This window comes from Gossypium arboreum, chromosome 11 (assembly GCF_025698485.1).
Source record: "Gossypium arboreum isolate Shixiya-1 chromosome 11, ASM2569848v2, whole genome shotgun sequence".
Classification (NCBI taxonomy): domain Eukaryota; kingdom Viridiplantae; phylum Streptophyta; class Magnoliopsida; order Malvales; family Malvaceae; genus Gossypium; species Gossypium arboreum.
In genome coordinates, this window is record NC_069080.1 from 6,063,034 (window position 1) to 6,200,233 (window position 137,200).

At 32.8% G+C, this 137,200-nt stretch overlaps 20 protein-coding genes and 1 long non-coding RNA gene across 36 annotated transcripts; 12 read left to right on the forward strand and 9 right to left on the reverse strand.

Annotated features, from left to right (window-relative positions):
* The first annotated feature begins 3,680 nt into the window (after positions 1-3,680).
* On the forward strand, positions 3,681-7,774 carry LOC108474031 (transcription factor ICE1). The gene is made up of 4 exons (XM_017775906.2): positions 3,681-5,101; positions 5,444-5,668; positions 6,566-6,736; positions 7,485-7,774. Exons 1-4 carry the CDS (start codon positions 4,019-4,021, stop codon positions 7,566-7,568), a joined length of 1,563 nt encoding a protein of 520 aa, XP_017631395.1. The 5' UTR covers positions 3,681-4,018; the 3' UTR covers positions 7,569-7,774.
* A 959-nt stretch (positions 7,775-8,733) lies between these two features.
* LOC108472997 (light-regulated protein 1, chloroplastic) lies at positions 8,734-9,601 on the reverse strand. The gene is made up of 3 exons (XM_017774567.2): positions 9,331-9,601; positions 9,079-9,237; positions 8,734-8,976 (listed from the first exon to the last, which is right to left on the reverse strand). The coding sequence occupies exons 1-3, from the start codon at positions 9,519-9,521 to the stop codon at positions 8,901-8,903; spliced, it is 426 nt and encodes a 141-aa protein (XP_017630056.1). The 5' UTR covers positions 9,522-9,601; the 3' UTR covers positions 8,734-8,900.
* A 10,130-nt stretch (positions 9,602-19,731) lies between these two features.
* LOC128283508 (uncharacterized) lies at positions 19,732-20,903 on the reverse strand. The gene is made up of 2 exons (XR_008273870.1): positions 20,781-20,903; positions 19,732-19,960 (listed from the first exon to the last, which is right to left on the reverse strand). It is a non-coding gene; the product is annotated as an uncharacterized LOC128283508 (long non-coding RNA).
* An 8,194-nt stretch (positions 20,904-29,097) lies between these two features.
* LOC108473783 (cytochrome b-c1 complex subunit Rieske-4, mitochondrial-like) lies at positions 29,098-31,268 on the forward strand. The gene is made up of 2 exons (XM_017775537.2): positions 29,098-29,438; positions 30,398-31,268. The coding sequence occupies exons 1-2, from the start codon at positions 29,246-29,248 to the stop codon at positions 31,039-31,041; spliced, it is 837 nt and encodes a 278-aa protein (XP_017631026.1). The 5' UTR covers positions 29,098-29,245; the 3' UTR covers positions 31,042-31,268.
* Positions 31,269-31,381: 113 nt separating this feature from the next.
* On the reverse strand, positions 31,382-32,946 carry LOC108473785 (protein COFACTOR ASSEMBLY OF COMPLEX C SUBUNIT B CCB1, chloroplastic). The gene is made up of 4 exons (XM_017775538.2): positions 32,460-32,946; positions 32,212-32,336; positions 31,932-32,084; positions 31,382-31,815 (listed from the first exon to the last, which is right to left on the reverse strand). The coding sequence occupies exons 1-4, from the start codon at positions 32,808-32,810 to the stop codon at positions 31,629-31,631; spliced, it is 816 nt and encodes a 271-aa protein (XP_017631027.1). The 5' UTR covers positions 32,811-32,946; the 3' UTR covers positions 31,382-31,628.
* Positions 32,947-36,641: 3,695 nt separating this feature from the next.
* LOC108473534 (uncharacterized) lies at positions 36,642-44,130 on the forward strand. Its single transcript, XM_017775159.2, has 10 exons — positions 36,642-37,027; positions 38,230-38,586; positions 38,677-38,813; positions 39,090-39,203; positions 39,314-39,397; positions 39,695-39,871; positions 40,659-40,815; positions 41,284-41,444; positions 41,528-41,654; positions 41,939-44,130. The coding sequence occupies exons 2-10, from the start codon at positions 38,269-38,271 to the stop codon at positions 43,298-43,300; spliced, it is 2,637 nt and encodes an 878-aa protein (XP_017630648.1). The 5' UTR covers positions 36,642-37,027; positions 38,230-38,268; the 3' UTR covers positions 43,301-44,130.
* Positions 44,117-48,421, reverse strand: LOC108473533 (LRR receptor-like serine/threonine-protein kinase RPK2). The gene is made up of 3 exons (XM_017775158.2): positions 44,784-48,421; positions 44,532-44,608; positions 44,117-44,414 (listed from the first exon to the last, which is right to left on the reverse strand). The coding sequence occupies exon 1, from the start codon at positions 47,894-47,896 to the stop codon at positions 44,858-44,860; it is 3,039 nt and encodes a 1,012-aa protein (XP_017630647.1). The 5' UTR covers positions 47,897-48,421; the 3' UTR covers positions 44,117-44,414; positions 44,532-44,608; positions 44,784-44,857.
* Positions 48,422-53,435: 5,014 nt separating this feature from the next.
* LOC108470859 (uncharacterized) lies at positions 53,436-56,419 on the reverse strand. The gene is made up of 6 exons (XM_017772355.2): positions 56,047-56,419; positions 55,873-55,953; positions 55,531-55,651; positions 54,876-55,178; positions 54,307-54,372; positions 53,436-54,143 (listed from the first exon to the last, which is right to left on the reverse strand). The coding sequence occupies exons 1-6, from the start codon at positions 56,235-56,237 to the stop codon at positions 54,054-54,056; spliced, it is 852 nt and encodes a 283-aa protein (XP_017627844.1). The 5' UTR covers positions 56,238-56,419; the 3' UTR covers positions 53,436-54,053.
* Positions 56,420-57,471: 1,052 nt separating this feature from the next.
* Positions 57,472-62,149, reverse strand: LOC108473890 (putative serine/threonine-protein kinase). Of its 4 annotated transcripts, none has more exons than XM_053021818.1 (8): positions 61,325-62,149; positions 60,182-60,332; positions 59,878-60,083; positions 59,263-59,389; positions 59,019-59,090; positions 58,612-58,798; positions 58,402-58,534; positions 57,472-58,035 (listed from the first exon to the last, which is right to left on the reverse strand). In XM_053021818.1, exons 2-8 carry the CDS (start codon positions 60,330-60,332, stop codon positions 57,772-57,774), a joined length of 1,140 nt encoding a protein of 379 aa, XP_052877778.1. In that variant the 5' UTR covers positions 61,325-62,149; the 3' UTR covers positions 57,472-57,771. The 4 variants fall into 4 exon arrangements, with proteins under 4 accessions (XP_052877778.1, XP_017631185.1, XP_017631184.1 ...); XM_017775696.2 differs by having other exon boundaries at positions 60,182-60,381; positions 60,913-62,149; XM_017775695.2 differs by having other exon boundaries at positions 60,182-60,396; positions 60,913-62,149.
* A 2,868-nt stretch (positions 62,150-65,017) lies between these two features.
* LOC108471206 (protein transport protein Sec61 subunit gamma-like) lies at positions 65,018-66,695 on the forward strand. Of its 2 annotated transcripts, none has more exons than XM_017772819.2 (3): positions 65,018-65,234; positions 65,333-65,452; positions 66,332-66,695. In XM_017772819.2, exons 1-2 carry the CDS (start codon positions 65,141-65,143, stop codon positions 65,449-65,451), a joined length of 213 nt encoding a protein of 70 aa, XP_017628308.1. In that variant the 5' UTR covers positions 65,018-65,140; the 3' UTR covers position 65,452; positions 66,332-66,695. The 2 variants fall into 2 exon arrangements, with proteins under 2 accessions (XP_017628308.1, XP_017628307.1); XM_017772818.2 differs by having other exon boundaries at positions 65,019-65,234; positions 65,333-65,447.
* A 4,177-nt stretch (positions 66,696-70,872) lies between these two features.
* On the forward strand, positions 70,873-73,707 carry LOC108473818 (B2 protein-like). 2 transcript variants are annotated; one of them, XM_017775590.2, is made up of 7 exons: positions 70,901-71,023; positions 71,464-71,489; positions 71,671-72,251; positions 72,435-72,535; positions 72,922-73,005; positions 73,105-73,215; positions 73,333-73,707. In XM_017775590.2, the coding sequence occupies exons 3-7, from the start codon at positions 71,681-71,683 to the stop codon at positions 73,375-73,377; spliced, it is 912 nt and encodes a 303-aa protein (XP_017631079.1). In that variant the 5' UTR covers positions 70,901-71,023; positions 71,464-71,489; positions 71,671-71,680; the 3' UTR covers positions 73,378-73,707. The 2 variants fall into 2 exon arrangements, with proteins under 2 accessions (XP_052877076.1, XP_017631079.1); XM_053021116.1 differs by lacking the exon at positions 71,464-71,489 and having other exon boundaries at positions 70,873-71,023.
* A 657-nt stretch (positions 73,708-74,364) lies between these two features.
* On the forward strand, positions 74,365-77,893 carry LOC108473819 (plastoglobule-localized metallopeptidase 48, chloroplastic-like). 2 transcript variants are annotated; one of them, XM_017775592.2, is made up of 9 exons: positions 74,366-74,857; positions 74,940-74,997; positions 75,312-75,379; positions 75,479-75,658; positions 75,885-75,981; positions 76,733-76,842; positions 76,933-77,066; positions 77,145-77,327; positions 77,575-77,893. In XM_017775592.2, the coding sequence occupies exons 1-8, from the start codon at positions 74,612-74,614 to the stop codon at positions 77,266-77,268; spliced, it is 1,017 nt and encodes a 338-aa protein (XP_017631081.1). In that variant the 5' UTR covers positions 74,366-74,611; the 3' UTR covers positions 77,269-77,327; positions 77,575-77,893. The 2 variants fall into 2 exon arrangements, with proteins under 2 accessions (XP_052877075.1, XP_017631081.1); XM_053021115.1 differs by lacking the exon at positions 77,145-77,327 and having other exon boundaries at positions 74,365-74,857.
* A 947-nt stretch (positions 77,894-78,840) lies between these two features.
* Positions 78,841-80,063, forward strand: LOC108473106 (mitochondrial pyruvate carrier 1-like). The gene is made up of 5 exons (XM_017774666.2): positions 78,841-78,969; positions 79,121-79,224; positions 79,335-79,389; positions 79,517-79,652; positions 79,733-80,063. Exons 2-5 carry the CDS (start codon positions 79,132-79,134, stop codon positions 79,785-79,787), a joined length of 339 nt encoding a protein of 112 aa, XP_017630155.1. The 5' UTR covers positions 78,841-78,969; positions 79,121-79,131; the 3' UTR covers positions 79,788-80,063.
* Positions 80,064-80,576: 513 nt separating this feature from the next.
* LOC108471072 (uncharacterized) lies at positions 80,577-89,513 on the forward strand. 4 transcript variants are annotated; one of them, XR_001869453.2, is made up of 12 exons: positions 80,577-81,137; positions 81,235-81,310; positions 81,693-81,898; positions 81,994-82,080; positions 82,173-82,265; positions 82,526-82,680; positions 82,816-82,900; positions 83,128-83,214; positions 83,294-83,399; positions 83,727-83,828; positions 83,920-84,090; positions 84,581-85,072. XR_001869453.2 is itself a non-coding variant. In XM_017772648.2 (12 exons), the coding sequence occupies exons 1-11, from the start codon at positions 80,823-80,825 to the stop codon at positions 84,085-84,087; spliced, it is 1,494 nt and encodes a 497-aa protein (XP_017628137.1). In that variant the 5' UTR covers positions 80,577-80,822; the 3' UTR covers positions 84,088-84,090; positions 84,581-85,072. The 4 variants fall into 4 exon arrangements, 1 of the variants encoding a protein (XP_017628137.1); XM_017772648.2 differs by having other exon boundaries at positions 83,294-83,413; XR_008274535.1 differs by lacking the exon at positions 84,581-85,072 and adding an exon at positions 88,954-89,513 and having other exon boundaries at positions 83,294-83,828.
* Positions 85,397-88,130, reverse strand: LOC108471025 (uncharacterized). The gene is made up of 2 exons (XM_017772587.2): positions 87,021-88,130; positions 85,397-86,939 (listed from the first exon to the last, which is right to left on the reverse strand). Exons 1-2 carry the CDS (start codon positions 87,729-87,731, stop codon positions 85,626-85,628), a joined length of 2,025 nt encoding a protein of 674 aa, XP_017628076.1. The 5' UTR covers positions 87,732-88,130; the 3' UTR covers positions 85,397-85,625.
* A 1,121-nt stretch (positions 89,514-90,634) lies between the features above and the next one.
* Positions 90,635-93,399, reverse strand: LOC108474213 (glyceraldehyde-3-phosphate dehydrogenase 2, cytosolic-like). Its single transcript, XM_017776146.2, has 11 exons — positions 93,187-93,399; positions 92,994-93,094; positions 92,521-92,636; positions 92,313-92,412; positions 91,995-92,141; positions 91,849-91,909; positions 91,674-91,771; positions 91,380-91,522; positions 91,156-91,239; positions 90,936-91,025; positions 90,635-90,818 (listed from the first exon to the last, which is right to left on the reverse strand). The coding sequence occupies exons 1-11, from the start codon at positions 93,212-93,214 to the stop codon at positions 90,773-90,775; spliced, it is 1,014 nt and encodes a 337-aa protein (XP_017631635.1). The 5' UTR covers positions 93,215-93,399; the 3' UTR covers positions 90,635-90,772.
* Positions 93,400-97,713: 4,314 nt separating this feature from the next.
* On the forward strand, positions 97,714-103,373 carry LOC108470697 (AUGMIN subunit 6). The gene is made up of 13 exons (XM_017772128.2): positions 97,714-98,118; positions 98,202-98,258; positions 98,331-98,425; positions 98,640-98,790; positions 98,986-99,111; positions 99,644-99,800; positions 99,891-99,951; positions 100,037-100,295; positions 100,765-100,890; positions 101,546-101,707; positions 101,828-102,080; positions 102,210-102,686; positions 102,892-103,373. Exons 1-13 carry the CDS (start codon positions 97,903-97,905, stop codon positions 102,930-102,932), a joined length of 2,181 nt encoding a protein of 726 aa, XP_017627617.1. The 5' UTR covers positions 97,714-97,902; the 3' UTR covers positions 102,933-103,373.
* A 1,112-nt stretch (positions 103,374-104,485) lies between these two features.
* On the forward strand, positions 104,486-108,914 carry LOC108473704 (serine/threonine protein phosphatase 2A 57 kDa regulatory subunit B' theta isoform-like). Of its 5 annotated transcripts, none has more exons than XM_017775416.2 (4): positions 104,486-105,036; positions 105,131-105,263; positions 105,525-107,005; positions 108,074-108,914. In XM_017775416.2, exons 3-4 carry the CDS (start codon positions 105,794-105,796, stop codon positions 108,431-108,433), a joined length of 1,572 nt encoding a protein of 523 aa, XP_017630905.1. In that variant the 5' UTR covers positions 104,486-105,036; positions 105,131-105,263; positions 105,525-105,793; the 3' UTR covers positions 108,434-108,914. The 5 variants fall into 5 exon arrangements, with proteins under 5 accessions (XP_017630905.1, XP_017630903.1, XP_017630904.1 ...); XM_017775414.2 differs by having other exon boundaries at positions 105,550-107,005; XM_017775415.2 differs by having other exon boundaries at positions 104,486-104,985; positions 105,550-107,005.
* Positions 108,915-109,792: 878 nt separating this feature from the next.
* LOC108470882 (probable carboxylesterase 11) lies at positions 109,793-112,576 on the forward strand. Of its 2 annotated transcripts, XM_017772386.2 has the most exons (3): positions 109,793-110,966; positions 111,769-112,144; positions 112,229-112,576. In XM_017772386.2, the coding sequence occupies exons 1-3, from the start codon at positions 110,173-110,175 to the stop codon at positions 112,304-112,306; spliced, it is 1,248 nt and encodes a 415-aa protein (XP_017627875.1). In that variant the 5' UTR covers positions 109,793-110,172; the 3' UTR covers positions 112,307-112,576. The 2 variants fall into 2 exon arrangements, with proteins under 2 accessions (XP_017627875.1, XP_017627874.1); XM_017772385.2 differs by having other exon boundaries at positions 111,769-112,576.
* An 891-nt stretch (positions 112,577-113,467) lies between these two features.
* Positions 113,468-115,353, reverse strand: LOC108472654 (uncharacterized). Of its 2 annotated transcripts, none has more exons than XM_053022192.1 (6): positions 115,039-115,353; positions 114,856-114,929; positions 114,610-114,767; positions 114,455-114,504; positions 114,265-114,339; positions 113,468-114,172 (listed from the first exon to the last, which is right to left on the reverse strand). In XM_053022192.1, the coding sequence occupies exons 1-6, from the start codon at positions 115,284-115,286 to the stop codon at positions 113,734-113,736; spliced, it is 1,044 nt and encodes a 347-aa protein (XP_052878152.1). In that variant the 5' UTR covers positions 115,287-115,353; the 3' UTR covers positions 113,468-113,733. The 2 variants fall into 2 exon arrangements, with proteins under 2 accessions (XP_052878152.1, XP_017629693.1); XM_017774204.2 differs by having other exon boundaries at positions 114,856-114,938.
* An 18,239-nt stretch (positions 115,354-133,592) lies between these two features.
* On the forward strand, positions 133,593-134,566 carry LOC108471660 (myb-related protein 315-like). Its single transcript, XM_017773247.1, has 3 exons — positions 133,593-133,725; positions 133,793-133,922; positions 134,062-134,566. Exons 1-3 carry the CDS (start codon positions 133,593-133,595, stop codon positions 134,564-134,566), a joined length of 768 nt encoding a protein of 255 aa, XP_017628736.1.
* The last annotated feature ends 2,634 nt before the right edge of the window (positions 134,567-137,200 follow it).

The following is a 137,200-nucleotide window of genomic DNA, read 5'->3' on the forward strand; positions in this document are numbered from 1 at the left end:
AATCCTATTATAGTTTTTGGTCATATGCGCTCTTTTATTACACAATGCCTAGAATTATCGTAACTTTTTCTCAACTTATAAATAGGAAAATAATGTACTTCAACATATTTAAACTCACGTCTTTTTGCATTGATAATAATACCCATACTAATTGAACTAAAACTCAACCGACATAAAAATAAAAAAATTAATATTATTTAAATTGACACTAATTCAAACTCATATAAATTTAAAATATTAAAATTGATATCATTATATAAATGTAAAATTTTGTATTATATTTGTGAAGCAAGTTTAAGGTAGAGGGAGAGCGAACCGCCAATATCACCCAGATGGTACTGGTCAAATTCACATGGCCAAAGGCAATGTCAACCGTTAAAAAAAAAAACAAATTGGAGTAGAAATACGATGGAAACAAGTATGTATACGAATACAATACATGTTAGCCAGCCTTGCATACGGAGGAAACCGTAGGACCTACGGCTTTGATTATTAGTCAGAAAATGTATATATGTATCTCTTCCTTCATTAGTTGCATGTTTGCCACGTACACCTTTCATGTTCTCCATGCAGTTCTGCTCTCTCACGTGAAGAGAGAGATACAGAGTCTCTCTTACGTTACAAAAATAATTTTCTTTAATTCGTTGAACGTTGAAACAGTCTACTTGGCGGCTTACAGTGAAGTTGGCGAATGGAAAATCAGTGGAAAACGCTGCCCACACTCAGTTTTTGATGTCCTAACCCTAATAATATCTTTTTAACTTCACAAATTAAAGAGAGAAAAAAAAAAGGTGAAAGGAAAGGGGCGAGTTTGATTGGGGAGTAGGAGCGGTGAATGGAAAAAGAAGAAGGTAGAATCACGAGAAACTTGGGTTTGGTTTTAGAAAGATTTAATTCCAAATTAATTAAAGGTGTTGCATGTAGAAAATGGCAAATTTATTAACATATGGGCTCTAATAATTGCTTTGCTTTATATTTGAATGAAAGATAGTACAATACCAACAGCTAACCCTGCAATTTTTCACTCTACAATGCGTGAAGTGATTATATATATATTTTTTAATTTAGGATAAACTATAAAAATAGTCACTTTTATTTGACTCATATTATATTTTAGTCACTTATGTTTAAAATGTTACGTTTTAGTCACTTACGTTATCGTTTTGTTGCAAAATAATTATTTTACCGTTAAATTTCGTTATCTCCCTAACCAATGGCGGAGCCAAGGGAGGGCTGGCAGTGGCCCTGGCCCCCCTAAAATGATTTTTTTCATTTAAGCACTTTATAATTTATCAAATTTTAAATTAGTAATGGTAAAATTGTACTTTGGCCCCTTCAAAAATAATAAAAATTTAATTGAATACTTTAAAATTATAAAGATATATATTATTAAACTGGTGAAATTGTATTTTTACCATTGTAAAAATATACAATTTAATTCCAACCCTCCCCAAAAATTTCCTGACTCTGCCATTGTCCCTAACGACAGTTCATGTAGTAGTCCAAATGGGTTTTAAATGCCAACTTGGATGTCTAATTGTTGGGATGAAAATATGTTTTTAATAAAATAAATTTAATTTGGACTATCACGTAGGACATCTAAGTTGGTATTTAAAACTCATTTGAACCGCCATTAGGGAGGTAACAAAGCTTAACAGTAGAGTGACTATTTCGTAACAAAATGATAGCGTAAGCAATTAAAACGTAACATTTCAAACATAAATGACTAAAATGTAATCCGAGACAAATAAAAATGGTTATTTTATAGTTTACTTTTTGGCTGGCTTCTCTCTATCAATCTTTAATGATACGATTGGCATGTATGTCAGATATGTTTTTCAGTAATAATTATAAAAAATAGTACATATAACATGTATTATGTGATTTCATTTAACATATATAAGAATATGCTATAGTTGTTCCATATTTCTGGGTTTTGAATGCAAACAAACGAAGATATGTCATCTCTCTCTCTGAGAAGATGATATATCAAATAATTATTTTCATTCATTCTAAGGTTTAACGACAGAGTTATATTGTGTAAAATATCTTGAATTTCAATATTAAATTGATGATGGTTGCTTTGACTAATTAATAAAACTCAGTCAAAACCCAAATTAGACGTAAAGAGAGGTAGAAATTTCAGTCATTATATCAACCCTTAGTTCGACTAAGCAAGTTGATTATCAACTTGCAACCACATCATTTATTGTGTTAAAAAAGTCTTTATTTTTTGGGGTAAGGATTTAAAAAATTAGTTCTAAATGAGAAGTAAAAGTTGGAAAAGTTAACTTCCATAAAAGGATTATGTGTTATCATACGTCAAAATTTTTAGTTAGAAAATTCGTCAGTTAAGTGATATAGTAATGATTCCTGTGATTGAGGGTTTTATTATCGTTTTAAGTATGGAGTAGTTTTAAAATTTATAGTCAGTATCTATCCGTTAATAAGCCTACAAAATGCAGAAAGTTAATTACTGAGTTTGCTCTAATAAATATATTGAGACATAAAAAAAATTAGTTAAGAGATTAAAAGAGTTTTATTTTCTATATTTTAAAAATTTTCTTTAAATTTCACTATTATCTACATACCACATCCATAAATATAATATAATTATAATAAATAAAGAATTAGATGAAAAATTGGGAAGAACAATATAAAACTTATAAATGTGGCATATGCAAAAGTTGGGAATGATAAAACCCACAACTCGCAATTAAAAATGGTGATATTTACCACCCATATTAGCTGGAATGCTCGGCTTTCGTAGTATTGTTTCGATATATGCCGATGGATTCAATTTGTATTGGCTAATATTTTGTGTATTGATCTGTATAAAAAAATGAAGTTTAAATTTAAAATTTTACTATTTATTTTAATTTCTTGAATGATGAATTATTATAAGCATAATATAAGTTTATTTTCTACATGGAATATTTTGTTTAATAATAAAGTGTGTTTGTGAAACTTATTAAAGAGTATTTTATGTTTAAAATTTATTTAAATTAGTTATTTGATATTTATAAATACTTTTTAAAATAACGATAAATTTAAAATGATACACTAAAATAAATAAGTACCAATATATATCATTATCAATAGAAAAAAATACATCCCTTATACAATACTAATTACCTTAAATCAAAGTCCCAAAACTTTTACCTTAACCAACATGAAAATTATAAATTTAACAATGTTTTGAATGGGTTTATATATAGATAATACATTAAATATTTTTCTTTCACTTTTGTGTATAAATTTATATAATAACAACATATCAAATATAAAATCAAAACAATTACTTATATTATGTTGAGTTAGACCTATTATAAGAGATGAAGATAATTTCTTTTTGTCAAAATTAAATTATGAATTTTAAAAGGTCTCACAAATAAAAGTTATAAAAATTTATAAAAATTTATTCAATTATTTATAACGATTCTTAAAAATCAATAGATTTAATGTATTTCTTTAAATCGATACCCAATTGAAACCAGCATACAATGTGAATGTGAAGAAGCAAATAGAGATATAGTTTTAAATAATTATATAAAAATATTTAAGAAGAAATGAAAAATGAAAAAAAAAAACAAAAAGAAACGTCGGTATCTCGACCCAATCCAATCCGACCCACATGTATGGATATCCAAGTATTAGAAGATGGGGCAGAAAATGAAAAATAGAAAAAAAAGGAAAAACATAAAGCAAGAAAGCAAGTAGCGATAGACACATGGTTCATAGACACAGACGTAATAGACGAATAGATAAAAAGCAGAGGACAGGGAGAGCTACTCTCCCTTCATTTGCCAATGCTTCGCTACATTTTGTAACGTTCAAACTTTCATACTTCAAATCCTCTCTCTTCTTTTTCCCCCAATATTATGATTCTCTGCTGAATAAAGCTTCTTCACTTTTCTCTTCTCCTTTTTCTCATTTCTTCTTTCCCTCTGCTGCTGTAACTGCCTTTTTCTTTCTCTACTAAACCAGTTGAAAAGAGAGGCTGCCCGAGAGTGAAGACATGGTCCTTGGAGCTAACAGCGTCGTTTGGATGGGCGGCGAAGAGGAAGAAGAAGATGCGATTTCTTCTTGGACGCGGAACAACAACAACGACGGTAACGCCAATAATGAATTTGAGACTAAAGAGGACGACTTGTCTATGTCTGCTGCTTCTCTTTCCTCCTTCAAATCCATGCTGGATGCTGATTGGTACATTAGCCCGGCTATGAACCAGGACCTTCAGATCAGAGAACTTGGTTTTTGCTCCAACCAGGTGGATAACAGTCTCCTTCTTCACCACCAGATTGATTCCTCTGCTTCATGTTCTCCCTCCCAGGCCTTCACGCTTGACCCTTCCCAGTCTCACCCTTTGTTGCCTCCTAAATCTTGCTTCTCTTCTCTCCTCAATGTTTCCTGCCACAACCCTTTTGATAATGCCTTTGATTTCGCCTCCGAACCGGCTTTTCTCGCTCAGTTTCAGCCGAATCCCACCCCGAATTTGATGGCTTTCCCCCAGACTCAAATGGGTACTCCTGAGTTCAGTTCGAGCTCTGAGTTTCAAGGTACGAGATTGTTCGCAGGAACTGAAAATGCTTCTCCTTTGAGCGGTGGGTTTAGTGCTGGTGGTTTCGACGGGTCAGGGAATGTCCCGTTTGTGAACAGAGCAAAGACTTTGAAGCCCCTTGAAGTTTTCCCTTCAGTTGGTTCTCAACCAACTTTGTTTCAGAAGCGAGCAGCCATGCGGCAGGGCTCTAGTGGGTCTGATAAATTGGGGAATTTGGATGTCTCAGGGCTGAGATTTGGAGGGGAAGCATCAGATGGAAAGAGGAAGAGACATGGGGAATTGGATATTGAGGAAGCCAGCATCGATGTGTCGGGTCTGAATTATGATTCTGATGACAGGAATGGTGATTGCAAACTGGAGGAGACTGTGAACAATGGTGGTTGCAACTCAAATGCAACCAGTACAGTTACTGGTGGTGGAGACCAGAAAGGGAAGAAAAAAGGGATGCCAGCAAAAAATCTGATGGCGGAGAGACGGAGGAGGAAGAAGCTCAACGATAGGCTTTACATGCTTAGGTCTGTGGTGCCCAAGATTAGCAAGGTATATCATCTTGAAAATCGCAACGAAATAATTATTATAGTGATCTTGCTATTTGGTCATTTGGGTTTATTTAGAATCTTGAAATGTGTCATTTGGTCTTTGACTCTTGAATTGAATGCTATGCCTCACCTATTTTATATTGACAGTTTGAGAACATGCATTTACTTATTTTTAGTATTTGCCCCTTTTCTTTTAATATTACTTGTCCGTTGAGTGATTCTGATTGTAATTGTTTCGGGGTGATTTTAGTTTATTAGTTAGACAAAAGACATATTTTCTTGGTATTCTTTTAATTGAAACTGGTATTGTTGGCGGCTGCTCATTGTGGTTATCGTGTCATAGATGGATAGGGCTTCAATACTTGGGGACGCCATTGATTATTTGAAGGAGCTTCTGCGAAAGATTAATGATCTCCATACTGAACTTGAATCCACTCCACATGGCTCTTTGATGCCACCATCTACAAGTATCCACCCATTGACTCCGACCCCACCTACCCTTCCATGTCGTGTGAAGGAAGAACTATGCCCCAGCTCTTTGCCGAGCTCTAAAAGCCAACCCGCAAAGGTTTAACTTTTGGACCTAAAGTTTATAGTTTGCTTTCTTTTCTCTTTCTTTTTTTTTCCCAATTATTTGCTTGGTTTGCATAGTTTCTATAAGAAACTGATGTTTTTCAAGTCTTTTGCCTATTAGGCAAAAAATTTGACATGCTCAATAAAATTGAAAATTTCAAGGCTGAAAGGCGCAAAACATGGATGCCAGTTTGTTCTATTCTGAGAGACTTACATGATATCAACAAGACAAATAAGCTAAACATTATTGTACTTTTTCTAATTTGACCATGAACTGGTAGAAATTTAAATTATTTATGTTTAATGTTGATTTTCGAGAGTTAATAGTGTGCCCTGTTAAACCTTTTAACATGTACTTGCAAATCAATAGGGTTTAATGTTCATCCATTTATATAGATCAAACATCTGCTCATCAAACTTGTTAAGTTTTAAATTTGTTGATTGACATAATCATGAAAATTAGAAAAACTATATATTGTATTAATATGATAGACTGAGGAAGCTGAAGTTTTAATTTTTGGGCTTCTATTCTTGTTTTTGTTCTTTTTTTTTTTTTTTTTTTTTTTTTTTGGCCCTTATATTATTAGTTAAATGATATTACAACAGAGAAGTAATCATTGAACATGCATATCTTGCTCCAAATCCCTGTTGCTAACAAGCATAGTTCATGACTCTGTGCAATCCATAGTCTTAGTCAAACATCTTTGATTTGATTAACGAATAACTGGAGCTATTTGTTATTTCCCCAAAGTTTCAATGATCTATATGCATTTGGATAGACATATTCCAGAAACTTTCACCAGGTTGTGAATGTGACTCTTTTTCCCTAAATGTTTTGAGCAACAACTCAAGTAGCTCCTAGTTTTCTAATTTTTGTTTCTGCAATTTCCAGGTGGAGGTTAGGGTAAGGGAAGGAAGGGCTGTCAACATTCACATGTTTTGTGCTCGCAGGCCAGGTCTCTTGCTCTCCACTATGAGAGCTCTAGACAACCTTGGATTGGATATACAACAAGCTGTAATTAGCTGTTTCAATGGGTTTGCACTGGATGTGTTCCGAGCTGAGGTACTCTTCTTCTCTTCTTGTCTTCATCTGCTTCTGTTGATTTCCATTTAAAGATCAACTTTGATACGTGTGTCTATCCAACTGATTATGTATGCTCTCCTCATATGATTGCGACTAACATCTAACAATTTTAATGAATTTTGTTTCTTTCCAAGCCAAGCCAAGCCAATTCCGATGCAAAACCCAAAGCCCTAAATAGAGTTCTTTCTTGTGTTTTTAACTCTTGCAACAACAAAGTAATGGTCCTTTATGGAAGAAACTATGTTGTTTTCTTTGTATCTTTGTTAGTGTTAGTTTAGGTAAAAGGCAAGTTCAATTAATGTTATAGACCATGATCCGGAAACTCCTGAGAACTCTCTTCTTATTGTCCTGTTGTGTAGTATTCTGACTACATGTACTATTTTGCACATGGGTTGATGTAATTGAATCATGGTTTATAGTGGGACCTATGCTAGGCAATGCATTGATACACTTTTTCCCCCTTTTCTGTTGTTACATTTTTAAAGCCCTCCACCGGCCTCCTGATCTGAAGGCTAAATTAATGCTAATGGTTAATGATTGTTGATCGTAGATCATTAAAAGAATTTGAAAATGTGGAAGCTGAAAGCTGTGAAATAAAATCATCTCAACTGTAATTGTGGAAAGCATTACGAAGTTTTGATGTGTTAATTAAGCATGCATGGGCTTGTCATTCATATGTTTTGATGGAGAGATTGATTGTTGGTTAATTGGTTTATTTGTTCAACAGCAATGCAGGGAAGGGCAAGAATTAATGGCTGAGCAAATCAAAGCAGTACTTCTTGATTCAGCTGGTTTCCATGGGATAATGTGACTTGGATAGCTTGTCTTGGGGTAGTTTATAAACTCAGTTTGCTGCAGCATCCCATTGGTGAAGGACCCATTTCAAGCAGAACATTTGTAGGTGGCGCAAGCAAAGCATCTTTAGCTGATAATGTTAATTACTTAGTGTTTATTTGAGAAGTACAACATTCTGATTTGCAGTTTTTATTTAGTAATTTCAGCTTTTTTAAATAAAAATATCTCCTTATTTTATACCTCTTTTTAGTTTTTCCTTTTCTGTCATATTTGTTGCTGCTGTCCAGGGGATGAACAGTAGGCAAGTAAGCAACGGCTCTTTCCATGGGCTGAATTCTTTTCTTGATATTTTCATGAGCTTTACTAAAACCCCATAGATGCAAATCCTAGCTACATAAGGCTTAACAACATTTCCCTCCTTCAAAAGTTAGTTATTTAGGGTTTAAATTAAAAGCTCCACCTTGTCAACCGCCATGGCTTGCACAATTGATTTCCACCTCCTTGACGAAGGTTTTGGCGGCAAAATGAACAAGTGATGCTGCATCTGCCGTGATGGCATCCTCTGAAATGATCCACTGTGCCTTTGATGGACGACCCCAACAAATCACCTCCGGTTGACCCACCCTACAATGGCGAGATTGCAGTCCAGAACTGTATGTTAAGAGAAGGTCTAAAACTAAGTTTCAAAAGATAGATTACATTGAAGAAGACCACAAAGTAAGCAGAAGAAGCTGCTTCAAGCTGTCCCTGATGAAATCATTAACAAGAAATCCAAGTAAAACCAAAACTAATATTAAAAAATGAAAAGCAAATAACTACCTTTTTTGGGTTCTATTTTGTTTTTGTTTTTGTTTTTGTTTTCTTTCTTTTTACTGTGTTGTTTCTTTAGGTTCAAAGAAGTTACAAGCTTTACCAGGAATGAAATCTGATTTATTGATATTCTTTGCTTGCTTATTATGTGTGGATTGGAAGTGGATTACGTACGTGGAATAGGAAAATGAAAGTGATATTGGGTTAAGATTTGTGTTTTTCTCATGTTTTCTGATCTTGGATAACTCCAGAATCTGGTTTTCAGCCATGATTTGTGTATCAAATAGTTAGAATATTCTTATTACAGCTAAACCGAGTATATATTTTAGTTATCATCATTATTAGAATCTGTCTGAAATAACACATACGACTTTACTTTTCTGCTTCAAATCCAAACTATATTATATCATCAAAGAAGTTATACGTAGTTACACAGCAAGTAAAAGGTCTGTTATATACATCGCATATTTCAATATAAATATGTCCAGTCCTGAATCCTGATAGCTGAAAAGGATCCTGGCGACATGGTCACTTGTTTCTAATACACTCCCCTTTGATACTCTCGGCTACAGAATTCTCCGCCCAAATCATCACACGCCTCAGCACAGAAAACCCTGCATTTACATATGGAAATGAAACAGCTTTCATAACTTAATTTGTATAAAGAAATAGAATACGAGATTTGGGCAACAGTTTGTTGGGAAAGTAATTAATACGTTTTGGCATCATTGTATTCCAGATATTCTCTGTCCATCAACTCTGTTGTGGTCCTCGGGGAGTTGTTTCTGGCCTCCGGTTGTAGCTTCACTTCAGGGTATATGTCTGCCCGGCATGCATCTCCACCGATTGTCTCACACGCCTCTGCTGGAAACACACTGCATAAATGCATGCCCCACGAGCCCAAATTAGTTAAAAGCTTTCGTGTCAAACGAAACAACACAACTTTAAACTAGAAAAAAAAGACTTACGAGAGCATAGAGCTGTAGTCAACCATTGAAGGGTCGTAGGTGGTGGCGGTTGCTTTGATTGAAAGGCCGCGCCGAGAGGGAGGAATGGAGCTGCCAAGCCTTGGGGAGAAGGCTTTGGAGGGTGAGAGATTAGGAATAAGGGGTGGTGCAATGCTGAGAGTTGCTGTTGCTGTTGCTGCTGCTGACTGCATTTTGGAGTATTTCGTTGTATAATGGATTATATCAAATTAAAAAGTGTTAAGTGAGCTTGTGAGAGATGCTAATGAATTTATAGAGAAGGGGTGGGTTGGAAATTATAGTATAAAGCAAAGATATTTGCCACTCAATCTAGATAAGGGATCTTTTTTATCCGATACCTCGTTGTGAGTTTATGAGGGACAAAAAGCTCGACTGTGCTGGAGATATTTATGAAGCTTTTAAGATATTTCCACGAGTCTAATCCATGCAGGATAAAAATATCTGGTTTAGCTTTTGTCATGTTTCGGAGGTTTCACAATGATTGACACGACATGACACGAGTGCCGATTGAAGGAAACACTAGTGCTGATACTAATTAGAGGTTTTATATATGCATTAATCATTTGTTTTTTAGGTCGAAAGGTCTGCAATGTTATTGGATCCATGGGGTTGTACTTTAAATCCTTTTTAATCCAAACAACATTTCCTCTTAGAGTCGTGGAAGATATAATTGCATGTTATTATAAAAAAAAATGTTAGATTATACAGCGGCATTCCAATTGATTAAGACGATAATAATGTCCCAAGATTCCCAACTGAAACACACAAGTTCAATCTGATTCAAAGTTGGAAAACAAGAAGTGGAGATTGAATTGGTCTATTGACGTGTGACTATTAAATCTCGTAATTTTTATATAATTAAAACATTAGACACTGTTTTGACATCACAGAATAAGTGTAATCATTAGAAAGAGTAATAATTTATTAGATGCGTTTAGTTAACAGAATATAATTATTTTATAATTTTCTATAGCATATTTGGTAATATAAATTGTGATTACATAGTTAAATAATTTATATTGTTAAAATGTTAGTACAATAAAAATTTCTAAATAAGTAATAAAAATTCAAAATAAAATTAGATCATCACATGTAATATATTAGTACAAGGAAGTAGTCGATGATACGACTATAAAAAATAACACGATATGATCTAAACTTATTTTTTATGCTACACAGGTATGATTTTAATAATATGGAGAAAAAAAATAGGACAACAAATATTCTTTCAACCACATTCTAAAGTTTTTAATATTTCAAATTAAAGAGTTCATAACCTATCTTTAGTGCTTGTATTTGACTCGATTCTCTCAAACTGTATTGTACCCTTCGATATAATGCAGAAAAAACGTTTTGTTTTTGTATTTGCATAATTAATATTTTCCACACGATATTTAGGTTCATGATGTAAACAATCTATAATTTTAATTATATAAACTTAATTTAGACAAAGACTTATGTTATATTATAACTATTTTCATAATATATAAATCGATAAAAATAATATAATAAAATTTATAATACATATAACATTTATAAAAAAGATAGTGACTTTCAAAGAGATAATGACCAAATTATGATTGTTATTTGGATTTCTGGAGAGATCAAAATATATTTCTCAAAATATTTCATCACTCATGAGTTCCAGAAGAATGATGACATAAACGTTTATCAAATTCATTCAAGTGATCATTTGAATAGTCAGTATTCAGTGTTGAAATAGGTAAAAATATAAGAAATTATGTGATTTTGTCATGAATGGAGTAAATACATGATGTAATTTTTTTCCTTTAATCGAGGTTTTGTCCCACTAGGTTTTATTGATAAGATTTTTAATGAGGCAACATGTTACAGGTGTTATATAACGACCCAAATTTTACTGTTACCGAAAAATGTATTTTTTGGGTCACCATTTTTAAAAAATAAATTCTTAAATATTTATTAAAAATATTTATGAAGTTAATCAAGTGGTTAAGTAGGCTTTAATTAAGTGAATTTAGCTTAATTAAGAGTAAGTAGGAAAAAAGACTAAATTGAATAAAGTGTGAAAGTTTAATTATAGATTAAAAGAAAATAAAAAGGACCACAGTGGAAATTATGCTATTTTTGTTAAGTGAGGCGGCAAATGCATAAAAATCTTTGATTTTATGCATAAATATGTATATTAAATTATTATTATTTATTATTATGGTTTTATATTTGATATTTATTAATGTTATTTTTATTAAATTGATAGTATATTATGAAATAAATTAAAGTAAAGACAAATGTATGGTAATAAAAATATATATGTGTAATAAATTAAATACATACATTTGTAATACAATTCTATAATTACTTATAATATAATAAATTATTATTATATTATATTATTATAATATATATAAAGTAAAGTAAATGAAATAAAAGAAAAGAAACAAAAGATGGAAAAGAGAACAACAACAAACGAAACAGAGAAGAAAAGAAGGAAAGAAAGGGAAATTAGGGATTTCAAGGTTTCAAATTCAATTGGTAAGTTAATTTAGTCAATTTTCTTGTAATTTTGATGTTTTTAGAATCCTAAAACAAAGTACTACTTGATTTAAGTGGAAAATTTGAAAGTTAGTGGATTTTTAAATGTCATTCATGTTGAATTAATGGAAGTGTTAGGGGTTAAATTGATACAATTTCAAGTTAGAAGTGAAATAAGGATTGAATTGTAAAATAAATCATAAGTTTTGAATAGTAGGAACTAAATTGAAAGAATTTCAAAATTATGGTTTTATGGTGAAATTAGAGAGTTGAAATTAGTCTAAAGTGAAAATTGAATGAAAATATTAAGCTAAAGGTGAAGAATAAAAGTTAGTCTCGGTTTACTGACTAAATTGGAATTTAGACAAAAGTTGAATAAATATTTAAAATATCAATGTGAAATTTAATGGTAGTGTATTGATAATTTTTAATTGTTATAATTTCCGTAGTTAACATTATTCCGGAAGACCTCGGCTAAGAAAGGAAAAGACAAAGCCAACGAAGGTTAGCTCGGAAATTACGGTTTGTATTTCTATTGTGGTAACCTGAATTAGGGCCTAATCGGAATAGTGTTTTCAGGACCATAAAATCCGAGATAGAAATAATTATTTTATGATTATTTTGAGGTCTATGATATGATTGCATGATTGTGTGAAAATTTCGTGAAGAAATTTTATGCATAAAGTGCTTAATTTGAAGTTAGGGACTAAATTGAATAAGTTGCAAAACTTGCATTCTAGAAGTTTCTAGTATGAAATTACTTTGAAATATTAATTAGGAGGTCTTAAATAGGAATTTGACCAATTTCTAAGTTTATGGACAAAAATTGGACATGGATGGAATTTTTGAAAGTTTAGTAAGGAAGGGCATTTTGGTCATTTGGATATTAAATGAAATAAAATGGGAAAAATAACACAAAAATGATCATCTTCTCCATAAGTTGCTGCTGAATTTTGCTCTCCACCATAACTAGGGTTTCAACACTTTTAAGCATTGATTATAAGTGATTTATATGCCCATTTTTAATATTCTTTACATTTTTGAAATCCTCGTAGCTCGGTTTACCTATTTCTACTAATATTTTGAGCTAGGGTTTATATTTAAATTTTTATCCATGGATGATATGTATGAATTTTGATGTTTTATGGTAGAATATGAAGTTTGAGATTGTGTTAAACAACTTTTGCTAAGTGATTTTTCGTAAAAACGAGTAAAATGATATAATCGGTAAAAATACCTAATATTCATAAGTACATGTTAGAATGTGAATTTGATGTTGCTATAAAAGGGAAAAATGATCAGCATGACATAAAACATAAGAAAATAGGATGAGGTTTAATTTACGAGCCTTGGGGTAAAAGTGTAAATATGTGAAGTTTAGGGCAAAATGATAATTTTGCCAAAGTTAAATACTAGGGCTATTTTGATGAATGTGTGTATTAAATAAATTAATTTGGTATTATAGATCAAGAGAAAAGAGATTCGAGTCGAGATCGGGGGAAAAATAAAGTTTACGAGGAATTGGCTCGACTATTCTCATTTTGTATCGAGGTAAGTTCATATGTAAATATTGTAATATAACCGTTATTTTAAATCATTTAATGCTATTTATAAGATATTATGATTGTTATCATGCAATTCTATGCTTTGTGGTCATTGTTAGACAACATGCAAAAATTTTATGAATTATGTGAAAAATGTGAAAGACTATCGAAGTATCGTCATTGGTATTCCAAGGAGAATGGTAAAGGAGTACGAACGAGGAAAGTCCCGTTGAACCTTAGGAATAGATTCGGATATTTGGGCATCCGAACTCGTTGAGTTGAGTCCGAGTTCACTTGTGGATGCGAACATCTAACTCGTTGAGTTGAGTCCGAGTTCGTGAAATGTAACTAGGCATCCGAACTCGTTGATTTGAGTCCGAGTTCGCTTATGGGCGGGTTACATGGTAGCTTGGCTGTAATACCCCATACCCGTACCTGAGACCGGGAAAGGATACGAGATATTACCGAGATTTTCAGAATAATTTCAATTAATTTATATTATTTAGTATTCATATTCATGTTTCATGTATCATCCTTTTCAAATATTCAATTCAAACATCATATAAAATATGATACAATATTTAAATTGTCATATTTACATGCTCATTCAAGATATACGAACCTATCTGACTAAATTGCAGAAATACCAAGATTTAAGGGCATATTGGTAATTTACCATTTTCCCAAATTTCACCCAATCTTAAATTGATAATTTCATTCAATATATTAATTTAGATAATAAAACAATCCATTCCCTTCAATTTAGTCATCTTTGACATTTTTACAAAATTACCCCCTAAAGTTTTACTTTTATTCAATTTAGTCCATGAGCTTAAAACATGCAAATTAGCCATGCTAATTGAATATTCATATATATTTTCCTCCTCCTCCACTCCATTTCACATCCTTAATGTATATATCATGCTTACAAGTAACGTTATCAATAATTTCACTATTAACTTATATGTATATTCAAAGTTATCCATCTGTGTCATAGTCGCTAAATTATTTATATCTGGAGCTATGAAACTCAAAATTAAGATCCGCTAATTTTCCCTGAAACTAGAATCATATATCTTCTTACCATAAAATTTTCAGAATTTTTGGTTTAGCCAATAAGTACAGTTTATTCTTTAAATTTTCCTCTGATCTGCTGTCTAACCGTTCTGACCCTTCTTCACTAAAAATTAATTATCTCCTTGTACAGAATTTGAATGATGTTTCCATTTATATCTCTTGAAAATATACTCTTTCAGGATTCTAAACATATAAATTTAATCCCCTAATTATTTTTATCCATTTTTTTATGATTTTCCAAAGTCAGAACAGGGGAACCTGAAATCATTCTGACATTGTCTCACAAAAGTTATTGTATCTCATGATTTACAACTCCATTGCTTACATAATTTCTTTTATAAAAAATTAGACTTAATAAGCTTTAATTTCATATTTTATTCATCCTCTAATTCGATTTCTACAATTTTTGGTAATTTTTCAAAGTTAAGCTACTGCTGCTGCCCAAAACAGTTTTAGTGCAAAATGTTGACTTCTATTTTACCCCAAATTTTACAATTCATACAATTCAGTCCTTGCTCAATTAACCCCTCAAATAAGATAATTTTCTCAATTAATACTTTTTCTAGACATTATAAGTTATTTCATAACTATTGAAATTTAGAATTTCCACATGAAACTCTAACTTCAAACTCTTTTACAATTAGGTCCCAAACATTCACTTTCTATTCAATTCTTTCTATAAAATCAGAATATAAACAATTTAAAGCTCTAATTCCATGCTAAATCATCATATACTTCCAGAACTCATCCATAAAAACTTCAAAAATTAGACATGGAATCAAAAACTAATGAAATATTAAGTTGGACCCAATTGTAAAAGTCCAAAAACATAAAAATTTCAAGGAGAAAGCAAGAATTAAACTTACATGAAGCTAGAGTATGAAAACCAGCTTGAACCCTCCTCCATGGCTGTTTTTCAGCTTATGAATATGTAGAGGGATGAAGAGAATTCTAGATATTCCAATTTAGTCCCATTTTTATTTAGCCAATTTTAGCAATTTCCCAATTTTGCCCTTATTTCACCCATTTCCTGATTTTTCTCAACTATTGCCGCCCAAAATATCTCCTTTGGGATTATTTTCACTTTAGGTTCTTCCTCATTTGACAATTGAGCTATTTTATCCTTTTAGCAACTTTTACACCCTTTTCAATTTAGTTCTTTTTATTTAATTAACCACCCAAACGTCAAAAATTTCTGACTAAATTTTATTACTACCTCACCAACACTCCATAAATATTTCTAAAAATATTTATGGCACGATTTATGAAGTCGAGGTCTCGATACCTCATTCTCGACCCAATTTACCTAATTAAATCTTTTAAATCACCAAATTCACTAATTCAAAAATGCTTTTATATTCACATTTGACTCATAGGTATTAATTTATTAAATTTTTAACTCACCCTCGGATTTGGTGATATCAAATCTCTATTCCCGATACCACTGAAAATTAGGCTGTTACATTGGCTACATATGTGGCACTTATGTGCAAACTTTCCATGTATCCGAGTTATATTCCAATGTGTTCAACGGGTAAAATTCTAGTGAAATGGAAGAATACTCAATATGCAAGTGACGTATTGGTAAGTGTTGTGGAATGGGCACTTTGGACAGGTATGTACTTAACCCTCGGGTTGAGACTTGATACGACAACAATAATATGGTAAGATGATGAATGATGAATAGAAATGTGATACATGTTTTGGTGATATTATGCTAATGTTGGTTGGTATAATTGCTTTGTTAAGTTATTTGTTATTTGCATGTGGACTTACTAAGCATCTTAACTTGCTCCCTCCTTTTTATTCTTTGTAGTTTTGACAAGTCAATTTGGAGATCAGGACGGTCGGAGGCATGCTCACACTATCACTGGACAATCGCGGTATAATGACTTGAAATTTTTGGAAATATGGCATGCATAGCATTCCAATCATTTTGTGTGTATAATCTTACGATATGGCCATGGATGGAATGGAAATGTTTGAGAATGATTAGCTATTGGAATGGCTAATCAAGTTTATCTATGATAACATGTATGCTTTATGTCTTAACTAAACCATGAAAATCCTTGGAAAGGTAAAATTTGCCACAAAATAGAATCAGACAGCAGAAGTGACGTGAAATTGAAAAATCACTAAAAATAGTAGAAATGGAATTAAATGATGAATAATTCTGGAATTGAAGCTTGATGAGTCTGTTTTCATATGGAAGTAACGAAACAGGTAAATGAGTTATATTTTATGAGATATTTAAGTTTTGGTGGAACAGGGTCAGAGTAATCTTTGAATCCCCTGTTCTAACTTTAAAAATTAATCATAAATTGTACAAAAACAATTAGGAGTTTCACATTACATTTATGAAATCTTTATTGAGTCTAGTTTTATGAGAAACAAACGGCATAGTCATTGAAACTCTGTACAAGGAGATATCTGATTCGTAATACACAGGGTTCAGAGTAGCCGAACCTTGAAACAGTGGAGACTTTAACTAATAAACTGTACTAATTGGCCTTACCAAAAATTCTAGAAAAATATTAGTAAGTAGATATATGAGTCTAGTTTCAAGTAAAATTTATGGAATTAGATTTTGAGTTTTTTAACTCGAGATATGATTTTTTTAGCGACTGTGATGCAGTTAGCTAGCTTGCCTGGAAATTCTAAAATAAATTGTTTGAGCTGTTTAATTAATGAATTAAGTCTGTTAACATCTCGTGCTCAACTCCAGCGACGGTCTCGGGTACGGAGGCATTACATCTATAATCCGAACTTAATATTTAATTGTTGAAATTATTATTTAATATGTATGTTAAGTCCATTGAGATGATTATTTGAATTGGAGTGAACATTGGTTGAAATTTGAAAGGTGAATTTAATTATTAATTGTTGTATTTTGATTAAATGTTATGGTAAGTAATTAAGGTGAGAATTAATTGTATTGTGTTTTACAATTGAAATAGATTGATTTGGTATGTGATAAATTTATTGAATTTATATGAATATATGTGTGACTGATATGGAATTTGAATATATGTTAATAAAAAGTAAATTGAATTGTATTGAATTATTAATTTATGTGATTAATTGAAATGTGTATTAATTGAAAATTGAAAATTTATTAAAACTCTATTAACAGTATCCGGCTAAGTCGGATATACTTGGCATACCATAGGATTGGAAGCGTTTAGGAATACTTTGACCTTGAGTCGATGAGGCACTATAAGTGTCGTACTGTTAGTTACTGTTTCGGATTAATTCCGATGAGGCACTCTGTACTGTACTGTTACTGTTACTGTTTACTTCGACTTGGCCGATGAGGCACTATGTGTAGTACTGTACTGGTGTGATGGTTGGATCCGTGTATCCGTCAGTGTCCGAGTCATGTTAATAGGGGTAAATAAAAGTACTGAATAACTGACTGTTACTAAATAATTAATTGTTACAGAATAATTGATTGCTACTAAATAATTGATTGTTATTGAGTAATATTGATAAATTGATTGATATTGAAAAATATCGACTGATATTGAGCTTAGATTAAAACGGATTACTGATTGAAATGTGAATAGTTGACTATTATTTATTAATATTGAACAGTGAACTGAAATATGATAGAAACACGATAGAAACACATGAATTATGTAACTCTGAATGGGATATAAGTAAATAATACTATTGTTCAAGTGAATTATGAATATATATATTGTGAAAAATTATACGGGTTAGTAGATGAAAAGAATTGATCTTGTTATAAAGGATTTATCTATGAATTTAACAGTTATATAATTGTGATTGTTATATGATTATTAAGTAATGTTATATTTTCACATTATTAAGTGTTCGGATTATAGAAATACCACTGAGTTCATACTCGGCGTACGATTTGTTTTCGTGCGCAGGATAGGTTAAAGTCAGACTATCGAATCAGCATACCAGGCCGATCCCGAACTCAATTGAGGTGAAGTATGTTAATTATTGGTAATGACATGTACCTAGGATGTCAAAAGTGGTCATTTTGGAGAATTATTGTAAATGTTGTTATAAAAGATAATGATTGAGTATATAACTTAATTAAGTTTGGTATAATTATAAATAGGTTTAATAAGTAAATTATTGCTAGGTTTTACTGATAAAAAATTGTGATACCAATAATGGTACATTGGTTAAACACTTAAGATGATCGATTCAATATGTTTTAGATGTGTTTGATCGTAATTTGAATAAGTTAAAAGATTAGAAATTATGTTGCTTGTGGTTCAAGATTTGCAGGGTTGGTAAACTAGATTTGTAAGGCTCATTTTGAGTCCTCATGGCCTAGCACATGGGCGTGTGACCAGACCATGTGAGACACACGGCTTGCACGCAGGCATGTTGTTAGGCTGTGTGTCCCCTGCACCTAAAATGTTGAAAACAAAATGTCCAAGAATTACCACACGGGCAGAAACACGGGCGTGTGTCTCAATCATGTGACGCACATGCCAAAGCACACGGGCGTGTGACTTGGCCGTGTGACATTGATTTGTTCATGAGTAAAAAGTCAGAGAGCTCTACGGTAAAGGACACGGGCGTGTCTAGGCCGTATGAGCCACACGGTGTGCCCACATGGGTGTGTTATGGAGACACATGGGCGTGTCCCTTCGGCCACACGGGCGTGTGGTACTATTCATAGGTAAAATTTTAACAATTTTTCTAAAAGTAATATGAGTTTTCGATTGGGTCCCGAATCGTTTCTAATCTCTATTTTGGGTCTCGAGGGCCCAAAAAAGGGACACTAAGACAAATTTCTAAAATACTTAATAATTATTTCTGTATTGTTTATGTTTGAACTTGTAACACCCCCTAACCCCAAACTGTCGCCGGAACAGGGCTACGAGGCATTACCGGATATATCAGACAACTTATGGATATTTTAAAATTATTATAACATTCATAGTATAATTGAAGAATTATGTCCCTATAATGGACTTTTGAAGCCCAACACAAGTATTAAAGTGGAATGGAACGGGACTTGTTCGAGTATTCAGAGATTTTTTATTTTTTTTATTTTTACAAAAATTTCGACAGCATTTCTTCTTAATTTTTACATAAAACCCCCTTCAAATTCAAACCAAAAACCAAACTAATCCAAAACCAATGGCACAATCAAAAACAATTTAAACCTAAATATATCTAAATCATAACCAATTCATTAACATAGTCATTTAATAACTAAACATTCATAATATTAATCCAAATTAACTAATAACTTCATTCATTTTTCATTCCAACTTAATACCAAATTATATAATATAATATTTACCATTTTATCAAACTAATAACAAAATGTGGTATACCATTCTTATAACCAACATTACAAGTATATCTATATAACTTATACAACACCTAGTACATGCCACTTTCAATTAAGAAAGAAAACGTCACCCAAAATTTGCTGGAGTCGGGATCATTCAGATGCTGGACCGGGGTACTAGACTCCTATTAACCTGCGCACGGAAACAACCGCATGCTAAGTATTCCGTACTCAGTGGTATTACCATAATTCAAATTATAATAGCAATAAAGAATTTTAATTACCAAACATGTAACTATCTAATTTCACAAATATCAATTCATTCTTAAACTTTCATTAATTAATAATAACGATACAATTTTTATCTATTCTTCAATTTCCATCACATATTACATGTAACAATTTCAATCACTACATGAACATTAAGTTCATACCTTTCATTTTCAATCTCAATTTCAATCCACTATTCAACTTTTTCGTTTCTTTCAATATTTCAATAATATAATCAATCAATTTATTTTAAATTTCTCATTTTAGATATTCACCCTATTAACAAATCCGGACTTTGACGGATACACGGATTCCAACCTAACACACTAGTACGGCACATTGTGCCTAAAACGGTACATAATACCTGATCAGTATACGACACATAAAGTGCCTAAAACGACACACGAGGTGCCCGAAATACGACACATAAAGTGCTCGATCAAGAAGCCGCAAATTCCCGTACACTTCCGGATCCTATGGCATGCCAATTATATCCGACTTAGCCGACTAGTTAATAGGGTATTTCAATTCTCAATTCACTTTCATTTCCATTCCAAGATTACTTTTCAATTAAAATTTTCACATTCAAATCAATTTACAATTCAATTATACATACACATTCACCATTCAATTCAATTCTCATTCAACTCAAATATCAATACTTACCTTATAATTCACTTATTAAATATAGAATTGATATAAAACATTTAATAAAAAGTAATTTGAATTATAGTAATACAAACCGTGAATTTCTCGTTTTAATCCTCGATAGTTTTCTCCTTTCTTTTGTGCGCCGATGTCTTGGGTTCTTTGTTAACAATTAAACTCCAAGCTTCAAAAACCCTATTTCCCCTTTTCTCTCTTTTATTTTCTTCTTTCCTTCCTCTCGTCAATGCTTTCGTTCTCTTTTCTATTCTTTTGTTTCTTTTCTTTACTCGTTTCTTTTATTCATTTTCGTTACTAATAATATATAATAATAATTTATTTTTATTTTTTTACCATCCACTTGTCAAAATTATACTATATAACCAAGTAAAAATCTTAGATTTTTACTCCTTTTGTCGCTTTCATCTTCCCAAATAGGCTTAATTCCCTATTTGGTCCTTATTATTTCCTACTAATTTACAATTAAACTTTTACTCCTTATTCAATTTAGTCATTTTTACTAATTACTCTAAATTAAGCTAAATTCACCTAATTTAAACCTAATTAAACACATCGCTAAACTCATAAATATTTCTAGTAATTATTTTGAACTCGATTTACTAAGACGAAGGCCCGTTAATGTAGTTTTCCGATGCCCGTGAACTTTGGGTCATTACATTTCTCCCCCCTTAATAAATTTCGTCCTCAAAATTTACCTGAGAATAGATGAGGATATTGTGCTCTCATCATTTCTTCCGGTTCCCAAGTCGCTTCTTCCATACTATGACTCCTCCATAACACTTTTACTAGAGGGACCCGTTTATTTCTCAGCTCTTTTACTTCTCGAGCTAATATTTGAACCGGCTCTTCTTCATAAGTCAAATCAGACCGAATTTCAATATTTTCAATAGGAATAATGTGGGAAGGATCTGATCTATATCTTCGGAGCATCGAAACATGAAAAACATCATGAATTTTCTGTAATTCTGGAGGTAAAGCTAGTCGGTAGGCAACAGGCCCAATTCTTTCCACAATCTCATACGGCCCAATAAAACGTGGACTTAACTTGCCCTTTCGGCCAAATCTCAAAACTTTCTTCCAAGGTGATATTTTGAGGAATACTTTATCACCAACAGAATATTCAATGTCTGGCTGTTTCAAGTCTGCATATGATTTCTGCCTATCAAAAGCTGCTTTCAATCTATCTTTAATCTTCTTAACTGTTTCTTCTGTTTCTTGAATCAATTCTGGCCCAATCATTTTTCTTTCATTCAATTCTATCCAACATACCGGTTATCGACACCTTCGACCATATAATGCTTCATACGGAGCCATTTGAATACTAGATTGGAAACTATTGTTATAGACAAATTCAGCTAATGGCAAATAACGTTCCCAACCTGATTCAAAATCAATGATACAAGCCCGAAGCATATCTTCTAATATCTGTATTACCCGTTCGGACTGTCCATTTGTTTGCGGATGAAAGGCCATACTAAAGTTAAGTCGAGTACCCAATGATTCATTTAGCTGTCTCCAAAACCTTGATGTGAACCGAGGATCTCGATCTGAGATTATTGACACCGGAATACCGTGTAATCTAACAATTTCTCAAATATACACTTTTGCAAACTTCTGCAATGACCAATCTATTCTAACAACTATAAAGTGAGCTGATTTTGTAAGCCGATCAACAATTACCCAAATAGCATTCTTTTTACTTGCCGACAATGGCAATCCCGTAACAAAATCCATTGTAATACGATCCCATTTCCACTCAAGAATGCTAATAGGCTGAAGTAATTCAGTAGGAACTTGATGTTCTGCCTTTACTCGCTGACATGTCAAATATTTACTAACATATTCAACTATGTCCCTTTTCATTCCAGGCCACCAATATAATTCTCATAAATCACAATACATTTTCATTCCACCAAGGTGCAAAGCAAAAGCACTATCATGTATTTCTCGAAGAATTAACTCTTTTAGTTCAGAAGTAGCTGGAACACAAACTCGATTTTGAAACCTCAAACAATCATGCTCGTCAATACTAAAACTCTTGGTTGTACCATTCTGATCCATTTCTCTTTTCTTCAATAGTCTATCATCTTTCATCTGAGCTGCTCTAATCTGATTAAACATCATTGGCTTAACCCTTAATTTAGCTTGCAAGCTTCCATCATCATTAATACTAAGTCGAGCAAATATTGCCCTTAATTCCCCCACTGCTTTTCTACTCAATGCATCAGCTACCACATTCTCCTTTCCCGGGTAGTAATCTATAATACAATCATAATATTTAAGAAGTTCGATCCACCATCTCTGTCTTAAATTCAACTCCTTTTGTGACAGAAAATATTTAAGACTTTTGTGATCCGTGTAAATGTAGCATTTTTCACCATATAGGTAATGCCTCCAAATCTTTAAAACAAAAATTACTGCAGCTAGCTCCAAGTCGTGCGTCGGGTAATTACGTTCATGTGTTTTTAATTGTCGAGATGCATAAGCTACGACCTTCCCATCTTGCATCAATACACACCTGCATCGCTCGGAGAAGCATCACTATACACGACAAAATCTTTTCCGACTCGGTAATGTTAATACTGGGTGCCTCTATCAACATTCGCTTAAAGTCTCAAAATTCTTCTGGCACTGATCATCCCAGATAAAAGGAACATTCTTTTGCAGTAGTTTAGTCATTGGTAGTGCTATATTTGAGAATCCATTTACAAACCTCCTGTAATACCCAACTAGACCGAGAAAACTACGTACCTCTGATACATTCTTGGGTAGTTTCCATTGGACAATCGCTTCAATCTTCTTTGGATCAACCTGAATTCCGTCTGCAGATACTACATGTCCTAGAAATACAACCTCTGATAACCAGAATTCACATTTACTGAGCTTTCCATACAACTATTTCTCTCGCAAAATCTGTAGAACTATTCGAAGATGCTGATCATGTTCTGCCTCTGTCTTCGAATATACCAATATATCATCAATAAAAATCATCACAAACTGATCTAAATACGGCTAGAAAATGCGGTTCATCAAATCCATGAAAACAGCTGGGGCATTGGTCAACCCAAACAGCATCACTAAAAATTTATAATGGCCATAACGAGTACGAAAGGCAGTCTTAGGCACATCACTTTCCTTCACCTTTAGTTGATAATACCCGGATCTCAAATCAATTTTTGAAAATAGTGAAGCTCCCTTAAGTTGATCAAATAAATCATCTATACGAGGCAACGAATACCGATTCTTGATCGTCACTTTATTCAATTGTCGATAATCAATGCATAACCGCATAGAACCATCTTTCTTTTTAACAAACAACACTGGAGCTCCCCAGGGTGAAATGCTTGGTCTAATAAATCCACGATCTAGTAAATCCTGTAACTGCACCTTTAACTCTTTCAACTCAGTGCGCGACATTCGATATGGAGGTATAGAGATTGATGCTGTACCCGAATACACTTCAATAGCAAATTCAACCTCTCTGTTAGGTGGTAAGCCCGGCAATTCTTCAGGAAATACATCTGAAAACTCACATACGGTCCTGATCTGACTATACTGACTTCTAACTGAATCAGAATTAATAACATATGCCAAATATGCTGAACAACCCTGCTGAAGCAATTTATTAGCTTTCATCACTGAAATGATGCGTGTCGGATCACTGGTACGGATGCTACTTACTTCAACTCTGTCCCCATCCTCTGTCTGAATACTAAACCTCTTTTTGTAACATCCAAAATCATCCCATATTCGGATAACCAATCCATGCCCAATATTATATCAAAGTCCCCAAATGGCATAATCAACAAGTCAACCGGAAAAGTTTTATTCTGTATAATCAACGGGTATCTTAGACAGACTTGATTCACTAACACTGTTTGCCTCAACGGACTCGACACCTCAATAGACACTCTAGACATTTCGGATTTTAATTTTCTCAACTCAACTAAATTCGAATTAATGTAAGAATGTAAAGATCCAGGATCAATTAAAGCATAAACAGGCTCATAATACAGTAAAAATATACCTGTTACCACATCGTGGGCATCGCCTTCTTCACTAGTTTTGACCATATAAGCTCTAACTGGTATTCTGGCTTCAGACTACTGAGCAATAATATCACTGCTCCTTCTACCAGCTCCTCTTCTGGCAACCAAACTACCTCTACCTAGACCTCTACCTCGAGCAGTAGATACTGATTTCTGTGATGTGACAGGAGTATCATTTTTATTCTTCGAACAGTCTTTAACAAAATGCTCCGTCGACCCACAACGGAAACAACCTCCGGTCACTTTCCAACATTCACCCAAATGTCTCTTTCCACAATGTCCATATTCTGGAATGTCCACATCTCGAGGTGGACCTCGTATACTACCAGTAGATACCGTCGTCTATTTTCTCTGGCTTCTTCCACCTCTGTCTGATCTAAAACTGAATCTCCAACCACCCTGAGATTCTTTTGGTCTTTTCGACTGAGGGTTCCAACTGGTAGTTCCCGTACGCTTCCCAACTAGTCTAACATTTTGAGTCTTTTTATTAAAACCCAACACTTGTTCTACCATTTTAGCTCGCTCAATCAAGTCTACCATTTCAGTAATACGTTGAGATACCAACTGTAATTTGATCTCATCTCGTAGACCCCGTAAAAATCTCTTACAACTATCAGCTTCAGTTGGAATAAACTCTGAGGCATATCTACTGAGTCTCGAGAATTTCCTCTCATATTCTATTACTGACATGTCACCCTGTTATAAAGTCAAAAACTCTTGTTTCTTATCTTCGATGTACATTTCTTTCATATATTTCTTTCGAAACTCTTTCTGAAATAGATCCCAAGTTATCTGATTCTCTGGTAAATGTCGAACCACTGACTCCCACCATAAGTAAGTTTCTTCTTGTAACAACGATACATCACAAATCAAACACTCTCGGGGGGTACAATCTAATTGTCGTAAAATTCTTTTAGTCGACTCCATCCAATTTTCAGCTACAGATGGATCGACTCCTTTCAGACCCATAAATTTATTGGCACCATACTTTCTCAATTCCTTTATTGGGGCCCGTCTTTGAATTGGAACTGAAGTCATAGCAGGAACAATTTCCACTATTCTTTGTAGTGCATCGGCAATTTTTCTATTTGTATCAGAATCATCTCTATCATTTCTTCTTTCTGCTCTAGGAGGTTGGTTTCTCATCGGGTTAATACTAGGTGTTACCGATTCAGTTTCATCTAACCCGTAAGATTCTTCTTCTCTAGTATGCATTTCTTCATCAGTATCATTTATTCTTTCATCCGACATCTTTAATCTATAAAACAAAACAAATAAATAGATCAGCATCCAAAAATCCCGACTCAATTTCGACTCAAAAGTGGCATGTACTTCTAGACTCAATTTCGAGCTCGATATAGCCCGAGAATTAGCTAAACCTGATAGCTCTGATACCAATAAATGTAACACCCCCTAACCCCAAACCATCACCGGAACAGGGCTACGAGGCATTACCAGATATATCAGACAACTTATGGATATTTTACAATTATTATAACATTCATAGTATAATTGAAGAATTATGTCCCTATAATGGACTTTCGAAGCCCAACACAAGTATTAAAGTGGAATGGAACGGGACTTGTTCGAGTATTCAGAGATTTTTTATTTTTTTTATTTTTACAAAAATTTCGACAGCATTTCTTCTTAATTTTTACATAAAACCCCCTTCAAATTCAAACCAAAAACCAAACTAATCCAAAACCAATGGCACAATCAAAAATAATTTAAACCTAAATATATCTAAATCATAACCAATTCATTAACATAGTAATTTAATAACTAAACATTCATAATATTAATCCAAATTAACTAATAACTTCATTCATTTTTCATTCCAACTTAATACCAAATTATATAATATAATATTTACCATTTTATCAAACTAATAACAAAATGTGGTATACCATTCTTATAACCAACATTACAAGTATATCTATATAACTTATACAACACCTAGTACATGCCACTTTCAATTAAGAAAGAAAACGTCACCCAAAATTTCTTTGAGTCGGGATCATTAGGATCTTTGGACCAGGTACTAGACTCTATTAACTGCATGCGGAAATAACCGCACGCCGAGTATTCCGTACTCAATGGTATTACCATAATTCAAATTATAATAGCAATAAAGAATTTTAATTACCAAACATGTAACTATCTAATTTCACAAATATCAATTCATTCTTAAACTTTCATTAATTAATAATAACGATACAATTTTTATCTATTCTTCAATTTCCATCACATATTACATGTAACAATTTCAATCACTACATGAACATTAAGTTCATACCTTTCATTTTCAATCTCAATTTCAATCCACTATTCAACTTTTTCGTTTCTTTCAATATTTCAATAATATAATCAATCAATTTATTTTAAATTTCTCATTTTAGATATTCACCCTATTAACAAATCCAGACTTTGACGGATACAGATTCCAACCCAACACACCAAGACGGCACATTGTGCCTAAAGCGGTACATAGTACCGATCAAGATATGACACATAAAGTGCCTAAAACGACACACGAGGTGTCGACACGACACACGAGGTGCTCAAATCGACACATAAAGTGCCCGATCAAGAAGTAAGCAAATTCCGTACACTTCTAGATCCTATGGCATGCCAATTATATCCGACTTAGCCCGACTAGTTAATAGGGTATTTCAATTCTCAATTCACTTTCATTTCCATTCCAAGATTACTTTTCAATTAAAATTTTCACATTCAAATCAATTTACAATTCAATTATACATACACATTCACCATTCAATTCAATTCTCATTCAACTCAAATATCAATACTTACCTTATAATTCACTTATTAAATATAGAATTGATATAAAACATTTAATAAAAAGTAATTTGAATTATAGTAATACAAACCGTGAATTTCTCGTTTTAATCCTCGATAGCTTTCTACTTTCCTTTGTGCGCTGATGTCTTGGGTTCTTTGTTAACAATTAAACTCCAAGCTTCAAAAACCCTATTTCCCCTTTTCTCTCTTTTATTTTCTTCTTTCCTTCCCCTGCTCGAATGCTTTCTGTTCTCTTTTTTCTATTCTTTTTGTTTCTTTTCTTTACTCTGTTTCTTTTATTCACTTTAGTTACTAATAATATATAATAATATTTTTTTTACCATCCACTTGTCAAAATTATACTATATAACCAAGTAAAAATCTTAGGTTTTTACTCCTTTTGTCGCCTCATCTTCCCAAATAGGCTTAATTCCCTATTTGGTCCTTATTATTTCCTACTAATTTATAATTAAACTTTTACTCCTTATTCAATTTAGTCATTTTTACTAATTACTCTAAATTAAGCTAAATTCACCTAATTTAAACCTAATTAAACACATCGCTAAACTCATAAATATTTCTAGTAATTATTTCGAACTCGATTTACTAAGACGGAGGCCCGTTAATGTACTTTTTCGATGCCCGTGAATTTTGGGTCATTACAGAACTGTAGTGACCGATAATATTTCGTAATCTTGTACCGGCGGCGGTATAGGGTTAAGGGGTGTTACATGTTATATATGTTTGTACTTTTTTTCCTTCACTACAAATTTTTCCCATATGTTTTTATCTTAGTAAAATTTTAAGAAGGCACATTATTTATTAACGAACATCCAATAGAAAATATTATAAATATTTTATTATTACAAAGTTGATATCCATTAGAATAAGAATTTTAATATGTTTTAGGATTCCAATGTTCACTTAGAATATAAAAAAGTTATATTATTACGTTTGGTTTACTAAATTCTTTTCTAGTAATGTAATAATAATTTATGAATTTATTTTATTAATTAAAATATAATATTCATGTATTTAATTTTTATAATAAATTTTACTATTAACAAATATTTGGATTAAATATTTAATGAAATTTAATTGATTGTTTTAATTTTTTTAATTTATAATTTTAATTGAAATCAAAATTGTTTCAACATTGTCTTACATATATTCTCTAAATATAATAATACAATATAAAATTTTTATTATTTATTTTATAATAATATAAGCATTTTAATCACAATAATTAATATGGTAATTATTTGGATAAATAATTGAAATTATAAAATTAAAAATATTCCAAATTAAAATAAAATATTCAATTTCAAAATTAAGTATAATAGTTGAAATTTCCATTAACTCAAATTATTATTTTAATAAGTTTTAAAATTTATATAAGAAATCTTCTACTAAATTTGTGCGACATTTTAGTTAAATAAATTATATAAAAATAAAAAATAAAAATAGGGATATTTAGATTATTAGTTTTTTCCCTTCTAAAAATATATTAAATACTAACTATTCAATTAAAAAGCGAGAGATTAAAACCCACATACACAGTTTTTTATTTTTATTATTTTACAGATTAAACAAATCATATCTCTACTTTTCCTCTCGATTGGAAGAGTCTTGAAGGTAAAAACCGAAGAAACAAAGCGCTCTCTCTCTTTGTGAATCCAATCAAATCGAAGATGTTGAGAGTGGCAACGAGGCGGCTCACTTCTTGTTCGTCTGCGTGGAGGTCGCACCAGGCCACCTCCGCTATCGCCTCTCGTCCTTTCATCGACGGCGCCGATTCTTCTGATTGTCTCAGATCCAATTCCTCCTCCTCCTCCTCCTCCTTTTCCTTCTCTTTCGCTTCTCAATTCCTTCTTCCCACCAGAGGTTAGGGTTTCCTTTTGCTTTTCAAATTTTCTCCGCTTTGTTTCACTTTTTCGTCCCAATATGGCGGTCATATCAAATACTATTATTGTTTAGGTTTTCGCTGTGACACAGTTTTCATATTCAAATTCTAATTGATAATACACGCTTTATTTTGCATCATTTTGAAATTTTTTTATTTCTTACTTTTGTTCGCTTAATTAATCGAAGTTGCTTACCTCTCTTATGGAATTTAGGAAATCGCTCAAATTATTTAAAATATAGTACAATTGGATCAAAATATGGTCTTAAAGGTTATAGATTTAGCTAATTTAGGGACCCATTTTTTAAGGTGAAAAAAGAAATTGATGTTTGGGGCAAGGCATCTCCCTATGACCACCCCCCCCCCCCCCCAAAAAAAAAAAGAAGAAGGATTGAAAGGTGTCTTTGTTGGTCTAATTTGGTAGCTATGGTTTTTTCGCTTCTATCTACAGCATATTGCCTTTGATCAACAGAGGATTGATCAGCTGTAGTGTTTCTTTAGTAAGTTATGTGAGAGAGACTGTGTTAGAGCATCTTTCAAATGTACAAGATTAGGATTAATGCTTGATATTATCTGTTGGTCCTTTTTTAGTGGCTCGCTATTCCTATTTTTTTTGGAAACATAAATACTGTCTGAAATTGGTTATGATCCTGTATTATCAATTAAATTTGAGAAGTGAAACCTACTGGTTATGAAGCCTTTTTATTTTTTCCTCTTGAGCACCAGTATTTACAAAGCCATGTGCAATGGAGGCTTGACTCTTGGATTTCTTTACCCAAATGGTACTTGTTGCCTGTACCTTTCCAATTCCATGGCATGAAATGATATTTTCCATTCAATATTCCTCCTTTCCTGAAATTCAAATACTAAAATGCTGAAAAAGGTTGTTTGTCTATTTTGTGCTTATTAACTAAAGATATGCTTGTAATGTTTGCTTCAGGTTTTGCTTCTGAGTCACTCACCCCAAAAAGTGACCACAGTGTGATTCCTGATGTTCCAGCAACAGTGGCTGCTATTAAGAACCCCAGTTCTAAAATAGTTTATGATGAATACAACCATGAACGTTTTCCTCCTGGTGACCCCAGCAAGCGGGCATTTGCCTATTTTGTCCTGACAGGTGGTAGGTTTGTGTACGCATCTGTTATCCGTCTGCTCATCCTCAAGCTTGTCCTGAGCATGTCAGCCAGTAAGGATGTTCTTGCACTGGCTTCTCTCGAGGTTGATCTCTCCAGCATTGAACCTGGCAGCACCGTAACTGTTAAATGGCGTGGAAAGCCAGTCTTCATCAGGCGCCGAACTGATGAGGATATCAAGTTAGCGAACAGTGTTGATCTAGGGTCTCTTCGTGATCCACAGGAGGATGCAGCAAGGGTTAAGAATCCAGAGTGGTTAATTGTTGTTGGGGTTTGCACACATCTGGGTTGCATTCCCTTGCCAAATGCTGGTGATTATGGCGGATGGTTTTGCCCTTGCCATGGTTCCCATTATGATGTCTCTGGCAGGATTCGCAAGGGTCCGGCACCATACAACCTGGAAGTACCCACTTACACCTTCTTGGATGAGAGCAAACTGCTTATCGGTTAAGAATTGGTAGTGTTCCTTTGGGTTCTCATAAGTTTTATAATTTTATTAGATGATGCCGAAGGTTTGCTACAGAATTTTGCTTTTCCTGCCTTGGACTTTGAGGGCATTGTTAGTGTTGTTTTTGTAACTGGAATAATTGTAACTGCAGCCAGTTGATATTTCTCTGAACTCTGAATAATTTTCCCGGATTTTGAGGAGAACCAAATATAATTGTTCTTTAGACTTGACTATTTGCCATACGTGGATGCTGTGGGTGTTTTAAATTATTTTGATTTCTTATTGCAACATAATGATGCTTCACTGTGTTCTTGAACATTTTTATGAAGCCCTATCAAATGCATTTAACAGGCAAAAAACAATCATCACCATTTATGGAAGAGAAAAAACCAGTTAGGGACACCACATTTGCAGTATACAACACAATTCAACCTTTTAATTTTTAGATAGATTGTAACAAAATTTGCAGGTGAAGTAACGCAGATGCCAGTCTACTCCCAGAAGCCTAAATTTATGGCTAAAGCATACATATAGGCAGGTGGAGTGCATTTCAATGAACTGTCAAAATCTGCAATATCACATATCTTTTGTCATCTCTCGAATAGGCCCTTTACATAAACCATGCCTTTTTCACTGAGCTTGAGTTCTTTTCTCATTTGATCTACTTGCTGGTCATCCCCTTGAACAACAATCTCATTCACAGTCCCATCATCAGTAACCAGTATTTTAACTTTGATCTGCTCCTTTCTCGATGCCCGCTTCCAGTAATAAGCTCCTCTGCAAATATATATATTTTCCATCAAGATAATAAGATAGCATTAGCTTCAAAGTACAATTCCAGAAAAAAAAATAGTAAGGAAAATGGTTTATGTTCATAGAGCTTGCGTGCTTACGCCAATGGACTTAGAACAGTGATCCAGAACCAGTTATTTCCAACATCTGGAAAAGTTATAGTGAGCACAAGGGCAACGCTTGCAAGGCTGATACAGGTGCAGAATGTCAACAGTGCTGCTTGTCCTCGGCTGGGAACCATCATTCCCTCGAACCTTGAAAATAACAAAAGAGCCGATGGCAAATCTTCATTTTAAGTTCATAAAATTTGTCTTTCTGTAATCCCTAAAAGATAATTAAAAAGAGGATGAATGGGGGTGGTGTTTAACTGATAAAGCTTACGTGATAGTCTCTCCCCTATCGGTGACCACAAAATTGTTGCGAGTGAAGAAAGATAAAATCTCTGCAGCAACTTGATTTGGTGCCTTCTTCTCAGCTCCTTCCCCTATGAATGTCTTCTGCACTATCTGCAAACCAGTTTGCAGCCAAGTAATGCTTAGCACAAACTTTTTGGACATAGTTTGCCGTTGCTATTTAATCAATTAAATACAAAAAGGAAAGAAACAAGTTATTTAACTACTTGAAGATACCTTGGATTTAACTGAGCGTTTAATGAGGGACCAAAGGCCAGGAACAGAGATGACAAAGAGACCAAGAGAAGTGTAGTAGCTAGACAATGAATAGCCGGCAGTCTCTGCAAGAAAAAACATGGAATCTGGGTTTTGTTGATAATGTTGGAGATGGTCCATAAGAGCAGAAGAAGACACAATGGTTTGCTGCAAGGACAGCCGAGGAAGATGATGTCTTTGGGAACTGGAAGGGGTTGAGACCCGACCTAGCCATGGCTGGTGTAGGTGGTAGGTGTGTGTGCTGGTGAATTTGGAAGGGAGGGTGAAGGAGTAGAGAGCGTGTGGATGTGGGGATGGGATCTTCGTTGCCATTATCCTCCCAAAAACACAAGAGGTATTATCTCAGCCACTTGAGCTGCCTGGGTTTAAGCAGTGTATTTTGCCCCAGCCTTGGTGCTGCAGTGGTCAGCCACTTGGATGGCCCAGGTTTCACCATCTGTTCTTGCACCAACCACATCGATCTTACAAGTCAACTTTTTTTTTAAAGTTAAACCTACCATATTTCCTTAATTTTATTTATTTAATTATGATAAGAGGTTTTCCTATTATTTTATTATTTCTTAATTGAAAATTTAAATATTTTTATTATTATGCCTTAAATTTTTCCTTTATTTTCATAATATCTATTTATTCTCTTCATAATTTATTTATTTATTTTTATTGTGATTAAAAATAATTTAGTAAAAATTTGTGTTATGTCTGATTTCTCATATTCTCTCAACCAAATAAAAGAAAATTACATTTTAACTAATCAAACCAAATAAAAAAATTAACATACAAATAAGTAAATCTAAATAACGTAAATCCTTGTAATACAGAGATAATCAGACATTTTCGATCCAAATGTTAGAATAGATATATTATAGCACCTATTAAAATTTTTATTTATATTAATTTTTAAAAATAGCTTTTATTTATTAATAAATTAAGTGTGCTTATTTGAAAAAAGAAAGAAAAGTAGGATGATATTTTCTGAATGAAATAAATGTCAAGAATTGAAAAGTGAGGGATGAAATTGAAAAAGGGGAAAAGGTGGAGGTTAAGGCAATGTGAAAGATAAGGGAAGAGTAATATAAGATTAAAGAAAATATACAACGTTTACTTTGAGAACTAAAAGTCCACGCGATCCAATGACCTTTAAGCTATTTACCGTCAACCCCCCTCCCCACCTTACTAGGCTAATAGCCGAGCCGATAATTATTACTTCAACAAAAAATCAAATCAATTTTTATTTCTTTTCTTAGGACGACAAACTTCTTTTTTCTACTACAAAATAATTCAACCATATATTGTATAAAAGATATTTTAAATATTATAAAAATATTAGTATGATAATAGGATTATTACTAATAAAAATAAAAAAAATAAACATCATATGCAATTTTATCAAAATGTTCTAGTATGTATTTGTTGGGTTATTTCCTTTTAATATTTAACATATATTCATTATCATCTTATATTGGTCATTAACCAAGTTCATCACATTTGAAATTGAATTTGTAGAATTAAGATCGTTAATATTTTCTTTCATGTACTCTTTCAAGTATAAATAATCTCGATTCTACCTTATGATTGAAATAATAAAACATGTAGTATTCTAATATGATTCAACCTTCTTTTTTTTTTTTATGTTATACTAAGGTAATGTTGTTAATATGAGAAATATTTTTTTAGAACAACAAATGTCTTCTTGACCATATTTAGAAGCCTCAAATGTTTTAAATTAAAAAGTTTACAAACTATCTATAGTGCTTATATCGATATCATTCTCTCAAATGATATTATACCTCACCATATGATGTGAGAAAATCTTTTATATTTGCATAACTTGTATCGACATTAAAATATTTGGATTCACAGACTAAATAATTTATAGCTTTAATTGTAAATTTAATTTAAAAATATATATATGCTAGGTTATATCGCTTTTCATAATACTAAATTAAGTAAAAAATAAAATAAAATTTACAACATATAACTTTTATAAAAAATATTTTATAAATTGTTCATCTTATAAATAATATAATTTTTTGCCATAATTCTAGAAAGCTATTTTTATAAATAAGTTAAGATAAAAAATCATAACATTTTTATGAATAAATATATTATTTTTATAATATATAGTATGGGCACTAATAAATTATGTCAATACTTCTTAGTCATAATTTTTATAATAAAATTTTCAATCATAACTTTATAAAATACATAAATTATTTTTATAACATAATTTATTAAGATTTATAATACATTTTTTTGTCAAAACCATAATAAACATTATGCGTGTTCATACTATAATATAATTATTATAATTTGTATAAAAATATTTTTTAAAAATTTAGATTTTGGTGTAATTACTTCAATTCTTATTATCACTCTAAGAAATTGAAAGTGTAATTGGGTGATTCAATTACACACAATTCTATGGAACCCATTTATATATCATTCTTATATAATTACAAATAATTATACCCAAATTCAATTAGCTAAAGTTTGCTCGTTAATTTACCAATTTTCTTTCAAATAAAAATCTTTCACAAAAATCTTGAAAATAGTTTAAGATAAAAGCAATTATTTAAATTCCTTAAAAAGATTTTACACATTGGTAATAATAAATTTATTAATTTTAAATTAAAATGATAAATATTCAATAAACTAAATTATATTTTTAATATCAAATTAAACATTATATTTTTAAAATCTAGTTTGCTTTAGATTTTTAAAAGCAAATGTTACAAACCGATACTTATGTAAGATCCATTCGATTATGACACACTTATGAAATAAAAAATTAACGAAAAAGTATATTTTTAAAATTTTATATTCAATTAAATAAATTTCTGGTTAAAATGATACGTCAAGGTTTAAAATTTTTATATCAAATTCAAATATCATTGTTTGTTATTTTTATATACATAAAAATATAAACATGAACACATCTTTATAATAATATAATTTATTTTTTTAAAATATAATTTTAATTATTTTCTGATGAGTTAGAATTTGATTGATGGATGACACTAACTCAATTAAATATAAATTAGTGAGTTCAGTACTATTTAACCAAGTCACACCAACTCAATTGAGAATAATTTAAAACAATTTTTATTTTTATATGTTAATAAATAATAATTTAAAGGTACATTTGTTTTTTTTTAAACAAAAACTACTTTAAAAAATGTTTGATATTGTGCAAATGATGTATTTTGGTCTTCATAGTTGTAGTTTTTAGCATTTTGTAGAAGGTTGGACCTACATAACATCTATTATTTTAGTTTGATGATTGATTTTATGCACCATCAATGCTAAAGAGCTTTTGGGAAGCATCTTGCGTTATTGTTGTTAATTAGAGTTCATTGTCAATATAATTTAACAATGGCAAGATTAAGATATTGTTATTAGCAATTGACGACGATGATCCATCTCTAGTGGTTTTCTAGTATTGCTCATTTAGTAGTTATTGTTATGCATATCTGTCTTTCACTAGACTTTTATGATGGCCACAACATGCAATAGTTAGAACATTAGGACATACAATTTTAAATATCATTTTCATTTTATTAATTTGATATATTTTTCTATTTCTTTTTTTTCTATTGTTCAGTGAATTATTTATCATTCTAATTTATTATGGAAGAAAATCTCTTTATGTAAGAAAATCTTTATTTAAAAAATCCTTAAATTAATTTATTTTAAATAAATATTCTATTTGGTATAGTCCTTAAAAAACTCAGATAATTTAATAGGTTACAATTGTTATTTGGGATAAATTTTAAAATTATACATAAAATTTTTTAATGTGTAATTATATACATAAACTTTAATTTAATGTAATTATATACGTAAAACTCTAATTTTAGTTCAAATGTATATTTAAAATTTTAATTTTAATTTAATCATACATATTTAAATAAATACATCAATTTATTTTTATCTTGAATAAATATAATTATTTATATACATAATATATAAACATAAAATTATATTATATCAATAATTATGTTAATAATTTACAACAATTAAATTAAATAAAAAATTAAATATAAAATTATATAAAATTAAAATTAATATATACAATTACAAATTAAGCCCCTAATCGAAATGGAACTGAAAATCTATAAGCGAGGCGAGGAGTAGGAAGCGGCTAGACTGTGAAAGCCAAGAGCCGAGGCTAGGCTAGGCTAGGCTAGGCGCCAAAGAACGAACGATTCAATGGCTTCACATAACGGTTCCGAAAAACCGCACCCGTCCCCACCACCCTCCCCCTTCTCTCTCTCCCCTCTTTGTAATGTAATGCAATGTTAATTCTATTCCACTCTTCTCCCTTCTATCTCTATCTATCTCTTAACATTCTCTCCTCTTTGCCTTTCTCTCTGTTTATTGGATAAAGCTCAAACCCTCTCTTTTGTTTCCTCTTTTTTCCTCTCTCGCCGTTTCTTCTAATCCCAAATTCTTCACGTCCCTTTTCTCTCCCCCTTCGTTTACCCTCTGTTTTTTTCTTTTTGCCTTTTTCTCAATCCACTCGTTCCAAGGTACTTCTTTTTTGCTTCTTTCATAAGAAATCTTTTTCGGATTTGATTGTTTTGTTATTTACAAAAAAGGGTTTCCTTTATTTCAATATATCTCCTCTTCAAGACTCGGCAAACAGTTTTTCTTTTTTGCTTTGTTTGTTGATTCAATGTGTTTTTGTTATTCATGGGTTTTTTTTGTCTGATTCCGGGCCATTTTTTTTTGTTGGGTGCTTGCTGATTATTTTAATTTAAAGTGTAATTGTTTGAATTTTATAAAGATGTTCTTTTTTTTTTGTTGCCCTGTATTGGATTACCGCCGTTGTTAGTTATTTTTATTGTGGATAAAGTTTCTATATCTTCCATTGTTTACTATATGCTGCACACTGAATGTTCTGTTAAATTGAATTGCAAATATTTAGTTGAGTAAATACTTGGTGTAAAGGGAAAATTTTTAACTTGGTTAGCTTTATTGCTGTACTTACTTCATTTGGATCGATTCATGTTTTGACTAGTAAGACTGAATAGAAAAAATCAGAATCAATTTTCCTCTTTTGGTTAATTTGCGGGAGGCAGGCGGACTGTTTCTTCGGATTAGATGCTGTGCCTTCTGCTATGGTCGTGAAGCTCCTTTTCTGGCATATTATTATTGGTTGAAAGCAATTGGGGTTCCTTATTTCGCAAAGCAGAAACCAAATTAGAATTTCAGATCTTTTTTATTTACAATATTACTTTAACATTTTTCTAACATGCTTAAGATTTGTTTTCTGATGCACCTTTTTGTGTATATATGCATTTAAAAGCAGTGGATGTGTTGTGCTTTGTCTGATTAAACAGTCTTATGCATTGTTCTAATTCAAAGTTGATTAACATATGGGTGTACAGCTTTCTTCAGATTATGTATTGTGCCTGCTGCTATGGTTGTGAAGCTCCTTTTCTGGTGGATTATTATTGGTTGACAGCAGTAGGGGTCCCTTATTATGCAAAGCAGAAACCAAATTAGAAATTTGTTTTTAACATGCTTAAATTTTTTTTTCTGATATATTTTTTTCTGTGTATATATGCATTTAAAGGCAGTGGATTGGTTGTACTTTGCCTAATTAAGCAGTCTTATGAATTGTTCTGATGGTGATTCTTATTTGGGTGTACTGCTTTTATTTTTAATGGTTCAATGGTTTTCCTCAGTTGCATACAATTTAGTACTGGTTTTCTGTTTGCACATGCAGGAAAATGTTTGCTGCCTTTTCTTTTGACATCTGATATCAATGGCAGCTGACCAACGGAGAAAACGACTGAATGGTGCAAGCATTGCTGGCTGCAATTCTTGGGTCCAATACAGAACCAAAAAGAAAAAACTAGAGTCTCCAAGAAATGATCTAAACACAAAATCTTGTATTTCCCTTGAGTGGGACGGGAACCAAAAAAAAGTTGTTGCCAAAAGGGAACAAATTGGCTTAAGTTGGCGGCATTTAAGACCATTTACAGATTCCACAGTACATTACCACAAAGTCTTGGCAGATGTTTTGACTCTACCTCATGAAATTTTCGACTTAGAGAACTTGAAAAGGGTGCTTTCGTATCAGGTAATATTCTTATTATTCATAACCAGTTGCTTCTAATCTCCTCTGTCTTCTGATCTCATGCCTCTTGGAATTTACATGAAATTGTTACAGGTTTGGCAGACTCATCTGTCTGAAAACGAGAGAAATCTTCTGATGCAGTTTCTTCCCACAGGGATAGACAAAGAGCAGACTCTGCGAGCCTTATTTTCTGGAGATAACTTTCACTTCGGAAATCATTTTCTTAAATGGTAAGTATATATGTATATTCCCTCTTGACACTTTTTTCACTCTGTGGATGATGGATCCTATCTTCTTGTAGTTTCTGTTGGCTGTCCATTGGCAAATACATTTACCCATAAGCATATATTTTGCAACTTTACTACTTTGGATTTCCTTATAAAGAAGTTATAGCTCTTGGGGTATTTACTATTTGTCTCTCTAGTTCTATTTCAGGAGATATAATATTCAGGGATTCTAATGTAGAGTTTGAATCTGCTAGATTTGACTGGAATTTTTGCTTACAGGGGTGCATCACTTTGTTCGGGTCATCTTCACCCTGATAAAGTTATTAAGGAGGAACGGCGTTTGAAGGCCGAGAAGAAAGCTTACTACTCAGAGTTACAGGACTACCATAATGAGTATGTGAAAAATAATGAAATTTACCCATGAATATATAGGCTGTTTTTGGCAAAGGTGCATTTGGTGCCTAATAATGTGGTTGCAACAATTTTGTTGCTTCTTGTGGCAGTACCATAGATTATCTGCAGAAACTGAAGGAAAAATGGGAAAGCTGCAAAGACCCAGAACAAGAAATTGTGCAGAAGTTATGGAGGTTTGTATTTGCCACAGTGTTTCAATTTTCTGGAAAGTGGTTGGTTTTGGCAGAGGAAGGTTCTTCCCTGTGAAATTGGTCGGTGTAACTTGTTTCTCTACTTCATTGCATAACATCATCATGATAGAGAATACGATAGCATTGTTTTCTCAGTTTGAGCCTTTTCCCTTGAGATTGGTTGTTCCAAACAAAAATGAAGAATTGAAATTTTGTGCTTACCCTTTTATTGAACATTTAGTTCTTTTTATGTGCTAAAATCAAATCTCATTTTTGGGTTACAATCAATTCCTTTGATAGGTCAAAAAGGGTTGGTAAGAAAAGGGTTTTCTCACATTCAAATGAATCTAGGCTTGGCAACGTTGAGCAAGATGTTACAGCGACTTCTGAATCTTCTTCTTGGGTTGCAGATGAGAAAGCATGCAGTAGTGATAACCAGAACTCTTCTGCTCTGAAGGATGGAAAGATACAAAGAAGGTAGTCTCTTTTTTTCCATCATGAACCACCATGCTGCATGTATTATTATTTCTTACCTTTGTTTGTGGTTTAGGTGGTTCTCAATCTTGTCATTTTTGCTGAACTAGAAATTATGTGTTGTCAAGGGCACAAGGTGCACTCTAGGCGCTAAAACCATTCTATTGCCTCAGGCACAAGGCACAGAAAAGTGTTAGTCTGAGTGAAGTAAAGCGCGATATGTATATGTGTGAGTTTTTGCAAGTCTGTGTGTGTATAATATATAAGGCTTAAGATATAAGATAAACTCTAAAGTGTGGTTTTGTTTATCTACAGAACATGCAACTCTTTTATCGGTCAATGTGCATGATGAATTATAGAGAATTTAATGCTCAAATATTGGGAATTATAGAGTTTGTTATCATCTCTTCCTTACTAGTAAAGGTATATCAAATGAAAACTGGGAAAAACAAAGGAAATTAAAAGGAATTTCAATCAGGTAGGCTTTCTATGCCTATAGCCTTACAAATAGTGTACCTAGGCACACTAAGCGTGCACTTGATCAATTGGGCCTCGACTGGAAGGGTCTGAGGCATTTTTGTTGAACTTTGCTAAGGAACATGGTGCAGGCGTGCCTGGGTGCATGCCTTGACAACACTCATGTGTACCATAACCATGTTTAAGAAACTTTTGCAGCATTTAGATCACCTGGTCAGAATTTGTAATGGTGGCTGGACTAGTTTTCTCTTAGTTTTACTCTGTTTATATTTATTTCACGGTGAATAATCTTATTAGTTGTCATGGATATTAGTATGTACAAGAAAAGGATCATCAAGGACAAAGGTGAAATGCTCTTGACTGCACCAGATTATGCACCGACTCTGGAAGCAAGACCCAAAAAAGGTGACAAGATACGCAAGCACAATATTCAGCACTGTGATGGTGCTAAATACATGTCATGTTTTAAGGTCAGCAGCTGCTTTAATTGGTATAAAATTATAAATTACAGGATTATTTTGAGTAGGTGCCTTTTATCTTGAACAAATATCTCCTTGGATTAGAATTACCCTTTCTGATATAGGATTAGTTATTAGTTAAACGTTTGATTGGCTGATGGAAGCATGCAACTTTCGAAAGCTTCCTTTTTTGAGCCGAACCAGTGGCCAGATTCTTAGCTTATTGTTTCTACTGCGATATGATTCATTTCTGCTTGGTTAACTTGTCACTCCTTTATAGTTTATAGTAAACTCTCAGTTATCACCATTATACTGTGGGGCAGGAATAACGACTATATACCAGTGATACTTGTATTATATACCCTCCTGTTATATTCTTTAACTGAGGATTTCTTTAGTGTCTATTACTGTTCAGCCTTCTCTCGTTCTCCTGTTCTTCCTAAGGTTATTAATGGGTAATTTGCCTTTGATATGTTTCAGATAAGCAAGAAGCAACATGATCTTTTTAAGAATATGGAACAGTCTGGTAAAAGCATTCAATCTAGGTCTCTCACCCGTGTTTTAGGTGACATCGATACCTTGCATGTGCAACCATATGAAGTATTCGTGGAAGAAGAGCAGAGAAGGTTGCATGAACATTGGTGAGTGTTGAAAGTAAACAATCCTTTCTTGAACTCTGGAAAATTTCACTATACCTCTGCTCAAAATAATGTTGTTTAAATAGGTTGAGACTGGTAAAGGAAGATCTCCCTGCATCATATGCAAACTGGAGAGAGATACAGTCGCAGAAATGGAAAATAACCAGGTTGTTGGAGCAAGAGATGAAAGAGAAACTAGATACGCTGCTGGAGGTTTGTTTGCATGTCTTTAACTCTCACCACTTGTATATGTATAGTTCCTTACTTGCAATCTGTTGTTTGACATTCATCAAAACTCGTTGGATCTGTGTTTCTTTTCTATGGGCTTTGAACATCTTTTCCGCTTTTTTTCCTGATATTTTAGGGGGTGGTGGTTGTTGGGGCTTGAGCCCTAGCATAGGCTTCACAACTTATCTTCTTGACACTTTGCTAAGAAGTTTTAGCAGCTCTGAACATCCTGTATGCTACTAAAATCTTGATATTTTTTGGTGTTTTAGGATGAAGAGGATGAAGATACATTGGTCCAGAATCAGGAAGCCAATGTTGTTACAAATTTGCCTGTTCTAGATGTAGAGGAAGAGGATCCTGAGAAGTTGCTCGAATATCAAAAGGATACTGAAGCAATAGAAAGTGAGTCCAGCATGGAAGATGGGGAGTCTAGTCTGGCCTTATCACAGAATCAGTCTCCACAGCAGATTTCTTCTATTGATAGTGGCCGGTTGTGCAATTATGCAGAGTCTGAAAACAATGAGAACCTCTCAAATTCAGATGTTGCATCTTCAGATGTATCCGAGCACTCAGACAATTTGAACACTGCTGATGCAACTGTTAGTCAGGAAGTTCCCGTCTCTTCTGCGGAAATTGTTTGGCCAGCAGATAGCATGCCACGCTCTTACCATGATTCTACTGCTGGCCACAAATGCACATCTACCAGTGGATTGCCATTTATTCATGAAGACAATGAAGACCAACAGAACCGAATGATTGATCTGGAATCAGACTCGCACAAAGAAAATACTGGAAAGGATATGTTGCATAGACTTTCTGAAGATGGTTCCTTTAGTTATACAAATCAGGACCGAAATGAGATGCTTCAATCTTTCTTCAAAGATCAGGGAGTGCCACCATATCATATTGAGCAGAAACAGGCAGGGCTAGATTTCCAGCCCCCAAAAAATCTATTGATGGGAGATGGTCATTTTAATCGGCAATTTCAGGAGCAGTTGCAGTCATCATTGCTGTTAGAGGAGAGGCAAAAGAGGCAGAATGAGGTTTATATGGGACAGAACATGCCACAAAATATTTACTTCACTGGGGGTAGGTACTTGTCACTGAGGCAAGAACACCTGCCTTCAGAAAATATGCAAGATTGGGCAGTCACTCCTGCCCGCATGCCAGCACCTTTCCAACATCCGTTGAACAGTAGAGAACTGTTGAGTCAAAACTGGTTTACTGGAGAGCATCAAGTTCCAGTTCGTGGTGGATGGGCTGGTTCAGATGGTTTTAGTGGCCAAAGTCAGAGTATCATGAGTGCAAGCAATGCAGATCAGAGCTTTTTTGGTGTTCTATCTCACTGTAACCAATTTCATTCGAGCAGCCCTTATGAATCAATGGGCTCTACTGGGCAGTTCATTCCACAGAGGAACAATGGAATGGTGAGGGGGGGGCCTTCTGGAATAATTGGAAATAGTATGCAGCAAGCTGCTCTTCCGTTCGATTATTTAGGTACTTGTGATACAACTTCCTCATTGATGGCTGCTGATGATTCAGGATGGATGAACATACAACATCAGAATCCTGCTTTGCATGATCCAATGGGGAAACAATATTTAAGGTCATGGAAAGGGTCCTTTTTTTAATTTTGTTTCTGAGGAGTGGAAGGCCTAAAGTTCATCATTCATGAACTGGCTTGGATGATTGCGAGATATGCTGAACAAGTACTTCATGTGATTGGTGGTTCGTTCCTATAATTATTTTTAGAGGGATGGTAGAGAAATCGACTTTCTAGGTTACAAGATTCCAAAGCTAGGGCTCTGTACATACCTATACAAAGAGCCAACTGAACTCAACACAAAACAAACACAAACTATTAGGTGGGGTGGTGGGAGGTAAGTCGTGACTTGTGAAGGATGAAAAAACCCTGGCATGGCATCTCATATTTGGTAGATTTACATATCACAACTTAGGTTTCTTTTTCTTTTTCCTTTTTTCATATTCCCTCGTTTGATCCCATTGACTATATCAAGTATACTCAATAATGTTGGAGGCTTTAATTACAGCTGCTTCTCTGCCTCTTAGTTGAATAATGTGTTTTTATGGTGTTGTGGATTTCGTAAGAGTACAAGGGAATGACAAGGACTTTGTATTTAAATATTTACCTATACAAAGAGCCAACTGAACTCAACACAAAACAAACACAAACTATTAGGCGGGATGGTGGGAGGTAAGTCGTGACTTGTGAAGGATGAAAAAACCTGGCATGGCATCTCATACTTGGTAGATTTACGTATCACAACTTTATATTCAATAATGTTGGAGGCTTTAATTACAGCTGCTTCTTTGTCTCTTAGTTGAATAATGTGTTTTTATGGGGTTGTGGATTTGTTAGCAGTACAACAGAATGACAAGGACTTTGTATGTAAATATTAACAAATAGTCACTGCCACATTTGACAATTTTGCAGTAATAATGTCATCACCATAATTGCTGCATATCATATACTTCTATAACTTACAATCAAATTTGAAACAGATAGTCACTGCCACATTTGACAATTTTGCAGTAATAATGTCTTCACCAAAATTGCTGCATATCATATACTTCTATTACTTACAATCAACCTATCATCTACATATATTTGTATTGAATCTAGAAATAATGACGATCCAAGTTGCCATTATTTGTAGCTGTTCATTGATGTTTTAGTATGAACTATGCAATTGCACCATCTCAACAACCGTCTGCAAATCCGTTCTGCAAAAAGAAAAAAACCAGACAAGCAGATTAATTTCTGAGAGCAGTTTAATCTCAAAATCGATTTTTTTTTAACCTAGAAATAAAAGAAATAGTATAATGGACAAGTTAGGTAACCTTAGGAAACGAGATAAAAGATAATCAATTAATATGGCTGCCGAGGCAAGACTGAATAGTGTTCCATCCAATGTCATCTGCAAACAAACCAAACCAGAAAAGGATTAGAACCACAGTACTTTTGCACGGTAACCGTACAAAACAGCATCTAGATCTTGTTTGATGTATGAGAAAATATTCCAGAATAACCTCTAAAGAGAACTAGATAGATTATTAACATTTGCATTGGCAACAATTCTAGTTCTGCATTACCTCATTTCGACATATGGAAGCAGAAGAATCTGCGGACAAAAGCCAATTTTATGTTTCCTGTCATCATTTTCTTTTCAGTTTTTCAACTGCTTTAATTTTTCAAGAACTTGCTTCATTGAAGGCCGAACAGAAAGTGTCTCCGCTGTACAGGCGTATGCAAGCCTAAGCATTCCCAAGAGATTCTCCCTAGGTCCAGCTTCCCACAATTGAGCAGAGAACACCGCTGAAGGACGCCCTTCCTTGACCAACAACTTGGTCCATTCAACAATGTTGAATCCATTTCCGTACTCAGAAAATGATGGATCAAGGGACTTCTTCCCCGACAGCAATTCTAACATTACAACACCAAAACTGTACACATCTGCCTTGTCGGAGACCCGGCATGTTGTTGCATATTCTGGTGCTACATAACCAAATGTGCCAGCAACATCTGTGGTGGCATGGGTCTCAGAAACTTCTAAAAGCCTAGCCAACCCAAAGTCCGAGAGGAAGGCATTAAGATTTTCATCAAGCAGAATGTTGCTTGGCTTGATGTCTCGATGAACTATCCGGGGAACACACGAGTAATGGAGGTAAGCAAGAGCCTGAGCTATATCCACTGTTATATTGTAGATAACTGACCACTGTTCGTTTTTTCCGGACTTGTCATGAATGAAAGTCTCAAGGTTTCCACCAGAAAGGTAATTGTAAATCAAAAACATTTCATTTTCCCCAACATAATATCCGATAAGAGTTACAAGGTTCTTATGTCGAATTCTTCCTAGTGTTCTTATCTCTGCATCAAATTGCTGAACACCTTGAAATCGACCAATATAAAGCTTCTTTACAGCTACATGATAGCCTGGGACCAACTCTGCTTTGTAAGTTGATCCAAATCCACCCATACCAATGAGGTTTCGGGTGCTAAAGTTACCTGTAGCACTAACTACATTATCATAATTCAGCTCATTTGGAGCATCAGCAAAAGTCACCACCACTTTTCCTTCAATAGCACCAAGTCTTCTAACTTTTTTCCTTCTAAATCGACAGATAATTACTACCACTGCAACCATACAAAGCAGAACAAAAGCAGAAGTTATGGCTGCAATTATGAGAGGTTCCGAATTCCTCCCTTTCTGAAACTTAGATGGACCCCTAGGCCCGTCTGGGGGTACTGCAGAAAATAAACACTCCTGCAAAAGTCTATTACCTCTAAAGGAACTGCAATTAGTCTGATGCAGGAGTCTTGGTATCGAACCGGAAAGGTCATTAAAAGAAAGGTCCAAAACAGTCAGATGAGAAAGCAAAGAGAAAGATGGGGGTATTTCCCCATAAAGCCGATTGTGGTCTAATAAAATGGTTTCAAGATTTCCAGCATTTGTTAGGCTAGCAGGGATGGATCCTGTAAGAAAATTGTGGGAAAGATCAAGAACCTTAAGCAGTGCCAATTGACCGAGTTCGGGTGGAATTTCTCCACTTAAGTTGTTGTCTCCAAGAGATATCCATGTCAGGTTCTTCAACTTCCCCAGCTGATTTGGCAAAGATCCAGAGAGTCTATTTCCTCTAAGGTCTAGCCATTCAAGCATCGTCAAGTTGCCAATACAAGGATCTATGGATCCCTCAATCCGATTATATGCTGCTTCAAACTCTATTAACCGTACACAATCAAGAAAAAAGGTCTTCCCCATCCCACCTACTATCTTGTTTTCATTCAAGTTAACCGAGACACTCTGCAACTTATCACAATCAGATATTAGCTCCCTATGAGAAGAACCATTGAACATGTTATTATTCAGTAGCAACCTGTATGAAAATTTACTATCATTAGCCAATAACTGATCTGCGATGAAGAACACCGGTATCGAGCCAGTGAAACTATTCCAGCTTAGATCATGGAGTACTGCAAAACTCTCATCCATCATCAACCCCATCTTAGAACCCCAAAAAGGAAGATTACCATACTCGAATTCAACCCATGTGGAACTAGACGATAGAACATGAGAAACCATAGACCCATCACAGCTGCCTTTCCTGTTGTATCCATGAATATTACCAGAAATATTATTCCTACTAATGTTGAAGTATGTCATACAAGGAACATTTAGCTTCCAAGGAAGGTACCCAAACAAATTATTGGAACTCAAATCCAAGAAAGTAAGGTTCTTGCACATCACAATGCTTTCTGGTATCACACCATCAAAATAATTCTGCCCCAAATTTAGGACCCTGAGTGAGCAAAACTCACTCCATTTAGCAGGCAACCGCCCTCGAAGATTGGCTCTTGGCGCCCACAAGACCTCCAAACTAGAATGGAAAAATAGTTCTAAAGGAACACCGAGGTCGAATGCATTGAATTCTCCTCGATAACCATCCATGTAACTTGTTTTCGCATCAGAACCGAAATCTATCAAATTGGTTAGCACAAGAGCTGATAATTTCTTACAGTCTGCTATCTCCTTTGGAATTACATCAGTGAGACTGTTCCTAGAAACATCTAGAACCCGAAGCTCAGTAATTTGGCCTATTTCAGCTGGAATCTTGCCTTCTAAAAGGTTGTAATCAAGCAACAAAGTCCTCAAGTTTTTGCAATTTCCAATCTCAGGGGGTATATTGCCAACAAGAGAGTTATTAGACAGGCTCAAATGAGTCAAAAACTCACACCTGCTAGAATTATCAACACTAATCCTACCAGAAAACAGATTATTGGACAAGTCGATAACTTTCAAGTTGCTGTTACCGATGAGTTTATCTGGTATATGACCAGAAAATGAGTTGAAAGACAAGTTGAGAACATTGAGAGAAGAAATAGAGCTTATCTGGACCGGAATCTGGCCGGAAAAATTGTTGCCTTGGACTTGGAGAACCTGCAAAAACTTAAGGTCTCCAATAACACCAGGGATCTCCCCGGAAAGCCCATTGTGGGGAAGCGACAAAGCTATCACTTTATCGGAGGAGTTAGCGCATTTGACACCATACCATAAGCAGTGACTTGAAGAAGAGTTCCAAGTGGATAAAAGGTTTGAAGGATCATAAAAAATGGAGTCTTTGAAGCTGAGAAGAATAGCAGAGTCGGGAGTGGAGGATTTTGAGAGTGTGAAGCTGAAAGAAAAGAGCAAAAACCAGAGAAATGCCATTGTTTTTTTGGGGTTCCGTTGTTACAGATTAGAACGTAACGAAGAAAGAAAGATGAAAGAGATTGCCGGCAAGAATTTCACAGAAACTACTAATGGGGTGAAATGTAAAAAAAATGAGAAGTGTCGGAGAGGTACACCACAAGTGAAAATGAAATGAAAGGCAAGGGCTTCATTGTTCATTGGAGCCAAAATGGGTCAAGTTTCATCTTTGAAAACCAAATTTTCTTCCTTTCTTACTTTTTGTTTGTTAGTGTTTTTAACTTTAAGAAAACCATTGAAAACAAATATATAAAAATAATTCAAACGAAGATTGAAACAAGAAGAGAGATTGGCCGGTGAGATTAAAGAGGGGGAACAAGAAGACAAACATAGCCGGCGTGAGGAACGGGATTCTTTCTTACATTACCTTTTTTATTTTTTTTTTCTTGTTTGTGACGTCTCTCTCCACACCTCAAGCACGTGCCAATATGCCATGCAGAGACACGGATGATGTAACACTCACTCCCCTTCTTCAGTTTATGAGTTTCAATTATTATTATTCTGTGATTTTAATTTCTTTCATAAAAAATCTCTCCACCCTTTCAGCAATTTAATCCATATAAAGTCAGCAATAGAGTGTGCATAGCCGGGTTACCTGGCCTGGCTCGAAGGCTCGCTTAAAAAATAAGAGAGTTTGGATAAAAATATAGGTCTGAAATATGAGTATAGGCAAAAAAAGAGGCCCATTTTTTAAACGGGTCAAGCCACGGGTAAAACTTTTTTGGCTCGGGCCAGGTCCAGTTCGAATTATATACTAATTTTTTTAATCATATTTACATTTTATTTTTACTTTTAATATAATCACTTTTTATTATATTTTCAATTTGTGTATTATTTTAAGAATTATTTTAGTATTATTTTTTATTTGTTTTAATATTTTTAAATGTATTTGATTTATTATATTTAAAAAAAATTATTTAATGAAATAAGCTAAAAAATTAATATGGGTTGGGCCGGGCTAGGCTCGGGCTTAACAATTTTATTTTGGGCAGGGCTTGGACAAATTTTTAGGCTAATATTTCAGTCCAAGCCAAGCCTGGGCCTAGAAAACCGACCTAAAATTTTATTTAGGCTCGGCCCGGCCCATGCACACCTCTAGTCAGCAATTAGTCCTTGATTTAATACTTTTTCCTCAATTCAACAAAATTTTTATTCACATAATAATAATTTATACATTCTATTAATTATTTAACTCATAATATTTACATATTTTATCAATTTGATACTGGCTTAATAAATGTAGCTTATGACGTTTACACATATTGTTAACATTTACACGAAATATATAAGCATCTAGGACTAAATTTGTTATTATACTAATCAAAATTACGTACAATTAACAAAAAACATTGATGTTGTGACACTTTTAAAATTAACAAGGATTAAACTACTCTATTTTTTAGAAAAAGGTATTTTGGGAAGGATTGGAAAGGTATTTTAACCAATTCTTTATAGTGAAAGATAGTTAATTATATAATACTAGATTATGTTAAAACATCATATAAAAATATATTTACAGAAAAACTCATTTAACATTTGATTTATTTTATGTTCTGATTTCTAATTGTTTTATTTAAAATTTTGTATGAAAATATTAAAAGATAAAATGTAAATTTAATAATATTTATTATTTTATTAAAAATGGTTTTGTGTCATTTTTAATTGTATTTATGTTTGATTAATTCGTGATAACAACTTAGTCAATAACTTTATAGTAATACATACGTGAGTGTAACTTTGGGTATTTATAAATATTTAAGTTATTTTTAATTTAGATATTTTGAATTTGAATATTATAATTATCTTTTATTATCATTTTGGTATTTATATATATATATATATATATATATATATATATATATGTGTGTGTGTTTGAATATCAATGGTTAGATATCTATTATCTTAATTCATGAATTTGATTTTATTGTGCACTTAACATTTTAAAATTTTTGATTCATTAAATTTAGATATTTGATAGGTTTAATCTTGATACATAAATTTGACATTTTTTAATATGGTATTTGTATTATTTTTAGTTATACATTTTGGTACTTAAAGGTAATAATGTTACTTTTTTAGTGTTTAATTTGAATTCTAGAATTGATTTCATGAAAATTCATAATTGGCTCAATTAAATTTCATCAAAAGAACTCTAAAATCAGAATTAAATCACATACATCAGACCATATTTGACAAATTAAATGCAAAACTAGATAAATTTACGATTAAAACTAAATTTATTCTATTAATAAAATCATAAAATTTAAATATAATAATATTAGCAATTAACTTTCATCAAGTCAGCTTTAAAATTAAAATTTAAATACTAAAAATTAACACAATTACTTTTATGTATTCAACTATAATATTTTTATCAAATATAAATATTAAATTTGACTAAAATAAAAGAAAATGCCAAAATGATATATTAGTCTTATTTTATAATGTTATTTTAACATGAATTTTGATTATAATAACATAAATTTGAATTATAATTGAATCAGAAAACCTAGATATCCAACCTGTTTAGTAATGATTTTCTTTTATAAAGGGATAAATAGGTATGCACTACAGATTTTTTTTTCCCCTAAAATTATTGGAATATTTTTTAAAGAAAGTGACAGTTATTGAATTATTGGAGCACTCTTTTTTCTAATAGAAAACTATTGAAACACTTGATATGTTCTTATGGTTTATTTTTATTTTTATATATATTTTGGTATTATATATTTATTCTTTTAATTTTTTGGTCCTGGGTCAATGTCATAAATTGTAGAAATTATGGATGTGTAGATCTGATCATGGATTGGGTAATCATCTAGGTTCGAAGGTTTGCTCCAAAAATGAGAGGATTTGGGTAAAAATATAAGCTTGAAAAATGAGATTAAACAAAAAAAAAAGCCCGTTTTCTAAACGTGTCGAGCTTTGGATAGGACTTTTTAGCCCGAGTCTAACCCAAATCAATTGTTTTGCTACTATTTTGCTATTATATTACTACTACTTTATTGTTATTGTTTGAATATTGTATAACTTTTATTTTATTGTTAATTTTGTTAATATTTTAGAGGTAATTTGCTTACTAAATTGCAACCATCTTTGTGTTATTTAAGCAATGTATATTTAATTTGTTGGGAGACATTTATTTTAATGGTTTTAGTGTATTTGATAGATTATATTTTTTAAATTTATTTTTATATAAAAAGAATTTTTTTTAATACATTGAGCTCTAGTTTAGCATTTTTAACCTGGACTGAGCTTGAGCAACATTTTAAGGTCATTTTTTTTATCAAACCCGGGCCTAAAATGCCTAAAATTTTGCATCAACTCGGCTTGAACCCGACCTGACCCAACTCATAATCAGATCTAGATACATATAAGTTCACTCTATTATAAGTATGAGTCAAATTAGTCTTTTTTTTTTATTAGTTGAAGTAATTTAATCCATTCAAATATGCTAAAGTAAACTTTTACAACTAAAAAAATTCACATAAAGTTTTTTTTTTTCAATTAATAAAAGAAAATTCAGTTAAAATATATTTTTATTTGATTTTTTTAATAATAAAAAAAGACTAAATTGATTCATGAGAAAAGCTAATTTAAGATAATTTCACCTATTTCAATCAGGGGGAGACCTTCACCCACCATACACAGAAACAGTGGCAACAATCATGATTCAAAGCTTCAAATTTCATCCACGTCTATTTAAAAGAAACCCAAACATCACAATTACAACTTGGGGGAGTATCCGTTACTGTCTGGTTAAAGAGGAGAGACAGATGAATGGTGTCACAAGTGGTACTACTTTGTTAGACAAAGACAACATCATAATTAAGGAAAGCATGATGAACCTCATTTGACTTTGAATTTCGATGACTGGTCTTTGGCAACGGAACTTGTTAACTTGCTCTCACTTTTTTTTTTTTTCTGCAACTTCTCTACTTTATTTCCTTTTCTGCAACCTGAGGAGTTATTATATATAAATAAACTAATGAAAAAAAAAGCTGTCATTTGATTCTGAACATGCTGACAAGATACTAAGAAATGAGAGCTTAACAAAAAGTGACCCTACTTTCTTCAACGAACCAATGGTAACCATTCAAATCATTCTTCTTTTTTTGTTCATTTATATCTATATGGTGCACATGGGGGTTGTGTTGTAAGCTGCTGAATCACTGAAATTGGCATCCAATAAACTTGCAGGGAAGGGGAGAGAGAGACGGTGGAATTTGAACCCATGACGTACCAATGGAATTCATATATAGGTGAAGAAACTTGCTTGCATGTGGATGCCTGCTCTGCACTGCATTCATATCAGATATTGAGATGCATAATATGGGATGGGATGGGGCCATGTACTGGATTGCATTTCTTTTTTTTCTCCTCCATATAAATATTATTAGTAGTAGAGTTATATTATTATGACACAGATAAATAGAGGTAATTGGGAGAATGAAACAAAATGGGTGGAGCCCGAGGACGTCTTTGGAAACCACAAGGGAGGAAGGGAGGGGGAGTATGGGCATGGGCCAAGAATCGAGCTGAATGTTTGTCAGTTGTCACCAAGGTGGAATGCCTACAAAATATATAGAGTTTGATGCCTTTTGTTGGGGTTTTGTTTTTTATATATTACTTGATAGAAAGAATTGGGGAGGGTTATGCAACTTGGTTATTAGAGATTACTCGGTCTTCCCAACATTTCAAGTTCCAACTTTAAATCGCTTGTATATATGATTTCTTAATGTCTGCAAGGGTATATATTATTTATTAGACTACCAAATAATATGCCACACTCATTACTACATCCATCTAAATAAAATCTAAAGCTTGTCCTTTCAAAGGAAGTTGGTACTCTACTCTCAAAACATGTGATGATATCCCATCCTTAATTTAATTTCCATCGACACAATGATTGAATTAATGTGATTGGAGTGATAAAAACAATGAGGAAGGGACAACTGCATTTACCATATTTCAATTACAAATTAATTAATTCATCGATTCATCAATCGATTAAAAATTGTGAAAATTTGTTTCTGACTAATTACTTGAATTAATCGCTTAACTAAAATTAATAATATATATTTATATATTTATAAGCCCAACATATTATATTATATATAAGCCCAATATATGACCAAATTGATCAATAGTTCAAAAAAATATTATGAAAAATAAAATTTAAATAAAACAATTAACAAAAGTTTAAAACCTACCGTTACTTTACATGTTATGTTATTAATTTAATGTTGCCGTTATGTTATTTAAAATTAAAGAAAAAGAGCATTAACATTGACATTGTATTTTTTCTTATGCTTTAAACTTGTTTAATCAAAAGGGAAAAAAAACATATATAAATTTCAGTTATAAATTTCAGTTAACTTGATTAACTAACCAAATAAGTCAAATTTAATTTGGTTTGGTTAATGAATTGCAAAAAAATAAAAATAAAAAATAATTAGACTAATAGTTAAGATTTTTAAAATTTCAATTAGTCAACATCTCCTAAATTGAAAATGATGTGAAACACTTAATATTTCAAAATCTACTCTCATAATGTAAGATTCATGACCTCTTATAGGCATCCTCCTCACTACAACAAAAGTCCACATGGTAAATCGTTAGTACCTAAACTCTCACACCAAATGTCACAATCCCTACCAACATTAAACCTAAGGGGTTTGTCCACAAAGACACCTCATATGTTGAATACGGTATGAACACTTGTATCCCAACAATAATTGGAGTATGTAGCCCCTAAGGATTCATGGCTCCTATCTAAAACCATCACAAAATTTAATGCAAAGTAGCAAAAGTGAAAAAAATAAATGATGAATCGGCATGCTTACATTCTCCGAACACACCATGAAAAAAGAGATAAGACAGTACACACAAAATTGATCCCTCTTAGCTCAGCTCAACTCAACTCCCCCTAGAGAGTATCTAAAATGTTATCAAGTCTTTTTGGAGAGTGAAAACCTCATAAAACCACAGTAGCATCTCTTCAATTGATTGCGTTGCAGTTAGGGTACCATCATATATATATATATTTTTTTTGGGGGGAATGGGTACCATCATAGTTACAATAAAGTTTTTTTTTTGTCTCTCGTACCTTAATGCACTACACATCTGCCCCAGCAACAGTTTTACCTCTGCGAGACCGTTTCCTTTTCCTCTTGTTTTCACCATTGCCATCATCACCCTTAACTTCCTGCAAAGAGACTTCGATATCAAATAGTGCATGAAAGCACAATTTAGCTTTCATTCCAATGCTCAACTTAATAGATTACTAATGCTGCAGGAGGCTGGATTATTTGACTCAATCCCTAAGACAAAGGTAAATACATTTGAAAAAGAGACTAAAACAAGCTTACCTTCCCAGATGCTCGATTCGGGTTTTCATGGCTTTTTTTCTTCTTAACTGAAAGTGGATTCGGAGCCTATAAAAGTTGAGAAGAAAAAAAGGTCAATCCCATGAGCTTTATGATGGCACCTTATAAGTTAAAGAAAACAGTAATACGGGAATGATATTGCAGTAGTTATGCATTTTAGTCTGCAAACCAGTTAATGTTAAATTCTAGAATTCAGTTTCAAGACGTGATAGCACAATCTCCACGCGACCTACATCCCTCAAATGATTCTAATTATTGCATGATTTTAGCTTTTCAAACTAATGGCATGTAATGTTAGTCGGATGACATCGGCGATGGCAGTAGATGTCAAGTTTGCATAATGCATGTCCATTGACATTTTCGTATTTCCAACTAACATGTTCTAATTTCATGAATCCTCAGTAACATTTGCAAAAGCAGTTCAGGAAACTTGCATTCTCATATAAAAAATGCACAAACCATAGAAACTCCTGCAATGATTAGGTTAGTGACGTACATCACATAAACATGACCAAATTGGTACAACTCAGAAGATGGATATGGAAAAGTACCTTAGCTTTCTTTCTTTTAAATCGAACTCTATCCTTTACATCTCTTTCCTTCCCTGAATAATTCCTGGTATTATGTGGCTGCAACCCTGGATTGTGATGACCCAAACCTTCTTCATCACCTGAATCTTCTTCATCCGCATTTGCTGAAACACTAGTAGTCCTCTTCTCTAATGCCTTATATTCCTTCTCAGTCAAATGAAGGCGTTTTTCTTCAGAAGATTTGACAAAATCACGCTGAAACTTAGATGGTTGCTCAAGGAAAAGGGCATTTCGTAGGCCAAATATTAAAGGAACATTAGGTACCTAAGGGAAGAGAAGAACACAAAATCAGAATACAAGTTCATAGGAAAATAATATTACAAACTCCAAAAGCGAGACTGCATAACAGTATGAATGTTCAAGTTGAATGCAAAAAATGATGTCTCCTTGAAGGAAAAAGAATAGAGCAAAAAGCAACTTTTGCTCCGATTCCTTATTTTCGTGATGTAGCCGTGTCCAACGCATCCAAAGTGCGATGATACAACACTTTTAAGGACCCCCCCAAAGGCATATAAAAACTAAGAAGAAAAATAAATACATCTAACACCCGGACCCAAGTCCAACATAGAATAGCAATGCTAAGAATTTAAAAGCTGAAAAAGGGATAGAAAGTTACCTTCTGAAGTTTCTTTCGGAGATCAGCATCCTGGGTAGCAACAAAAAAGTGCTCAGAATTATTTTCTCCAATGACCTCCGCAATGCAAGCATCAGCACTGACCACCTTCTCATGATCACATCTGAATATGAGGTTCAATTACTGTTCAAACAAATTTAATTCATAGAAACAAGGCCAAACTAGGAAAATTATGCATACGGTTAACTTTCCACAAACAATTGTCAAAAAAGAAAAAAAAAATTAAACAGAGAAGCCAGGCCATCACAATTCAGAAGCAAAACTGATAGTACCAGTAACTTAGCGCCTACCAGGTTCAAAAGAGAGAAAAAAAAAGGGGTTTACCTAGCAATTGCGAGTTTACGAGCTGCTTGGAAAGATGCAGACTGAGCGACACCGAGTTTCTTCAGCTCTGCGAGAACACAGCTGAAAACCCCACACAACAAAAAAAGGGTTAGGTTTTCATATAAAAGCAATTATCTTTAGATACTCGGCCAACAAAAGGGTGGGGGTTTGAACCTGGTGGTGAAAAGCTTGACAGGGGCAGAAAGACAATTGGAGAGAGCCTTGTCAGCGGGTGTTAAGTCATTGTGAAGAAGGTGGTGCACGAAAGTTCCATCACAAAGAACCTTGAATGGCTGCCTGAAACCGAAGCACACGCAGAAAAATCTCACTGTCTTCCGGTGACGCTTCTGCTTCTTGAATCTCATATTTACTCTTCCCTCGTGTTAAAGAAAAACTGAGAACTTGAGTAACCCACAGCGATCGGCCGGAAGTTAAGATTTCATATTAAAGCCGCCAGGGTTCTGAAAGGGTTTTTGCTTTTACAATAATGAGTGTGTTTAGCGTAATTGAATTAACCCTCGCTTGCCTGTGTTTTGAATATATATATATTTTTATGTTTAATGAATTTAATTAATAATGAAAATTAAAATTTGTTATTTTCTGTTTATATTTTCCGTAATATAAATGTGTTTATGCGTGTTTTATAATATTATTGTTTGCCTAAAAATTATTATTGTTTGTATTTTTTTTTCCCGCATAGAGTTTTCAATTTTATTTTTAAATTGTTCAACTAAACCTTCTTGATAACTTGCTTAAGAATAAGAAATATGAATATAATGGAAATACCATAGAATAAGGTTTGATATTATTTATGGGCACTCTAATATTCTCATTTCAAAATATAAAATTCGAAACAATTGAGATTCTTTTTGGAGATTTGATGTAGTTATTAATTCATGATTTGGCATTTACATGTGAAAATTTTATTCTCGATTCTACGAGAATTTTTATAAAAGCCTTTCATTTGTTTCTCTTCGATGGAAGTTTTATTTTCTCATAATGTATCCTAGTTTTTGGCCTAATTTTTCTTCTGATGATCGATTTAACTTCTTATCAAAAAAATATACCTTTGTTATATTTATCTCTTCAACAAGTTTAGTAATAAGTATAATGGTCTTATTATTCTGATAGAGAGAAGAACCTATGATTAGCTTTTTAGGAAATTTTCAAACAAACAATTTCAACAAAATCTTTCAATTTTTTTTTTTAATAAGTGTCATCTCTTTATTTTACTAAATCTTATCTCAATTGACATGTACATTATTATCAATCCAGGAGAAGATAAATTTAACTAAGTTGAGTTGAAAGGCATTATCCTGAGGAGAAAAATATGAGTAGTTCTGAACTTTTTATGTCAAAAAGAACAAATATAATAAAAATCTATTCGATTTTGATGTAGATAATATTAATTTTTGAATAATGACGAAAATGTTTTTAACTTTTATTCTCATGTATTGAATGGGAAAAATATACGTGTTCATACAAACTTTACGTAAGAAGACCCAATTAACCAAAATGATCAATAAATAAAGCATGACACTCTCTGTATCATAGTTCGTAGTACATAAAAAAGGATGAATCAGAATCCAAAGTTCACGATTATTAACAATGTATAGTATGATTAATGTAAAAATCACACCAACCCATTTTTGCTATTAACAACAAATATTTGGTTTACAACAAAGATTTCTCATCACTTTTTTATCTTATAATAATAATAATAATAATAATGAACATAAAAATGAAAACAAAGAGAAAAAAATTTATTACAGCTGTTTTTTATACACTTAACAAACAGCTGAATCTCAAAGTAAAATTTGTACTTCACCAATATCACACGCATGTCACTCCCGGTATTTGGATGCTGCAGGCTTACAGGTTTTCTTTTTTTTCCTTTTTCTATTTTGTTGCTCTAAAAAGCTGGCTTCCAAGGGTCACAGTTGGGCTTCCTTCCCCCATCACCGTCGTCAAGCTCATCTCTTTATCGAGTATCCGATCAAGTTCCGCTACAACATAGCTCATGGTCGGTCTCCTCTCACTCGATGGTTCCAAACATCGGACGGTTAACCTTATGAATTCCTCCATGCCTTCAGCTGTGAAGCTACTGCCCAACCTCGGATCAATGATGCTGGAAATGTTGCTGTAATCGTGGCTATTTTGCACCTTCCAGAAAAGCAAAAGCCGAAAAGTTATGTTATTTAACTACAACTCACACTAATGTCTGAATTTCATTGCCAAGGCTCAAATGCTTTCTCATGGAGAAATCGCAAACTCGTAAGTTAAATCACGTGGTTAGTAACTACGATATTTAGAAATGCACGATTAAGTTTGTATAGAACCAGCAACTCATAACATCTCCAATCCATGGCATTTGCGAAGCCCTGGAAGTCAAACACATGCACAAAGAAATGAAAGCTTACAAGTTTTCCTTTCATGCATAGAAAGATACTAATAGCTGTCATCTCATCTCCCTAAGCAAGTATTTCGAAAGCGTATAAATAAGGTGCACAAATGAAGCCAATGTCATACCCACTCGACAAGGTTCTCTGTGGAGTTTGAAGATGGTAATTCTGATGCTTCTCGCCCACTTACTAACTCCAAAAGGAATACTCCGAAACTATACACATCACTTTTTTCGGAAAAACGTCTAAACTCCCTCACCCTGCATTAGTCAATGCATACATTTAAGAATTATGAACGATACACCATCAGAACAGTCACAAAGTGAAGAGAGAGTACTCGGGAGCAAGAAATATCTCATCTGCTGTCACTTGAGAAGAAGGTCCAGCAACATCAATTCTTCCCAGAAAATTACGCAGTCCTGCATCCGCAACCTTTGCTATAAAATTCTCATCTACAAGAACATTTGCCGTTTTGAAATCTTTATGTACCAATCGAGGACTTAAAGAGTGGAGATGAGCCAAGCCTGCAAAAGGGACAAATAACAAATCTAGGCAACGTAAATCAGGCAGTAAATTTTCGAAAATTACAACCATAGAAGATGAACATCTGAATTTCGAAGTGTTGCAGAAGCTTACGAAACAATTTTGTGGGACCCTTATTCCTATTTGGATTAGTTTATCTAAAGAAAAGAAAAACTGATACCAGGAAAGCCACAAATGCTCACTGATTTTGCAGAGGATCACCTTTAGCTGCACCTAGAGCTATTGAAAGTCTATGCTTGAATTCTATCTTCTGAGCTGAGACTTGACCAACTCCTGCGGAAATGAACCAGAAAAAAGTTCAATATAGAACTAAATACTATTTCACTTTCACTATTAAATCCTCATCCAATTGCCTAGATGAACTCTCCCAACATGACATATACATATATGTAGGACAGAGAAGTTTGTTCATAAATGCAAAAATTGTGACTGGATAGAGAGTTACCGTACAAGTGAATGGAAACGCTTCCATTGGGTATATATTCGTACACAAGAAATTGTTGATTATTTTCCTGGCAGTAGCCCAAAAGAGTGACAAGATTCCGATGCTGAATAGATGAAAGATAGCATGCCTAGGAGTAAAGTTGAGTACCATTAGATCAAAGGACAAACCGTGAATGAGTCTGTACTAAAGAAGCATGGATAGGGAACGATATTGGACCAAAATTTAAAGGCAAATAAAGATTTTACATCTTAAATAAATCATACCAAAAGCTGAAGAAAGAACATGACAAGCTTGCAAACAACCCAAGATGGAGTCATCAAATTGAGCTCACTAAGAAAAAGATTAACCAAAAATGTTGGCAACTAATTACTAGGATGAAACCCTGCCAGGTTTAGACCTAAGTGTGGGTTGTATGATATTCTTTGCTATATTTGACAGATGCTAGAAACCCTAAATAAATATTATGAGGGACTCAAATTAGCAAGTAATTTTTTAGAATTTTTTGAACCTTATGAAAAATCTCTACCTAAAAGCAATCCTCGATCGGCCATGGATGTTAGTTATGATTCCCATTACCATGATCAAGGCAATAAAGGCAAGGCAAGTGGCTTTTACCTCATCAATAAATTCCTGACTAGGAGCTCCAGCTCGCTTTTTGATAGCAACCAACATTCCATCTTGAAGCAAACCTTTATACACCTCACCAAATTTCCCTTCCCCGATCAAGTTTCTATCACTGAAATTTTTGGTCGCCAAAGACAACTCCCTCAACTCAAACCGTCTAGCTTCCCGCAGTGACAACTGGACCCCAATATGTCTTCCTAAAAGTCAGCGGAAAAAACGCAAATAAGTTATCTAGTACACCGTGCTTGTGGCTTTTAAGGGACTCTAGAAACAAGCATGACATAAATGTTACTACCTTGAACGGAGGGATCCGAAGATCCGGTCTCGGATGTTCTTGAAACACCCCGTTTGTGAAATAGGCAGAACCATATAAGCAAGCCAACTATCCCCACCAATGCCACGGCTCCTGCAGCACCTCCTAATATTGCTGCAAGATTCCTTGACATCTGGTATTGGAACTACTTCAGCTATGATTGAAATTATTATACATTTAACCTGAAATAAAGAAGACTAGACAACCGGATAAATCTTTATCCAGAACCAACATATGCATTCAAATTTCAGACAACAAAAGCCAGTGTGAATATAATGAAATGTAATACATATGATCCAATTATAGAATATAGATTATGTGGATAAGGCAACCAAGTTGCTAGTTATAAAAGAAAGATGTTTTGCATTGGTTAAAAGTTAAAAAATCTCAAAGAAGCAACTCAGCTTAGAACGTTTCAAATTCTATACTACTGAATACCCATTGTACGGAAACACTCAACAATCGTAATTATCCAAATAATGCTGCAAATCAGAAACAAAAATGGAATTTAATTTGAGCACCCAGAGCATTTTGTATCCCTCCTTCATAGAGTTGACGAGATTCGAATTTAAGTGGACATATAAATCACAGATACACAACCCAATTGGTCGTCAAAAAAATGGTACTACTTATGAAGTCAAATCACAGAAAAAAAAGATAATGAGACATTGACGGAAAATGAAAGGGAAGAAGAAAAGTCGGAAACTTCAAACCTGTATTCCCATTCATTTGGCAATGAGAAATCAAATTGATCTCTTTAGGAGCAGAATCACCCGCATTCCCACATCGAAAGAAGCGAGAAACAAGAAACTCGATTTGGGGGAAGAAACCGAGAGATATCCAGAATAAGATAAAGTGCGAATGGGTGAAATCAAGGTGAAAAAAAAAAAGGGATGGGGAGGGCAGACAAAAAGAGACAGCAGTGATGAGGAATCGAGGTGAGCAATAGTTGATGAAGTTGGTGGAATAGTTGTAGTTGGTTTTTTTTTTTTAATAAACGAGGTGGAAGGTCCAAATCGTCGAAAACAAATGAGAAAGAAAAAAAAAACACAACACACAGACAGCTTTGGAATGCAAATTCAGTTCTGAATTTAAAAATTGAATGAATAACTTAGAAACGAATACCCCTCGTTGGATACAGACAATGCCGACAGAAAGTGACCCTGCGCCGACAACGCTTTCCCTCAGGGTTTAATACTTAATACTATATGTACAGCAAGCAAAGTAAAAGAAAAAAACTACTGTTTTTATTCATTTGATTGGAATTATTCGAGAAGCTTGGGAAGCTAAAAGGCTTTTTATAAAGATAATGAAGAACAAGCAGAGTAGAAAATTTGATATAAACAAGAAATAAAATAAAAAGAAAAAGGGAACCCAATTCTTCCTTTTTTTGGGTAGTAATTGTTTCTTGATTTGTTTTGATTTGAAATTGTGAAATTCCTTTTTGGGTTTTTTTTCTTTTTTCCTTTGTATTTGTGGGCTGTAAAGGAAGATAAAATGGTTGTCTCCTACTGCAAGTTGAAAGGAAAGGGTGGGGGGTTTATTTGGTGTGTACTGTACAGAGCATCTTCGCTGGAACAGAACCACCACAAAATTCACGATTTTTTTTTTAATAAAAGAACAAACAAATTACTAAAATTATGGAGAAAATAGTACAAAGATTAAAGATACTAACATGTATGTAATGATGAAACAAAAACAAATTAAATAAAAATAAAAAAGAAGAAGAAGAAGAGGAAGAAGAACAAGTGAAAGAGAGAGGGATTGAAAGCAGTGGGGTTTGCTATCCCCACCAACCAGCTATGTTTTGATATTGCTTCTACTCATTGATTTTGTATATAAAAAAAATTGCTTTTTTTTTTCATGTTTTATTTTATGATGAACTGATGAGGTGAGATTATAACAGCAGAAAAAACGGCACAGCTACCATGTACAGCGAAGCTATATCCTTTTTGTGCCGTTTGTTTATACTTTATTCTAAAATTCTCACATGGAATGGAAGATGATAAAGATGAATAACACTTTGGATTCTGGTCGTCTTACATGAATGATTGAAGATGGATGGGTTTGATTTTTGTGTTCTTTTTTCGATTTAATATTTTCTTAAGATGCGTCCAAATATGTTTGTTGTTGAATTGAAGAATCCTAACTATTATTGGATCCACTACACAATTATTGCCATATTCAATTCATTCGGTTGGGAATTTTTTTTTTAAGTGTTATTACATGTTGAATAAAGGATGATATTAATTTTTATTATTTTACAAAATAAATTTATTTTAAAATTTTCACAATATTTATCTATTTTGTTTTGAAATTTAAGCTCTTCACCTGCGTCCAAATTAGATTAGCCGACCCATTTTATGGTAAAAATACCATAAAATTTTTTATATTAAAAGTTAAATTGTATTTTATCATTCCATTAAAATAAATAAATTAATCTATGTACATTAGATTAAAAAATAAATTGGTCCTTCTATTTAAAAGTTTCATCTATTTCTATTGTTAAAATGAGGTACATGTAGTACATCACAAGTAATTGTTTGGTTATTCTATTAGCTACACGGTTTTTAACAATAAAATAGATAATTTTTAATGTAATTGATCTGTTAGCTCTTTAATCATTTTTCGATTAGCTACACTAGTTTACTCATTTTCGATGAAAGCGATAAAATACAACTTAACTCTTAATATAATAATTTTCATGATACTTTTACTCTATTTTATTGTTTATATGATAATAAAATATTTTATTATTTAGTACAAATTTGATTTGAATTAAAAATACATTATGCAAAATCCTACTCGATCAAATAGTTTTATTTATGAATAAGCTTAATTTTGATTTCAATTTGACAAAAAATGAAATTATAAAAGGAAAATCGTCAAATTATTATAATAAATGTTTGAATAAGAGGTGGTATTTAAGTTTTATAAAACAAATATCATCCTTGATGACTGCCATTTGATAAATTATGGAAGCCATTGTTCTTCAAACCATATGTTGAGATATATAATTCTAACTAAAGCTCATCATGGGTGTAGCTGGATTAGTGTAAAAAATCAGGTCTATTTTATATGTTCAATCTCGATAAAAATATTAAATTTAAGCTTAGTCTGCTTGTTCGTATTAATTTTTATATAAAAATAATTTTAAAAATATAATATATCAAATAGGCTAAAAATTAAAATAAATATTTCCTAAACATGTTGGAAATACATATAAAAAATATTTGTACTTAAATAATACTAACATAGTTACAACATAATAAACAAATACTCTAAAATAGTAACAAATTTAATAATAAAATAATTATATAATAACAATAAAATAGTAACAATATAATAGTGAAATAGTAGCAAAACAACAACAAACAACAATAGATTTTTTTTGTCGAATTCGAGTTTGATTGGACCTAGGCCAAAAAAGTATTTCCTGAGGCTTAGCCCGTTCTCTAAATGGGCTTTATTTTTTGTCCAAACTCATTTTTTGAGTCTATATTTTTACTCAAACCCGCTAACTCTTCGAATAAATCTCCGAATTTAAACAATTATTCTGGCCATGATTAGGTCTAATAATTGATTATTTTCCCATCATTGTCAAAGAATTGAGTGAAGTTAAATCAACAAATAAAAAAAAACCCCAAAAAAAGAAAAGGCTTTAAAAAAGCAAAAGCAATGGGAACCTAAGCTGCAAAAATATATTTGTAAAAAAACTATTTATTGAATGAGTTTTAAGTGAAGAAGTCAATAAATTTCTTTAAATTCATAATTATTTTAAATAGTGTTTTTAATTATTTTTAATTATTTTTATATAAATAAAATTGTATATGTAAATATAAAAATTATAATAATATTTATTACTTATTAATAATTTTTAAATATTTTACCAGTTGAATTTGAGTCTTACAACCTAAAACAAGAGAATTACGCTAATATAATTTTTATTTTAAAATAATTTTAGAAACGATTAGTTGAATGAATATTTCATGATAGGATAACAGGAATGTAATATTTTAAGGAGGAGTTTATAGTATGTTTCATTAACTTATTTGATTTATTTTGTTGTAATGTAAGATTCAATTGTTTATTGTCGATTGAGTCTTAATTTGATTGGTATAGGCATTGTTACCAATGCAGGAGGATGTGGGTTTAAGTGTATTAAAGTGTATTATCCTCTTATTTATGGTTTAGAGTGAGGCTATAAGTAATTTTAGACATTATCTCGGAAAGAAAAACATATATGATTATTTTAAACAAATTTAATTTTTTAAATATTTTTAGTTTCAAATTCCATGAAATTATGATAACTTATAATAATTCTTATTTATATTACAATTTATATATATAAGGAAATATATGATGTTAAAATAAATTTATAAATCATAATTCTAATAATTGATGAAATGTTGTTCATATCCCACCATAATTATAATTCATTAATATAATAATAAATAAATATTTAAAATAAATATAATAGTTATAAATTTAAAATTTGACCACCGTTAAGAAAATTGAGTAATTTTGTTTTCAGCTATACTTAAATTTTATTTTTATTCGAAAATGTAAGATTAATGAAATTAGTCTTAACATTATTTGAAAATATATAAAATTACGAGGAATTAAAATAATATAATTTTATTTTGAAAGGTAATATTAGCAGTTAAGATCAAAGATTCCATCAATCAAATGTAATATCAAGATTATGATTTGAAACCCAAATCTGCTTATTAAGTTATTATTATAGAGATCTACCCAAGGTCAATCATATCCCTAAATATAGGGGTAAAATTGTCCATTTAAATGAACATATGGGGCTATTAGTGTCCAAATAAATAAAATCCTATCTTCGTCCACAGACTCATAAGAGATTAACGGATTTTACAAATCAAAACTCACTTTCAAATTGCAAAGCAGAAATCAGCTAAATAAACAGGAAAAATGGACGCAATTGACTCAGTTTTTGATCCGCTAAGGGAGTTCGCTAAGGACAGTGTCCGTCTCGTCAAGAGATGCCACAAGCCGGATCGCAAAGGTTACTGATGTTTCCTTCTTCTTTTTTTTTTTTTTCTCTTGATTATTAGATTTTGTTGATCCGTCAGAATCCTGATTGGAAGATTCTTTTTGTTTTAGAATTTACGAAGGTGGCGTTCCGTACAGCGATCGGATTCGTGGTTATGGGATTTGTAGGATTTTTCGTCAAGCTCATCTTTACCCCATTAACAACATTATTGTTGGATCCGGTTAGGTAAGGTTAGGTTCCTTCTGTTTTTACTTTATTTTTCACATTATTACGAGGTTTGCTGTCTTAGTTACTATAGATCTGTCACTGATTCGGTATTTATCTGTATTTATGTGAATCGTTTTGGAAGTTAATGCATTGGAAAACGAAATCTTCTGGATCTTGTGAAGATCTGTTCTCCACAACTATGAAAATTGAAAATTTTCTGAAGTTTAGATTCTTGAGTGGTAGGGAAAACCTGGAAATTGAATTAGTTTTTAACTACATAGTATTGTTCTTCATTGATGAATCCCCATTTGGCGTCCCAGGGTCCGTATTACGTAGAAAAAGGAATAAACAATTGGTCATGGTAAAAAAATAAGGGGAAAACTCCTTTCCTGCTACGGTGATTCATAGGATTGTCTTAGAAACCTTTTTGGACGGTATCGAGCTCGACTTGTTCATGCTATAGTTCATTAAGCCCCAATTTTGCTATATCTAATGAGCAATAAAGTGGTCTAAACTCACATTCTAGATAAAGCAATGAGAATGGGTGAGAACTAAGAAAGCGTCGAAGGCGAGCACTTTCGTAGATCATATTTGTTGAAGCTGTTTTAGGGTCATAAACATAAAGTATCAATTATCTGTTACATGTCAAATACTGGATTCTGCAGCAGGGTTAGACATGATCATGTTGGATTAAGTTTCTGTATCTGGGTGGCATCCATAAGCAAATAAACCAAATAATTGCAGATTAACAAATAGATATAGCCATTAATTTATCTTCTTTGAGTAGAACTCTGTGAAATACACCACAAACACCTCAGCAATGTGCATGCTTTTCATTTGGACTTGAGTTTGCTAGTTTTGGGGGCATTGTGCTAACTCCGAATCTTTTGTTTAAATTGCAGGCTTGCTTTCATGTTACTGACTCAACAGCACAGATCGAGAGATAAATTGCCTGAGATCTCGAACTAATTTCAGTATAGACTTTGGTTTTCCTCTATATTCATATTTGTTGGATTTGGGTTTAGTTTTTAGTGTTGAAATGGAAACTACTTGAAGCAAATACAATCCTTGAGTTTTGGTCCAATGTTTATGTTTTTTCCTTGTATCAATGCTCATCCATGGTAAAAGTACCATGGATGTCCTTTTGCAAGTAGTCAAATTATGTGTTATATTCTCTCTGCTCAAAAAATGGGCAAATTAGTTCATGTATGTTAAGTCACTTGAGTCTACCTATTCAAAATTTCATCCATTTTTTGCTATTAAAAATTGGTCATTATATATCAGCATAAGATATATGTAACTCATCACGTGTCATTGTTTGATTATTTTGTCAATCACACTAGTTTTTAATAATACAAATGAATGAAAATTTTCATATAAATAATCAATTTATCTTTTAATTTAACGTACAATGACTAATTTATTTCTTTCTTGGAGGGACAAAAGACAATCAAATTATTAATATAAGATTTTTTATAATACTTTTACCACTATTTTTATTGTCTAGCAAATTCATTTGGGATAGCTTTAATTTTCTACCATCAAATCTCACCCTTGAACTAAAATTTCATCTCTTTTTAGTAAATGAATTAACGTTATCTATGGAGGAAATGATGTCATGATTTTTAATCAATGAGCAGGAGCCCTATATTCCTACTTTTCCTCCTAAAATGAAAAAAACGAAAAGAAAATGAATTAACGTTATCTATGGAGGAAATGATGTCATGATTTTTAATCAATGAGCAGGAGCCCTATATTCCTTCTTTTCCTCCTAAAATGAAAAAACGAAAAGAAAAAAAGGAGGAAAATTTGATACGAGATCTACACCTTTTTTCTGACGTTTTGGGGGTTAAATGGGGACCAATTCTCGAAAAATATTCTTATTTAACTGAAGTTAACCTTTGTGCAAACATTAGGAAAGTGGTACTGGAAATAGTGTCAAAGAATCTATCTAATTGCATTATGTGGGGAGTAGGGAAGTGGAGCCTCAATTTGGTGAAAAGTTGGTTAACTACACCAAACCAGAGGTTGGACATGATCTCTCGCAATAATGGTGTGGGGTTTGAAATTCAATAATCAAGAGGGTTTAACAAAGAGACCACTCATCAACCTGGCCAGCAGGGCAGTTTGGAGTGAAGGGTGTAGTGTCGGGAATAGAATGTTTTGTTTTTTTTCTACTTTTATAAAATTTGAGATTTAGTAAATCATTTTTTCAAATTAAATTTTTAATTCAATTATTATAATAATATTTATTTATCCGTAAAAGATTATCAATTTAACATATTGATTAAGTTGTCATCATATAAAATGACGTATGATTAATTGAGAATAAACATATTAAATTAACAATTTTATTGAAACTATCAACTGTGATAATAATTGAATTAGAATTTTAAATTAAAAAAATAAAAATATTGAAATTTTAACTTTTAATATATAGGGATTACATCTCAAATTCTATAAAAATACATGGATTAATAGCATATTTTAATCTTTTTCACTTTTATTTTTTTTCTATTGTTATCTTTGCGTGTTATGTTGCTCTTACATCCCAACATGTGATCCGGTATAATAATAAATATTTATTTATATCTATGAAATGTTTTTTGAGTTAATGTCACCTTTAATCGAGTCACCAACTCGGTTAGGAAATTATGAGAATATTCTTTTGTATTTAAAATAAGTTATACTATTTGAGGGTATTTTGGTATTTTTATTTTAACAAAATCAATTAAAATATACATATAATGAGATTTGAACTCATATCAATTAGATTAATAAAACCTTAAATTTACTACTTAATCAAAACTTATTTTTAATATATTTTATATAATTTTCTTTTAATATACACAATTTATTATTTCCAACGGTTCTATATATATTAATAATGTTGTTAATTGAGTTGGTGTTATAAGTCAACTTGACACTAACAATCGTTGACAAAATCATAATAAATAATTATAGTGCATTTAATATTGTTTATTTTATATGATGTATTTAAATTTAGTTTTACTCACAATTTAATCTATTTTTATTTTAATATTGTATATATTTCATGTGTTATTATGATTAATTAATTTCAAACGATAAATTTTATTGTTTACTATATGTTATTTTTAAATACATATTTATATTTTAAATTCATGATTTTTACACACGTACATTTGTGATGGAATTTCTAGTAATAATAAAATACATTTGTTGAAATATTATCAGGTATTGTGCCCTACTCTCACAATTGTCTGGGTCTTGTTTCTACAACTGTATTTAGGCCCAATATAAATTTCTAGCTGTCTCTCCAGCTGCGAGCATCCGTTAAAATAAATTCATTTTTCTAATAAAATTTTAATATTTTGTATCCTAATAATCTTCAACTCAAGACCCAATATTTTAAAATCCTAAAATCGTAAATTTTAAGATTTTAAATTCTAAACATATCATAAACCGAATAAACATTGTGTTAATGTTATTATTTATTAAATTATTTAATTAATCAACATTAATTAAAGTTAAATTTTAAAATATTATTGAAGAGAATTTATTTTGCATTAGAAAGTGGTTGATATTAATTAAAAATATAAAGTGATAATGACTGTGTTTTAACTCAATTAGTCTCGTTGCTATTGCAACCGGTGGCAATTTAGGGGGCTGGGGCTAGTAGCAACCCTTAAAATGAAAAGTTGTCCATTTAGGTCCTTTAAAAAATTTTAAATTTTAAATTTGTAAAAGTAAAATTATACTTTGACCCATTAATATATTCTTTTAAAGTTTAATATTGGCCTCCTAAAAAAATTTTCTAACTTTGTCTTGATTGCAACAATAAGAAGAATGTGAGTTCAAGCGTACTTAAGTATGTTTTTTTTCTTTGATTTAAGGGTCTGAAGAGGTAATGTTAAGAGGAGATGGCAAAGACCTTGGTCCTCTAAAATAAAAAAATTAGTTAAATCATTTTAAAAATAATAAAATTGCACTTTAACTCCAAATGTGAAAAAATAATTCTATTTATTCCTTTTAAAATATGGAATTATAAAATATTATATGATAAAATTATATTTTAACCTTTTAAAAATTTTATAATTCAGTTCTAAAATATTTGAGATGTTATACCTAAAATTAGGCATTGTGTCAATATATGTACATATAAAGTAATGCATTTTATTAAATGACTAAAAATAACTTTCTAAAATTATCCCCATATAAATTAAATTCTACAAGTTTTCATCTCACCCCTCCCACTTAATTTTTTTGGCCCCATCCCTTGTTTGTTGGATGCTATTTATTGTTACTTCTTTTGGGTTAAAATGACAATTGAGCTTTGGTAAAATTATAATTTGGTCCATTTCCCTTGATGAAAGTGAAAAAAAAGGGACAAATGGAATTGATTTGCCAGCTAATTTTAGACAGATGTTTGCCACATTAATATTTGGATTGAATGGACAGCTTAAAATGTTTTGTTCCTATAATTATAATACTGTATGCTCACTTTGACCATTTAATTTAATATGAAGATGTCACATGGTGTGCAATTTGACCAACAAACAAAATGCATTCATCCATTCATTCTTGTTGTCAGCCACACTAACTAGTTATAATTTAGTGCTCACTTTGTGCATTACATGTTGGGATCATGTTTTAGTATGATTTAAAATGCACACAACACGTCGTGCTAATACAATAACAATCATCCTTCAATCTTCAAAACATAAATTATTTATTTAATTCAATGATAATAAAAATTAAAAATATGATTGATAATTTGTTATTTAATCAACTATTAACGTGAATTTGAGAATCCGATTTAATTCATTTGAATTTAAATTTAATTGATTGAGTGATAAAAAAAATTAATGACTCAAATTTATTCTACTTGAATTTCAGAATTGACATGAAATTACTTGAGTCTAAAAGAACACACTATTTATGAAAAGAAATTAATATAAAATAACATAAATTCAAAATAACCTAAATTTGAAACAATTTAAACGTGGAATACTTGTAATAAAAATGACCAAAATTAATCCAAAACAGTTCAAATCCAATCGAACTTAATTTGATCAAAGAAAACCAAAACTCAAATTCATTTAATTTGTATTCAACTTAATTACAATTCTAAATGTTTCAATTCAAATAATATAAACTTAAAGTGATCAAAATCTAAAATTATTTAAAATTATTATGATAAAAACATTCAACGCTATATGAAATAACAGAAATGGAAAATTATTTAATTTTAAAATAATCTAAACCTAAAATAATTAAAAATTTTAAAACACATATTAAGGTTAATCAGAGCCAAAACTAATCACAATTTAATAACTCACTTAATAAGTTCGGTCAAAAAGTCCATTGGATTTAATTACTCCAAAAATGGAAAGGGAAAAGTGTGTACACGCGGCGTGCCCGAGAACTCCAGCCGCACCACAATTTTTGTTCGGAAAGCCCGAAAATACTCCATCTCCTGAGGGGCATTTTCGTCATCAAATTGTTCAAGACAATGAAAATGCCCTCTTTCATAATCTCTCTCTCTCTCCCACCCCCTTCTCCCTCTGTGTCGTGTCTGACGGGTTTCACTTGCATAGCTAGCAAAGCTAAAGGTACTTATTCCTTTTTTGGATCCCCCAAATCTAGGGTTCATTCGATCCCTAAATATGGTTAAAACATTGAAGCTTTACCTTGCTTGGTGAAGTCTGCATCTCTTTGTTTAGTTCTATGTTCAGCGCTTTACATTTATTATCTTTTCTTTTTTTTGATGATTTTGCCTTTGTAGGTATTGTTCTAAAGACGATTATACTTTGGGTTTTATTTTTTGGGGGTTAATTTTGTTGTGTTGGGTTTGGATTAGAAAAATTGTCGGTTCTTTTCTAAGTCAAGTGTGGTTGACTCTTTAAGTTTTAGAATTTCTGGGTTTATGTTTGTCTGTTTGTGAAAAGTGCGGGAAAGAAAAAGGAAGTGTGAACTTTCAAGTTTTTGGTGCGTTACAGTTGGTTATCATATTATTGCTTAATTCTTGAGATTTTCATTGGTTATTGTGTAGGAATTGAAGCTTCTTGGCGTTGACTGGTAAATATTTGCTTACTCTTTTCTAATTGTTATTATTAGGCCAATCTTGAACAAAATCAATTGATGAATTATTATATTTTCCTTCATTTTCCTTTTATTTTTGCTTAGTCTTTGCCCTGTTTCTATGCCTCTTTTGTGTAATTAAACAATTCTTTACAAATTACGTTTCCTCTCTTATTAGAGTTTGCAAGATGGGGAGCATGGATAGCTTTTGGCAGCTGGGGGATTATCTTCGAGGACAATCAAAAGCCTCAGAGGATAACCAATGGCTGATGGTTGCCTCTAAACTGGCTGAGCAGACGAGGACAAAGGGTGAACGCCTGAGCAATCTTGATCTTTCGAAGGGTCCAGCCGAAATAAGGACAAGGGATAAATTTGGTTTCCGGGAAGACAACAAATTCGAGAACCTTAACTTCAATATGTTAAACTTGGACTCCAAGATTGGAGATAATGTAAGCAAAAGCTCATTCCGAAATGGTACCTACAATATAAATGCTGTTTACCAGAAAAATAATATCAATAGCCTGGAAAACCTGGCTGGCAACAAATATAGCGGCAATAATCATAGCAACAAAGATGTCAATAATAACAGCAGTACCAGCAATAACAACAGCAATGAGAACAGTGCAAACAATGCTGTTGACAAACGGTTCAAGACATTGCCTGCAGCTGAGACACTCCCGAGAAATGAGGTGCTTGGAGGATACATTTTTGTTTGTAACAATGATACAATGCAGGAAGATCTAAAGCGGCAGCTATTTGGTAATTGTCATTTTCTCTTGCCAACCTTTTTCTTTCATTCTTTCTGTTTTAGTGTTCTGGAAATAAGTTATTCTGTCTGTTTGAAGACTCCCATTCTCATTGATGTAATCATCACTTAAGTGATTTCTATTATTAACATCTCAGGTGGGATTTCTTACATGTTGCTGTTTTCTCATTTGATAGGTTTACCACCAAGATATAGGGACTCTGTTCGGGCAATTACACCTGGCTTACCTCTATTTCTCTATAACTATACTACTCATCAGTTGCATGGTATTTTTGAGGTTTGTTCACCTACTTCATACTTGTAAATTAACATTCCTATACATCCCTCTATAATGATTGATGCTGCTGTTCTATTAGGAGTTCATTTATTTCTCTGAATGTTTGCATGTTGCGCACTTTTGCTGGACGAGGAATAATTAGGGAACAAATTACGATTATGTTATTTATTTTCAATTGGTTGTCCAACAGCCAATAAGATTCATCAGTGTAAACTTTTGATGTATGGTCTATTATAAGACTGTTCTCTCCTTCGCTCCACCTCCAGCTCAGTCCCAAAGGGAAAAAAAAGGGCCTTGGATGTTTGATGTTTATAGTACTGTAGCAAATCATTTCAACATCTTTTGTTTTCCTCTTGTGTCATTGATGTTTTCTTCTATACATACAGGCAGCAACTTTTGGGGGTTCTAACATCGATCCAACTGCTTGGGAAGACAAAAAATGCAAAGGCGAGTCAAGGTTTCCTGCTCAGGTAAAGTTTGTGTTTATAATTTGTATTAACTTACTTGCTTATTCCCTTGTAAGAGTGCATGAGCTCTAATTCTTTTAAATTTGTTCCCCAAATAAATAGGTGAGAATCCGTATTAGGAAACTCTGCAAGGCATTGGAAGAGGATGCATTTAGGCCAGTCTTGCACCACTATGATGGCCCCAAGTTTCGTCTCGAGCTTTCAGTTCCTGAGGTACTGCAAGCAATTATAATTTTTCTTCTGGTCTCTTATTTCATGCGAACTTTCTGGTAATCAAAATATTGGATCCTTTTAACTGAAGCTCAAGAGCTTCATATCATTCTTTTGCAGACGTTGGATCTATTAGACCTTTGTGAACAAGCAGGCTCTCCATAAGCCGAAAGTTATCTGAGTGCAAATGTGCTAGGGTTAAGGGCATAAGGCTGCCTGCTTTTCACAGATTTTCCATGGAGCGCAAGCTGTGGGTTAAAGACCAGTTGGCGAATCAACTCAGGAAAAGTGGGAAATGGCGTTAGCCAGCTGAATAAAATTGCGTTTGTGTCTTGTGAAAGATACTTTTGTAAACTTTTGCATTATATTCTTATGTATTAAAAATCCTATATAGATAGACTTGCAAAATGTGAAAGACAATGACTACTATGTGTAATGTTTAAAGTCCTCAAGAAATGAAGGCCTTGAATTTGATGTCTGTTTTGTGCTTTATAACTGTCTCCTGTCTCCTTTTATGTCAGCTGGGCTTCAGTAGAGTTGTAAAAGAGAATACTTTATCAGAGAGCAAAGTACAGGGGCTAATTTACTCCTAATACAGGGTCCTCTCGATGACATCTGGAGTCACGAGCTGAAGAGCGGGTAAGTGAATCAACAAGCAGGAGCTGGGACTGTCAAGCCAAGCTTCTTTTTTTTCCCACCTTATGAACTAATTTTCGTTGCTATAATTGATCCATTGTGCTTCGAGCTATCGAATCGAATGGTAATAACTCTGGAGGAAAATTGGATTCTTACGGCAAGGCAATTCAAAGTTCTAACATAAATAACTTGTAGAAAGCAAAAGAGCTTTCATTCACATCTCTATTAAACTCTCCTTTTTTTCCCACTCTCAATTAACTCTTAAATTCAATCAAATCATAACATATAAATAACCACACCCAAAAACTTGCAATAATTATATATATATAAAGAAGAACACTACGTTATTAATTTCTTGAAGGGTCAGTTCTTTTCCTTGAGCTTCTGTAGCACCTGGGGTTGGTGGTCGATTATTTGAATGTTTCCTGTAAAGGGAAAAAAAATTTACACGATGTTAAAGCTCTGAAAAATAAAAAATTAGGAAAAAAAAACCGACGCAGTCTATTAAAACGACAACGTCTGGGTGCTTTAAGACTGTGATAGTAATTTACCAGATCTTTCCTTGAACTTAGCCTGAAACTACGAAAAAGCTTATCAGCCAACGGCAAAACGAAGTGGCGCCAAACGGTAACCATAAAACTACAAAGAAATTAAAAATAGAAAATCTTCGGAAAATTACCTTAAAAGATTTTTTTTAAAATGAAATTCAATCTCTTACTTAACGCTAAGCTCATGTCATTCGCTTGGCCTGTTTGAAAAAATAATGGCTTCTTTGGTTCTCTCTTCTTTCTGTTTCCCTTCTCAAAAGTCTTGTTCTTTTACGTCTTCTTCTCTCCGATTCAGAATCAGAGCTCCGACTGATTCTAGGTTCGGTGGTCCTTTATTTGTCGGATTCGGATCGGTCAAGAAGAGAAATGGAAGAATCGAGGCGTCGGTTGACTCCACAGCTCATCCGCTTGTGTTTCGTGACCTCGACGCCGACGATTTCCGGCACCCGCTCGATAAACAGGTCCGGTTTTCTATGACAATTTTAATAAATTTTCTTTTATACACAATTAAAGAGATATATATTGTTTGGATTTTGGATGCAGAATACGTTGCTATTGAGAGCGATTCCAGGCCTTAACGAAATAGGAAGAGCTATACTAGGTAACTTCAATTGTTGTTTTTTCTATTTACTTTTTGTACATTTGATTTCCTTTTCTTTTTCCAAAATTAGTTAGTTAAAAACAAAATTAAAATCTGATTAAAACCAAGGAAATTAGTTAGATGTAACGTCAATTCGAAGATTATACATGTGATTTTGTCATCTATTTAGTTCTTCGAAGCCATTGCTTTCTCTATTTTGAAAGCAAAAAGCAAGTAGTAGGAAAATCGAATACCTAATGTCCAAAATGCAGCATTACTGTAAATTGCGTGAGTTTTCGATGTTAGAGAAGCCTTAACTTGAATCTTTATAGCAGGAACCGTGACTGAGCAAATCATGCTTCTTGAGAATATAGGAACCTCAATCCTTGTTTCCAAAGATCAGGTTATTTGATGCTTAGAGTGTTTTTTATTTGAAGTTGTTTTCCTGGTTGTATCCTATGTAAATTGCATCAAATTATTCCAATTTTTTTCCCTGTATCAGCTTCCGGAACTTCATAAAATGATGATTGAGGCTGCGGGAATATTGAATATTGAACCTCCTGATCTCTATGTTCGACAAAGTCCTGTTCCGAATGCTTATACATTGGCTATAAGTGGTAAAAAACCATTTGTTATTATCCATACTAGTCTTGTGGAGCTTCTGACACGAAAAGAATTACAGGTCTTCACTTCTTTCACACTCCCTTTCCATCACGAGCCAAAACTTATTTTCCCTTTTTTTTATTTGTTATTTCCTTTTAGTGTCTGGACTGCTGCTCCAATCCTATTTATATATGTGATTATTAAAGTCTAAATCGAATTGTATGTGCTTTATCATCCATAGCAGTATTGTGATTTGAATGATAAAATGTCATTAATTTTCTTTTTTCTGTGCTACTTCAAGGTAGGCTGTTTTGGCTCATGAGTTAGGTCATCTCAAATGCGATCATGGTGTATGGCTTACTTTTGCAAATCTTCTCACTCTTGGATCCTATCGTTTACCTGGTATGTATTTTGGTTCTATCCATCAGTTGGAACAACTTAGCTACTTAGTACATTCTTAGTTCAATGACAGCACATTTTACTATTTTGTAATATAAGTATCTTGTAATACATCTTCTATATAATCCACATCTATTATGTCATAGTTAGCCTTGATAATCAATGAATATACCAAATCATTTTAATCAATTAATTATTGGAGTATATAAGAACTGTTAATCCTTGAAATGTTATCTTTTATTATTTTGAAAAATAGAATTATATTTTAATATTATACATCTTTTTAATACTTTTGTTCTTATACTGGACATTATCATTAATTATATCTAATATCCTTTATGTGCAATGTTTAGTTAAAAGTTCAAACTAGCATGTATGGGAAAACAAGATCTTAGGCAAGACTGTACAAGCTAATGGACTTCTAGAAGCGATTCTTAGTTAATCACATTGCACTTTACATTTAGAAGAGTACTTTATGTATCGGTGTGGGTGCATATATATTAAGTTATTAACAGTATACATATACATTGGCCTGCTTGTCATTTGCTAGCATGCATCTTATAGTAGTTGTCTTTACAGGAAATAGGAATAACGTTTCCAAACTACTGAAGTAGAAAAAAGGGAATTTAGATGGCATGTTATACTCCAAAAAATATATATATATATATATTTTCTGAACCACCTTTGGTTTTGGTTATAGTACTCTACTGCAGTTATTAAACAACACGGTTTTGAATACCTTAGTTTCTCATAGGACTTGGTGGCTTTATAGCTCAGAGGTTAGAGGAACAGTTAATCCGCTGGCTTAGGGCAGCAGAGCTAACTTGTGATCGTGCAGCCCTTCTTGTTGCTCAAGATCCCAAGGTTTGCCAAAATGTCTCCGAGCTAATATAATCTGTGATCAAATAGTTGAGATTTCATTATCTAATTCTAATTGTGATGCACATACAAGAGGTTGCCATCTCTGTTTTGATGAAATTGACTGGTGGCTGCCCGTCAATGGCTGATCAGCTAAATGTTGATGCATTTTTGGAGCAAGCTCACTCTTATGAAAAGGCTTCTTCAAGCCCAATCGGGTGGTATATAAGGTGAGGAATGGTTTTGGTGAAGCATTCAAAACTCACATATTGCTTTTCCCTTTGATTGTCTAATTACCTCATTTTTAGAAATGCCCAAACACGGCAACTTTCACATCCACTACCTGTTCTACGAGCTCGTGAGATTGACGAGTGGTCAAGAAGTCGTGAATACAGAAGTCTTCTTGAACGTGCAACACAGATGAGCATGTAGAAGAGGTTTAGCACTGCTCTGAACCTGGAGAAAGTCATAGTTTAAAACAGCTTTAATAGGTCTGATTTAAATGGTTATTTTCAAATTTCCATAACCTTTTTACATGCAATATATATCCATTTTCTTTCCATGGGTAACAGTACAGTCATATTTTCCTAATAATGAGGAGTTTGTACATGCCATTAACAATTTCGCATTGCTATCACCTTGTATGTGTTTCAGTTTATTACATTTTTTTTTATATTGATGGAGACATGGAACTTTCCTTGTATTGATCAATCGGATTTTATTTGGGATTCTTTTCAGATATCGCCTTTGCCTTACGATATATTGCCAGGCAGTGGAGAGCACAGAAATGGAGGCAACATTTGTAAAAAGCATCTATAGCTAACATTTGTCCGTAAAGATGATAGTTTAAATTGTGGGAAGAACATATTTGGATTTTCTGAAACCACGATAGAGAAAATTCTCGGAAGTTACAGAAACATAGGTTTGATACTCATAGGAACAGAACACTGTATCCTGCTGTTCAACACGATAAAATCGGATATAGTAATCTCTTAATCCTGTAGTAAAATACAATGCTTGCTTAATTAATATGTTTCAATGGTAGTGTGCTCCGAAATCCACTGTTCCCAACAAGGATTAGCACCATTGAAGAGGCAGCAGCCTCCCAAGATTGTTCAGTCTCCAAGAGTAAGATTGAATAAAAATATCTTAAATCCCATGGCCATGATTATATCAGTAAGCATCGATCTGGTTTTAATGGGTAAATCTTTACTTGGATTAGTGTCTGGCTTGTTTTATTGCTAAAGAAACTGATATGGGTTGCACGTGAATCAGCTACAAAACTTTCCGGGCTGAACTACTGATCCGGCACGAACTTCCACCATAAAATCACCTCACAGGTATTTTATCAGTCTGTGCCAGCTGAAACACCTTAGACAATCTCCACTGCAGCCATTGTTATGAACTATTGTTAGTACCTTACAAACAGTTAGAGATTGGTACATTATTTCCTCTGCTTGTGGTGATATGGCTGGTCGGTTTAATCGATTATTGCTATATAACCGAATCAACTGTACCGAGTGAATACTCATCCTCTAACAATGTTGAGCAGCTAGACCGGTAGAGTGGGTGAATGTGAGTGCATAATTCATGAAAGCCAATCCATATTCCAAATATATACTAAACCTGGCAAGAAAACCTTATCTCAAGGATTTGATCAGATTGGAAAAACAAAATTTAATGTGATAAAGTAGCCGCCATTGATTATATTTAATGTGATGAAGGAGCCGCCATTGACTATTATTCTATGAAAGCTGTTGAGTGTTAAAAGCTAAATGACATGGAAGATAAACAAGTTGTCATTTTCAATTATATATAGAGAGAGAAGGAACGTAACATGAAGGAAGTTAGATTTGAGGGGAAGAAGTAGAAGTCTTGGTTACTTTGGTTAAAATACAAGGATTAAAGATACACTTGGATCTAAATGAATATTTTTGTAGTAATTTACTTTAAAAATGTAAAATTATAAAAAAAATTGTCAGTTAATGGTTGCTTGTTGGACTCGCAATTGAATCTTTCTACTACTGAATATTCGTATATATCCTCCACATTCTGGGAAGACATTTTATCATTTTTTGACTATTGCCTATTCAAGTTTTGGGTTCATCAAACTGCAGCAATAGTCATATTTTGGTAAGATATGTTTGTATGTGTTTTTATGGTGCTCATGAATTTTCAATAATGGAAAGAAACAATTGTTATATGGGGATACAATCTTGTATTTTTTTTTTGCTTTTTTCAGTTTCGTTATTATTTGTTTTACAAACGAGATTTTCATTTGCAGAAATAGGAGGAATGGAGGTGTTAAGAGCTTTTGTGAACAGTCCCATTGGCCCTAAAACAACTCATTTCTGGGGCCCTGTTTTCAACTGGAGCCTCCCTATTGCAGTATTTGCTACAAACTCAAATCCATTTCTACATAGTTCATTGCTGTTTTATGTCATTTCTACGAGATTAATCCAAGTACTCTTGTGCCTATCGCTTTCTTTCTTTTAAAGGCATTTTTAGACACCAAGAAACCCCCAGAAGTGATATCAGGCAACATGACTGCAGGTCAGCCAATCTCTAAGTTTGACCCCTTTTTTTATTCTTAATTCAAACTTACTCCTACCATATCCAACTCTAATCCCAGTAATATAGATATACGTTGCTAAATTAAAGTGATTGATGTGTTTTGAAGTAATGTGCGGCTACTCAGCATTATTCATGAGGTTTGCATGGGTGGTACAGCCACGCAACCTCCATCTTCTTGTCTGCCATGCCTGTAATGAAACCGTGCAGCTTTATCAGCTCTCCCGTTGGATCAAGGCTCAACAGTAAGCCTTCGTAATATTAAGCACTATAAGAGAAACACAACTCAAAATTTATATAAATAAAATTAAGTTGTTATCTACAGGAATTCACAGAAGAAAGATGAAACTGAGGCACCAAACGGCAACAAAGATGACTAGTACCACAATGATCATTACACCTTGATCTTCAATAAAGCCTCTATTGTAAAATTTGCTTCTTTCTCAACAAGATGAAGTATAATTTTCTATAAAGCTTGAGTAAACAAAGCTTAATAGCTTATCTGCGCTACTTAACCTTTGATTCGCTTGGTTATGGTTTGTTTAATATTTTAGCTTAAAGATGAGCTGCATTCATTGATTTGTAAACTTTTACAAAGAAAGGAAGAAAAAGTCTCAATACATTGAAATTAAACTCAAAGATATACAAATTAAAGACAGAGTACCTTCATCGACAGTGAAACCATATTAATCCTAAGGAAAAAAACATTAAAAGAAAGCCACCAAATCCACCACTCAAGCTACGTATAAATCCAATTTGGGAGATAATCAAAAAATTATTATTTTATAAAAATAAATTATATTATTACTCTTTTAAAAAGTTCACACATATCATGATGTGACCATCTAATTTTAACATTACTTATGTATAAAATTATATTAAAAATATATTTATAAAATATTTATTCATTTAGTTTTTACATAAATTTTAATATAATTTTTTTCTCTTACCCATATCATGCCACATAATCTAATTTTAAAAATTCCATAGGAAATGAATAGTTGCAATTAATGAAGAAATAAAATTTCAATTGCATTAATAAATAAATAGAAAAAGCAGATTATGATAAACTTATGATGCAATAAAAATATTTAAAAGTTTTATATAAAAATAAAATACTTTTAATTTAATATTTATTATTTGTAAATAAATAATTATTTTTCAAATGGTTAGTTAATTTGTGATAAACCCAGTCGGAAGTAGTTTCTTGGTATTTTGAGTAGCTTCAAAATCTACTGGTCAAAACACACAAAAACGCCCAAAGATTTTTTGCTTCCCTCCAATTCAATCCACTTAATCTCAAACCTCAGACCCCATTCGTCTTCTCTTATCCCTAAATCCTTCTTCCAGTTCTAATATATTCAAAAAGTTAAAATCCTAGCTTTTACTTTTACTTCCGTCAAGAGACTTTATTAATGGAGCTCACTTGTTTGCATAACAAATTCAATTTTCCTTCTTTACCTCACCTTTCACGTCCATTCTTCAAGAACCCTAACCCCAGAGTCTTCCCTCGAAAAATAAACATTCTTTTTCTAGCTTCGGCTTCGGATACTGCTGTGGCTAGTTCAATAAAGGAACTTGGCAGCAAGAAAGATGATGAATTTGGGGACTTGAAATCTTGGATGCACAGAAATGGCTTGCCCCGTTGTAAAGTTGTGCTCAATGAGAGCACTTCACACGATGAGAAGCATATGCCTGTACATTATGTCGTTGCCAGCGACGATCTTCCGGTAATTAAAATAGCTTTTTTTTTTTTTTGGTTTTTTTTCCTTTGTTTTTATTAATGGGGTTTTGTAAAATTCGCGTTCCCTGTTCTGGGTTTTGTAGGCAGGTGACGTGGCGTTTTCGGTGCCCAATTCATTGGTTGTTACGCTTGAGAGAGTGCTGGGAAACGAGACTGTTGGTAAGGTGCACTATATAAATTGTTGAACATTTTATAAAGCACTGAATGTTCTTTTCAATATTGGAAACTTGGTTCATATATAGACATTGTTTTGTTTTTCTTTTCTCTCAACTTGTAAAGCTGATTATGGCCCTGGATGATAGTCAAGACCGTTGTTACAACAGTTTCCATGTAAATTTCTCAAAACAAGAAATTATAAAGTAGGATTTAATTGTTTTGCGAGCTTACGTGTCTTTGCAGTACTTGTGGAACATCTATGCATTTATGTTTATATTTAACTGTAGATTTAAATTGAGTGGAAAAGGGAGAACACAAACTGCTGCAAATTTCTTTTCTTTTTTCAACTTGATTTGGTTTTGTAATTATGTTTACTTGCCTACAGCTGAACTTTTGACAACGAACAAGTTGTCCGAATTGGCATGCTTAGCTTTATATTTAATGTATGAGAAGAAGCAAGGAAAGAAATCATTCTGGTATCCCTATATTAGAGAGCTCGATCGCCAACGAGGAAGGGGCCAGCTGGCTGTGGAATCTCCCCTTCTATGGTCAGAGGAAGAATTGGCTTACCTAACTGGTAGCCCCACTAAGGTACCAAGGATGACACAAATTTCTGTTATCCGCTTTCCCTTTTCTATACCCGATTTACTGTTTCATGACTGTGTTCTATATTGTGCATAAGTTAGGCCGAAGTTCTTGAAAGGGCTGAAGGAATAAAAAGAGAGTATGATGAGCTTGATACTGTCTGGTTTATGGCTGGGTCTCTCTTTCAGGTATTGTATTTCATCCTTTTTTCGTTTTTCATTTCTGAATCTTAGAGCTCAGAGCGTGATCGTAAATGTTTTCTTATTTCTTTGCATTGCAGCAATATCCATATGATATACCTACTGAGGCTTTTCCATTTGAGATTTTCAAACAAGCTTTTGTTGCTGTTCAGTCTTGTGTGGTGCATTTACAGGTAATTTTCTCTCTAGCTGGTTATAAACTTTTCCAATTTTCCCTAATTTTCGAGAAATATGTTTTCAACCCTTGTGGATATGACTGACTTATTCTCTGGCAGTAGTCTTTATGGTTTGCGTTTTGTAAAATTTTAAAAACTTGATTGGCTAAACCTTCTTGATAGCTTTACGTATACCGAAACCCTCTTTTTTTTCTCCTTTCTTGAAAATTTTGAAACAATATGTTTGAATGATAAACTGAAAACTTGTTTTTTCTCAGAAAGTACCTTTGGCTCAGAGATTTGCATTGGTTCCTCTTGGACCCCCATTGCTAGCTTACAGAAGCAATTGCAAGGCAATGTTAAGTGCTGTTAATGGTGCTGTTGAACTAGTGGTTGATCGCGCATGTAAGGCTGGGGAACCCATTGTTGTCTGGTATAAATATAAACATATAATGTCTTATTATTTGTCCATAACATTGATTTCTCTCTGTCATGCTTTAGCATCAAAGCAATGAAATTTTATCGCTCAGAACAAAAGTTGACATTGGTGAATTTGTTGTCTATTCAGGTGTGGACCACAGCCAAATTCAAAACTGCTCATCAACTACGGATTTGTTGATGATGATAATTCTTATGATCGCCTGGTTGTTGAGGTAAAATCTGGATTTTCTAACTTGTATATGCAATTTCATAGTTTCCTTTGTCAACCATGCTAATATGCTTAATGAATGAAAAGATATTTATGCTTCTGTGCTTGAATGTCTAATATATGTTGAAAAATTGATTTATTGAAGTGATGGGATATGGTATTGATGAGATTGAGATTTTGTGTTTTTTTTTCATTCAACCATGTTGATATTTTTATTTACTGTATGTTCAGGCAGCTTTGAATACCGAAGATCCTCAATATCAGGACAAGAGACTGGTTGTTCAAAGAAACGGCAAACTATCAGTTCAAGTTTTTCATGTATTAACTCAAACCTCGTATTAATTGGATTATATTTGTAGGATGTTATCCTTTTGATCTTACTTTGTGCCTGCTGCAGGTTTATGCAGGGAAGGAAAAAGAAGCTGTTTTTGATATGCTTCCATATTTGCGATTGGGCTATGTTTCAGATCCTTCTGAGATGCAATCTGTTCTTTCTTCTCAAGGTCCAGTGTGCCCAGTTAGTTTGTTTATTGCAAACTGCTATTTATTTGCATACTTTATTAACTGCATCACTAAATCGTAATTGAATCTAAGATTTATGTCCTACTCAAATTGAAATCCAGCTAATTCTGTTAGATGACTGAACAAACGTGATTGAGAAAGATCATTACTTGTAGAAAAAAAGGTTTTCAGCAGTGGCCCTTTCTTCCTTTGAAAAATTGTTTCTACTTGCACCTTTTATTGACCAATTAAAATCCAGATATTAGTTTAGAACCAGTGAAATTCCTTTTTCCTCCACTAAAATTCTGGTGACATACTTTTCATAATAGGTGAGTCCCTGTATGGAACGAGCAGTGCGAGACCAGCTTGCTGATTACTTCAATAGACGTCTGGCTGGCTACCTTACTACACTGAACGAAGATGAGTCATTGGTAATTTTTGTTGTTGTCTTGATCAAGTTGACGTTTAGATCTGAAGTAATGGAATGTTAGTTTTGATTAACATGTTTTTTTGTTATGTTAGTTGTCAGATCCTAACTTGAATCCCAGGAGACGAGTTGCCACTGAGCTAGTTAGGTTGGAGAAGAAAATTCTCCATGCTTGTCTGCAAGCAACAACTGAACTGATAGATGAGTTACCTGATCACACTGTGTCTCCATGCCCTGCACCTTATGCCCCGTTGTTGAAATGAAAGGTATCTCCACTCACCCTCTGTACTTCTAATTCATTTTCTTGTTAATTTGGAATGAACTTTCTTCAGAATTACTTGTCTCAATTGTAACATAGCAAAACAGTGTATATTCTGGCAGCCTATATTGCTCAGATGAAATCTTAAAAAGGACATTCCAAATACATGGAAGTCTTGAAAAGAATTCGATTATACCATATTAGACATTTACATGTGTCCAACACTTGCACTCGAGTCCGAGTAACATGGTCACCAGCCAACTAAAAATTGAATCTACTAGCACCCTTTGGCCTTTGTCATCTGTCCCTGTATAACCAATCGCATTTCATGATTCTTCCAGCCTTTATAAATCAAAAAATAATGTTCAAAAAATGGGGGTGCTTGAGAAGCTCTAGACTCTTTTACAATGTACTAAAAAAAATGTATAGAAGCATCTTAATCCTAGAGCAACAAGGACAATCTATTAACAATGGCAAGTGTCCAAATACTTATGCAGGGACATTTTGACATTGGGTACTACATCAGGTGGTTTAAGAATTGGCACCTCAAACAGAACATGGGAAGTTTGTTGCTGGATCCAATAGGGTTTTAGAAGAGAGTATCATGGTTTTTCTTTTCCGAGCTATCGGATGCCATGGTGTGCCTTTAGTGAATGGTTCTTCGACATAAATATTAACTTCAAGAGTGTCTTCTAGCTGTAGTCTTGCAGAGAAGAGAAAGAGTCCAAGAATCTTCACCTAACGGTTGCATAGAATAATTCCGGCCACGAATGTTGGCCAGTTCTTGTAACTGTAGATTTAGATGACCCTTTTTTTTAATCAGATTTCTTTCACTTGTTGAATTTACCCTCACTTCTAACTCAATTTGTATTAGAGCTGACTCTAACTTGGCAATTTGTATACTCGTGTTATGTTTATGTTTATTTTTTTTCAAAAAAAAACATTGTATCTTGTTTTAATTCATATAATTTGCAGTCTTAAATTTGACACTTCTCTATCTCTCCCACATTTCTTCAGTTTCTGGGATCAATGTGCTGAAACCTTCTAACAGTAAAACAAGCATGAAGTTTCTTACTGATGCCTTTTTCAGCTTACAATATTCAATAATAGATCGACTGGAAACAAACATTTAGTTGAAAAAAAGTCAGTTTAATTATAACCTTATGTTTAGTTCAGTTGATTCATAGAGACTCCAAGCTTGTTTATATTATAACCAATGACTTGAATACCCAATAAAATGAGTTAATAGATAGGCTGGTTTATACCTTTTCTCATACAAAGGTTTATATGCTTATATGCAATCTAAAATGAGCTTTTCTTTGTCTAAAACTTCAGATTTCATCATATCAACTACTTAGAAACATAAAAGTTTATTTTCCACATACAAGTTTATTTTATTATATAATTGTTATATATGAAACAGACAGCAAGATGCAGATATTGCTGATCTTTCTTCTTTTGTAAGTTGTTGCCTATATGGATTCAGATTGTTGGTCTTGAGATCATTTCAGGACCCAATTCTTCCTGTCAGAGACAACCATATCAAGCCATTGAGGCCATGGCTGGATTTACAGTAGTCTGGTTCAGGTTCAGGTTCGGCCTCTGCCTGCTAACTGTGGTTTTCATAGTCAGGCCCGAACCTCCAAAACAGAAATACTGTCTCTTTAACCCCTTTTTGTTTGATCCTTGCTTCTCAATTGTACTTGGTTTTTCATCATCAGTACTTGGAATGTAGCAAGATGGTCCACCAATATCCTCAGTGAAAATTCCCTTTTGTTTATCCAATGAGCTCGGAGAAGAAAGGGATGACCTCGAGAACGAACTCGATCGAGATCTTCCCTGAATCGTTAACTGCGGCATGTCTTGCATAACACCTTTCATAATCCCTGATGCAAGTTTTTTCTTTGCAATTGGACTGGATTGATTACTCCTCACGGATAGTGTTCTCTTGTTGTTAGGAAGTGATGATGAAGGCTTTGAAAATCTTTGTCTAAGTGGGATTGGAGTTTCTTCAGAGCAACCTTCAATTGATTTCTTCAATCTTTTCGGTTTTTTTCCTTTCATATGAGGCCAACGGAGAACACTTTTCAATCTCTGTGCTGCCTTATTCTTCGAACTCGGTTTTATATCGACTGATGATTTCCTGTTTTCATCACCAGAATCATAATCAATTGAGTATGAACGACTTCTTCCTCCGCTACTGGGATCATTAGCATCATAAGCATCCTGTGTAGTCTCAACACCGGTATGCAAGAAGATTTCGGTGTCCGATATTTGGAAAGAAGTTCCGGGACTGCTTCCATGCTGCATCTTTAAGTGTGAAGCAATGGCTCTTCTCGCAGTGTGGTCCTTACAACCAAACATTCCCCCGGCTGAAATCAAGTGTCGGATAAGCATATCCGATGAAGCGGAACGCGGCCTTTGTCGAAGTAGATCAAGTGGAGTCATTCCATTCGCATCACTGGTGTTCACGTTAATTGATGGTGCAGACATAAGGAGTTGAACCAGGTCACTGTGGACATTCCCAATGATAGCCAAGTGAAGTGCAGTCCTTCCATCATTGTTTTTAGCATTAACAATGTCTTCCATGTTGAACTTCTTTTCGTGTACCAGTCGCTTCATAAGATTGATCTGTAGGTCAACTCTTCTAAAAGTTGGGGTCTGAAAACCAGACACCGCTAAATGGAGAAATGTTTCCCCGGCGTTGTTTCTTACGGAGATCAATGAGGGAGACACACGAATCAAAGCCTCAACAACGGCTGCTTGGCCCCTATAAGCCGCAATATGCAGCGCGGTGTTGCCTTGATCATCTACGGAGTCGATGATATCGAAAGATGAAACGAGGTTTTCAACCACCTATAAAATGAAACAATGCTTGCATTACTCAAGGTAATGAAACTTAACCACTAACATAAACATAGAATACTTGAGCCTAACCTCGACTTGGCCTCGGCCAGCGGCAGCATGTAATACGGTCGAACCATGCTTATCTCTATAAGCCAATATATCTTTGTAGTAGCCATGAAGAAGCTCCATTAAAATCTTTAAATTTCCCCCTCTAGCAGCAGCATGAACAGCTTTGTTTGTGATCTCCCACTTATAAACAGAAGGTATTTCCCTGATGTGCTCTTTGAACCCTTCTGCATTTGCTGTCATAAACCTCGGTGACACTGCAAAGTCATATATAAGCGTGAAAACCTGAGAGTTTTTGCCCCTGGCAGCAGCATAAAGAATATCAGTAACACCATACTCTCCTTCTCCGAAAACAAGTAGAGGATTCCTTTGAAGAAGTTCTTGAATGAAACCCAAGTCTCCGGCTGAGGCAGCCGTGTACATAAGCCATCCACCGTAGCCACACCTGATAAGGGAATTCTTTGTTTTCTTCGATTCACATTCGATAAAAAGCTTCCTAGCAACCTCAGAACGACACTTAGCAACATCATCGAACTGTTCTTCATCATCCCATACAGTCTCAAGCCGGCGGATCCTCCTCAAAGAGGTCAGCTTGATGAGATGATTCCCATCGATCCGTAGAAGCTCTCTGACCAAGTCGTAATGGCCATTAGCTGCTGCCCAATCAATGGGAGAAGCATACCACCATTGGTCTCCAGTGCTTTCCCAGCGAAGAGGGAAGTATGTAGGAAGCATTATGAAGATTAACAAAGCAAAGGCCCTACTGGACTCAATGCAACAAAGCAAGAGCTCAAATAGGGAAAAAGGCTTAACTAACCACTGTAAGAAACTAAAGCTTCATTAATGAAAATATTCAAGCAGTTGAACTACCAGCATAAAAAACCATTGAAACACCCTGAAAAGGAAATGAAGTAGATCAAGAAAGCATGTGCAGTGAATAAATGCTTTCTTTCTAGTCTTGATAGCCAAGAGTTTGAGAGTTAATGATAAACAACATCAACTATAAGATGGTATATGAAAGGGAATAGCCAATGATCAGTCTCACAAAAAGGTGAAGAACATGAAAGGATGGTATGTTCCTCAATTGGAATAATAAACTGTTCCAAGATCATATCGGTTAATCTTCAAATATTATGAAGTAGGTAAATTCTGCTTACTTTAATCTAAGATTTAGTTAATTACCATTTGTGTAATGGTCCATCAAGTTTATTGATTAATTTGGTAGTTAATGTAGTTAATCTTCTAACACACATTTGGCCTAATGTTGATTCAAGTCAACAGGGCAACCCCTACCACTACCACTATGTAAGTGCTTTCTTCTCCTCCTATGATATTGACAGTTGAGGAACTTAATTTTAAATTTCTAACCTGAACTCTTGAGAAACTTGGAAGTATTGAAGAATGATATTATTGTAATTATATTATTGTAATTATATTTGTATATATTTTCCCAGATCTGCTAACAGAAGAAGTTCAGGTTTTGAAGGTTTGGTTTATGAGAAACCTTGTCGAGTTTGAAAATTTTACATCATAAAGAGTGAAAGGCTTCAAAAATGTCACCTTCTGCTGTAAAGTTTGGATTCCAAGACCTTTGTTTTAAGTTTAGACTTTAAAGAAGTTAACATGCAAGATCAAATTCAAGATTGAAACTAGAATAATCTGTTACTTCAAAGATAAAAATTAAGACATGGTGAGGTGGAACCATATCCAACTACTCAAAAATACTTGGATTTCACAGCTTCGAAAGCAAAGAATGCCATGTGAAAAGCAGCTTTTTAACAATATATATATAGTTTTAATGGCTACTAATACATTGAAAAAGGCTGAAAATAGAGGAGTGGGGTTCCCTGCTTTATCAACAATAATGCATGTGATATGTCAAATCCCTTGCTGTGCTTTTGTATCATTTTCATGCTTCCCACCATTGTTGTTTTGTTCTTAAATTATCTTCTTACAGGTCTCTTTCTTACCTTCAATGGCCATTATTATGAAACTCATCTTCACATTGCCAGAAAACACACCAATTGGTCTCTCAAATCTCCTTTGGGATTTTAAAAACTTATTGGATGTCTCATTGCATACATAAAGTAAAGGAAGTTGCGGATTCTGACTTCCACTTAAAGTTACAATGGCAAATATTAGAGACTTGGGACCCAACTGACTGATGCAATGAACCTTTCAATTGCACATGGAAAGTAGCCGTACATGATAAATGTGTTGATTTGAGTAGAGGAGACAGAGAGGAATGCAACAACAACCAATTGATTCCTTGAAATGTGGGGTATATTTAACGTAGAGAGTAGATTTTATGTGATTTGATCTGTAACTCTTTATCTCATAATTTCCAATCTTTTGTTTTTAGCTCAATGTAATGTAAATAGAAAGGGTACCACTAGCAGCTATGCAACAATCCTCTACAGACGTGTGTGTTCTTTTTTTAATGATGAGGATTATCGGACTGCGACCGATATTTAATTAGATTATCTAACGTTATAGAACTAGTGGTATCATCCCTTATCCAGACGCACTTTTTCATTGCTATTCTCATATGATCTTTAGAACTGCTCCGTCCTTGATTATATATTGGTCCCGACCAACTACTATTGCTGACTTGACTTCTTCGGCTGACAGAATTGATGGTTTTGGAGCAGCGTTGGCTGCCCCTTGAGAGCCCTTCTTGGGTTTGCGTGCCCGGTCGGCAGCCTACATTTGTTGCACTTGCTTGGCCCTATCCTAACTGCCTCCTCTAGTCCTTGCCAATAATCACACTTCTCGACGATTTCATCCGATCTGATTTTTATGCATCTCTGCAAAATTTATGTCAAAAATTGTATAATGGAAAGAAAAAAGTTAAAATAAGATTTTTTTTTTTTTTGGGGGGTGGGGGGGGAGGAGTTCAAAAAATAAGAAATGGTTTTGTTTCTAGATTTGGAATAAAATTAAATGGAGATCAATTGATTTTTATTGGACTGGACCAAAATTGGGCTTGTTTAGGCTCATGAATTTTGAACCGAAATATGAAGTTGCTCAGTCTCAATGGCTCATGTAGTCATATCCAATAATGGAATGGACCCAATGTCAAAAAGTAGGAGTGAATATGGCTGAGTCCCTTCATCACCACGACTCCAATAATCTAGAGGATAGTCGTAGCATATATGATAATAGAGCACAGATCTTTTGATTCCAACTTTATCTAATATTCTTTCGAAAATTAACATATAATGATATAATTTTATCTGATAATATATATATAGAAAATTAAAATTTATTTCTACCAAAAATTTTCATAATTGATTAAACCCCCCCAAAAAATATCAATTGCTGCCATGGATACGCTGTCAGGTCAATTTCCTCTCAAAACATTTTACTATCCATTATTATTATTCATACAAATTAAAACGTTAAGAATGACAAGCAGAATTCATGATTTTACTGTACACGTGTAATCGTTGTTATAGGTGATATTTATCATCTTGGTCAGCTGCATCTTTACAGTTTTCATTAAAAGTTGATTCAGCACCTTTTCTCTCACCATCTCTTGGCACAAACGTCACCAGCCTCAAATCACTTGCCTTTAAAAGTTGAGAACTTACGCTAACAATCAAAATAAAAATCCAATTTAAACAAAATAAAAACTGTTTCAAAAGATGCATACGGGTTCACTGATTTATGTCCCGTGCAATTCTATTATTTCCAAGAAAATCTCTTCAGTTTCCCAAAAGCTTCAAGAAAGAGGCTAAAAATACATGATGTAATGACTGTTACACCAAAATCACTCAGTTAACAGAAGCCATGTGTCTGATCAAGTCAATCACTCGGGTACTACAATTAAAAAAAGAAAGAAAGCCATTAGACAAGCAGCAAAGGAGAAGCCATAAACGAGTTTGATATTTAAAAGTATTATCGAGCTATAAAAATAAGGATATGTATAGTTTATACCTGTAACCCCACTCGTTATCATACCAAGCAACAAGCTTCACAAATTTGTCGCTCAAAGCAATTCCAGCCTTGGCATCGAAAATGCTAGACCTGTTAAAACAAAACAGAACCATATAATCTTAGTCCTGGTTGCAGTTCCTGGGTTATTAGATACGTAAAACTCCCACGTCCGAGAAAAAGTATCAACATTACAAAAGGCAAAAGGGATGTAGCTTCGCACCTGGAATCTCCAACAAAGTCTGTTGAGACCAAATCTTCATCCACGTAACCAAGAATTCCCTTCAAGTTGGTTTCAGATTCTTTCCTACACAAACAAAAGACGTACAAGAACTTGTGTTATATAATTTGTCTAATAATGAAAATACCGTAAGGGCAACTTAAGGCGTGAACCCTAAAGGTTGAAATGCCATTATCATTATAAGTTAAAAACATTCTAATCCTTACTTGATGGCAGCCTTAATATCTTCATAACTAGCAGCCTTTTCAAGTCTCACTGTTAAGTCAACTACAGAGACATCAACAGTGGGAACACGGAAAGCCATTCCAGTGAGCTTGCCATTCAATGCTGGCAAAACTTTGCCAACAGCCTATACAATTACAAGATAACACCGCAATCAACCATCACAATTCAATTCCAGCAACTAATCATATAATAGATACCTAATGCTGATAATCACTCATTCATTCAAAGGTAAAATACAGGTACTAGCATGTGAAAATCTAACAACCAAAATATACCTTGGCAGCTCCAGTGCTGCTGGGAATGATATTGAAGGAGGCAGCTCTACCACCTCTCCAATCCTTCATTGATGGACCATCAACGGTCTTTTGGGTTGCTAAATTAAAAAGACTAGTTTAATTCAACAATACACAAGTTTGCAACAAGAAGCACTAAAACATCGTAAGTACTTGCCAGTAATCGAATGGACAGTGGTCATAAGACCCTCAACAATGCCAAACTTGTCGTGGATGACCTGTCACCATGTTTACAGAACAAGTAACACATTGACGATAAAAGTTTACCCAATGCTTCTAAAGAATAAGAGAAATCATTATTACCTTAGCCAATGGAGCAAGGCAATTGGTAGTGCAACTAGCATTGGAGACAATGTTGAGGTCAGACTTGTATTCCTTCTCATTGACACCCACAACAAACATGGGGGCATCCTTACTGGGAGCAGAAATGACCACCTTCTTTGCACCACCCTAAAAAACATTTTGGATAAGAATACCAAACATGAAAATATGAAGAAAAGAATCAGTTCAAAACACAGAACTTTAATTGGGCCGGATAAACAATAGACATGTTAGTTCCAGTAAATTTTCTCATATAGCCAAGCCATCAAATAAACATATTATCAAGGTATTATCACGAACCTTCAAGTGAGCAGCAGCTTTGTCCTTGTCAGTGAAAACACCGGTAGACTCAACAACATAATCAGCTCCGGTTTCACCCCATGGGATTTCCTCAGGGTTTCTAACATCAATTGTAAACAAATCAATAAAATAGTTTATATGTGACAAAAATCACAACGATATTTAAGTAAATTACAAAATCTCTGTTAAAAAGAACACATAATACCACCTGATGCCAAAAACAGTGACAGGCCTTTCGCCAAAGAGCAAGGTCTTTGAGTCCTTCACCTTAAGTTCATGGTGATTCCATTGACCGTGAACACTGTCGTACTTAAACATGTAGGTCTGTAAAATACGATCACCAAATTGAATCGATAAGCAAACTATTAAGTTAAACTTCAAACAATAAACAATATGTTCTCTGGCTTTAAAATTTAAAACAAGTATAATAGTTAACAGATCATCTATAAATAATCTGTAATAAATTGAATTTAAATTATTTCCAGTTAAAACATATTATGTCTGTTAGGTAAGCGAGAAAATGTAAGATTCAAATCAAGAAAATTAAAGTCGATCATCACTTCTCCAGATCAGCTCTTCATCTACTAAAAGAAATTCAACACGAGATTTAATCCAAAGGACCGATCAACTAACATGCAAGCAAGCAAATACAAAGGAAAGTACAAATGTGCGTAAACGAACCATGTAATCAGTGGTGATGAAAGGATCGTTAACAGCAACGAGCTCAATATCATTGCTTTGGAGAGCAACTCTCGCAACCAAACGTCCAATCCTTCCGAATCCTTCACGAAACACCAAAAAAGAAATCAGATCACAATTTTGTGAAAGGAAATGAAATCAAAATAAAATCCAAAAAAGAATAAAAAATAAATACCATTGATTCCGATCTTGATCTTTGCCATGACGGAGAAACGAAATCAAACCTTAATGAAGACGATAAAAGGAGTAGAGAGATCGGAGAGTGAAGCGCTAAGTGAGTGATAACTGTAGGATACGAAGAGAAGGGTAGTTTATTTATGAGAGGACTTTAACCTAAATGAAGGAACAACTGATAGACGGAAATTTTTAGTGGAAAGTAGCGACCACAAAAATTAGTAACCGTCGATTGATTCGTTGGAAATGGTAAAAAACTGAAAATAATAGGTAAAAAGACCCCTTCAGTCCCTCTCAATTTTGAAATTGAGTAAATTGGCCCCTTCTCAAAAAAATCGGATCAATTTAATCCCTTTTAATTTTAAAAGTGAGTAACTAAGGACAATTAATTATGGTATTAATGTCTTTCATCAATTGTACATAATTTTTGAATGGTATAACAACAAATTCAACCTTTAATCTTTACATGTTTTGTCAATTTGGTCTTGATTCTAAAAAGTTCAACAAATGTAACCTAAACATTTACATATTTACACAAATCTTGCAAGCTAAATTTGTTAAATTGGGACCACATTAACAGAATCTCTAAACTTTGACAGAAAACATTAACGTTGAGCCTAATTGTCCTTAATTGCTCACTTTCAAAATTGAAAGGTATTAAATTGCTCCAAATTTTTTAGATGGACCAATGTGCAAAATATTAAAATTAAGAGGGATTGGAGAGGTCTTTTTACCAAAATATTATTAGTGCAGGATCACATTTGGAAGTTTATAAATATAAGGGTAAACTACATTTAAGGTAACTAAACTATTAGTAAGTTGGTGTTTTGATTACTCGAGTTTAAAAAGTTATAAAATTGTCACTAAACTATTTGAAAGTTTACATTTAAGTTGATGGCTCGTTGTTTTATGGACTTATATGTTTGCACCGCATATATCAATTAAAAGCTCTCATTCTTTTTCTCTTTCACAATTTTTTTTAACAAAATAGTTTTGAAGGTCATGAATCTATCAACCAAAATCTAAAATCTCTAACGCTAATTGTCAAATCAAATTAGATCTAAAGTATGTTATTCAACTTGTCGACGAGAACTGATCATCATATCCATCGTTGAATCGTCACTTGAAACTTACTAGCCAGACTCGTTATCCTTACAATCATGCCAAAATATTTGCACAGCTAAGTATTTATTACTTTCAGCATTTAGATTGTATAAATTTAATCGCTGAATTAATTAATTATTTTAATACTTATATTGATTTATTTTATTTGAAATTATTAGTATAAATGTAATTTAATAGTAAAAGAAATCTTCAAAATCGCCCTGAGTTTTTTACATATTATTCTATTGAGGGGAGTTGGGTCTCGAACCCTCAACAGAAGGTATTATCTCCCTCGGAAGATTTTGGCTCCTGAACTTTGCGGAGAGCCCAATCGAATTTACGGAGTTTAGGAAACATCTCGGTTGATATATATATACAATCTACAAGCTCACGGGAGAAGTCTCAATATTGTTAGAGATATTAATTAAGCATTTCTCGATGGTTTAGGTGTCAGAAAATCGTTTTAGCGGCCAAAGATAAATAATAAATTATTGAGAGGTTAAAATATATTTTTACCATTATACTAATATATAATTTCATAAAAAATTAAGGACTTAAATGACAAATCTACCAATTTTTAGGACCAAAGCCTCTGTCTGCTTCTTTTGCCTTCGTCCTTGTATGGAACCTTTTGGTTAACCTTTTTGATTTTTCTTTTTTAATCAAATATTCATTTCACTCCATGAGAGAAAAATGAATAATAGATAGAGGAGGACAATATCATAAACACAATCACACAAACTCAATAGAGCATTTGAGGTCCTTAATTCCATACAAGACAGAATCCCAAAAGACAAGTAAAACCTGAAACTCTGTGAAGGAGAAAACAAGCCTCCATTACTAGAAATTAGGCATCCTTGCCGATAAGTGGGAACAAGGAGAGACTGGAGCATGTACTTATGACCCTCTCAATTGACAGCACTCTCAAGCATCAAAGAAGCATAACCTTAAATAGTGAATCTCTATGCAAATCCTTGTCGTGGTGGCAACAAAAACATCTTTGACTCAAATCAAATTATTTTTCTGAGGATTAGAGAAATCGAGTCACCATGAGACTTTAATTCTATAGCTATCAACAAGTGAAGCCAAAGCACTGTCCAACACGTGAACCCCAAAAAACTTTATTATTCCAAAAGATCATCCTCATTTGAGTTGAAAAATGGTCGATGGCCGACACCATAAACGATAACAGGAGTGGCGAAGATGGGTGGCAACCTACTGTTCAATGAAGCTTTGGAATGCTCTAAATCTCATGCTCAGATCCTGTTGTTCGGGATATTTGGATGGAGATCCGAATGGTCAATATTCTTGGTCGGATAAGAGGGACATGTGGCAAGTTTCTCAAGGTGGTCAAACGACAAGTGACATTGAATCTAATAAGGCTAGTAAAACACTTTTGAAACAAAACATGGAGGAAAGTGATATGATAATAGTTTAAACAGAGGGGAGGGGAGGATAGGAGTGCAAACAACACCTTTCAAGATGGCGCCAATGACCGACGACAACAACAAAAACAAAATAAAAGGTGGTGGATAAGGTTTTTTTTTTTTTTAGTGAAAGGTATTGGAGCTTTGATTAAGAATAATATTTACTTTTATTATTCATATATTGTCAAAGTAAATCATTAACGTTTTTGCCTTTTATCAATTTTGTTTATTATTTTTTTTTCTGGTTAAAAATATACTCAATCTTATAAAAGAGTTAAATTTGATCACTAACTTCTTATAAAAATTAAATTTTAAATACATTATTAAAATTATGTATTTTTATATTTTTATCATTATAATATTTTGAAATATATTTTATATATTTTTGAATTTTTAAAATTATAATCAATAGAATATTTTAACACAATCTTTTTATAATGTTATGTATTTATATATATATATATATATATATATATATAATCTTAACACAATCTTTTTATTTGGGTAAATTGAATAGATAGTCACCCAATTATAAACAATTTTCACATTAGGCACTTAAAATAAAAAATTTGTAATTTAAGTATTTACAAGACATAGTTCAACCATTTTTGGCACTCTTGTTAAAATTACAAATGACAAGCTAACGTTACAATTAAAAAATAGTATAATAACAAATTTAACCTTAAATTTTTACATATTATATCAATTTAGCGACAACTTTAAAAACTAACCTCAAAATTTATAAATGTTCTTAATTTGATCCTAATTCTAAAAATTCAAAAATATATAAATATTTTAAAAAATTATAATAAATTTAAAATATATAAAATGAAAATTATTGTTGACAATAAATCATAATATATAAAATTTCAGAAGACATAAAATTAAATATTTTAAAAATATAATAAATTTAAAATAAATATTAAATTAATAAAATTATATTACTATTAAATAAAAAATGCCCACCCCATCCCTCTCTGCCGCTGCTACAAATTAAGGAATATAAAGTTAGCTTTTGCATCAGCTAATTCGACTGGCTTCAACTATCCATAATAGAAGAGGGCGGCTCCTGTGGCCACTAGAATGGCCTTGATTGATTCTAGATGCAAAAATTATCAGCATGATTGTTTGGGGATGGTGGAGTCGTGGAGACAACATTCAACTCCGGGACAGTGGTTCTGACACTGTTCACCAATTTCACCATGTCCATGAGTGACAAAAATTGGTCCATTGCCATCGTTGTTCAAATCCAGATGGGGGAGAGGAACTGGGATTGGGGTGGGGGAGGGGTAGGGATGATGGTGGAGGTGGGGGATGGGGACGGTGGTGGGGGTAGGTTCGGTGGAGGAGACGGAGAGGGACGGGTGGGGATTTTATTTTATTTAATATAATTATATTTTTAAAATATTTTTATTTTTAAAATTTATTATTATATTTTTTAAAATATTTATGTATTTATATATTTTTTAAATTTTTAAAATTATAATCAAATTAAGAATATTTGTAAATTTTGAATAATAATTTTTAAATTTATAACTAAATTAATATATTATATAAATATTAAGAGTTAAATTTATTATTACGTTAAATTTTTAATAATTACATCAACTTACAGTTTATAATTTTAATGTGAATGTTTAAATTATAAATTTTTATTTTATATAATTAAAATAAAATTTTTATAATTAAATAATTATCTGTAATTTTTAACAAATAAAATTTAATAACACATAAAATCTTAACTCCACTACTAATATTAAAACTTTTCCTAACAAATAATTATTACCTTAGCAAAAGTACCTCAGAAATGGCTTTTGGTGGCAATAGGCTTTGTATTTTTTAAAGCAGACAGACAAGGCGACAATTCTTTCACCCTGCGCACGTTAGGCTCAATGTCTTACTTCACAAAAGGAACACGTCAAGCCTCCATTCTATTTTTTATTCACCAGCGCATGTTAGCGTCAACCCTTTCGTTTTCTCTCTGTCAAATTTCAAACGGCTAAACGTGACTCCTTTATCCCTTCCAACCTGTCCCATCCCAAATTTTCGAACAAAGCCCCCCAAAGATTCTCAAAATTAAAATTTGGCCCCTTAAAAATTAAATGCCCCACCATTTCTAAATTTTCATTTTTGAAACTTTCTCGTTTCTCAAATGAAACGGATTTTCCGAGAAAAGAAAGAGGGCGATGACAATGGACAGAGAGAAGGAGAGAGAGTTAGAGCTCGAAAGCGCAATGTACACGAATTGCTTGCTTTTAGGTTTGGATCCGTCTATAATTGGTCTCGGAACATCCAATGGTACCCCTCGGGTGGGACTCTTCCGTCACTCCAACCCTAAATTAGGCGAACAGCTTCTTTACTTCATCCTTTCTTCTCTTCGTGGCCCCGCTCAATCCGCCAGAGTAATATCATTGTTTCCGGTTCGGTTTACTTTTGATCTGGTCCGTATTGGTTCTGAGTTTAGTTTTGCTTTTGGATCTTTCAGGATTTCGATAGAGTTTGGCCGATTTTTGACTCAGCGCAATCTCGTGATTTTCGAAAGGTTGATTTTTCTATTTATTTCATTTTCATTTTATTATTTATTTGAAGTACTATTTACTTATTGGTAATTTAGGTTGTGCAAGGGATAATTAGTGAGCTGGAAGCTCAAGGAGCTCTACCAAGGAGTAATTCGAGGGTTTCTTCGCTTGCTACTTGCTGCGGACCAAGGTTAGCTAGCTAATTTCTGTTTGGTTGCTAAGAAAATTCAAGAAAGTTAATTGGAAAAGTGTATAATTGGTTCTATTTTCACTAGGCTCGTTACAGTGAATATTTTACAATGGCACTGAGTGTTAGTGTAGAGTTGTCTGAATTGTTTTATGTGCAAGTAATGAAATTTCTTAATTCGTCACTACATTAGGTCTTCTTATGTGTTTGGTTGTAGATTTGTTGAACTTTTGTGGCAGCTTTCATTGCACGCATTGAGAGAGGTTCATAGACGGACTTTTGCTTCAGATGTTGCTTCTAACCCATTGCCTGCACCATTGACTGATGTTGCATTTTCTCATGCTGCTACACTACTTCCTGTAACCAAGGTAATGCTGTTCTGTTGACTATTCATATGAAGTACAATTATATCCTTTTTTTTTTCCCTTAAGTTGTACTTCATTGTTCTTTGTTTCTAGGTTTTCTCTTATCATGGTTCACTTCAAGTAGAGTTTCAACATTAGTTTCAAAATTGCTTCTCTTGAATTCCATAGCAGTAAAGTAACATAGTTATTACTAAACAGGCTAGAATTGCACTTGAAAGGAGGAGATTTCTGAAAAATGCAGAAACAGCAGTGCAGAGACAGGCGATGTGGTCAAATTTGGCTCATGAAATGACTGCAGAGTTCCGTGGTCTTTGTGCTGAGGAGGTAAGTAAATAATAGTTAATCAGTCATTTGAGCTCTTCCTGAGTATTTATGTCAAATTATCAATATAGCTGGTGTGGTTTAGGTAGAAAACAGCAATGAGTTAGTAGAATTAGACTGAAAAATGAGTAAGAAGTTGGAACTCTTGAAAATGTAGGGTTATAAATAAGCTGTATAGGTTCACAGCCACAACATTATTATTTTCCTTTGAAACTAGAGGTTTTTATGACCCTATGTTTTCAAGAGTTCCAACTTCTATCATACATGTTTTCCAGTCTTGATTCTATTGATTTACTGCTGTTTTCTCCCTAAACCCCACTGAAGACCCCTTGCCCTTTTTTTCCTTTTTGTTAGGGATGACTTTGACTTAGTAAATTTAACTAATATCTTGGAAAACCTTGATCACTCATTTGAACTCTTTTTTAGTTTTAATGTCAAATTATCAATACAGTTCCCTTGCTCCTTTTTCCTTTTTGTTAAGGGATGATTTTACTCAATATCTTTTAACTATTGCCTTGGAAAACCTGGATCTTAGGCTTATTTGCAGCAAGAGCTGGAAAAACTTCATGACTTGAGGAACAAAGTGAAGTTGGAAGGTGAGCCCTGGGATGATCTTGTCTCTACTTCAAGTCAGAATTCTCATTTGGTTTCAAAGGCCACTCACTTGTGGGACTCTATATTGTCTCGTAAAAGTAAGTAAGATGGAATCAACCATGTTCTTTTTTCTCTTTGTTAGATTGTTTGATTTTCATAATCTTGATATAATCAAACAATATGTCCAGGTCAGCATGAAGTTCTTGCTTCAGGTCCCATTGAGGATTTGATTGCTCACCGGGAACATAGGTAATTTGCCACCACATTTCATTATGGTCCTTTTAGACGGTGCATATGACACTTTTTATTCTTTTTTCATAATCCTATCTTCCAGGTACCGCATCTCCGGGTCGTCTTTGCTTGCAGCTATGGATCAGAGTTCTCAAGTTCCTTGCACAGATGTTTTACCTGTCCAGTCTGGTGATTTGGATAACAAAGAGCAGAATGATGGATATCACACACAGGTCATTGAAGAGAGACTTTCTCGAGTAGATGATAGAAGTGGAAGAGTCCATCAGACTGTAGATGTGGCAGAAATTATCAGACGTTGGACGCATGCTTTACAACGGATTCATAAACAGTCACTTCAGCTGGTATGCTGTTTTATTTTAATTTATATAAAATTTTTAAGTGAGATGCGTTCGCTTGTGCTAATACTTGGCCATCAGTTATATAGTCAACTTCTGAATAGCATTATGTCTATATAGTACTAATTATGAATATGGTAAATTTTATTGACCAAATACTTATTTTTCAACATTAAGTTTTAAGTGGCAGCGGTGAAATATTGGCTGTGTTCTATTTCTATGCACAGAATCTTTTTTAGTTATAAGCAAAACCCTTCATTTAATATTTTTCATCTTTTGGAGATGTTAATTAGATATGTTTATGGTATGTGAGAAATAAGCATTTTTGGTTTGCAATTTCTAAATCATTTAAAAGTAATTTGTGGATTTAAAATTATGCTTCACAGTTTCATGCAACCATGGCTTACAGGTTTCTAATCATAAGTGTTGAAGTAAGGTGCCAGTATGCAATAACTGTATTGCCATTGCTTTGCAGGCAAAGGCTAATGATGGAGAGGGTCCTGATATTTTACGAAGTGCACACGATGGTGGGACAAGTGGCCATGCTGAGTCATTAGCTGCAACTCTTACTGAGCATCAGCAACACCTGGCTAGCTTTCAGGTACAAAATAGCTATGATACATTGAGTAGCTATTTACTTACTCTTAAGTACTGGAAATTGAAGCACAGTTTTGAGCAATTCTTGTTTTTTCTAATTTGATTAACGTCGGGGGCAATTGTACATATCTTGTGTATCTTATCCTCATCGAGTAGGATTTTCAGCTTACTTAATTGTTGGGCTGAAGGTCTTAGAAACACAAATAATACTTGGCAAGTAAGTAGGTTTTTGAAGTCTTTGAAAGTTCTTAATTTACTCTTTGCTTGGTATTTGGTATAGAATTTAGCAGACACAGAGATGAACACCCCCCCCCTCTCTTTTTGACAGCCCATAATTGGCAAATTCTCTTGGCAATCACTAAAGTATGGTCAAATCTTGATGATAGAACCCTAAGAGTCTGGCAACTATTTAGCTTATAAAAGTTTTTAGTTTAATTATTTGGAGATTGAGAGATGAAAGAATGGGAATATGAGTTTTGTTCTTGTTTTCTTCACTTCGCTTCATACATGCACGCTTGTGGGTTTTCAAGTACATTTACACGTGCCTCTCCTAAACCATAAATTGCTGTTATGGCTCTTATATCTAAAGGGTCTTTTTCACACTTACATGTGGACTCAAGATGCTACTATTATTAATTCCTAATACATTTAAAATGCAGGTGCTTATTAACCAACTAAAAGAAGTTGCTCCATCAATTCAAAAGTCAATATCAGAGTGCACAGAGAAATTAAATGGCATTTCCTCCAACTTACCTTCAATGGCCAAACATTGTGGTCAAACCACCTCACCTATGCTAGCTCAGAGCAGTAGAAGGACCTTGGTAAATGTTCAAACACTATTTCATTGTAATGCAAATATTGAAAATATTTTGGAACTTTAGAATATTTGTGTATGTAGAACTTATGACTCATTCTAAGATCTCTTTTTCTGGATCATTCAGGAAAGTAGCTCTGATGATGTTGGTGACATTACTTCAAAAATGTCTGCTGTTCAGCTTGAGAAGAATTCAGCTAGTCCTCCTGCTTTAAAGCTCCCACAGTTATTTAGTTTAACTCCAAATTCATCTGGAAAGGTTGGAAGCATGCAAAAGCGACATACATTAGCTCCTCAGACCAACCAAATTGACACTTTGTCTGAAAGTAGCTCAATGGAACAGCCTCTAGCAAACAATCACCTAGATAACACACTCCAAGGTTTGTTGCTTTTCATGCTCCATTTTTCCCCCTACATGTTATTGGTTTAATGCCTTTGTTTTTACGAGTTGAAAGAGAAGTAATTTAATTCCTTTAGCTGAAGAATTTGATTCTTGATTTTGTGTGCAGATAGTGATAATTCTTATGTTCAGAATCTAAAGAGATCTGTTAGGCAAGCTGCACTGTCAGTGCCATCCTGCAATTCAGAGTTATCACAGGACAGTCAATCTGATGAAAGTTCTGAACATTTCTTTGTACCTGTTTTGTCAACTAATCATTCTCGTGTGGGACCAGAAAATAAACTAGGCTCGATAAGGACTAAGAGATTATTTTCAACACAAACAGAAAATTCCTTTCTCAACAGCCATCCCAGTGATGGTCACATTAGGAGTAACTATGATGACTTACCAAACATGTTGAACAATCTCGATTCTCTTGATAATCATGATCAAGATAATGGATTCCTCTCAGCTGCTGCTTCAAGTTCTGCAGCTTCTGATTGGCAAAGGTCACTTTTTGATTTGGAAGAAGCGCAGGATCAGGTGTTCTCTCCTCCTTTGCTGATGGACACGTCCCTGTTTATTGATTCTTATGAAGATTTGCTCGGTATGTAGGCCCTCTGGTAATAGGATTCTTTGTATTAATGTTTTACTTTGTTTATCCACTAATTATCTCATGTACCAAATCAATGCAAGATTCTAGTGCCGAAACTGAGAATTTTATCATGGTTTTTGACTTACAAGCAGAGTTCTATTTCTTCTTGCTTTCTACCTCATGGGATTGTTGCTTATTTGGAGGTTTGTTTGTGCAGCTCCACTTTCAGAAACAGAAACGGCCTTGATGGAGCACTGAGGTGGAGTTTGGACAATTATGTTTGGATGGTTTCGCTTTTGGTCCTTGGTTGGGACATGCAGCACTCTCACATTGATTTTTGTTGCTTGACACGATACTTGTATGTACTTTAAGGGACAGATCTACAACGGGAGCAGCTACCCCCCCCCCCCCCTCCCCTTGAAAGCTTGAAGGCTTCTTGGTATTATTTTGTAAGGTAACACAAGCTCAACAAAAGTTTTTATTTTGCCAACACTGAGATCATAATGTTAATATCTTCTTTAATTTGATTATTATTCATACTGTGTGTATTGAATGTTAAAAGACTTCTTTGGTACAGATGAGTACTGTGGTAAGATTCCCCCTTTGAAGTTTCTTGATTATTTTTTGCTACAATATGAAGATAAAATCGAGACGAGCAAAAGTATTCTTTAAATTCATTATATATTTTTTCTCCGAGTACTTTGATTTGTGCGGAAGGTTATAGTGGTGACAACCATTGCTTATGAAGGAGGTTTATTGACTTCGTATGTTTTATTAGATTTGTTTTGAGAAATGTGCAAATGGATTGGGGATAGAGTGTGTTGTACATAGGCTTTAGCTTAGCTTAGAAATGATCTCTTAGGGGTGGTTGTGGTTTTAGATTTGATATATTGACCTTTTCTTTTCTTCTTGTTCGGTGCTTGACGATGTAGACAAACTTTCATTCATTATAGTCATTCAAGTCCGACGTGTGATGAGTGATTGTGATTGTGATTCTTTACCTCATTGGATTTTAAATGCTTAATTTATTTCCAAGCAGCTAAAAAAAAAATTCACTACTGCCTTTATGCCTACGTGTGTACTTTGTGTTTTTTTTTTCTTTTGATGGTTTTCGAATTTAAGGAGTTTAATTTTGATTAATAGAGAAAGAAAGGTATTGCATTTGGAGCTTGATTTAATTTAAAGGTGTTCAGCAGCTAGTAAATTTTTAAAATTCCTTGCTCAAGCTGAAATCAAGCCGAGCTTGATAAGCCATTTCATATTAATTTTTTAAATATTAATGCTAATATTAATATTAATATTTTTGTGATAAATTTTAAATAAAATAATGTGATTATTTTTAATTAGTAATTCGGCTTAGATGGACCTGTCTTGAATTGAAGAAAATACTGTGTTTCAAGGCTTGTCAAGTCAAATGAGTAGTCTACAATTTCACTTAAATCCAAAGGAAAAAAAGTTAAATCTTTTATAAATTGCATGATTAAATTCATTGTCGCTTCACCTAAATTGTCTTTAATTACTGGGGTCATTTGGTGATAGAAAAGTAATTACTTCGCTGGCTTATATATAATTATTGATGATGATAAATCAATATTAAAATTCACGATATACACTTGCTAAAAAGTGAAAGAAGTTAATTACAAAATATAATTAGGATCACTATTCTATGTACCGATAATAAAATAGAAAAATTTCTTAAGTGATATTATAATATTATTGTGAGTTCCTATTTTTTAAAATTTTTATACTAAAAGACGTGCCAGCGCATTATATATTTCTAAAAAAAAAATAATAAATATAGCCTTTTATACACGCGCCAGAACACGCACGTGGGGTCGTTTGCCTTACCACAACGGAAAACCGTGCTAAACCTAAGATTGCGATATGGTAATCTATGAAGCTTTGGGGGCTGACAAGACAGTAGGCTGTGAAAATGGATCTGTCCTATGTCTCCAAAAATTCCACTCGCTTTTAAGTAGTGCGTGAGAACCACCGCCTCAATAAAACTCTTTTCATTTCTCATTCTTAACCTTCTGTTCTTTTTCCCCTAAAGCTGATAAAGGCGGGTTTTCTTCAAAAGTTTGAAGGGTGATTTAGTCAATTGAATTCCATCTTCATCCGTAGGATATCAAAAGCGAAATTTTTCTGAGGAAGGCCGAAGATTAGAAAAAAAGAAGAAAAAGATCAAATCTAAAAAAAAGAAATGGGATTAATTAGAACATTTATTTTCCTTAGAAAAACAAAATATCAACCACAACAACAAACGAAGGTCGATCGATGAGTTTTTTCCCCCTAAATCTATTACTTTTCTGTAAGTTCTAAAATGTCTCCCTTTCTCTTTCTGAGAAAGAAAAGAGTGTTTGTAAGTGTAGGATTTTACCTTCATTTTCTTTTTTTATTCTTCATTTGGGACCAAAGCTCTCTTTCTTTCTTATGTTGTTTTGTTAATTTTGTAGGTTGCTTTTGGTGGACAATGCTGATTGGGGTTTTAAGATCAAACCCAGATCTTTATCTTTTGATCTAGCTGAATGCTTTTTTTTTCTTCTAATCTTTGAAAGCTAACGAAAATTAGTTTCAAGGAGACAACAGGTGAATATTCTTTGTTCCTTTCCTTCCAAAGTAATTCAGCTAGAGAAATTAAAGCTTTTGGAGTTGAATTTATGGTTTGAATAGGGATAATAATTGGGTTTTCTTTTTCTATCTTTTACTGGTTTTGGTGTATGGGTTTTAGGGGATATAAGTCTAAAACAATGCATGCTTTGCCACTGAAGTGGAGAAAAGAAGATGAACTTTGTTGAGATTTTCTATGTTAATTGGGGCCTTTTGTCATAGTTGATTGATGTACTCTAGCTTGGACTGGTTCTCTGTGTTTCAGATATTTTTTTTCAACAAATGAACTGGGTTGATGTTGCTGTTCAAAGAAACAAGGAATATCTCTGCTAGTGAAAATGGAGTTGCAATTTTATTGGTGAATGGATTCATCAATGGCTTTCAGTTCATGACTTGATGGTTTTCGGTATCCATGCTTTCCTTTCTGGGTATCTGATGGTGCATTTGCTTTAAAGGGTTGTCTTTTCACATCTGGTCGATTTGCGTGTGAGAAGAGATTCCTGTTTAAGATGATCAAACAAATACTTAATAGGCTCCCTCGGAAACCATCTAAGTCGAGTGATAATCGTGAGGGAGGAACCTCTACCTCATCATCAAATGCTTACACCAGTTCAAGAAACAGCGATTTAGCGAGTAATCATTATGCAAACTCAAGCGGTGCATCGTTTTCTGGCTTTCATTCTACAAATTCTGGGCTGAATCAAGGGAATAAGATTTCTCAAGTGGTGAATGCAAAGCTGAATGGGAACACTGTTGCTACTTCTTTTGAGGCATTGCCTAATTTTAGAGATGTTCCAAATTCCGAGAAGCAGAACTTGTTTATCAGAAAATTGAACATATGTTGCATTGTGTTTGATTTCACTGACCCGACAAAAAACGTCAAAGAGAAGGATATCAAGCGGCAGACTTTGCTAGAGATCGTGGATTATGTTTCATCTGCTAATGGGAAATTTTCAGAGATCATTATGCAAGAAATTGTCAAGATGGTGTCTGTAAATTTGTTTAGAGCACTTACTTCTGCACCACGTGAGAACAAGGTTCTATTAGCGTTTGATTTGGAAGAGGAGGAGCCCTCAATGGATTCTGCATGGCCTCATCTACAAGTTGTTTATGAATTTCTTTTAAGGTTTGTGGCATCACCTGAGACGGATGCAAAATTGGCCAAGCGATATATCGATCATTCTTTTGTTCTAAGGTTGTTAGATCTTTTCGATTCAGAGGACCCCAGAGAAAGGGAGTACCTGAAAACTGTTCTGCATCGCATATATGGGAAATTTATGGTCCATCGTCCGTTCATCAGGAAAGCAATCAACAACATCTTTTACCGATTCATTTTTGAAACCGAAAAACACAATGGAATCGCAGAGCTATTAGAAATACTTGGAAGTATAATCAATGGGTTCGCTTTGCCATTGAAAGAAGAACATAAGCTCTTTCTTGTTCGTGCATTGATACCACTTCACAAACCAAAGTGCATACCCATGTACCATCAGCAGTTATCTTACTGCATTACTCAATTTGTGGAGAAAGACTGCAAGCTTGCTGATACTGTTATTAGAGGCTTGCTAAAGTATTGGCCAATTACAAATAGCTCAAAAGAAGTCATGTTCTTGGGTGAGCTGGAGGAAGTTTTAGAAGCCACACAACTTGCTGAGTTTCAACGCTGCATGGTACCCTTATTCCGTCAGATAGGCCGTTGCTTGAGTAGCTCGCATTTTCAGGTAGGAATTTCGTCAGTCCACTACTTACAACCTTTTTTTTTTTGCGAAAGTCCCTTGACAAAGCATAACTATGTAGGCATATCAAAAGTTAAAAAAGAGAGGCAGTCTTATTTGTGTACATGAAGTGACTTCATTAAAAGTAATGGCAGCTTGTTGACATGATTTTCTTTATTTCTTGTTATGTTCCTTTGATTATCCCACCTGTTAGCACGATAAAATCTTCTTTTTTCTCATCTTTTGCTGGTGTACTTTACAATTGTAATTTACTGGTTATCTGAAAAGAGTCCTTGAAGAAACTGATGCATTACGATAAGCTGTAATCTTTGACTGCTTATAACCGTGCAAGATGAATTCTTCATACTGTTGAAATAATGGTTTGTGTAATTAGCTTTCTTGTCAAACTTTCCATATGGTTGTTTATGATTAATAGGTGTTCTCTAGTAGAACAGTTCTGCATCACTTTACCTGCATGTAACTGTGGTTATAAGATTTGTATGTGTTTAGTAAGTTTAATTATAGCGTGTTAGCATCCATGTAAAAATCTGTAAATCTTTTTGCTGATGTCCTTTATAATTTAGTTGGTTTTCTATGTGCTGACAAGAGGATGGATTTGAACTTAGGTTTGATTTATAGCAATCAAGGGAATATCTCCATGGTGTCTTGTTTTTTATATAAATGAAATGCTGTTGTCTGAAAATGTCAAGATGTTCTTCCTAAGTACTTAAAACTTTTCAATCATGGTTGTAGATATCTATGTTGCTTAGATTCGTGTGTGATTGTCGGATATGGGTATGCGTTTGACACAGGCATGTTCAATTTTTTCTCTAAGATTTCTATGCATTTGGAGGGTCATTGGAGGATCATATCCCCATGCGTACAACCAAGTATGTGTCGAACATGGACGTTAGATTGGGAACTAGTGTCGAGTCGGTTATGCTACTAACGAATATATACGCTTAAATTTATGTATAGAACTAGCATTTTTTAAGTTGTGAAGGTGAAGTGCTTATTTCTTGTAGTCTTTCTATTTCCTTACTAGCTTAAAAAACTTGAATACTTTCTTTGCAGGTGGCAGAGAGGGCTTTGTTCTTATGGAACAATGATCATATTGAAACCCTAATAAAACAGAATCGAACCGTTATACTTCCCATTATCTTCCCGTCCTTGGAAAAGAATGCTAGAAGCCACTGGAATCCAGCAGTGCAGAGCTTGACTCTGAACGTCCGCAAGATTTTCTCGGATACCGACCCTGAGCTCTTTGAGGAGTGCTTGCATAAGTTTGAGGAAGACCAAGCACAAGAGAACGAGGTCAAATCGAAACGCGAAACCACATGGAAACGATTAGAAGAGATTGCTGCAATGAAAGCTGCAAGTAATGAACCCGTGCTCGTCTCCCCGAAAGCAACTACTCGCAACCCGTCTTGCTAGGACAAGAGATTGCCGTTTTAGCTACCTGACATTTTCATGTCAAGAACGGTTCGGGGAACCATAGGTCGGTGGACATGATGGTTGCAAGAACAAAAATGAAGATGAAGCGGAGTTTTCCATCATATCAAGTGTTCACTCACGCCTTCTGAAAATCTGGTTTGCTGGATTTTTTGATGTGTCACTTGGATTCATCAACATGTGGGGGGTAAAATCTAAAACCCCTTTTGCTCATATATGCATAAAATGTGTATATATAATGGATGTGGAGACAGAAAACCAATGAATTTGGCTTGTAAAGTAGACTTCTTTTCTATTCATAATCTGTTTTAAGGATGGGTTCCACATGTTTTAGATCATTTTACTTATTTATGTTTGTTTCCTCCTAGTTTTCTCTCTCTTCAAAAGCACTTTGATGATGGCTGCATATGTAAATATCTGAAGGGCTATTCAAATAATAGAAGGCTTCTTTTCTTTTTTCTTCTTTTCTTTTTCTTTTTAAAATATAATTTATACCAATACCGACTGCGTTTGATATATTTAATATAGTGATGATACCAATTTATTTACTTAAAAGCAAAACATGAAATAAAAATAACAAATTGTAAGGTTATAATAGCAATTTAATTTTTTTTTAAAAATGAAATTATATCAATTTGTTAATCCACTCTTATTTTATTGGTCAGAAAACCACAATTAAGATTAGTTTTCTTATTTCCTATATTTTTTCTACTAATCATTTTATTATTTATATATTGTAGATAAAATAAATTATAGCTTATAATGTTGTACCATTGATGATGCTGATTTATGTGTTTATTTAAATTTTGAAGCACCATTTCTCTTCTTTAATGGGTTAAAATTTTAAAATAATGCTAATAGTCATACTTTATTATCCAATGAAAAGTTTGTTTATTTATTTATTTTCATTGTTTTTGAACTTGTCTTCAAATTGGATAGAAAAAACTTTTAAATGTAAACAAAAAAAAGTTATTGCATTTATTTGTGTTATTAATATATTCAGTAATATTTTCAAAATTTAAAGATCAATCATAAATTAAAAAAGGGCAAAAAACAAATACTTAAATAATGGGTTTAATCAGTATGTCTTTACTTCTCTCTTAGTCATGTTTTCTATTAACATTTTCCAAGAAAATCTTATCAAATTTCATACATTTTAGTGTCTACAATCAAATTACAAAATCCACCTTTCCAGTTGTTGTACTTTCAACTTCTAAGGTCAATTTTGTCATAAAAGTACAACTTATGATTTTAAATTTTCTCATGGTTTCACTAGAATAATCATACGGTATAGCAACCTAGCACTAAAAATAAAGTTAAATTTAAAAAAATTAAAGCAGCTTAAAAAAGTTGCTGCTTACTTGCATGTGATTTGCCATTGAAAAAAAAATAAATTTCAAGCAACAATTAGCCATTTGAAACCCAATGCTTGAGCAATTCCCAAGTTTGGAAACCCTAATAACCTAATTCACATGTGAATTTTCAATCAATAACTAATCATTTCAAGTTTCAAACTTTCCCTCTCCTAAACCATGAATTTACCTCAGGCTTAAACCCAGTCTCCACAACTCAGAAGCTAAAAGAGAACAGAAAAGAAAAAAAAATTCGAGTATTTGAGTCTTACTATTTTCCGGTTTCTGCAAATTCGTCAAGAAGAACCCGGAAAAAAATTCAAGACCCGGATTTTTTTTTTCCCATCAAAGAGTGGATCTTTAAGGGAAATGCCAAGCATAGCTGTAAAATTATACAGTGTATTCTTCAAGTTCCTCTTGAAGCACCGTTTGCAGAATCGTATCCAAACCCATGTCGACGAATCATCAAACCCGTACGGTGTCACGACCCGACCCGAAGAATCCGTTTCCGCCGCCAACCCTTCTTTCACTGACGGTATCGCCACTAAAGACATCCACATCGACCCTTCCACGGCCCTTTCGGTTCGGATCTTCCTCCCTGAATCGTCCCTTTCCCCACCCGAACCCAAATCCAAGCCCGGATCATCTCAACAGGATGAGTCCGACTCCCTTAATCACCGTAGGAATAGTTATCCAAATATCGGAGCCCCGACTAATGATTCTAGAAGGAGCAGTCTTGAAGGATCGAATTTAAGATCCGACAATAATGTCTACCGAGGTTATTCACCATTACCTCAAAATTGTCGAAGACTGCCGATAATGTTACAGTTCCACGGCGGCGGTTGGGTGAGTGGGAGTAATGACTCGGTAGCTAACGATATATTTTGTCGGAGGATAGCGAAACTATGCGATGTTATAATCGTGGCGGTCGGTTACAGGTTGGCGCCGGAGAATAAGTATCCGGCGGCTTTTGAGGATGGATTGAAGGTGTTGTATTGGTTAGCAAAGCAAGCGAATTTAGCTGAGTGTAGTAAGTCTATGGGGAGTGGGGCGCTAGGGGTTGGAGCAGAGTTTACCAAGACTCAAGTTCAGAGACATCTTGTGGATGCTTTTGGGGCTTCTATGGTTGAGCCATGGTTGGCTGCTCATGGAGATCCATCAAGGTTGTTTTTTTTTTTTTTTTAACAAAAAGTTTTCATTTTGTTTTCATTAATGAGTTCACTTGGTTGAAAAAGTAGTGGGCAGTTAACCCCCAAGCATCCTTTAAAAACTTAGAAAAATCTGACAATATCTGTCTCGGGCACGAATGTGATGCTGTGATCTTTGATTTTAGTTGATTTATGCTGTGAATCTGTGATCTTTTGTTGTCATTGTTGTTTTTTTGTTAGATTTGTTGTGTTTATTCATCAATTTGGTTAAAAGGATTGGGATTAGATAGTGAAATCTGATCACGGAAATTTGACTCTATAAGCTTAAATTCGTTCAATGCCGATATATGAAATGTAGTTAAATATTCAATCTTTTATTGGTTTTATATTTGTTGCGATGATGCGGGTGTAGATTCGATACGCATTCATTGCTTTCTTTTATTCGGTTGAGATGGTTGGGACTAGGAAGTACATCTTGAATAGGGAAATGTGATTTGTTATAAGCCTGAATTTGTAAGATTTGGTTAGATAGATACAGGTAGAATGCATACTTGTAAATGAGGTTTCGGTTGTAAAACTTTTCGAAAGTAATTTAGCTTGATAACATAACTTGTGATTGTGCTCTCGAGTATCATTTAAATTTGGCAATAAGTCTTTGATATCTGAAGTGTGTCTCGAGCCCGATTGCTCTTTCCGGTTGGTTGTAGAGGCTTTTGAAGTTGTTGTTCCGTGTTCTATAACCGTGAAATATTCTCCTCTTCTATCTTTTATAAAAAGTTATTTTGCCTGATCTTTAATTGTGATATTGTTGAAACAGATGTGTTCTGCTTGGAATGAGTTGTGGAGCTAACATTGCGGATTATGTGGCACGCAAAGCCGTCAAGGCTGGAAGGCTTCTGGATCCTGTCAAGGTTGTAGCACAGGTCTTAATGTACCCATTCTTCATAGGAAATGTTCCGACACGGTCCGAAATAAATTTGGCAAACTCCTACTTCTATGACAAGTCAATGTGCTTACTTGCATGGAAACTCTTTCTCCCCGAGGAAGAGTTCAGCCTTGACCACCCCGCTGCCAATCCACTCGTCCCAGACAGGGGCCCCCCTTTGAAGTTCATGCCCCCGACACTAACGGTTGTAGCGGAACATGACTGGATGAGAGACCGAGCTATTGCTTACTCAGAGGCTCTTCGCAAGGTAAATGTCGATGCACCTGTTCTTGAGTATAAAGATGCAGTTCACGAATTTGCATCCCTTGACATGCTTCTAAATACACCTCAGGCTCAGGCCTGTGCCGAGGACATTGCTATCTGGGTTAAGAAATACATCTCATTGCGAGGTCATGAGTTCTCGTATTAGGTAGGAAGTTCTAAACGTAGAAAAAAAAAGACTCGGGGCCAAGCATCATTTCTGTTTTTGGTCAAAAAAAGAAAATGATGCAGGGATGCCAAACAAAGGATGGGGATAATAGAGTGCATTCTTTGTTTTTCACTAATTCATCATCTAGTAATGTTTATCCCATTTCCTGTTTTGTTCTTTTTGTATGATAATAGATTAGCGAGCTGTGAATTAGAATGTACACTATTTTTCATCATAAAATTTTATTCAATGAACCACTCTGTTAAAATAGCAATGGCAACCACCTATGTTACCCGGATTTCGATTTGGGCTGAGTGTCGGACATAAGAAACACTTGTAAATATGGGAAAAATTGAAAGAGATGATCAAAAACATTTTTGAAACACGTATAAGTGATTGGTGTTTGGGAGACAATGGATGATTCTTTAAGAATAAGGACATCAAACTAATCCTACAACATTGTGACTTTACCAATGCTGAAAATAAGTTTAAAAACTCCTCGCTGGCAGTACCTTGTATATATTCCAATGCTTAGTTGTTTTTGTTTTGCCCAATGTCTTTTCCATTGTTGACAAGACAATAATTTTATTTCAGTCCCTTTGTTGGTTTTCCGCAAAATAAACTCCCAATTTTCATTTAAATACCATTTGCAAGTAAGTAGAAACCCTGGGCATCATTGCATCATTTCATATTCAAAAGCTTTGCCTGCCTTGGAGAGGCTAAAGATGCATGCACGGACCGTGACGCATCCCGTGTCATGATCCTACGGAAGAGCCATGTATCTCGAGGCGGTTTTGTTGACAAAATCTTGAAGCCCCCAGTGAGCTAAAACGGACAATACTATAAACATTGGTGTGAATCGTGATATTCTGGTTGATACGCCCCTATAAAGGAAGCATCTTTGAGGGAGAGTTCAAAACGTAGAGGACAAACGACAAGGATTCAAACCTCCTCCACAATCTGATGGAACAATCACCCCCTAAATCACCTATGTGTTTGCCATGTATGTTACCAAAAGCTGGTTGAAGTTACCAAGTTATTTTCATTAGAGGAAAGATTTGGCAATGGCAGACTTCTTATCCTATTCAAAGCATGTTGAAATAGCTGTATGAATATCAAACTTGAACTAAATGACAGTTTAAAGTTGGAGACTTGGGACACTTTATTTTCTACTCAAGCTTTGATGGGGACATCTTATTAACATTATCCATCCACTTCAGCTACTGTTTGATACTGTATTTCTACCATTTGAAAGCAACTGAGTTTCTCAAATTTTGATAATACTAGAAGATGCTGCTATCAACAACTAACAAAATGCTAAACTCAACCAATCCAATAAGCTTTTCATAGACGATGGATGAAATCTTAAAAGATGAAAGAAAGAACTAACTACAAAGTTTGATTATTGTGAGTTACGGCGCCGGGTCTCACCTATGAATGTTAATGGCTCGAGAAGCCATTGCTCTCAAATTTGCTCTAGCTAAAGAAAGAGGGGTTGGGATTCTTGTTTGCTGACGAATCCGCCGAAAAGACTCCATGGATTGCTCTCTTTGCAACCTTAAAGCTAATGCAACATCCTCACTTTGGCTTGGTGTCCCTCTTCTTGTCCTCGTGCTTTCTAACCGCGAAAGATCCTCACTCTGCTGCCTAAAAGCCAAAGCTGCATCTCTGGTAGAGATGACCAATGGAGGTCTAACACTTCGAGCCCTTCTGTTACTTCGCCTTCCACTCTCCGGACTTCCACGCTCAACTTCCTGACTATTTAAGGCTCCGGCAGCAGACTTCCTTGCTTCAGAAACCTCGTTGGGAAACAAAAGCTGTATTGTATTCCAAAGAACTGTGTTCACAATGCAAGATCTTCCATTTCTGCATATGCAAAGAGGAATTATATAAGCGCCAAGGTTCATTAAAATGATGTTGATTTATAGCTGGGAATCGGGGCCTTGGACGGATTTTACCTTATTATCTGCCTGCATTTTGGGCATCTTTTCCCACATTTATCTGCAGCGGATCTCAAACATTTCTTACAGAAACTATAATTAAAGAGAAAAGGATTTCACTAAAGAGACAAAAGTCAATCAAAAAACCATTCCAGATATCGGATTTTGGTTTTCTGGATTAGATTATGAAATTGGATCTTATTTTTACCTGTGTCCACAAGGAGTGCTACTTGGTTCATAGCAGATATCCAAACAAATCTACCAAGAAAATATCAATAAGATAAAAAAAGATCAATCCATCATCTTTAATCAATCAAAGCTGAACAAGTTGAACTATATAGAAAAGTATCTAAAGATTCTTACAGCACAAGAAAGCTCTTCTCTAAGTTTATCCATACACTGAAGAGCTGGACTTGGACTGGAGCAAGAAACATCAGGGGTCTGTTCTAATGGTTCATTTACTTCTGTGTTCCTCTCAGCTTTCACATCAAATTTTTGTTCCACTGACTCCTCCTTACACTCTAAGCAACATACATAATTCAATAAAAACCCAGTTTTCTTTCACGTTCTCAACAAAGATTCTAAGAAGCAAAAGATCAAATTAAACACCTTGTTGTGAATTTTCTTCTTCATCAAGCTTTAATGGAGCAACAGGAGTTGAAATGGGACTCCTTCTCTGAACACTACGTTTACTTTGGGGGGGGGGGGATTGATATCACTAATAAATAAAATAAAAAAGCAAACAAAGGGACTGATTTATAATATTTTGGGATTATCTATTTATCAAATTACCTTCTTGAATTGGTGGATGGTGGGGTTTTAAATACAAAATCAGAGCGTTTCTTGTGTTTAGATTGTCGATCTGGAGTGTCTTCGACGACGAGAGTAGCGACGATTAGGGCTTCCTCGTCCCACCCAGCTATGGCAGCTGCGGATTTGAATCTGGGACTAAACAATAAAGCATCAACATTTTGGGTATTTTCATTAGGGTTTGCCTGCTTCGAATCTTGTGATGTTTGTTTTGGTTCTTCTATCGCCATTTTCTTGGATTTTTTTTCTGGGTTTAATCAGAAAGAAACTGAAACGGTTTCCTTCCATGGAAGCTTTATGGGGAGATTATGGTAAAAATTTTGAATTTCTTTTTGAGCTGTTGGCTTTTGTAACGGCTATAATTTCGAGCATTAATTAACGGATTTTGTCAAAGGGTCTTGGGCCAATAGTGGCCCATAAAAGAAAAGTCCATTGAGCACAAAGTTATTTGACATAAATATCAAAATTATACATAAATTTTGATCTAATATATAACTTAATACATAAATTTTGAGTTGATGTAATTATATACATAAAATTTTGATTGTGGTGTATATATATCTATTAAATTTTAATTTTGATTCTGTAATATCCTGATTTTGTGGTCACGAAACCACTATTCCGACTAGGCCAAAATCACTTGCATTTTAGAAGTTTCTAGTATGAAATTGTTTTGAAATATTAATTAGGAGGTCTTAAATAGTAATTTTAGCAATTTCTAACCTATGGACAAAAATTAGACAAAAATTTGGAAAGGTGAAATTTAGTAGTAAGGGCATTTTGGTCATTGAGGGTAAAATGAATTAAAATAAAAAATTAAAAGCCAATTTTAGAATCTTCAACCCAATCGAGAATGGAAGCTTGAAAACCATAGCTATGGTTTTTTCAATATTCAAGCCATGGGGTTGAAGATGAGCAAAATTGGTTTTAAATTTTTCGTTTTAAGTCATTTTACTCGATTAAATGACCAATAATTTTACTACTAAATATTTGGAAAAATTCCATCCATGTCCAATTTTTGTCCATAGACTTAGAAATTGGTAAAATTGCTATTTAAGACCTCCTAATTAATATTTCAAAACAATTTCATACTAGAAACTTCTAGAATGCAAGTTTTACAAATTATTCGATTTAGTCCCTAATTTCAATTTAAGCACTTTATGTATAAAATTTCTTCACGAAATTTTCACACAATCATGCAATCATATCATAGACCTAAAAATAATCATAAAATAATTATTTCTATCTCGGGTTTTGTGGTCACGAAACCACTATTCCGACTAGGCCCAAAATCAGGATATTACAACTCTCCCCCCCTTTAGGGATTTTCGTCCCCGAAAATCTTACCAGAAAAGTGGTCTTCACTTTTAATCTCATATTCGGTGCCGAAAAACTTTCACTTAGGCTGTACCTCCAATACATCTCTTTAATTTCTCATATGATCTAAAAGCTTACAGTCTCAACTCTCAACTGTTCTTAAATTTTCAACCCTTCTCAGTTTCCCATGATATCATGACATAAAACCCAGATCTCAACTTGATTTAATGGAGACCGGAATTCCAAGAAATCCAACAATCAAAAAGACCTGAAATTCCATGAATCTGATGAGTAGGAATTCATTCAATACATATATGATTTATAGATCTCGCCAAACATTTAACAATAGGATACATCACATTTTCCTCTTTCCGCCATGGAAATATTTCTGATATGGCCTCAAGAATAATCCTTCTCATTTCCATCCCAATATCAACACTGACAAGGATAATTTTGATAGATCCCAATGTTCGACTTTAACCCCTTTAACAACTCCGATTTTATGTAACATCGAATGCTCTAAACTATCACATTACCTCACTGTCTTGAAACACATCACAATTCATACAACAAGACATTCTTGAAAGTCAGGAAGTCTTTACTCAATGTAGACTAGTCTAGTTCAGACGCTTCGGTTACCAATATTCTCATCTATCCAAACTTTGTCAACATGTAATAAACTTTTCAGCTTTCACAAGAAGAAAACCTTATCATTCGTAGTGACTTTAACTAATATCCAATTCTTTCTAATAAATATACATTTCTCGTTCAGACTATTTACTCTTTTATCTGTACAAAATGAAACTCTATTATCAGACTTGAGAAAAATAATCCTGACATAATTGTCACATGAAATCTTTCAAACAAATAATTCACCATACCGACTGAAACTCGCGCTTTTATCACCTATGCCTTTACTGATGTCAAATCCTTATATAGAAATTAGAAAAAATCCCAATACTAAAATCACCACATTACCAAGATCAAATTAGAAGTATAGTCATATTTGACATGATTATCACGAGCTGAAGAACACACTTCGAACATGAGTCTTAATTGACAAATTATGGAACAAAGATAACAAGAAAACCGAATAAAAAATCCAAGATAGAGAAACCCAGAATAAAGAAATCCAGAATAAAGAGATCCAGGATAAAGAAACCCAAGATATGATACTATGCCGGAGAATCGAAAACCAAACTCATAGAGAAAATACAGAATACCCCGATAATTCTTCAAAGAAAGAAAGTCCAAAAGAAAACATCATTTAATCCCACTGGAATCAAATATAACAAGAACAATATATCTTCCCATACATATATATCAGATGAAGCATCAAGTAGAAGAAACAGAAACATAATATCTTACGTATTCTCTCATCAATTCTTATTAGACGAAATGAAATAGAATACCCGATGAAATAGAGCAATATAAATTATAAACCAGTCAGACTACCAATGCTTTCATCCAACATCAGAATTAGAAGACATTCCCATATAACAAGAATTTCTTCAAAAGATCAATAGCCATAGAAATATTTTTGAGAACGGGTAAACACATAGAACATCTCAAAAGAGACTGCTAAATCTGTCCAGTCATAACTGTCACACTCAGATAGTTCACATTTCAAATATCATTTCTCCAACTAGTTCTGCCGTCACAAATTTCATATTAAACCATTCACTAAAGAAGGCCGATTGAATAAATTTCGATTTACACTTTTCTCGACCTTGCACTCGAGTAATTCGGTTTACCAAGGAGAATTCCTTTTCTAAGCGGGACGATGCATAACTCCAATAATCTTTATGTCAATCCGATACTTTCTTGGCTCGACTTTACTTATCACTCATTTTCAATCTCGATCATACTTATAATTATTCTATCTTTGAACTCTTTGGGTTCTCAACCGAAACTTATTCAATACAAATCTCATGAAATTCCATTATAAGTACCACTTTGGTAAGGGGAGGGTTGTAGGACCTCGACTCGACTTTCTTATACATACACATATGACACAACTCCCATCATCATAGCAACATCATCAAAATCATGTCATTCATTCATGTTGGCTTACACCAATTTTCCTATTGTCCCATTTAGACAATATACTTATGCATACATTCTATGTTTTCTAGATAGCTTTACTTATCCATTCATTTAATTAAATTAATTCATGCTCATGACATCATATAAGGCCAAACAAACATAGATATTTGCATCACAATCACAACTTTCATTTCGTGCATCATCATGTACATATCATTACAATCATATAATTCAGTCCAACAATTTAACATAGATAAGTTCATTTCATTATAATCCTTTATCTCATAAAAATTATATATCATTAGCATTCATCAACATTCGACGTCCAAATCAAGACAATGACATTTTCATTCATATCATAATATTATGACTTTTATTCATACCTCTACTACTTTCTATTTATTTCGTTCATCTTATCAAGTAAGCCGTATACACTACATCATATGAGCATGAAGCAAATATGGATATTTATCACATATGTATCATAAACTTTTATTCATACTTTTCTGAACCGAGACTTATCATAATCATAATTTTACTCAAATACTTTCACATAACATTGAACATGGTCGGCACAGCTCAGTTGGAGAGTACCCTGTCTAAATAAGACGGTACTCATACACGTCGGAAGACATCACACTATCACAGATCAGTGGCATGTATAGCTAAACTTTTACACGTGCTAGGTTAGTCTGAGAACCGACTAAACCTGCTCTGATACCACCAAATGTAACGCCCCGTACCCGAGACCGTCGCCGGAGTTGAACACGAGGTGTTAACAGACTTAATTCATTACTTAAACAGCTCAAACAATTTATTTTTAAAATTTTCAGTCAAGCTAACAATCTGCGTCATAGTCGCTTAAAAATTCATATCTCGAGTTACGAAACTCAAAATCAAGATCCGTAAATTTTCCCTAAATCTAGACTCATATATATATTTACTAATTTTTTCTAGAATTTTTGGTTGGGCCAATTAGTACAGTTTATTAGTTAAAGTCTCCCCTATTTTAGGGTTCAACTGCTCTGACATCTGTGTATTACGAATCAGATATCTCTCTATAAAAAATTTCAATGACTATGAAGTTTGTTTCTATTAAAACTAGACTCAATAAGGAATCTGTACATATAAAGAATGACTTCTAATTATATTTGTACAATTTATGATAAATTTTTAAAGTCAGAATAGGGGATCCAAAAATCGCTCTGGCCCTGTTTTACAAAAATTTAAACATCTCATAAAATATAACTCATATACCTGTTTTGTTCCATCCATATGAAAATAGACTCATAATTATTCAATTCCATATTTTATTCATTATCTAATTGTATCTCTACTATTTTTAATGATTTTTCAAACTCACATCACTGTTGCTGTCTGAATCTATTTTATGATAAATTTTATCTATTTCATGGTTTCCATGGATTAGCTAGCAATTTGACATACATAACACCAAATATGATCATGATTAGCCATTCCAATGGCTAATCATTACCAAGCATTTCCATACCACTCAATAACCATATCATAAGACCATATATACAAAATGATTATAATGCTATACATGCCATACTCAAAATATACAAGCCATTATGCCAAGATGGTATCTGAGATAGTGTGAGCGAACCTCCCAACCGCCGTTCGATTTCGAAATGGCTTGTCAAAATTACAAGGAATGAAAAGGATGGAGTAAGCATAAATGCTTAGTAAGTTCACATGCAAATAGCAAGTAACATAACCATATAAGCAAACATAAAACATCATTTGCATAATCATCACCAAGACATTCATATCATATTTTCATTTATCATCTTACCATATTGTTGTTATATCGATTTTTCAACCCGAGGGTTAAGTACATACCTGATCAAAGTACCCATTTCACAACACTTACCAATACGTCCCTTTCATCTCGAGTATTCCTCCATTTGAGTAGAATTTTACCCGTTGAACACATCGGAATATAATTCGGATACATGGAAAGTTTGCACATAAGTGCCACATATGTAGCCAAACTACCATGTAACCCGCCCATAAGTGAACTCGGACTCAACTCAACGAGCTCGGGCGTTTGCATCCATAAGTGAACTCGGACTCAACTCAACGAGTTCGGATGCCTAGTTACATTTCTCGAACTCCGACTCAACTCAACGAGTTCGGACATTTGCATCCATAAGTGAACTCGGACTCAACTCAACGAGTTCGGATGCTCAACCATCCTAGTGACATGTCACTTGTATCCTAATCTATTCCTAAGGTTCAAACGGGCGTTTTCCTCGATCACACATTTTTGCCATCTTCCACGGAATATCAAAATTGATACTTCGGTGATAGTTCATACTCATCAAGTAATTCACATAATTACATATTATTCAACAATAACCACAAAGCATAATATTTCATGATAATAATCAGCATCATATCATATAAACAACATTAAATTGCTTAAAATGACAATTATGTTACTACATTTACACATGAACTTACCTCGTATGCGAAAATGGATACTTTTACCATTTCGTCCACAACTTGGTATTTTCCCCATTTTAGCCCGAATTTCAGTTTTCCTTGCTCTATCATTTAAAATATAGTCTAATTAGGACTCACATTATTCAAATTGATTCAAAATCATATTTTGGAAAAATTACAGTTTTGCCCCTAAACTTTTGCATATTTACACTTTTGCCCCAAAGCTCGTAAATTAAACTTCAGCCTATTTTCTTATGTTTTATGACATACTGATCATTTTTCCCTTCTATGGAAACATCAAATTCTCACTCTAACATGTACTTATGACTATTAGGTATTTTTACCGATTAAGCCCTTTTGCTAGTTTTCGCTTAAAACCGAGCAGCACAAGTTGTCTAACATTGTAATACCCTGAAAATCTTTACAGTAATATATTATCCTTGATATAATAAAATAAGGAAATAAAGTGATAAAAAGGGAAGTTTTGAGTTATGGCAACATTGGGAAGTAAATTATGATATCTTGATTAGGAAAGGACTAAATTGTAAAAGTTAGAAAAGTTTTGTTGCCTAAGAGTAAATACTCAAGACTTAAAGGGTTAAAGTGTAAATATGAAAAGTTGAAGGACCAATAGTGTAAATATTTTAAGGGTAGAATGATCTAGAAACTAAGGAAAATGGATGAATTAGGACCAAATTGAATAAGTGAAGAACTATGAGGGACTAAATTGCAATTTTACCAAATTAAATGATGACTCAAGGATGGAATTCTAAAAGATCATGAAGGGCAAAATGGTCAATTAGTAAGAGAGAGAATTCTAGAATGTAATGATTATGTTAATGATATTTTAAATTAATTAATTAGATAAATATTATTTTATTAATATTTTATGAGATATTTAATATTATTTTATTATTATTTATTTAGTATATAAGGAAAGAAAGATGAAGAATTTTCATCATCTTTCCTTTCCATGCAAACTAACGTGAGAGAAAGAGAGGAAGAAAGAAAGTTTTACTTTCTTTACAATTTGGTCCTTTACCAAAAATTCACCATTTTCACCCAAAAATCAAATGAATTTCCATAGCTACCAAGAGAGAAAAATGTTAAGGAGAACATGGGAGTTAGAATATCAAGTTGGATTCAAAAATAGAAGCTGGAGGAGAGAGAAAATCAAGTTAAAGATTGGTATCAAGAGAATAAGGTAAGTACATCAAGATTTCAATATGTTTTTAAGTTTGTTATTGTTGATAAATCATGGAAATAATGTTATAGTAGAGTTTTATTACATAAGGTCCTATGTTCTTGATATGTTAGTGAAGAGAAAATAAGAGAAAGTGATGAGAAATGGTGTAGAAAAAGAAAATAAGGGTGTTATAACATGGTAATTAATATCTTGCACTAAAACAGTTATGGACAGCAGCAGTAGTCTAACTTTGAAAAATCACCATAAATTTTATAAATTGAATTAGAAGATGAAAAAAATATGGAATTAAATCTTAATGAGTCTAGTTTCTCATAGAAGAAACAGTGTAAGCAATGAATTTGTAAATTTTGATATATAATGAATTTTGTGAGACAAGGTTAGAATGAATTCGGGTTCCCCTGTTCAGACTTTGAAAAATAATAAAAAAATGAAGAAAAATAATTAGAGGCTTAAATTTATATTTATAGAATCCTGAATTAGTCTAGTTTTATTAGAAACAAACTAGAACATCATTTGAATTCTGTAAAAGGAGATAACTAATTTTTAGTGAAGAAGGGTCAGAACTGTCAGACAGCAGAACAGGGGTGACTTTAATGAATAAACTGTACTAATTGGCTAAACCAAAAATTCTGAAAATTTTATGATAAGAATACATGTGAGTCTAGTTTCAGGAAAAATTAACGGATCTTAATTTCGAGTTCTGTAGCTTAATATATAAATAATTTAGTGACTATGACGCAAATGGACAGTTTTGAATGTACATATAAGTAAATAGTGAAATTATTGATAATGTTACTTGTTGTATGTTATATAAATTAAGGATGTGGAATGGAGAGGAGGAGGAGGAAAATATGTATGAATATTCATCTAGCATGGCTAATTTGCATGTTTTAGGCTCAGGGACTAAATTGAATAAAAGTAAAATTTTATGGGCAATTTTGTAAAAATGTCGAAATGACTAAATTGCATGAAATAGATTATTTTATTATTTAAATTACAAAAATTTAACGAAATTATCAATTTAGTTCAAGATCGGGAAAACATGTTTTAGGGATTAAATTGAAAAGTGTTGAAATTATGGAAAATTTTGATATTTTATAGAATTCATGGACTGTTATCATTATATATGAGAATAATAGTTGGAAATAAGGATTAAATTGCAAGAATTTTACTTTCCGTCCCTAAGGATGAAATCGTCATTAATTAAAGTTTAGGGGCAAAATGGTAATTTTGCCTAGAGCATTAATTAAATGTATTAGAATATGAAATGAATGAAAATGATGATCAAATTTATTTATAAAGATCCGGACGACACAAATACGAGACTTGATCATGGAAAAGAAAATATACCGAATAATGAAATAATAAACACGAGCAATCAATGAGGTAAGTTCGTAACTTGAATTATATTCGAAATGCTTGAGATTGTATGTTATTGATGTGAATATGATTTGAATGTTCATTGTATGAAAATTTATAAAACATTGATATATTTGATAAAATGGGAAGAAATCCGGTTGAATGAAAGGAAAATTCGATGGATCTCGAAAAGGAATTGACGGTAAAAGGATCTAGCGGACGGGTGATCCTATCTGATATAGCCCTCCGAAGAATATGTGTAAAATAGATTTAGCCCGGACGGGTAATCCGAATTAGGGTCTGAATTTAGCTTCGACTGTAATTGGATCAAGCTCATTAGAGTAATTGTCGTTAGGGATTTAGCTTTCGGTGGTAATCCCGACAATACTCTATGAGTTTATATTGCGAGGATTTAGCTCGACCGGTAATCCCGCTGCAAGGATGAGGTTCAGCGGAGTGTGCTCTCGATATGAAATGTGTAAGACCATGGTTGAAAGATACCATGGCAACTTTGAGTGTAAGACCATGGTTGAAAGATACCATGGCAACTCGATATAAAATGTGTAAGACCATGGTTGAAAGATACCATGGCAACATGATGAAAATGAGTAAGACCATAGTTGAAAGACACTATGGCATCATGTCAAAGATAAATAAGACCGTGGATGGGAGACGCCTAGCATCTGTTGAACAATTGATATTCGTGTAATATGTATCGGATGACGAATGGTTATATGAAATAATTATGAAGATAGATAAACGAAATAAGTACAAGTACATGAAATATAATTTATGTTAAGTTTGATATAAGCTATTACCGGAATAAATATACATAAAATATATGGAAATGATGGAGCATGAAATATTAATATAATGAAATGAATGATATATGCTTATGAAGAAAGCGGTAAGAGCATGATATGTTTCATGACATGTACATATATGATTATCTTTGATATGTTGATACAAGGAAATTATGTAATTGAGACTATTATTAAACTCAAGTGCGATATGTCGAGAAAATAGATATATCAGTGTTGAATTTATATGAGATATGTGCAAGTATACTAACAATGTTGCTGTTTGATGCTTATACAACTGTCAAACTGTTGATTGAATGGTAATATATTTATTTATATGATGCATTGAATCGGTAAGTATTTAAATTTTTTTTAGTGATCTGTAAATGGTAGTAATGCTCCGAAACCCTGTTCTGGCAGCGGATACGGGTTAGGGGTGTTACATTTAGTGGTATCAGAGCTATGGTTTAGTCAATTCTCGGACCCAACGTAGTACATGTGAAGTCTAAAAACACATGTCATTATAATATGTGATAGTGTGATATCTTTCGACTCTAATGAGATTTGTTTTATTTATAGAAAGAGATGTTTTTCAACCAAGCTAATTCCGATAATGTTAAAAGCGATACTCAAGTATATGAGTAGAAAGTTGATTATGATGAATCGGTATAAAAAAAAATGGTATGAATAAATGTTTTATAATACATGTCGATGATGAATATGATGCTATATGTATTATTAAAAGCAAATTATATTACTACATGAAATATTGTGCTGATGACTAAATTACAAAATATATAAAAGTGATATATGAAGTACATGATAAGGATTATTAGAGAATTATGAATAAATAGTGAATTTTGAAATATATTACATGTATGGAAGATATGAGAAGATATAAGTATATGAATTATTGGTACAAGGATTAAATTGTAAAGCATGTAAAAGTATCATGCGAAAGGTGTAAAAGTGATATGCGTGCATGAAATAATTTGCCCAAGTAGACAAGATTAGAACTACTAGTATATTAAGGGACCTCAAGATGCTTTTCGATTATTAGCACATTCAAAGACATTTGTACTTTCGTATAGCACTTGAGTGTTCTCGTTTAATAGTGCATAATAATGCACCTCTATATAAGTCCCATATATCCAAGTGTTCTATCTAGTCTCTTGGGCCTCTGCTAAGTAAAAAGTAAACAATTTTTGTTACTGAAGTAAAGGATTATCTCGAGTAAAAATGTTAGTTATGATGAAGTAGAACTCGTAAAAGTACGAATAAATGTTTTATAGTACTTGAGAAAGATAAATGTTATATGAGTAAATATATGACAATTAAATTATGAGACTTTACGATCTATACCCCTTTACTAGTACAATTATATGCAATGAAATTCATGAGATTTATATTGATTAAGTTCAGAAGCGGAAAGTGAAAAACTCAATGGTTGAACAATTGATAATGCAGTCGGAACTGAGAATGAGTTAATAAGTAAAGATAGTTTATTGAATAAAGATATCAAATTTTTCTTAAACTAGTTGAGATATACAGTATCACTGTTAAAGAAAGAAGTTATTTATGGGAAAATCGATTTATTTAAATATGGTATTTACAGAATAGTTAACTGAAAATTTCTTCCGAATTAGTTTTTTTTGAGTGGAGTAAATGATGTGAAATTATTGATGACTATACTAGTCAATAGATTGGTGAATAGATTGCAAAAATATTTGAATATAGCCGTTATAACTGGATATATTATAGTAAATTTTGGGATTTTATATGGGTATCTTATATATATTGATATTTTCGAGGCATATGGAACTGTTCATGTTTGGATGCTATAATCAATATATGAAAAGGTTGGATAAATATGCTAATAGACAGAAATTATCGCAAGTCTGATTGATTCACAAGTGGTACTACTCTATCTTTCTTTGGTTTTTCAAGCCAATATATGTGATAGAACACTTGATAATAAGATTCATATGATATTATTTTCTATTTCTATTGGTAGAAGCTCTGAAAGGTAAATGTGAAATATTGTATTGAAAATAAATTATGAAATGAAAAGATAGAGAATGGATATAAATGATAAACTGGGTAAATATGTACAGAAAGAAACTATAGAAATAATGAAATTCATGATCAAAAGAAAACAAGAAAATTTCGAGGACGAAATTTATTTTAAGGGGGAGAGAAATATAATACTCGAAAATCTTTACAGTAATATATTATCCTTGATATAATAAAATAAGGAAATAAAGTGATAAAAGGGAAGTTTTGAGTTATGGCAACATTGGGAAGTAAATTATGATATCTTGATTAGGAAAGGACTAAATTGTAAAAGTTAGAAAAGTTTTGTTGCCTAAGAGTAAATACTCAAGACTTAAAGGGTTAAAGTGTAAATATGAAAAGTTGAAGGACCAATAGTGTAAATATTTTAAGGGTAGAATGATCTAGAAACTAAGGAAAATGGATGAATTAGGACCAAATTGAATAAGTGAAGAACTATGAGGGACTAAATTGCAATTTTACCAAATTAAATGATGACTCAAGGATGGAATTCTAAAAGATCATGAAGGGCAAAATGGTCAATTAGTAAGAGAGAGAATTCTAGAATGTAATGATTATGTTAATGATATTTTAAATTAATTAATTAGATAAATATTATTTTATTAATATTTTATGAGATATTTAATATTATTTTATTATTATTTATTTAGTATATAAGGAAAGAAAGATGAAGAATTTTCATCATCTTTCCTTTCCATGCAAACTAACGTGAGAGAAAGAGAGGAAGAAAGAAAGTTTTACTTTCTTTACAATTTGGTCCTTTTACCAAAAATTCACCATTTTCACCCAAAAATCAAATGAATTTCCATAGCTACCAAGAGAGAAAAATGTTAAGGAGAACATGGGGAGTTAGAATATCAAGTTGGATTCAAAAATAGAAGCTGGAGAGAGAGAAAATCAAGTTAAAGATTGGTATCAAGAGAATAAGGTAAGTACATCAAGATTTCAATATGTTTTTAAGTTTGTTATTGTTGATAAATCATGGAAATAATGTTATAGTAGAGTTTTATTACATAAGGTCCTATGTTCTTGATATGTTAGTGAAGAGAAAATAAGAGAAAGTGATGAGAAATGGTGTAGAAAAAGAAAATAAGGGTGTTATAACATGGTAATTAATATCTTGCACTAAAACAGTTATGGACAGCAGCAGTAGTCTAAATTTGAAAAATCACCATAAATTTTATAAATTGAATTAGAAGATGAAAAAAATATGGAATTAAATCTTAATGAGTCTAGTTTCTCATAGAAGAAACAGTGTAAGCAATGAATTTGTAAATTTTGATATATAATGAATTTTGTGAGACAAGGTTAGAATGAATTCGGGTTCCCCTGTTCAGACTTTGAAAAATAATAAAAAAATGAAGAAAAATAATTAGAGGCTTAAATTTATATTTATAGAATCCTGAATTAGTCTAGTTTTATTAGAAACAAACTAGAACATCATTTGAATTCTGTAAAAGGAGATAACTAATTTTAGTGAAGAAGGGTCAGAACTGTCAGACAGCAGAACAGGGTGACTTTAATGAATAAACTGTACTAATTGGCTAAACCAAAATTCTGAAAATTTTATGATAAGAATACATGTGAGTCTAGTTTCAGGAAAAATTAACGGATCTTAATTTCGAGTTCTGTAGCTTAATATATAAATAATTTAGTGACTATGACGCAAATGGACAGTTTTGAATGTACATATAAGTAAATAGTGAAATTATTGATAATGTTACTTGTTGTATGTTATATAAATTAAGGATGTGGAATGGAGAGGAGGAGGAGGAAAATATGTATGAATATTCATCTAGCATGGCTAATTTGCATGTTTTAGGCTCGGGGACTAAATTGAATAAAAGTAAAATTTTATGGGCAATTTTGTAAAAATGTCGAAATGACTAAATTGCATGAAATAGATTATTTTATTATTTAAATTACAAAATTTAACGAAATTATCAATTTAGTTCAAGATCGGGGAAAACATGTTTTAGGGATTAAATTGAAAAGTGTTGAAATTATGGAAAATTTTGATATTTTATAGAATTCATGGACTGTTATCATTATATATGAGAATAATAGTTGGAAATAAGGATTAAATTGCAAGAATTTTACTTTCCGTCCCTAAGGATGAAATCGTCATTAATTAAAGTTTAGGGGCAAAATGGTAATTTTGCCTAGAGCATTAATTAAATGTATTAGAATATGAAATGAATGAAAATGATGATCAAATTTATTTATAAAGATCCGGACGACACAAATACGAGACTTGATCATGGAAAAGAAAATATATCGAATAATGAAATAATAAACACGAGCAATCAATGAGGTAAGTTCGTGTAACTTGAATTATATTCAAATGCTTGAGATTGTATGTTATTGATGTGAATATGATTTGAATGTTCATTGTATGAAAATTTATAAAACATTGATATATTTGATAAAATGGGAAGAAATCTGGTTGAATGAAAGGAAAATTCGATGGATCTCGAAAAGGAATTGACGGTAAAAAGGATCTAGCCGGACGGGTGATCCTATCTGATATAGCCCTCCGAAGAATATGTGTAAAATAGATTTAGCCGGACGGGTAATCCGAATTAGGGTCTCAATTTAGCTCGGACTGTAATTGGATCCAAGCTCATTAGAGTAATTGTCGTTTGAGGATTTAGCTCGACCGTAATCCCGACAATACTCTATGAGTTTATATTGCGAGGATTTAGCCTGGTGGTAATCCGCTGCAAGGATGAGGTTCATGGAGTGTGCTCTCGATATGAAATGTGTAAGACCATGGTTGAAAGATACCATGGCAACTGAGTGTAAGACCATGGTTGAAAATTACCATGGCAACTGATATAAAATGTGTAAGACCATGGTTGAAAGATACCATGGCAACATGATGAAAATGAGTAAGACCATAGTTGAAAGACACTATGGCATCATGTCAAAGATAAATAAGACCGTGGATGGGAGACGCTCTAGCATCATTGAACAATTGATATTCGTAATATGTATCGGATGACGAATGGTTATATGAAATAATTATGAAGATAGATAAACGAAATAAGTACAAGTACATGAAATATAATTTATGTTAAGTTTGATATAAGCTATTAGGAATAAATATACATAAAATATATGGAAATGATGGAGCATGAAATATTGATATAATGAAATGAATGATATATGCTTATGAAGAAACGGTAAGAGCATGATATGTTTCATGACATGTACATATATGATTATCTTTGATATGTTGATACAAGGAAATTATGTAATTGAGACTATTATTAAACTCAAGTGCGATATGTCGAGAAAATAGATATATCAGTGTTGAATTTATATGAGATATGTGCAAGTATACTAACAATGTTGCTGTTTGATGCTTATACAACTGTCAAACTGTTGATTGAATGGTAATATATTTATTTATATGATGCATTGAATCGGTAAGTATTTAAATTTTTTTTAGTGATCTGTAAATGGTAGTAATGCTCCGAAACCCTGTTCTGGCAGCGGATACGGGTTAGGAGTGTTACAAACATAATTTAAAACCTCATATTTTATCATAAAACACCAAAATACACAAATTTCACCTATGGGTATTTTTTCAAATATGAACCCTAGGTTAAATTATTGCTAGCATAAGCTTAATCGAGCTACCAGGACTCCAAAAACGTAAAAATCATTAAAAACGAGGCTTGAACGGACTTACAATCGAGCTTGGAAGCTTGAAAAACCCTAGCCATGGTTTCTCCTTGCTATATTCGGCCATGGGGTTGAAGATGAGCAAAATTGGCTTTAATTTTGTATTTTAATTCATTTTACCCCTAAATGACCAAAATGCCCTTACTACTAAACTTTCCAATAATTCCATCCATGTCCAATTTTTGTCCATAGACTTAGAAATTGGTAAAATTGCTATTTAAGACCTCCTAATTAATATTTCAAAACAATTCCATACTAGAAACTTCTAGAATGCAAGTTTTACAAATTATTCGATTTAGTCCCTAATTTCAATTTAAGCACTTTATGCATAAAATTTCTTCACGAAATTTTCACACAATCATGCAATCATATCATAGACCTAAAAATAATCATAAAATAATTATTTCTATCTCGGATTTTGTGGTCACGAAACCACTATTCCGACTAGGCCCAAAATCAGGATATTACAGATTCAATTGCATACATTTAAAGAAATAAAGACATCGATTTATTTGTATATTAGATAAGTATAATTATTTTGATATATAATATGTAATGATGATATATCGATAGCGATGTTAATTGTACGTGAAAATTGAACCAAATCAACATTCCATATATAAAAAGACATAAAATTAAATTTCATGGTATAACATTGCATGTTGGACCAAAATTTATATATAGTTTTGAAGTTTTTCCTTAAAACATATAGATATTTTTAATTGTACAATAAAACAAGAAAAGATAATTATATTTGATATATTAATTATGGAGATTTTCTTTAAACAAAGAATAAACAAATTAAATCATAATTAATCTATACAATGCCTTTCTCTGCGCATCACCGAACATTGCTTCAATAATCGGGGTGAAATTATAAATATTTTTAGAGAGGTTGAAATTAAATTGTAACTTTTACAATAAAAAAATGTAATTTTACCATTTTAATAGATTATATCTTTATAATTTTAAAGGATTAAATCAAATTTTTATATTTTAAGGAGCTAAAACTTAATTTTATTTTTATTAAATTTAAAATTTAAAAATTTTAAATGAACTGTATGAAAAAAAAAATCATTTTAAGGGGACTAAGGCCCTGGCAGCCCCTAAATTCACTACTGTGAATAATAATACAATTAAAACCTGTAAATTTAAGTTCTTTTTTCTCCAATTAAATGAAATATACAACAATTTTTTAACATTGTTTGTAAAATTAAAAATTCAACCATAAATAATGATCCAATAACACACAAATGTTAAAATAATAATAATTTTTTCATCCATCGTTATGATGTCAAACAATGCTATTTCAGTATCTGTATTATATTCTATAGCTTGTAGTTTCTCAACCCCCAACAAAGCCAGCACTGGCCTCAAAAATATAAACTTGTTCGTAATGGATAATCGTGCAATTATAAGGAATATTTATTCCTTCATGCATGAACAAATCACATATATATATTGTGATTCATGCATATAGAAATGGATATATATACACTAAAATTTTGTCACTATGTGAATAAAAACTATATTATAAAAAATTATAAAAAATTATGCAACAATTAAATCATAAATGGAATATTAAAGTTTCATCAATTTTTGTTCTTAGACATTTGTTTTGAGAAAACTCCATTATAATAATATCAAATTTACTTTTTATACTATATCTTTTTGGGTACAAAAGTAAATGTTGAGTAAAATATATATACACATGTTAGAGTTGTTTAACCTTTAAAATTGTGCATAACCACAAATTTTTATATTGTTATTTTTAACAATAGTAAATTTTTTCTCCTCTTTTGTAATTTTTATCGATAAGAGTTTTCACGTAAAATCTGTGTGTTCTTATTTTTCTTTCTTACTGCTTTTCCTTGAAGGGTTGATATTATCGTATTGATGTACAAATATAACATCAAAAAACTATTAAAAATAGAAAATTAGAGCATTTATAGCTTTGTTTACATTAATAATAATAATAAAGAGCATTAACAATTTTAAGTCAATGCTTATGGATGTTTAATTCTGAATAAACTTTGTAATTAATTAAAAAATTATAAAATTATTAAAATGTAAGATTACTTATTATATTACCTTATTGGGTTCGTTCGATTGAAATGTCAAATTTTGATAATTGATTAACATGATTTAAAATATATTTTATTAAATTATGCTCACAGAATTTATTTTTTAATTGTGTACCATACAACAGTTGAAGCATATAATATTTTATTTTATGTATTTCTCTAAGAAATTAATTTTAATAACCTTTTTCAAATAAATAAGTTGACATTGGAAAAGAAAGAAAAGCCTTCTCTTTTAATCAAAATGATAGAGGAAGGAAAGAAGTTTTTTTTTTATTAAAGCATGTTATTTTACATGATTTCCAGGCAAATTTGATCGAATGATAAAACCAATAATATTATTAATAAAATTTATTTTTCTCGATTTATAATAATAAATTTATTTTTCTCGATTTATAATAATAAATATATATAGTTAAAATATTATTTTAAAACACATCAAAAATTAGAGAATTTAATTCATTAGTTATTATTACTCGATTTTAGTTTAAGTAAATAATTTAAAATCATTAAAAATAGAGTAAAATTATAAATAAAAAAATGTCATAATACCTAAAGAAAAAGAATATATTGAGATTACTCAGATACATTCTTAAACAGTATCCCCGATCTCCTAAAATGAAAATTTTTTATTTAGGTCCTTTATAATTTATAATAATGGTAAAATTATAATTTAGTCCTTCAAAATGATAAAAATTGATGTAATTTTTAAAAATTATAAAGATATATACTATTAAAATGACAAAATTACATTTTATTATTATAAAATATACAATTTAATTCCAGCTTCTAAAAAATTTCTAACCTTACCCTATTCTGAAATCTTTAATTAAAATTATTGAAAATGTGACGTTGTGGGTTTAAGTTAATGCTTGAAATTCAAATTAATTTAAAAATATTACATTTCTTAAACTAAACTTAACCCTAAAAGGCCCATTGAATTAATGCTTTGCTAAAAACATATAAACATGAGAAACACGAGTAAGTTGATTGATTGATTAATTTTATTTTTTAAGTTTATAAGCATGAATAAGTAGAACGGTTTCACCAGGTAAAATCCATGGCAGGAATCTCAGCCCAAGGCAGTTAAATATCAAGTGATAGGACAAGTATATATACTGGATTGGAATGAAAAATATAATATTACCAAAGACAAATATCTAAATACGAGGAAAATGAAGAATCTTTTTTGATTCTCCTCCACAGAGGAAAAAAGTGACTTCAACGACAAAACTGGCCAGCATTAGTGGCCAAAGAATCGCATCAAATGATTTAAATTTTCTTTTATGTAAACTCCAAAATCAATAGGAAGATAGACATTAGTTGCAGGAATAAATTTTCTTACTTCATTTTTACGTAAAAACCAAAACCAAATTGGACCATTTCCACTGTCTCATGCAAACCCTTCATGTCTTAAATTTTGCCTTTCAAATTCAATCATGAATTACAACACCACCTTCCCTTTTTACGATTTTGCTTGTTTGAGTTTTCAAAATGGGAAGACAACCTTGTTGTGATAAAGTTGGATTAAAGCGAGGTCAATGGACAATCGAAGAAGATCATAAGCTCACCAATTTCATACTCAACAATGGTATTATCTGTTGGCGAAAGGTTCCCAAGCTTGCAGGTAAATTTGTTAAATTATGATCATATCCATATGCTTTAAAAATAATGACCGTATGGTGATGTTGTAGGGCTGTTAAGATGTGGAAAAAGTTGCAGATTAAGATGGATAAATTATCTAAGACCTGGCCTTAAGAGAGGGTCTTTTACAGATTCTGAAGAACATCAAATTATTCAACTTCATTCACGTCTCAGGAATAGGTAAACATCTTTGAACTCGAGTGTGATTGTTTTCTAATTTTCATGTATTTAGAAGGAACATATCCAATACCGATGTTTCAATACGCATTGAACCAGTTAATTATTTGTTTCTTGTAACACAAGAAAGAATATTTTCCAGGTGGTCCAAGATTGCTTCACATTTCCCTGGTCGTACAGACAATGAAATCAAGAATCATTGGAATACTCGAATCAAGAAGAAGCTAAAACAGCTCGGTTTAGACTCACAAAAACCTTTTGAGATTGAGAAATCCCGGAAAAATTATGGTAATAAAAACAACATGAATTCAGACTCTAGTTCATCAAATAAACAAGAAGCAATTAGCTTAGAATCAAGGCCTGAGGATGATCATGGCATGAAAATTTGTCCAAAAAAAGCTGAAAGACCAGAAGAAATGAAAGCAACTGTGGATGAAACAAATGATCCATTGAACAACTACCAGATGTTATCTGGAAGCTCTGATTTAGATTGGTTGAAGGAATCCAACAATGTTTCAATGGGTGAAACAGCATGTGTTGAAGAAGAATATTGGGTTGATGGTGTAGATTCATTTCTTTCATGGAATAGCTTTGTTCATGTGGAAGATAAATTCTTTCCTTCTTGGGAAATAGGCAATGGAACATAGTTTCTTTCTTAAAATCTTTTTAGTTTAGCAATAAAGGAAGTTCAGGAAAAAAAAAAAGAAAAGAAGTGTTTCAGATTTTGATGATGTCTGCAACATTTTTTTAATATTATATTTAATATTTTTAGTTTCGCACTATTTAACAATTTTTAACAACTCTTAATGTACATAAAGATTTTAAATAAAATTAAATATATGTATTTGGTATACATAATTCAATACAAGTCCATAGGATTAGCTGATTTTCAATTAGATTTGATCATGGGTTAATTTATTTGTCTAAATTTAAAGGTTTGTTCGAAAAGTGAGAACCTTTAAATAAAAATATGAGTCAAAAATGAGTTTAAACAAAAAATAAAATTTACTTTTTAAAAAGATTAGGCCTTGAATAAGAATTTTTTTTACCTAAGCTTGACCCGACTCGCTTGAAATACAAATTTTTTTTCTACTATTGTTTGATGTTGATTTGTTATTGTTTTGCTACTATTTTGCTATTATATATTGTTATTATTTTGTTGTTATTATTTAGATATTGTATAACTTTTATTTTATTATTGATTTTACTACTATTTTTAAGTGATTTATTTGCTAAGTTACAATTATATTAGTGTTATTAAGTATAAATATTTTTTAATTTGTTAAAATATTTATCTTAATATTTTAATATATTTGATATATTATATTTATTAAAATTATATAAAAATTTTAATACTGAGCTAGCGGGATCAAGCTTGAGTTTAGTATTTTTTATCTGGGTCGGGTTTAGGCATAATTTTCAGCTCATTTTTTAAGTGGAATCAAGATTCAAACTTAGAAAATGAAACTATACAATTTAGTATTGGCCAAATTCAAACTTGATCCAAACTCATAATCAAGTTTTTTTTTTCTTTTTTTTTCTTTTAAATTGTGAATGTGTTTGTACTGTCACACGTCATTCTGAAAAATGTCCAGGTTTATTCCATTTTACTTGACTTTACAAAAGATACCATGAAAATGAAAAAAAGGGCATAATAAAGAATATTCAGTTGGATGTCCCTGGGTGTCTGCAAAGATTTTGTGACCTTTTCAGGGTTTTTTTCACTTTTTTAATTATAAATAGTGATGGAGCATAGTAAATCACCGCTAAAATGATAAATTTTTAATTTAATTTTTTAAATTTTAAATAATAAAAATATAATTTAATTCATTAAAATTATAAAATATAAGTTATTAAAATGATAAAATTATATGTTTATTATAGTAAAAATATATAATTTAATTTCGTCATCCTCAACAAAATATTTTGACTCTTCCACTGAATACAAAGACTTGTTTTAAAATTTTGAGATAACTATTTATTTTCTCATCAATTTGCTATCATTTTTATTATTTTGGTATTCCTTTTTAAATTTAATTAAATTATTTTCTAATGAAAAGCTTACATGACTATTTAAACAATGAAGTACACTATTTGAGCTTATTGGACTCAATTTCTGAGTTATATAAAGCTTTGGGGTGATATGATCATGAACGCCTTTAAAATTAATGCTTAATTCTATTTTTCCTCAACTAATGATATAACATCCCAATCAAGATTAGTCAAATTATATTTTAAATTTTTATTTAAAGAAATACCCAAATTTATTTTATTGAGCTTGATGCAAATTAAATTTATTTTTTCCAAATTAAAATCAAATAATTATAATTGTTACATAGTTTTACCCTTCCAAAGCAAGAAAACTGAAAAAGAAAAAAAAGAAAAAGAAAAAAATCAAGAGCACTGATTTTGCTAAATCAACAATGTTGACATGCTGTTTCAAATTCCACTGTTCACCTTCATATTTGTTATTTGCTAAAAGGACACGTGCTAACCTTAAGAGAGGATATGTGTTGACATAAATGAAGTCTATTTGAACATAGTACGTCACATCAAAAAATTGTACCTTATAAATATGGAAAAAGACCTTCGTGAGAGGACAAAGAAAAACAAACACTCTAACAAAATTTAAAAAAATTTAGGGTCCGTTTATTTCATGAAAAATATTTTCTACATTTTTCTATATTTATTTTACATAAAACAACTTGGTTAATGGAAAATAACTTAGATCAACGAAAAATAAATTATCTTTTTGTAAAATGACTTACTATTTTAAAAAGCGTAAATTATTTTCTGAAAAAACTCTTCTCTAGGTAATTTTGTTTTATATAAAATTAACTTAAAGAAGCTTAATATTATTATATTGATAATAAGTTTTATTTTTATTTTTATTTTTAAAATATTTAAAATAATTAAAATATTATAATTTTAAATATTATTAAATATATTATTTATATTTAATCATATAATAAATTATTAATACAATTAATACAATTTATTATTTTAATAAATTATTTAATATTTTAATTTTATTTTAATAATAAATTTTAAATAATATTCTTCAAAAAATATTTAATTTAATGTTTTAATAATAAATATTTTGTAGTATAAAGGTTAAAATATTCCATAAGTCTATGTTCTCTTCACAAATTTGAAACTTAATCCTGTATTTTTATTTTCAATAATTTAGTCCTTCTACTTTTCATATTTAAAAATCAAGTTCAATTGTTAACATTGTTAAATTTATTTGTCAATTTTATTTATATCACATTTTAAATAAA

What these genes read in the sequence shown, in the direction of transcription:
- LOC108474031 (XM_017775906.2), top strand. Translation starts at nt 4,019, where the DNA reads ATGGTCCTTGGAGCTAACAGCGTCGTTTGGATGGGCGGCGAAGAGGAA. An exon ending in TGGTGCCCAAGATTAGCAAG is followed by an intron (nt 5,102 to 5,443) that starts GTATATCATCTT and finishes ATCGTGTCATAG; the next exon opens with ATGGATAGGGCTTCAATACT. An exon ending in TGGATGTGTTCCGAGCTGAG is followed by an intron (nt 6,737 to 7,484) that starts GTACTCTTCTTC and finishes TTTGTTCAACAG; the next exon opens with CAATGCAGGGAAGGGCAAGA.
- LOC108472997 (XM_017774567.2), bottom strand. Translation starts at nt 9,521, where the DNA reads ATGCAGTCAGCAGCAGCAACAGCAACAGCAACTCTCAGCATTGCACCA. An exon ending in GACTACAGCTCTATGCTCTC is followed by an intron (nt 9,238 to 9,330) that starts GTAAGTCTTTTT and finishes GCATTTATGCAG; the next exon opens with TGTGTTTCCAGCAGAGGCGT. An exon ending in GAATACAATGATGCCAAAAC is followed by an intron (nt 8,977 to 9,078) that starts GTATTAATTACT and finishes ATGTAAATGCAG; the next exon opens with GGTTTTCTGTGCTGAGGCGT.
- LOC108473783 (XM_017775537.2), top strand. Translation starts at nt 29,246, where the DNA reads ATGTTGAGAGTGGCAACGAGGCGGCTCACTTCTTGTTCGTCTGCGTGG. An exon ending in ATTCCTTCTTCCCACCAGAG is followed by an intron (nt 29,439 to 30,397) that starts GTTAGGGTTTCC and finishes TGTTTGCTTCAG; the next exon opens with GTTTTGCTTCTGAGTCACTC.
- LOC108473785 (XM_017775538.2), bottom strand. Translation starts at nt 32,810, where the DNA reads ATGGCAACGAAGATCCCATCCCCACATCCACACGCTCTCTACTCCTTC. An exon ending in AACGCTCAGTTAAATCCAAG is followed by an intron (nt 32,337 to 32,459) that starts GTATCTTCAAGT and finishes ACTGGTTTGCAG; the next exon opens with ATAGTGCAGAAGACATTCAT. An exon ending in GATAGGGGAGAGACTATCAC is followed by an intron (nt 32,085 to 32,211) that starts GTAAGCTTTATC and finishes GTTATTTTCAAG; the next exon opens with GTTCGAGGGAATGATGGTTC.
- LOC108473534 (XM_017775159.2), top strand. Translation starts at nt 38,269, where the DNA reads ATGGCAGCTGACCAACGGAGAAAACGACTGAATGGTGCAAGCATTGCT. An exon ending in AAAGGGTGCTTTCGTATCAG is followed by an intron (nt 38,587 to 38,676) that starts GTAATATTCTTA and finishes AAATTGTTACAG; the next exon opens with GTTTGGCAGACTCATCTGTC. An exon ending in GATGGAAAGATACAAAGAAG is followed by an intron (nt 39,872 to 40,658) that starts GTAGTCTCTTTT and finishes CATGGATATTAG; the next exon opens with TATGTACAAGAAAAGGATCA.
- LOC108473533 (XM_017775158.2), bottom strand. Translation starts at nt 47,896, where the DNA reads ATGGCATTTCTCTGGTTTTTGCTCTTTTCTTTCAGCTTCACACTCTCA.
- LOC108470859 (XM_017772355.2), bottom strand. Translation starts at nt 56,237, where the DNA reads ATGAGATTCAAGAAGCAGAAGCGTCACCGGAAGACAGTGAGATTTTTC. An exon ending in GTCAAGCTTTTCACCACCAG is followed by an intron (nt 55,954 to 56,046) that starts GTTCAAACCCCC and finishes TGGGGTTTTCAG; the next exon opens with CTGTGTTCTCGCAGAGCTGA. An exon ending in TTAAAAGAAAGAAAGCTAAG is followed by an intron (nt 54,373 to 54,875) that starts GTACTTTTCCAT and finishes CAACTTTTATAG; the next exon opens with GCTCCGAATCCACTTTCAGT.
- LOC108473890 (XM_017775694.2), bottom strand. An exon ending in GTCAGGAATTTATTGATGAG is followed by an intron (nt 59,390 to 59,877) that starts GTAAAAGCCACT and finishes CTTTACTCCTAG; the next exon opens with GCATGCTATCTTTCATCTAT. An exon ending in CAGAGAACCTTGTCGAGTGG is followed by an intron (nt 58,036 to 58,401) that starts GTATGACATTGG and finishes CTTTTCTGGAAG; the next exon opens with GTGCAAAATAGCCACGATTA.
- LOC108471206 (XM_017772818.2), top strand. Translation starts at nt 65,141, where the DNA reads ATGGACGCAATTGACTCAGTTTTTGATCCGCTAAGGGAGTTCGCTAAG. An exon ending in CCACAAGCCGGATCGCAAAG is followed by an intron (nt 65,235 to 65,332) that starts GTTACTGATGTT and finishes TTTTTGTTTTAG; the next exon opens with AATTTACGAAGGTGGCGTTC. An exon ending in TTATTGTTGGATCCGGTTAG is followed by an intron (nt 65,448 to 66,331) that starts GTAAGGTTAGGT and finishes TTTAAATTGCAG; the next exon opens with GCTTGCTTTCATGTTACTGA.
- LOC108473818 (XM_053021116.1), top strand. Translation starts at nt 71,681, where the DNA reads ATGGGGAGCATGGATAGCTTTTGGCAGCTGGGGGATTATCTTCGAGGA. An exon ending in TCTAAAGCGGCAGCTATTTG is followed by an intron (nt 72,252 to 72,434) that starts GTAATTGTCATT and finishes CTCATTTGATAG; the next exon opens with GTTTACCACCAAGATATAGG. An exon ending in AGTCAAGGTTTCCTGCTCAG is followed by an intron (nt 73,006 to 73,104) that starts GTAAAGTTTGTG and finishes CCAAATAAATAG; the next exon opens with GTGAGAATCCGTATTAGGAA.
- LOC108473819 (XM_017775592.2), top strand. Translation starts at nt 74,612, where the DNA reads ATGGCTTCTTTGGTTCTCTCTTCTTTCTGTTTCCCTTCTCAAAAGTCT. An exon ending in GGCACCCGCTCGATAAACAG is followed by an intron (nt 74,858 to 74,939) that starts GTCCGGTTTTCT and finishes TTTTGGATGCAG; the next exon opens with AATACGTTGCTATTGAGAGC. An exon ending in TCCTTGTTTCCAAAGATCAG is followed by an intron (nt 75,380 to 75,478) that starts GTTATTTGATGC and finishes TCCCTGTATCAG; the next exon opens with CTTCCGGAACTTCATAAAAT.
- LOC108473106 (XM_017774666.2), top strand. Translation starts at nt 79,132, where the DNA reads ATGGAGGTGTTAAGAGCTTTTGTGAACAGTCCCATTGGCCCTAAAACA. An exon ending in ACTGGAGCCTCCCTATTGCA is followed by an intron (nt 79,225 to 79,334) that starts GTATTTGCTACA and finishes TTTCTTTTAAAG; the next exon opens with GCATTTTTAGACACCAAGAA. An exon ending in CGTTGGATCAAGGCTCAACA is followed by an intron (nt 79,653 to 79,732) that starts GTAAGCCTTCGT and finishes TGTTATCTACAG; the next exon opens with GAATTCACAGAAGAAAGATG.
- LOC108471072 (XM_017772648.2), top strand. Translation starts at nt 80,823, where the DNA reads ATGGAGCTCACTTGTTTGCATAACAAATTCAATTTTCCTTCTTTACCT. An exon ending in TATCAGTTCAAGTTTTTCAT is followed by an intron (nt 83,215 to 83,293) that starts GTATTAACTCAA and finishes TGCCTGCTGCAG; the next exon opens with GTTTATGCAGGGAAGGAAAA. An exon ending in CTCAAGGTCCAGTGTGCCCA is followed by an intron (nt 83,414 to 83,726) that starts GTTAGTTTGTTT and finishes TTTTCATAATAG; the next exon opens with GTGAGTCCCTGTATGGAACG.
- LOC108471025 (XM_017772587.2), bottom strand. Translation starts at nt 87,731, where the DNA reads ATGCTTCCTACATACTTCCCTCTTCGCTGGGAAAGCACTGGAGACCAA. An exon ending in CTGGCCGAGGCCAAGTCGAG is followed by an intron (nt 86,940 to 87,020) that starts GTTAGGCTCAAG and finishes TTCATTTTATAG; the next exon opens with GTGGTTGAAAACCTCGTTTC.
- LOC108474213 (XM_017776146.2), bottom strand. Translation starts at nt 93,214, where the DNA reads ATGGCAAAGATCAAGATCGGAATCAATG. An exon ending in GCCTTGCTCCATTGGCTAAG is followed by an intron (nt 91,910 to 91,994) that starts GTAATAATGATT and finishes ACATGGTGACAG; the next exon opens with GTCATCCACGACAAGTTTGG. An exon ending in CACTGTCCATTCGATTACTG is followed by an intron (nt 91,772 to 91,848) that starts GCAAGTACTTAC and finishes TTTTTAATTTAG; the next exon opens with CAACCCAAAAGACCGTTGAT.
- LOC108470697 (XM_017772128.2), top strand. Translation starts at nt 97,903, where the DNA reads ATGACAATGGACAGAGAGAAGGAGAGAGAGTTAGAGCTCGAAAGCGCA. An exon ending in AATCTCGTGATTTTCGAAAG is followed by an intron (nt 98,259 to 98,330) that starts GTTGATTTTTCT and finishes TTGGTAATTTAG; the next exon opens with GTTGTGCAAGGGATAATTAG. An exon ending in CCTAGATAACACACTCCAAG is followed by an intron (nt 102,081 to 102,209) that starts GTTTGTTGCTTT and finishes TTTTGTGTGCAG; the next exon opens with ATAGTGATAATTCTTATGTT.
- LOC108473704 (XM_017775416.2), top strand. Translation starts at nt 105,794, where the DNA reads ATGATCAAACAAATACTTAATAGGCTCCCTCGGAAACCATCTAAGTCG. An exon ending in TGAGTAGCTCGCATTTTCAG is followed by an intron (nt 107,006 to 108,073) that starts GTAGGAATTTCG and finishes CTTTCTTTGCAG; the next exon opens with GTGGCAGAGAGGGCTTTGTT.
- LOC108470882 (XM_017772385.2), top strand. Translation starts at nt 110,173, where the DNA reads ATGCCAAGCATAGCTGTAAAATTATACAGTGTATTCTTCAAGTTCCTC. An exon ending in GCTCATGGAGATCCATCAAG is followed by an intron (nt 110,967 to 111,768) that starts GTTGTTTTTTTT and finishes TTGTTGAAACAG; the next exon opens with ATGTGTTCTGCTTGGAATGA.
- LOC108472654 (XM_017774204.2), bottom strand. Translation starts at nt 115,286, where the DNA reads ATGGCGATAGAAGAACCAAAACAAACATCACAAGATTCGAAGCAGGCA. An exon ending in GAGAAGAGCTTTCTTGTGCT is followed by an intron (nt 114,505 to 114,609) that starts GTAAGAATCTTT and finishes TTTTCTTGGTAG; the next exon opens with ATTTGTTTGGATATCTGCTA. An exon ending in AGCACTCCTTGTGGACACAG is followed by an intron (nt 114,340 to 114,454) that starts GTAAAAATAAGA and finishes CTTTAATTATAG; the next exon opens with TTTCTGTAAGAAATGTTTGA.
- LOC108471660 (XM_017773247.1), top strand. Translation starts at nt 133,593, where the DNA reads ATGGGAAGACAACCTTGTTGTGATAAAGTTGGATTAAAGCGAGGTCAA. An exon ending in AAAGGTTCCCAAGCTTGCAG is followed by an intron (nt 133,726 to 133,792) that starts GTAAATTTGTTA and finishes GTGATGTTGTAG; the next exon opens with GGCTGTTAAGATGTGGAAAA. An exon ending in CATTCACGTCTCAGGAATAG is followed by an intron (nt 133,923 to 134,061) that starts GTAAACATCTTT and finishes AATATTTTCCAG; the next exon opens with GTGGTCCAAGATTGCTTCAC.